Here is a 144,179-nt window from a genome sequence, read left to right as displayed (position 1 = left end):
TACAGCTTACATTTTTGTTAAGAGTGAAAATAACTCTCAACTGAACTCATTATTCTTGACAACATCTTATTTGAGGAAACATTACATCATGATTGAGCACAAAGTTTCCTCTTGCAAAGCAGTTTCAAAGCTAGAAGGAAATTACATCTTGCATTTTATATTCCCATTTCTAATCACTAATTTCTGCCATCGAGTGTGAAGGCGATGAACTGTGGAATTGAGAAATTTCATTTGCCAGGAACCTGCGCATATAAAAACCATGCAAAAAGAAATCCATTAACTTGTCCTTACAAGTAACAGAAGAGCCCTGCTTCTGTGGAGCATCGTTTGCATAGCTTCAAAGACACAAAGACAGGGTGTCTTTCCCTAGTTCACTCTCCAAGGGTGCGGTTTCTTTCTGCCTTCAGAATATGCCCCACAGGCCACACGCTCTGCAGGAAGTGACTCACACCAGACTCCCAAAGTTTGGGTTTACCAGGAGTGAATAACTATGAGTAATAAGTACATGTAGCTATTGTGTGTGTGAGTGTGTGTGTGTGCATCTGTGCACAAGAAAGAGAGAAAGAGAGAGAGAACGACTCTTGGGGCTTGAACTCAGGGCCTTGATGCTGTCCCTGAGCTTTTTTGCTCACAGCTCTACTTCTGGATTTTTGGTGGTTAATTGGAGATCAGAGTCTCACAGGATTTCCTGCTCTGTCTGACTTTGAACCTGGATCCTCAGACTTCAGCCTCCTGAGTAGCTGGGATTACAGGTATGAGCCAGGAGCGCCTGGGACAGCGCCCCCTTTAACAGTACATTTCTCGGGGGATGGGAAAACCAAAATAGAACCATGAAAATAACGCAGTTTTGCCTCTCTCACACTCTGATTCTGGACTTGATGTGGGTGCTACAGTCTTCCCGTCGCAGACAAGGATGCTTTGCTCTACTGCGAGACCTTCGGCCCTCCTATTTCACTCTGACTAAGGATCAGCAATCTGACCTTCTGCATTCATTTCTTCACTGCATGATTGGCGCTTAGCGAAAGTCAAACAACTTCCTAATTCTTGAAGTCCTCGTTGTCATTATATGTATTTGCAAATGTACTTTCGAGGTTCATTAAAAAGTAAATTGAATTCCATTTTAAAAATTACATAAACACCCCATTACCTTTACCCATATCCTCTTCAAGATTGGTACAGGCCAGATTCAGAAACTGATAACATGTCACATGCTCTTTAGGTTTATGCTTTTTCAAAAAGCCACCAGGCACTGATGGCTCACTCCTGTAGTCCTAGCTACTCAGAAGGCTGACATCTGAGGATCATGGTTTGAAGCCGGCCTGGGCAGGAAAGTCCTTGAGATTCTTACCTTCAATTAACCACCAAAAAGCTGGACGTGAAGCTGTGGCTCATGAGGTAGAGTGCTATCCTTGATCTACAGAAGGTCAAGGACAGTGCCCAGTTCCTGAGTCCACTTTTGGAAATGCAAGGCCGTCTATATGATAGAGGAGGTTGTCAGTGAATAAAGCTCTAAGGAAAATGAGTCTGAGCTATGTGGTGTGAATCTTCAGCATGATAAGATTCTAAGAAGAGATTATAAAAACGTACCTCCAAATTACACACGGAGTAAGGAAACTGGGCAACTGACACACCAGCTCCTGGCACTACTTGGGTTCCAGCCGCTGGCAGTGGTGGTGGTGTCCCAAGTGTGAGTGTCACATCAGTTGAGATGGAAGGGGAAACTTGTGCTAGGCTCAAAAGGTACGGCAGTCTCTGTACCTTGAACCGACTTTCTAGGGAAATGACATTCTGAGGACGGTACTAAATATTCGAAAGCTGTTTTATTCCAATAGAACTATGAAAATACCAGAAGGTTAATATTGAATTCAGACAAAATAAGATGCAAAAAAAAATACTACTTTTCTTTTGGGGGCTGGCCCAACTTTTCTTTCTGGGCTTGAATGCTGTCCCTGAGCTTTCGTGATCAAGGAGAGCATTCTACCACTTGAAGCACCACTCCATAACTAGTTTTGGTGGTTAATTAATTGGAAATAAGAGTCCCATGTACTTCACTGTGGCTGGCTTTGAACCATGACCTTCAAATCTCAGCCTCTTGAGTAGCTAGGATTACAGGCAAGGGCCCCCAGTGCTCAGTATGACCTTGAATACAGGAAGTCCATGGCATTTTTTGTGAGGGCTTAGTGTAAATAAGTAGGCAAGCACGACAAAAGCTGAGCACACTATTTGAACAAGCTGACATCTCGTGTCTCATTTGGCAAGTTATAGCTCTTGAGACCTCAGGACATTTAAACTTATGGCACAGGAAATGAAGGATTGTATAAAACTTTCGAGCCAATATACAAAGCTATGTAATGTTGTTATGTAAGCAACCAACTTCTACATGTCTCAGGAAGCATTGCAAATTGCAGCCATACAAAAATAGCGATGTTTTTTGTATGCTAATTAGCAGAAAGTCCACCTATGGTGTGTCAATTAGGAAAACACAATCCTAATTATAGGTAATAAAATATTATGAATACTTTATAATGTTGAATGACAATTTTGTCTGTATAAGTCTTAAGTGACTATGACAGCTCTCTGTGTGTCAGGGGACTTGTGTCTAACCCCAGCTACTTATGGCTCATGTCATGATTGCCAAGTAACAAAAAAGTTGATTTAAAGTGATTATCTGCCATATGATATTCCAGCCAGACCCCAGGGGCTTATACCTGTATGTAAGCTTAGCTACTCAGAAAGCTGGTATCTGAGGATTATAGTTTGAAGCCAGTCCAGGCGAAAATGCTGGAGATACTCTTATTTCCAATTAGCCAGCAAAAAGCCAGAAGTAGAAGTGTGGCTCAAGGGGTAGAGTGCCAGCCTTGAGCAAAACAGCCAAGTGAGAACATGAGGCCTTGGGGTCAAGCTCCAGGAGTAGTGTGTACACATACACACACACACACACACACACACACACCACACACACACACCAGAAAAAAAGTGAAATGGATCCTTCTTTGTATTTCATATTAAGAAGTCTAAAAGCAGAGAAACCTAGGTAGAATTGAGTTGACAGAAACCTGGCATCAACTTTCCATACTGTTTCTGTCTCTCCTCTCTCCTTTCTTTATTTCATCTGTCTGACTCTTTTCCTCATCTCTCTGCTTCTCTCCTCTCTCCTCTCTTCCCTCTTTCCTGTCTTTGTCTTTTACCTCTGTCTCTGTCTTTGTTTCTTTCTGTTTCTCTCTGTCCCTCTCTCTGTGTGTCTGTTGTCTCTCTCCTTGTTCAGTTTCTGCCATGTGTGAATCTTTACTCATTCCTCTTATTGTTCAAGGAAGTAATATATTTCCAGAAGATTATCTTCTGGAGGTAGACAAGAAACACCAGTATGCGCACCCCCCCCCCCAAACTAACACTGGCACACACACACATTAACAATCTCACACACACACACGACAAACACTGGTACACACACATCAACAATTACAGATACACACATAACCCTACACAAACACTGGTTCACACATGATAACAATCTCACACATACACACACATAACCCCACACAAACTAACACATACACACACATTAACAATCCCATACATACACTCAACACAATTTCCATGTTCATTCACAGTCTCACACTGACATCACCTCACACTCAACAACAGCCTCATGTACACACCATCACACCTTCTTACACACCCACACACTCCACACACGAACACTTTTTTCACAAGGACTTACTGAATCGTTACTGATGAATGAACAAAAGGAGAATTTATGGGTAATGAAAGGATAACTCCCTTGTTTATCTTGTCTTGAGTCATCAAGATTCAATCAGTGTACATGTAAAAAAGTGCAGCAAGTCTCTCTGTAAGGAAGGGTTGGGAGAGTGATGGAAGCATGACAGTGATCATCACAAATGGGCACGTTGAATTAAAACCCTCTGTACAATTACTGAAAGATAATATAAAAACATAAAACTTCACAATTTATTTTTCTACCTTAAAATTATAAATATTGAACTGAGCTGAACTTCTTTGGTCTGTTCAGCATTTTCGGGTCTCTGTGTGTACATGTATGTGTGTGTGTGTGTGTGTGTGTGTGTGTGTGTGTGTGTGTGTGCTGGTCCTGAGGCTTGAACTCAGAGACAGGTTACTGTCCCTTAGCTTTTTCTCTCAAGGCCTGTGCTCTACCGCTTGAGCTATAGCTCCAGTTCTGGCTTAGTGAGTTGGGAATAGGAGTTTCGTGGACTGCCCAGGCTGGCTTCAAACCTTCATCCTCATATCTCAGCTTCCTGAATCACCAGAATTGCAGACAATTCACGTGTCCCTGGTGTCCAGTGTGTTTGACACTCTGAAAGTTCTCAAGGAAAGAACACAGTGATTTAATGAAACTGCATTTAGTGACTTTTAAGCCTTTCCACATATGAAGTTTAGAAGGTTATATAAGATCCAATTCATCTGGACATCTGGTATCACCAGGACTTGCTTTCCAAAAGCTACTTTCGTAAATTTATTCATTTATGATGTCTCTTATTCTTGTGAGTCAATGGGATATTATTTAAATAACTATTGTTTGAGAACTTCCATTTATTTGCTTCAAGTAATAACAAATTGTACAAAACACTAAAATGATATTTAGACAAAAATACAATGTCACTATAGATTAAATACCCCTTCTCTCCTTCCCTTCTTCTCTTGCACCTTGCAATTTTTCATCTGGCTTTGCATTATACATTTCACAGCGCTCACAAACTGAAATAAAATGATGGGGAAATTTCACAATAGCCAAACCCAATTTCAAGTCTGGGAAAATCATTACTGTGCTCCAATTCCTGACAGAAGACACATTCTTTGATCAAATGTGTAATTTCCTTGATTTTTCAATACAGTGAGTCATGGGCAAAAGTCAAAGTTTGCTGTGCAAAAGCCTTAGATTTAAAAGGACTCATTTGCCACAATTAACAGCAGTTTGAGAAATGGAGAATTTTGGAAACTATCTCAGTAATATAGATTGCTAAATTTGTAAATATTTTCTTCATCTGTGCAGTAGATTATTCTATTTCAAAAATTACAACCCTAAATATTCTTCTGACAGAAATCTCATGAACATAAGATAATTGAAAATGAGCTTCGACTTACCATTTCTTTTTTGTGCTAGTATTGGAGCTTGCCCTCAGGGCACCACTTTTCACTCAAGGCTGGTGCTCTACCACTTGAACCATTCCTCTCTTTCTGGCATTTTGTTGGTTAATTGGAGGTGAGACTTTCATGGATTTCTCTGACTGGGCTGGCTTCAAACTTCTATCTTCAGATCTCAGGTAGCTAGGATTACAGGTGTGAGCGACCAGTGCTCAGTAGCTACAGATTGGCTGTATGAAACATTTCACCATAAATATTTCTCATCCTATTAATTACTTTGTCTCTCAACTGAGTATTTGCTTATTTAGTTTAGTAATTGTATAGCATCCTATTGTTATATCAGAGAGGACAGAAGATTTAATAATATCAATAATAGTTGACTATAGCATAGGAAAGAGCAAAAAAAGCATCTCAACGAGTCTAGTCATGGATGTCAAAGAAAACAGTCAGAGAACAGAAAGCCTGCATTGAGTTTACTCAGAAGAAGGGTTACGAATGGAGAAGGAGTTAATTTCTTTTTTTTTTTTAAATTCTTTGTTTTTTGTTTTTTTGTTTTTTTTGTTTTTTTTTTGGCCAGTCCTGGGCCTTGGACTCAGGGCCTGAGCACTGTCCCTGGCTTCTTCCCGCTCAAGGCTAGCATTCTGCCACTTGAGCCACAGCGCCGCTTCTGGCCGTTTTCTGTATATGTGGTGCTGGGGAATCGAACCTAGGGCCTCGTGTATCTGAGGCAGGCACTCTTGCCACTAGGCTATATCCCCAGCCCCAGAAGGAGTTAATTTCATTCCCACCATTGCTTAAATCATAAATCTGCGAAGCATTCAGCATCTTCTGGGAATTCACCCAAGTTGGAAAAAGAAAGCTGGTTCTTTGGAATTTGAAGGCATTCCTTTCCAGTATGAAATCTCTTCCAGCCTAGGGATGGAAATCAATGCTGGAAACTGAGAAGAAAAAGTTTAAGAGTAGGGAGTGAGGTGGGGGTGATTAAATATGTGATTCAACAATGTACAATAACTCATTTTCCTACCTAATTGCCATATACATACATTATGGTTAACTTGAAGGATTTAAGTAAGCATGGAAAGTGAGCCACCAGGGAATAGAGATTAAAATTAAATCATATGTTTGTATAATTATTATTTGAGTAGAAATTAAATACATCCATTAACAAACACAAATAGTTACTTTAATTAGACATCAACAAATGAGGTCCAGTAACAGAAACCAAGCTGTTTGGCCTCAAATAGATGTGTGTGTGTGTGCGTGCGTGCGTGCGTGTGTGTGTGTGTGTGTGTGTACTGCTCCTGGGGCTTGAACTCAGGGTCCAAACATTGTTCATTTTTTTGCTCAAGGCTAGCACTCTACCACTTGAGCCACAGCCGCATTTCCATCTTTTTTTTTTTTTTGGTGGTTAATTGAAAAAATCTCACAGACTTGCCTGCTTAGACTGGCTTTGAGCCACAATCCCAGATCTCAGCACCTTGAGTAGCTAGGATTATAGGCATGAGTCACTAGCTCTGGGCTGTAAAGAGATTTTTATTGTGGAAATTCATCATCACATTGATATTTTTCTGAGGACCTATGTTGTCAATCAATAAATGGAAATTTAAAACTTAAATACATTTTTTCTCATTTTTATAACTAAGTATATTAAGAACATTGCATCCCATTTTTTCTTTTTCTGCCAAAAGGTAAGCTACTTATCAGTATATCAAGTGTCTGATATTTGTGATTGAAAGTAAGAAAATTGTTAAGAAAAGTAAAGTTCATTTAACTGTTAAAATATTTATTCTTGCTGGGTTCTGGTGGCTCTCAACTGTAATCCTAGCTACTGAGGAGGCTGCGATCTAAGGATTAGAGTTTGAAGTCAGCCCAGGAAGACAAATCAGAGAGACTCTCAGCTCCAGTTAAGCACCAAAAAGTCACACATAGAGCTATGGCTCAAATGGTAGAGTGCCAGCTACCCTTGAGTGTAAAAGCTCACCAACAGTACCTAGGATGGCAGAAACTATACTAGCTAACTGCAGTTTGTATTTCTTTTTTTTTAAATTAATTAATTAATTTATTTATTGTCAAAGTGATATACAGAGTGGTTACAGTTTCACATGTCAGGCAGTGAGTACATTTCTTTCTTTTTTCTTTTGTTTTCTTTTTTTTTTTTTTTTTTTGCCAGTCCTGGGGCCTGAACTCAGGGCCTGAGCACTGTCCCTGGCTCTTGAGCCACAGCACCACTTCTGGCTTTTTCTATATATGTGGTGCTGGGGAATTGAACCCAGGGCTTCATATATGCTAGGCAAGCACTCTACCACTAAGCCACTTTCCCAGTCGTGTATATAATTTTTATATATAAATAAAATTATTTGACATTTGCTTTTGATAATCATATCCTTTGTAATACGGAGGTCAGATCTGCCAGCACCATCACTGGCTCTTGAGGGGTGTCACATTGATTCATCTCAGATTAGTTAAAGAGATCAGAAGCTGACTCCATCTTCACTAAGATCTCCCCTGCCCTATCCAGGGAAGTTCCCCTTCGCTGTGATGAGATTGTGTAAACTGCTTGACCACCTGAGTTGTGGAAGGTTCCAGGTTCAACCTGTGCCCTCCCATGAGTAGGCGAATCTGCCTGCGTCATGTGAGCCCCACCAAATCCATGCACCAAGTCTAACTAGAATGATAGGTTGGTTCAAACAGTTGCTGGGTGGCAGATTGTAACTCCACTGGCCACCTGCGTGTGACCTGGCATGCTCTGTAAGTGTTGTAAGCTCATTGGCCACCCGCGTGTGGCAGGCTTGACCATGTGGTGTTTGCCTATATAACCCATCCCCAAGCGTGGCCCCGGGCCCGCAGTTCCAGCTCCCGAGTCTGGGCTGTGATCCTGGCCAGTCAGTATACTTTTTACTTCCCCAATAAACCCATCTTTTTACGTGAGACTGTTTCTGAGCCTGCCGAGCCAGCCGGCAGTGAACGGGAATCCTGACTGAGGGCGGCGAGGATTAAGGAAAAGGAAAAATAAGGCAAGAGAAAAAAAGACAAGAGACAAAGATGGGGTACGGGAGGTCTGCAGCCTCAAGGTTGAAACTCAAGACTGCAGCCATGTTTATTCTTAACTTCCAGCTTATATGCAGTTTGAAAACCAGGAAACAGCATAGGCTTAAAATTCCAGAACACAAAAAGGCTTGGAGTTAGCAATACCCGACGATAGCTAAGACAGGATGAGGTTGGTTAACAGAAGAATGGACTCCAGAGCAATATCTGATGGTAGCTAAGACAGGATGAGGTTGGTTAACAGAAGAATGGACTCATGGCAGACATAGTAAAGCATTTCCGATTTTCCATTAAGCCATGTCCTTGCATGTCCTTGAAAACACAGCCAGAGGCCAGGAAGAATTTAGCTGCTAGCTCGGCTCCCAACATCTGAGTGGTGGACTCTTGGAGGGATGGGGGATCCCCCCACCCTCGGGACCTATTGCATTGTGGTCCCCTCCCTTGGGGGGACCCCATTACATCCTTTATGTCCAGTGATCATAATTCACAATCCTCAGAATTAGCAATCCTACCTAGTCATTATTGTTTGGGCTTGGGGGAATTACTAGGGATTTTTCAGATCATTATTGGGGAGCAGGAGAGGTGGGCTTGTAAACCATTGCATAACTTCAGCCTTCCTGGTGCCAAGGGCTCACACCTATAATCCTAGCTACTCAGGTGGCTGTGATCTGAGGATCATGACTAAAGCCATTCTGGACAGAGAGTCTGTGAGACTTATCTCTAGTTAACTACCAAACACACACAGCAACTACTGTCAGCTAAATGAACTGAATTCTGCAGAGTATCAGAGGGGAGAGCTTTGTTGTTAGAAAACAGTTGTAGTAAACAATCAGAAGCTCTTGAGGTCTTTAGGCATAAGTTGTTGTTTTTAATCAAAGCCCTCTAAAGCCCAATGCTTACAAGCTTTGGTTGTAAATACATTTAACTTCAACCCTTCAAGTGGAAAGACTTGAAAATGAGAGTCCTCATCCTCTCCAACCCCTACCCCCATGCTCTTACCATGCTCACCACCCACCTTCAGAAAGATAATTGTAAATTATACGATACTACATTAATGTTGTCTACTGTCCCAGAATATACTGTCCCAAATAAGAGTTCTTATTTTCTTTTTGTCCAGAAAGCCAATGCCAACATGGCATCATTCCTGTGCATAATGCATAATGAAAGTTGCTCTTCTGGATTGGCTTTCATTAAGTTGCAAGAAAAGTGAGAGTCTTGTTTGGTCCTTCGTGGCCTGCATTCCAGAATATATGGCAAAAAGTCTACCCTGTCATGCCACATAGATATTTTTTGACACTCATTGTGAGTTTCCGGTTTATACTGTCACTTGGAGTGAGGCTCTTAGTGGATTTTCACACTCTATGAGTTAGCCAAGGGAGTGAGAAGCCAGAGGAGCTCCCTCGGGTGGGGAGCACCCTTCCTCCAGCAGGCTGCTCTGGAAGCACGGATTTCATAGCAACACTTGCATTTCAGAGTCAGCCTCTCCACCTCAGCCCCCAGCGCAGTAAATGCTTCCCTATATGATGAAAGCAGAGCATCCTGTCCAGCTTCGCCCCAGGCTGGTGGGGAGAATCGAGTCTTTCTTGCACAAGTCACAGGGAGAGAAGGGATCAGCAGTTTTGACATCTCCTAGTAGAAACAGGAGTGCATTTAGAAGATGAAATTACTTAAGGACTTAGATCCACTCAATTCACACGTGGAAGGCACATTTCCTCTCTTTGTTGCTTTTTCTCACAGAGCTACCAAATGCTTCTGGAGACAACGATTTGATTATGCAGCTATAAAAATCTACAAAAAATGTACTGGATATTTTTAGCACTCCCAAGCCTAGAATTGTTATATCTCCAGGAATAAATGATAATGCAATAGCCGCCGATACTGTATTTCTTTTCAGAGAATTTTATAATGAAGTTAATGTGATTTGGAATTTTACACATTCTAACAGGAAGCAATTACTTTTTTTTTTAACTTGGAAAGTTCTAGTTTGGGAAGTGGTGCTATGGCTTAAGTGGTAGAGCGCTAACCTTAATCTAAAGAGCTCAGGGACAGCACCCAGGCCCAGAGTTCAAGCCCCACAACCAATAAAAGAAAAAAAAAAGAAGTTCTAGTTTATTTTTTTTCCCCTCTCTTCATTTCTTGTCAGTTGTGGGGCTTCAAATCAGAGCCTGGGTGCTTTCTCTGAGCTTTTTCACTCAAAGCTAGTGTTGTACCACTTTGAGCAACAGCTCAAAGTTTTCTGGTGGTTAATTGGAGATAAGAGTCCCACAGGCTTTACTGATTGGGCTGGCTTTGAACCTCCATCCTCAGATCTCAGCTTCCTGAGTAGCTAGGATTACAGGCATGAGCCATGGGCTCCCTGCTTAAAGTTCTAGTTTTATATGTAGAGATTTTCACTTACAAGAGAAAGAAGGAAGGCACTTTTCTCAGTGATTTAAGACGTGTTGCATACAAACTGACATGTTGAAACCAAACCCCTTAGTACAACTCCTTACAGATTTTTTAAAAAATATTTTATTGTCACTGTAAAGGTGATGTACAGAAATGTTACTGTTTCATAAGTCTGGTAATGAGAACATTTCTTTTAGGACAGTCAGCCCTTCCTTTGTTTGTTCTATCCTAGTTTTTCCCTCCCATCCCTACCTGCAAGGTGTATAGCTCACATTCAACTTAGCAGCTAGTTTCCATTTCCTGGAGTTCATTTTGGAAATGTTTTATATGATCTGAGACCCAGAGGCATTGCACCTTTGTATTCCTCCTGTGGTCTCACTATGTGTAAATGCCCACAGTCCTGTATGGTTTATCACGTCCTGGTGTCTTTGAATTCTAGCTTCCACATCTGAGAGAAAGCATGTGCCCTCTGATGCCGTGAGCTTGGCTTGCCTCACTTAACATGATTGGCTCTAGGTTCGTCCATTTCCCTGCAAATGACATCCTATTATTCTAATGGGTGGGTAAAGTCTTAAAGACATTTTTTTAATAAAAAAACAAATAGTAATATGAAGCTAGTAAAAGAAAACTATTAAAATTTGTTTTCAGTAAAATAAGAATGAAATCATGGTGACTATTGAGGAAGATGCTGATGTTGAAGACAGCATTTAGTAGAACCCAAGTTGCTTCAGTGCAGGGTGCATGGGAGGCCTGGCTTTGGGTCCGTTAGACATAAATGTTGCCAGTGGAGAGTAACCAAGGAAAGTCTGTCACTCTCAAGAATTTCCAGGAAACTATTCAAGTCCACTGTTTTTTTTGTGAATGTGACAGTCATAAATTGCTATGAAAACAAGTGCCAAAAGATGGGCACTGGTGGCTCACACCTGTAACCCCAGCCACTCAGGAGGCTGAGATCTGAGAGTCAATCAATTGTGGTTTGAAGACAGTCAGGCAGGAAAGCCCATGAGACTCATCTTCAAAAGAACCAAAAAAGGGCTGGGAATATGGCCTAGTGGCAAGAGTGCTTGCCTCATATACATGAGGCCCTGGGTTCGATTCCTCAGCACCACATATACAGAAAATGGCCAGAAGTGGCGCTGTAGCTCAAGTGGCAGAGTGCTAGCATTGAGCAAAAAGAAGCCAGGGACAATGCTCAGGCCCTGAGTTCACGGCCCAGGACTGGCCAAAAAAAAAAAAAAAAAAAAAAAAAGAACCAAAAAAGCTTAACGTGGAGCTATGACTTAAGTAGCAGAGCCCCATCCTTGAGCAAAACACCTCTGGGACAGTTCCCAGGCCCTGAGTTCAAGCTCCAAGTCCAGCACAAATAAAGAAAAGAGAAAATTATGGGACAAGAATTTCATGACCCTTTAACCTCATAATGACATGACAATATATATGCACACACACATTTATATCTGTGTGCATCTGTATGTACATATACATATTATATATGTATATATTTTGCCAGAAAAAATGTTTTTGTAAGCTAAAGAGAATATTCTTATTAAAAAATTACTATAACCTAAATCTGAAAATGCATCCCTAGTTTGTTTTTTTGTTTTGTTTTGGGGTGTGTGTGTGTGTGTGTGTGTGTTTGAACTCAGGGCCTAGGTGCTGTTACAGAGCTTTTCTGCTCTGCCAGTTAATCCTCAGTTCCACTTTTAGCTTTTTGGTGGTTAATGGAAGATCAGAGTGTCACAGACTTTCTTACCCAGGCTAGCTTTGAACCGCATTCCTCAAATCTCAGTCGCCTGAACAGCTAAGAATAGAGGTGTGAGCCACCAGTATCATCCTATGTGTTTTTTAATGAAGTAATTTATACTACCATAAAAGTCCCATTAATTTTGAATTTATATCTCTCCATTTATAACATGTTCACAAAAATTCCAAAAATGGTACACAGTTTTAGCAAAAATTGTATTGGTACTTTGAAAGTATCGATGTTGTGTGAATGAATAATCCCGATGCAGTACAAAAGCAAAATTAGACTAACCTCCCACGCGCAGAACAAGACATGCAGCAAGCAAACATGAAGGCAGAAGCACAGGAACGGTGGGAGAGAGAGTGAATTAATGTCGAAGTGATACTCACCAGACGCGACATTGAAAATGAACCATACAACATGTGGGGGGAAGGGGTCAGGAGGGAAAAACTGGGAGAAATGAGGGTGGGTGACATTGTTCAAAAAGAAACGAGCACTCGTGACCTGACTTGTATACTTGTATAGCTGTAACCCCTCTGTACATCACCTTCACTATATATATATATATATATATATATATATATATATATATATATATATAATTGAAGGTAGAAGCCCAGTAGGAAAAATGACTGAAGCTGTAGGTCTGTCCAGTGTGCAGAGAAGGAGGCGAGCAGATGCATTCAGCTCTGGACCAAGGGCCCCCCCCCTCCCGCCAGTGCTTCCCCAAAGCCTAGGCTCTGACATCACTCATGGGGGATGCCAGTGGGAAAGGAAAGCTGTGGAATGCCACTGGAGGAGGCTAGAACCAAACCACCAGCTAGTTTCCGTGGTGTCGTCTGGGTGTCTCTACTTTCCCGTGGAGGCTGGGGTCAGGGAGGCCCACGTCTCCTTTCTTGAGTCTATTCTGAGGTAGTGCTGCTTGATTTTCCTCTGGCTTGGTGGTTGCTGATATGCACCAACACTGCTGCAGGTGTCCCACGGCATTGTGTGAGTTATCTGGGGTTTTCTATTCATCAAATCATGCCATTCAAAGCTCTGATTTTCCTTCTTCCTTTCCTGTGTGAGTGTCCTTCCTCCCTCCCTCCCTCCCTCCTCCCCCGCCCGTCTCTCACATCTGGTTGCTCTGGCTGGAAGTTGCAGTACAATGCTGAACAGCAATGGGGGACAGGGGTGCCTTATGTGAAATGTGGGGTTTAAAATAAACATTGGAAGGGAGTGTTCTCGACATAAATAGAAAACAATGTCATAAATGCAAAAAGTAAAAGAATGTATCTGAAAATCACAATAAAGGAAAAGAGAATACAATTTATTAAGTGTTAAAAAGTGATTTCTTATCTACTAATCTTGGTTCTAATGTACTAGAAAGCAGAATTCAATACCAACCTCCAGCCATTGATTATTTACGATTATGTAAGGAAATGCATTAGCAAAGATATAAGTAGCCTTTAATTGCGTGTTTAATGTTCTTTCAATGCCTAAAATTAATATGGTGGGTTCATGAATGTTTAGTTTACAACTCTTTCCTTTTTTCTTTTGTTGGTTTGTTATGAGGCTTGAACTCAGGGCCTGGGTGCTGTCCCTGAGCTTTTTCACAAGGCTAGCTCTCCACCACTATGAACCACGGCTCCATTTCCATTTTTCTGGTAGTTAATTGGAGATAAGAGTCTCACAGACTTTTCCCTTTCAGCTGGCTTTGAACCCCAATCTTCAGACCTCAGACTCCTGAGTGGCTAGGATTTATTTTTAAAATTTTATTGTCAAGGTGATGTACAGAGGGGTTACAGTTACATAAGGTAGTGAGTACACTTCTTGTCATATTTGTTACACCCTCCCTCATTTTTCTTTCCCTTCCCTAGCTCAGATAAACATATACACAATATCCAGTGTACCAAAGTCATATACAGTGACCACAGGGGGTACACCATAGGAAATTCACCTAGTACATTAACCATAACGACAACAATAAAATCCTCCTGTTTCCATGTCTTAGAGTTCACTTTGCTTAGTCTCATCTTATATAATCATGTGTAAATAGCTGTTGAGCTCTTGTGATCCTGAGTGGCTAGGATTACAGACGTGAGCCACCAGCTCCACTAACTCGTTACTTTTCTATACCTCTCACCTATGTATATAGGTCACAAAAAATATGATAGAACACAGTCTATGGATTTTTGTTGTTTGAATCTGCTGGTACCGAGGTTTGAACTCACCATCTTGGGGCTGGCTCAGCTTGCTTGCTCTACTGGTGCTCTATCACTTGAGCCATTGTTATAACCTGAGAGTCAGAAAAATTCAGGGAGGCACAACTAAAGGTAGGAAGGGGTTTCATTTACAAAGGAGCTTTATTTATGACCTAAAACCCAGAACCAGAACAGCCCTCCACTTCCAAATGCTGGCCTGCGACTACCTTGTCCTGGGCTAGTTACCCAGAACCCCCTCCTGAGGGCTGTTCTCTAATGCCACCCCCTAATACCACCCCCCTGCGGTCAGTTGCGGTGACACCTGCACAATGGGTCTTCTGGCCCCGCTGGTTATCACACCGTGATTCCACTCTTCTTATTTGCTAGGAGGAAATGGAGCCTCTCAGACTTTGGTGCTTGAACCGGCTTTGATCTTTGTTCTTCCAGTTCTTGGCCTTCTGAGTGGCTATCAGCCCTTGCTAGCTGGCTGACAATGTATAATTTTAACAGTATTCAAATCAAATTTAAAAGTGAATTTATCCTTTAGTTACCCATAATTTATCTTTCAATTGTGTATAATTAAAAATACATTTATCATTTAGTTATATAGCATGTCCACAAAAACAAAACAAAACACATGAGCTTAAAAATAAAAATCTAAACTTTTTGGCAGAATAGCCCCAGGACATAGAAATCTAACGTAGTACAGTTTTTGCAGGATTTTTGTTAGAGTTTAGGCTACTAGTTGAAATTACTTACCACTTACTTTCTATTTGTTTTTGTATAGTTGTTGAAATACTTGTTATTTTTACTGAGGAACCCCATAGGGCTGAGCATTGAGCTAAAGAAGAAAAGAAATGGGAGCTAAAGGTTGTAGCCACAAAGGGATGAAACTAACATACACTTGAAAACATCAACCAACGTAACCTGCAAAGAATATGTGTTGCCATCAGAAAAAGACAGGTACTTGAATTTAACTCGTAAGATTCAACAAATCTCTTATTCATTTTCTTATTTATTTCCTCTACCAGGCATGGTGTCTCCAGCCTATAATCCCAGCCACAGAAGTGGAGAGGGAGGTAAGGAGGGCCTGGGAGTAGTGTCCTAGGCCAGCCCAGATACACAAGTTCACAAGACTCCATTGCTAATGGCTACATGTGGGCCACATCTGTCATTCCTAGGGACAAGAAAACAAAAGCTGGAGAATCACAACCCAAGTCAACCTAGGCACAAAGCAAGTCCCAACCTTGAAAATAACAAAATCCACAAGAGTTGGTTGTGTGGCTCAAGTGGTAGAGCACCTACTTAGCAGAGTTCAATCCCCAGGACCACCAGAAACATAAACAAAAGGAACTCAAAACTTGACATTTTATCACACACAAAGAAAGAAAATTCTTTGACATCTATTTTACCTGGATGTGGGGACAATTCCATGAGCAATTGCATAAAGTCTCACTTCGATGTGAGCACCTCTATGGGGGTTTTATCTGGTCCCATCCAGCTCATTACAGTCGGGAGAAAAGCAGCCATTTCATTCCCCTGCAGATGTGCTCTGCTCTGCCTTTCCCAGGGGAAGAGTCCACAGGAAAACTCTTCATTTTCCCTCTCTGAAAGGCTAGTGTTGGAAGCTCTTTTTTGTAGGCCAAGGAATTCATTCAAAATACATGCACTGTCTTTTCTCTTCCATAGCTTATTTTGTGAGATTGGACGATTTGATTGAAAATGTCCTTGTCGCTGGCTTCTGTTTCTTGTTCTCAAAACGGCTTTGAAGTGGATGAAATCTCATTACAGGCCGAGGATGGCAAGGACACCGGCGGGGGGGGGGGGGTCACTGGGGGTCTGCAGAGCCCCCCAGGGAGAGCTACAGGGTCACAGGTCAAATACTCAGATGCAGCTGAAGAGTCTCTGATGACCAGGAACACAGAGGGATTGGCAAATTACTTAGAGGAGCGCAAATCATCATTGCCGAAGCCTATTCTTAAGGCGTCAGAAAGGAGAGACAAATTAGTAAAGAAATTCATTTGTGTATGGGGGGGGGTGTCTTGGTGTGAGTGTGTGTGGTGTGTGTGTGTGTGTGTGTGTATGTGTGTGTGTGTGTGTTAGGTTTGAACTCAGGTCTGGGCACTGTCCCCAAGCTTTTTTTTAATGTTGGTTGTGGGGCTTGACTGTGGGCTTGGGCGCTGTCCCTGAGCTCATGAGCTCAAGGCCACCCCTCTACCACGGAGCCACAGTGCCACTTCCCCAAGCTTCGTTGATTAATTAGAGAGAAGAGTCTTATAAACTTTCCTACCTGGGCTGGCTTCAAACTGGAATCCTCAGGTCTCAGCTTTCTGGAAAGCTAGGATTATAGGTGTGAGCCACTGGTGCCCAGTGCAAAGTCAATAATTTTTGAACCACAAGGTGGACACAGAACTGGAAACATTAAGATAAAGGGGAAAAGGAAAGGAGAGATTTAAGATTCTCAAATCCTCATCTCTGACTTGTTATTAAAATATTCATGAGCGGTAACTATGTCCCAGGTAATAGCACAGGAGAAAAACTGAAACCAGGTAGTGCTGGACAGAGAGATTGTCATTAAAAAAAAAAAAAGAAAAGAATCTATCTATCTATCTATCTATCTATCTATCTATCTATCTATCTATCTATCACTGTGGGTACTAAGCATGAACTCAAGGCCTCCGACTTGCTAGACGAGGATTTTACCATCAAGTAGAATGATTTCCCTGGGGGCCAGTGGCTTGTCTTTGTAATCTTAGCTACTTAGGAGGCTGAGATCTGAGGATGGAGGTTCGGAAACAGCCCAGGCACACAAATATTTTATCTCCAATTAAATCAGCAGAAAGATAGAAGTGAAAGTATGGATCAATTGGTAGAGTACGAAACTTGACCAAAGAGTTAAGGGAGATTGTATGGGTCTGGGTTCAAGATCCAGTACTAGCACATGCATGTGCACACACACACACTCACACCCACAAGCACACATGTAGGATGATGTCAATGTTATAAAGATAGTGACTCAAAACAACCATTTATTATCATGATCCTTATGTATTTTTAATAAACTATGAAAGACAGATTTCTAAGAAAGCACATCTATACTATATAAATAAATTATACAAATCTTCAAATATATACAATATACACAGTACATATACTGTATACAAAAATTATATACAGGGCTGGGAAAGTGGCTTAGCGGTAGAGTGCTTGCCTAGCATACATGAAGCCTTGGATTTGATTCCTCAGTACCACAGAAAAAGAGAAAGCCAGAAGTGGTGCTGTGGCTCAAGTGGTGCTAGCCTTGAGAACAGAGAGACTCAGGGACAGTGCCCAGGCCCTGAGCTCAAGCCCCAGGACTGGCAAAAAATAAAATTATACATAAACTATATAGTGTATACTATATATTCTGTATGTATAGTGTATATGTATACTATATAATACATGCAGTATGTATATTTCATATATGTATTCTGCTTATATACTGCATACTGTAATTATATACCCCATCTATTGTGTATATATACTGTAAATAGTGCATATAGTATGTATATTACCATAGATAGTACATACTATGTAGTATATATAGTATATTGATACTGTATATATCATATAGTGTATATAGAGTATAACAATGTATACTATATATATATACAACATATAGTATAGACTTGTATTAATTCTGTGTATATCACACATAGTGTATACTGCTGGGAGCCGAGCCTGCAGCTAATCTCATTCTGACCTCTGGCTGTGTTGTTATCACAAGGATATGCTAAGTGCAAGGACATTTGTTTACTAGTAACTCTGCCCCTACCTGGAATTGCTTTAATATGTCAGCTGGAGTCCATTCCTATGTTAATCAACCGCATACTGTCTTTACTGCCATCAGATGTTGCAAACTTCAAAGCCTTTTTGTGTTTTTGAATTTTAGCAGCCCTATGCTATTCCCTGGTTCCTAAACTGCATATAAGCTAGAAGTTAAGAATAAACATGGGGCTGGGGATATGGCCTAGTGGCAAGAGAGCTTGCCTCCTATACATGAGGCCCTGGGTTCGATTCCCCAGCACCACATATACAGAAAATGGCCAGAAGTGGCGCTGTGGCTCAAGTGGCAGAGTGCTAGCCTTGAGCAAAAAGGAAGCCAGGGACAGTGCTCAGGCCCTGAGTCCAAGGCCCAGGACTGGCAAAAAAAAAAAAAAAGAAAAGAATAAACGTGGCTGCAGTCTTGAGTTTCAATCTTAAGATGCAGACCTCCCATACCCCATCTTTGTCTCTTGTCTTTTTTCTCTTGTCTTGTATTTTTCCTTTTCTTTAATCCTCGCCCCCCTCATTCAGGATTCCCTTTTCACTGCTGGCTGGCTTCGGCAGAGTGGCGCCCGAACAGGAACCTGAACACTTGGAACGAAGGCAGAGGACCCCGCTCAGGTAAGGATGTTCGATCACTTGGGAAGGAGAGCGGGAGAGAGAGATAGTCGGGAGTAAGAAATTATGGGACTAAGTAAAGACTGCATGCTATACGTGCAGGCCCCCAAAGGGATACTTCATGCCCGGGGAGTGAAAGTTGGCCTAAGTCAGTTAGAACGTTTCTTTCACTTTATTGAGGAAGCATGCCCCCAGTTCCATTAACTTAGAAACTTGGCAGAAAATTGGAAAAAAGATTCAGGAACATTATGACGCAAATGGCCCTGAGAAAACCCCAGTGGATGCTATTATTCTTTGGTATCTGGTCCGAGATTATTTAGATCCTAGACATAAATGGATTAGATCCAATCAGTCGATCAGAGAAACTGAACAGGGACCTGATGAGTGTTGCCCAGCCCCGGAGCGTATGCAGCTGCCCGGAAAGAGCTGAGAAAATTAATAAGATCTGAACCCACTGCGCTAGATATTAAGAAAGACTCAGATGGCTCAGACACTGAGAAAAAAATATACAATGAGCCTACTAAAGATAGATTGACCCATGTTGAGAGTATGTTGAAATCAGTTATAGGCCTATAGGTGCAGGCTGCTCACAGAGGGGAAGGACCTGAGGCTAGGGAGATGCTAACACCACAGAGGTAACTTCTCCTGACCAAGTGCTCTACTTCCATCCACCATGACAATGACAAATTTGAAACTCTAACCAGGGTGAATGACCATTAGCCTGGAGCTTGGATTTTCCATAAAGCCACTGGGCTAGGTCATGGGGATCAGCAATTGTGGGTGTTTGGAGTCAACTGATCTCTAGTCCAGCCCTGCTGGTCACTCATCAAGTGGGGGACAGTCTAAAATGCTTCAGGAAAGCTGCTCAAATTTGAGCCCAATCTTACATATTTGGAATATTTTGCAGGACTTACCTAACGTTTATGAGTGCTCAGGCAGATGAAGTTCTCTCTGTCTCTTTTTCTGCCTCTCTCTAAACTCTGCCTGCCTGCCTGTGACTTAGGATGGGCTGGTGCTAGCTTCCAAAGGTACCAATATTTGTTTAACATCTGCTTTGAAAGACTCAAAGAAAGGTTTTCTATTCTTGTTATTGATGTTAAGTTTGGAGACTCAGTTAAATTCTGCTTGTTTGGCTAAATCATAAGTTTTCTCTAGCATTGAGCACATGGTCGACAATAAAATTGGTTGGAGGTGGAAGCCTGCCCATCCCCCAGGTGAAGGGCATGCCAAATTCCTGGAGGCTGGGCAGGGACTTGGAGTCTCTAGCTCTCGGTAACCCTGCCCCAACTCTGAACTCTGGAACTGTGGCCTTGCAATTCAAAGGTGCCTTGCAATTCAAATGCTGGAAGGTGAAGGTGTCTTGCTGTGAGCCTTCTGTCTGTGTTCTGTTCATGTCCTGTCTCCCATCTCCTGGACCTTCTCTGGTCATAGAGTACCACTTCAGCTTCCCATGGGAGCTGAACTGGTTTCTCAAAATGTGGCTTCTCGGATAATCTGTGAAAATTTTGGTTTGCTGGAAAGGTTTTTTTGCTTACTAACTAACCACGTGGTTCTAGAATATGGGCAAAATAATATCATTTGCCACTGGAATTCCAGAAAACTTACATGGCCAATTAAAGAACAATTATAAGCCTGCCCCAAAGCTTATGCACAATTGTCTGTATGTGTATGTCTGCTGTCTATGTCTATCTGTTGGTAAAACTTAAAAAAAAAAAAAAAAAAAGAACAGGTTTTAAACCCAAACTGATTGTTTGGGTGCAAGCAAATGTGTCTAAGAAAAACTCCAAAAAAGGTTCTAATATACAGCATATGGTATAAGTACAATGATGTAAAACCACTGTGTTATTCTTTATGCCTATCTATGCTAAAGGTCAAGTGTACATCTGATCCTGACAATTCTTTGGTATAGACTAAGATTTTGCTTCTCCATTTTTTTTCTTTTTTTTTTTTTGCTGTGCTCTCATAAACTCTTTAAGATCGAGGGATCAGAGTCATTTTATACAAATGTGACTATTAACCTAAATTTTCCTGACCCAAAATTAACATTTTGCTTCATAGGATACAGGTCGACATGTGTGCTATCTGCGTGGACTGTGGCAGACCGTGATTACCCCGGTACTGCCTGCCCCAAGATTAGGGCTGGGTTCATAACAATCCTATCATAACAGTTACTCCAAGTTAAAAACATCCTTTTAAACATCCTTTTAAAGTTGTCACCCTGCTTAAATCAGTAGGGCATCAGCCTACAAAAGCCCGAGTACTCAGAGCAACCAACTAGGAAATACTGGGGGATTTCAAATGTCTTTAAACAGTCTGTGTAGAATCTTGCAGGAGGTGTGACAGCCTGTCCAGAGGACTCCCTGAGATGCTACTACAGCCTCGCCCAGATCCAACCCATCTATCCTGTCTGCCTCCACCACACATGACTAATGAAGCCTGTTGATCCAGGATGGAAGACACAGCCATTGCTAAAGCTGAGACTTTCACATTATCCTGACCCTTTGCCCTCTTGATTGTTATTTGTGTTCTCTTCCGCCTTCCAGTAAGGTTAAATGATATAATTTGATGGCACATGGATCTCATTCAGTCTGCTGTTCTCTAAGTGTTATGACAGAACTCTGACTGTTGGGGACAGCTGTGCCTTTAAGAGGCTACAGCTGGCTTTAGCCCGTCCCCTCTTCTTCTGCCTTCCACAGGAAGAGAAGCCCCCGCCTTCAGGGGTGAGCACGTGTCTGATGGCCGGGACACCAGAAACCCAATCCTTGGGGCGCTGGGCCTCCGCCCACAAAGGAAGTCCCCTGACATCACTTGAGGGACAGCTCTTGTAGCCAATCAGGGGGGCCTTCTTCTGGCCCGCCTTTGGGGTATATCTCTTGGGGCCCCTCATTTGAATAAATCAGAACGCCCATGAGGCTTCTCCAGGGACCCACGCATCCATGTCTTCCTTGGCGGGTTTGGGGCACCCTGTGACCACACGCTACCGAGGGCTACCTGTGGCCATCACTCCCACGTGAGAGTGATAAAGGACCACCCAGGAAGGGGTGGACAAGTCCCTTCCCCCAAGCGGAGGGGAAGTAGAGAGAGCCCAACATCTGACAAGTATTTGTTGGTCAATTCTCAACAAGTTGCAGGTAAAACTCTACTCCTATTGTTCTCCTGTTGCTTTAATTGGAAATAAAAGGGCTTTTATGGCTAAGACTCCTTGGATTGCAGTTTGAAGCCAGCCTGGGCAGAGAAAAATAAAAAATCCCTCTTGGTCATATTTGAGGTCCTTATTATTTTACTAGTCAGAAATTACAAATTAAAACTTCTCATTTGCATACCTTGCATGATTTTCAAAAATTTCTGGGAGATATTAATTGACTTTGCCCTTATCTTAAATTATCCACAGCTGAATTAAAACCCTTATTTGATCTATTAAAGGGGGACCCTGACCCTACATCTCCCAGACAAATGACAACTGAAGCAGCTAAATCCTTAAGTATAGTAAATTCTGCCATTTCTTCCCAACATGTAAATTATATTGATTACTCAGCCCCTTGGGAAGCATATATTTTAACTACACCTCATTTTCCAACAGCGGTCCTCTGGCAGAAGGGACCCTTTCTATGGCTTTCCTTGCCTGCTACTCCCTCAAAAGTGTTAGCTCTCTATTATGAATTGGTGGCCACCTTAGTCCATATGTGCTGTGTGGAATCTTGTAAGTATCTTGGACGAGATCCACAGGTTATTTATATCCCCTATACATTACAACAGAAAGAATGGCTTTATATTCATTGTGATTCATGGGCCATTGCTTGGGTCAATTTTATGGGCACAATTTCACATCATTATCCCTCCAACAAATTACTTCACTTTGCCCCTTCTTACACCTTTATATTTCCTCGGGTTGTATCTCTATAACCTCTTTCTATGGCTGCCTTGGTGTTTACAGACGGAATCTTGGACACTGGTCTTTCTTCAGCCCAAGAAGTTGAACTTCAAGCAGTTTTACAGGCCCTTACACTTTTACCTACTAAAGCTTTTAATTTATATTCGGATAGTCATTATGTTATTTGAGCCCTTCAGGTCATTGAAACTGTCCCTTTTCTTGGAACAGCTAATTCCACTATCCAAACTCTTTTTTGCCAGATACAACTTCTTCTTCACTCTCGCACCTGTCTGTGTTTTTTTGGATTTATATGTGCTCATACTAAGCTTCCTGGACCATTAAGTGAGGGCAGTGCTATTACAGATAAGGCTACTCAAATTTTTCTCACTCAAATTGATGTAGCAAAGCAATCACATGCTGCCCACCATCAAAACAGTCATGCCTTACATCAGCATTTTCATATCACACGTGAGGCAGCCCATCAAATTGTAAAAACTTGTCCCAACTGTACTACCTTCCTACCTGCGCCCTCCAATAGCATTAACCCTCAAGGCTTAGCGGCCAACCATGTCTGGCAAATGGATTTTACCCACATTCCCTCTTTTGGACGGCTCCGCTTTGTCCATATTACAATAGACACCTACTCTAATTTTATTATGGCTACTCCTCTTAGCGGGAAAGCTAGTAAACATGGTATCTCCCATGCCTTACGCTACTTTGCTACTATGGGACTTCCTAAACATTAAAACTGATAATGGTCCAGGATATGTTGGATGAGCTTTTCAAACTTTTTGCAAATCTTACCAAATTGTTCACTCTACAGGAATTCCCTATAGTCCTCAAGGTCAAGGAATTGTTGGATGATCCAACGGTTTGTTAAAACACCAAATTTCTAAATTAATAGGGGGGGAATTATACCCCCTCTCTCCTGTTAATATTCTTTCTCATACTTTATTCGAACTAAATTTTTTGAATTTGGACTGTAATGGCCTTTCCGAAGCACACCAGTTCTGGGAAAAGAGAGAGCAAAGAGCTATGCCCAAGTTAAGTGGAAAGATCCTTTAATAGGTGCTTGGCACAGGCCCGATCCAATACCACTTTATGTTTCACAACCTACTCCAACAGTTATATTCCAGGCTGCACTTTAATGCAATCCGTAAATCATCGAATTTGGATTCCTGATTATAGTCAAGTATATAATATATGAATGACTTCATTGCCTACTGGGTTCCCTGTACATGCTAATTCTACATCGTCTTTCATGATACCTTGTTGCATCAATTCTTCTCAAATTGTAGAATCCATGGGAGAACTGCACCCCATAAAGTGTAGACATGAACATCCTTTTATAACCAATATTTCAGGAACTAATTCTCAATTGATGGACTGGTCCGCAGCCAATCTCACCAACAAGTACAACCCAGGCCTGTGGTGGATGAATGGACACCCTCAACGCCATGTTTGGATGTTAGTGGCTGCCCTAAATAATATCTCCTGGCCCACTTCTTCTTCTTTAAAAAATATTATTATTTGTGTAACACCTCCTTATGCCATTATGTATGGACTTTTTAATATTACTATAGGAGCCATGTATTTCAATGTTACTTGTACTAACTGTTCTTTTACAAATGGCTTGTACGGTGATCTTACTGGTTCTGTAATTGTTATTAAGCAGCCTCCATTTGTCATGCTTCCTGTGAACATATCTGAAGCTTGGTATGAAGAAACAGGTATTCAAGTGTTAAAACATTTAAAAGAGCTCATGCACCCTAGACAATTTATTGGGCTACTGATAGCGGGCATTGTAGCCTTTATTTTTTTAGCTGCCTCTGCTACAGAAGCTACCGTGGCTTTAACACAAAGTGTGCAAACAGCTCACTATGTTAATCAGCTTGCTCGTAATACTACGCAAGCCCTGCACTTTCAAGGCAGGATTGATGATAAGGTAGAACAAAAATTAGAAGTATTGTATGAATCTGTGTTGTCTCTGGGAGAACAAATTTGTGCTTTACAAACTTTGCAACGGGTGTGCTGTCATGCTGGGTTTGACTTTATTTATGTGACCCTCCATAAATATAATGGGTCGAGCTATCCTTGGGAACAAGTTGTAGCACATCTTAATAGTATTTGGCACCATAATAATTTGTCCTTAGATCTATTTCAACTCCATAGGCAAATAGCTGGACTAGAGCAAGCTCTGCCTCTGGACTCAGAAATGGCAAAAACAGCAAAAGAACTGTTTGAACAACTTCAACAGTATATCCCTTCCTTGACTAATGTTAAGGGGCTGCTAATGACATTGCTCAGCCCAGGGATACTTTTGCTGATGGTTTACCTATGCCTTCCTTGCATTGTACGCATATTGCAAAACTCTTTCATGAGTTTAGCCAGTCAGCTGCATAAGGTCAAGCTCCAAGTAAATAAATTTCTCCTGAGAGGAACTGCAGCCAGAGACGGGTAAGAGGGGGTCTCAGTCTGACCGACCTATGACAGGGCCTTCAGTTTTGCTCTGAAGAAGCGCCCTATGATGGGTAAGGCAGGCTAGGCGACCCACCCAAACTAAGATAGGCGGGTTTACTTCTTTAAGCAAAGACGGGGGATATATATACAGTGTATAGTGTATAGTATATATACAGCCTATATGTGTGGTGTATTATATATATACTTTATAACAAATGCTGTATCATATATACTGTATATGTATACTGTGCATATACTGTATAAATACATTATATGGTACATACTGTAAAATATACTACACTCTATACACATATTCTATACAGTATATATGCACATAATATCTATAGTACATATGCTGAATAATATATACTCTTCATATGTATACAATATCTATAGTATATCCTGCGGTATATACATAGTGCATATACAGTACATATACTAGATACATATATATATATATGTATTTAGTCATGGAACAATGGTGTTATGCCTCATAGCAGTACCAAATCACTAGTAACAACTGGGAATATGTAATACAAGATATTATATCATTGAACTAAGTTCAGTTCAGTATAAGGACATTTCTGTTTCAGTACTGACTTGATTCTGTTTGAAAACCTTAAGCATACTAATGTAAAAATATTTTCATTTGTCATAATACTTTAGAATGTGCCATAAATATTAGGATGATATATACACATCTACTGTGCTATTGTATACTTTTTGTCTCTCAATCCTCCCCATAAGGTCCAAAGACAACTTCACACTTTTCCCTTACGTTCTTTATTCAAACATTCAGAATGTTTTCTCTGAAACTCTCCAGAAAACTTATCCTTGCATTTCATTGGCCAGAATTTTACTGCGTATCTATTCTACAGCAATCACAGGCACTAGAAATGGCAAGAGGTGCAGGATGAGCTCAATGAGGACATAAATAGGGATGCCTTTGGGGAGGTGTGACCAGATCAGTGTGGAAAAAGTCAGTGGTAGCAGAGGTGCAGTTGGAAACAAGCCTGGAAAAGTAGGCATGAGCCAGCTACCCACTAAATACCACCCTAACAAGCTTCTGTTTTAGTCCACTGCCAACTTGGAACCCTGTTATATTGTAGGCACAGGAATTGATTACATTCATATTTCTGTGAAGCACACACCATTGGAAGTATAGGTCAAAACCTAGATTCAGAGTTCCATTGTATGGTTAGTATATTCAGGGAAAAGATGAAATAAAAGATCTAGATAATGAGAACAGACAGAAAAGAAATGATGGAATACAAACTATGGCATAAAAGAACTTGAAGGATGAGGAGTAATGCAGAAATAATAAGCCCTCCTGTGGTTCTGGTTTGGTTTGATGCTGTTCATTGAGACAGGGCATATGAGAAAAGAATATTTGCAAAAGAAAGTAAATGGCTCTATTTGAGAGTTTCTTCTTTTAAAACACCACTAAGTGAAGATTGTGGTAGATGTTTGGATGCATGTGTTCAGATTTGAGAAGGATAGCTTGGCCTAGTGATGAAGATTTCAGTTGTTTTACATACTTTATGCAAAACAGAGCAATGCAGTCTTGACTTTGATCTGTTGTACATGCCCCTACTCCTGCTCTCAGAAAGCTGCTAACTCCCACCTGGAATCCTCACCACTCAGGAAGCTGAGACTTGAAGGTCAAAGTTTGAAGCCAGGCAGGCAGGAAAGTCCATGAGACTCTTATTTATCTCCAGTTAACCACCAAAAGGATTAAAGTGGAGCAGTGGCTCAAATGCTAGAGCACTAGCTCTGATGGAGAAAGCTAAAGGATGGTGCCCAGCTCCTGCATTCCAGCCACCGGGCAGGAACAAAACAGAACGAAATATGGTATGGTTATGTAGAAAAATACAGATAGAGAATACCTGACTTGGAAAAGAGAAAAATGCCATGATTACGTTGTAAAAATCTCAAAACTTTTGGTCACCTATTATAATTATTCTAAATTAGTTTATGGAATTGATGTTAGTCTAATAAAGTTAGGGCTTTTTAAGGGAAATTGTAAAAAATCTAAACTTTGGTTTTTGTTTTATTTTGCATTCAAGGCTTGGGCTGTCCTTGAGCTTTTTTGTCCAAGGCTGGTATTTCCCTACTTGAGCCACAGCTTCATTTGTGGCTTTTTGGTGGTTAGTGGGGCTCAGGGACTCATAGACTTTTCCATCTGGCTTGGCTTTGAACTGTGATCCTGAAATCTCAGCTTCCTACATAGCTAGAATTAGAGGCATGAGCTATGTTCACCTGCTTAAATTATAGGTACTTTTAAGGTTTCCTATATGTTCATTATTTTATTATGTAATTAAGATTAAGGTCTTATCTGGTGATAATGATTACTACATAAAATTATTGATGAAGCATTGGTGGTGAGCATTAAGATAATTCTATATTCATAATTTATAGGGTACTAGTGCGTTTTTTGTTTTCTGATTTTATGTTAATATTGATATACTACTATAATTACATTAATAAAATTTGGGGCTATTTCTTTAGATTGTTCAGGGTTACATAATTAGTTTAGCTCTCTACCACTCGCATATAGTAATATTTGAAAACACTATTTTACACAAAATAGCAAAAACTAATTTTTTTCTAAACAATCAGAGACTTGAATATCTTCATTCATAGAGATAATCCATCTGTAAAATTACAAGAGGGAAACATTGGACATGGATTTTAAGAGGGGTTTTCCTCATTGAGAAGATGAAGTTGTTTGCATCGATGTATGATACACTGTCAATAAAACTGTTGCTAACTATTTTACCTAACGTGGGAATGCTTAATTAGCATAGATTTATAGTACAAAAATATGTAGAGAATTTGAATAGATCAAGGGATGCTATTAGCTTCTCAATAAACTTTCATTATTCTGACTGTTACCAAATCAAACTAAATATAATGTGTTTTTGCTTATTTGATTTTTTATACTTCAAATGATTTATTTGTTTTTTTTTTAATTAATTTATTTATTTGTTGTCAAAGTGATGTACAGAGGGGTTACAGGTTTCATATGTAAGGCAGTGCATACATTTCTTATCCAACTTGTTACCTCCTCCCTCATTCTCCCCCACTTTACCCCCTTCCCACTTCCCTCCCCACTATGAGTTTTACAGCATATAGTTTTATAAGTATTGCTGTTGCATTGGTTTGTCTTTTATCCTTTGTCTCTCCATTTAAATATTCCCTTTCCCTTCCCTAGTTTGTTTTTTTGACAGTACTAGGGCTTGAACTCATGGCCCTTGCATTGTCCCTTGGCTTATTTGCTCACGACTAGCACTCAACCGTTTAATCTATTCCTTCACTTCCAAATGTTTAGTGGATCATTGAAGATAAGGCTTCCAGGGACTCCTGCCCAGGCTGGCTCCAGGCTGGCTTCACACTGTTCCTCAGATCTCAGCCTCCTGAGTAGGTAGTGTGGCAGGCCTGAGCTATAGGCACCTAGCCGAAAGATAATGTTGTAAGCAGGCCCAGTACTGATGTTTGCAGGTGTTAGCGATGCTGTCCTTCATGTCAAAGCATTCTCCGTGTTTCTCTCACTTAATATCTGTATGAACACCTCAAGTATATGATGCGTATTGTTTGAGGTTAGTTTGATAAATTCCTTCATGGCTCTTTTGACAGAATTGTGGCAAAAACAAACCAAATGTGCTTAAAGTCAGATGGTAGTTAGGGCTAAGACAGATGCTCTTGTTTCTTTTTCAAATCATTAGGTAGGAAATAATAAATCATCACTGTTACTCAGAGCACCAAAAAAAAAATCCACAGAAAGGACTCGGAATCTTTAACTGCATTTGGTTATGATGTAATATAGAATTCAGCCTTTTTTATTTCTCTTTAACAAATGCTTGTTTGTTTTGTGTGGTTCAAGTTTTCAATCTTCTATGTCTGAATGAACATAAACAAGAGTTGATCTTTGTTGAGAAAGGTTGTCTTTTAGTAATCATCTTTTTTTTTTTTTGAGAGCTAAATTTTCCCCAGCTGCATATTGCTATAAAAAGTAATTAGATTAAATAGTACTGCCCTCAATTTATGGTCACAGAGGGGGGGAAATGCATTTTAAGTAAAAGCCACAGCTTTTAAATGGAGATGGATGCTATTACAGAATGTCCCCAGTAAAAACAACCTTTCACAGGACTGCATTGGAGACATTTTATTCCTCCAGTCATTTTTACCTTGAAAGAAAAAGCAGTATCTTTGCTACAAATCTCACTGCACTGGCAAGTACAGGGGCCTTTCTTAAATGGCTTTATCTAAGGCTTGATCCAGTTCAGGCTTTTGTTTTTGTAAAGCCTTTCCTCTGGTTCTGCTCTAGCTCCTTCTGAGCCCGAAGGACTCAGGAGAGATACTCACGTGCTTCTTCCAAGCTAATGAGATATTGATTTTCAATGGATCTTGAATTTAGATAACTCCTGTTTCAAAATCTAGAGATCAGTGTTTTCATTAAATCATTCTTTATCCAACTGTGATTCTGCAAGTATTATGGCCCTTTGAGTGGGCTGCATGTGACTATTTCTTCCCTGAGATGGAAATAGAATGGAATTCAAATTAAATTATAAGAATGACAGAAATTTCTGAAAAGCTCTAACCTGGTTTTTCTGTTGTTTTTTTTTAAGTGAAATAAATGAATGTGTTTGGGAAAGTAATTGATTTTACAGTGCAAGACATTATAGATGCTCTTTTAATACTTATGTTTGAATATTTATGACATCATTTGTGGACCATACAAATTATAAATACTGGCAGAGAGAAGCCTACAAGAAGCTTGTTTGTGTGTGTGTGTGTGTGTGCATTACACAAGTATGTGTGTGCCCCTGTCTGCCTCATTACGTATCAACTGATTTTGAAGATTTCATACTGACTGGATAGCCCTCACTTCTGGCAACTTCTATAGTTCTACACAAGCACTTCTTGGAGCAGAGACAATTTTTTGGTGTGCTAACTGAAATCTCACCATAAATACGGTAATTATCCATTCCTTACAAATTTTCAAAGTACAGATATGTGCATATAAATTAACCATATCCCACAGAGAGTCCTTTATGAATACACGAAGATGTCTGTTACTCATGGACACCATCATTTTGCGGGGGAAATGACTCTGCTGACACAGGTTTTATGATATCATCCAGAATGCTTGACAAACTCTAATGGAGGTCATTATTTCTGAAACCCATAAACTCAGAATCGTTTATAGCTCTGTAAAGTCACCATTTTATATGACCAAGGAAATATTCAGAGATATTTTCTAGAGCATGTCTTCGAATTTTCCTTCATATAAATGGAATCCATTCTTTGTAAGAACAAAAAGGGACATGCAAATTAACTGGCCATTAAAGGACACTAGGAAGAAATTTTAAATCTCCTAGGTGTAGCCTTTGACTCATAGTTTATCTGAAATAATTCTATTCCAAACAAGTTATTGTCCTGAAATGGAACATCAAAATAGCATAGAGAAATTCACAAAAGAAATATTTTCACTAACTACATAGGGTGTATTTTCTTAGTATCATGGTATTGAATTTCTGAGGCCCATTTTATGAAGGACTTTTTTCATTTTAATTTTCCCATCCAAGTTCTCAAATGTTGTTTTACATTTTCCTCATCTGAGCTTGGGTTTTCTTATCACATCTTTGGCATCTGTAGTAATATGTCCTTCCTTTCTAGGAATAGTTAATTTCTAATGTATAATCGGGAGGATAGCACAGCCACTTGACATGCCTCCTGAGCATGAATTATGAAAACAGTTATAATAAAAAATTACAAATGTGGGCTTAAAAGATCATCTTTTGGCACACAATAATAGAAGAAATTAAACTTCTATGTACTAAACTAGGGTGTGTGTGTGTGGGGGGGTTCCTTTTTGTTTGTTTGGGTGATTGGTGCTGCTTGGTGGTTGTTTTCTTTTTGTCAATCCTGAGTCCTGAACTCGGAGCCTGGGGCTGTACCCAGAGCTTTTTTGCTCAAGGCTGGCGCTCCACCACTTGAGCCACAGCTCCACTCTGGCCATTGCTTTTGTTGATTGCTGGTTAACTGGAGAGAAGAGCCTCGGAGTTTTCTGCCCAGGCTGGCAGGTGGGGTGGGCTGGAGTCCTGAGATCTTCCCTCCACTCGGGAGGCCAGGATTACAGGCGTGACCTCGGGCAGGGCACCGAGGATCATGTGCCTCTTCCTCTTTCCCTTTGTCTTTCTTTCTCTCTTCCTTCTTTCAATTCTTGGCAAAACAGAAATTAATGCCATTTCCCCCCAAACTAATAGAAGTTCAACAGCAAGAAGAAGATGGAGAGGAAGGGGGTGGGGAGAGGAGGAGGAGAGAGGAGGAGGGGGAAGAGAGGGGGCAGAAAAAGGAGGAGGAAGGTGAGGGGGAGGGAGATGAGGATGGGAGGAGGAAGAGGAAGGGGGAGGGAGAAAGAGCAGGAGGAGGGGGAGGAGGAGAAGGGGGAGTAGGAAGAGGAAGAGGAGGAGGGGATGAAAAAGAGGAGGGGGAGGAGGAGGGGGAGGAGGAGGGGGAGGAGGGGATGGAGGAGGAGAGGGAGAAGGGGGAGGAGGAGAGGGAGAAGGGGGAAGAGGGGAGGAGGAGGGGGAGGAGGAAGAGGAAGATGAGGGGGAGGGGGAGGGGGAGAGGAGGAGGAGGGGGTGAGGAAGAGGAAGAAAAGGGGGAGGAGGTGGGGGTGAGGAGGAAGTGGGAGGAGGAGGGGAAGGGGGAAGAGGGGGAGGAGGAAGAGGAAGATGAGGGGGAGGAGGAAGAGGAAGATGAGGGGGAGAGGAGGAGGACGGAGAGGAGGAGGAGGGGGAGGAGGAGGGGAAGGGGGAGGAGGGGGAGGAGGAGGGGGAGAGGAGGAGGAGGGGGGGAGGAGGAGGGGGAGGAGGAGGGGGAGGAGGGAGAGGGGTTAGGGAGAATGGAGCAGGGGGATCTCCAGCTGTTGGTCAGTTCCCACACCAGAGCTGCTGGTGGCTTCTTTCAGTGCAGGCCCTGTGTTTCCAGTGGACCCCTGGCAGGGACGCGGGACGTGGGAAGCTGGGCGCGGGCGGGCGTGGTGTCGGAAAGCCCAGGGAAGAGGCCGGGAGGCCAGGCCGGGGCTCCGCGGTGGCGGCTCCGCGGGGGAGGTGGTGGAGGAAGCAGAGCGGCGGGGACGAGGCTCGGCCATCTCCACCGGGACCGGCGCGGCCGCTGGCTCGGGATGCGGGGGCCTCGGGGGCTGGAGGCCCGGCCCGGGTGGTAGAGCGCCAGGCAGTGACCCGAGCGTGTGGTTCCGAGTTCAAATCCTGGTGTCGCACCCGCCATGCCAACAGCCCGAGCGCCATGGCCTGAGGGCCCTGCCCGGCCGCTCGCGCGCGGGGTTCCCCCCACCCCCACCCCGCGGAGCCCCCGCCTTGGCGCGCCCCCCGCAGCCCGCGAGGCCGCAGGAGAACCGCGCGCGCTGGAGGCCCGGGCGGAGCGTGAGGCCCCGGCGAGGCGCCCCCCCTTCCCCCCGCGCCCTCGAGCGCACCGCGCCCGGGTCTCCCCGCGCTGGGTGGGGCACAGTCATCGCCCGCCCAGGACCAGGGCGCGCCCGCCATCCCGGCCTCTGGGAGGCCTGAGAACACGGTTCAAAGCCAGCCGGAGCCGCCTGCCTAAAATGAATCCCCAGCAAAGCCAAACATGAAGATGCGGACGGAGCGATGGAGCGCGCGGGCACCGCACCGGGCGGGGAAGCTCAGGGACGGCGTCGGGGCCCGGCCTGCGGGACGGGCACGGACATGACACACACATGTCCCATGCACGTATCACAGGTGCATTCACACCGTGCACAGCATGTAGCATATGATATATATACATATAAAGTGCATTACACACGTAGGTCACATGCACTCATCATAGGTGCATTTACACAGTATACAGCATGTAGTATATGCAATATAAAGAACATTACACATACATTATATAGTTCTCAACCCAGGGGCTGGAGCGGTCAGTCTGTCCGTCTCTACCTATCAGGAACGACAGCACACGCTTTGAACGCCAGACAACGCACTCGGTAGGCCCTCACCCCAGGCTGTGTTCAATTCCTTACAGAAGCCATCGCCCGTGTGTTGCCCCTGTCTGGTGCTGTCATGTGTTGAGGCGTTGCTGGGGGGTGGATTCTGTCATATCTTGAGGTGTGGCTGGGGGGGTAGCTCCCTTGCAGAAGGAGCCATCCGTTCTTTGTTGAGTTTGAGGTTGATTTTACAGCCCTGTGAGCATTGCTTATGTAGGCTTTTAGCTTCTGGATTAATTTTAGAAAAAAAAATCATGAAGTTCCTCCTAAGAAGTATCTCAGAATTTGGGATGCATCTCAAAAATTATATTTTAGTTTCGGGGACATTTTAATCTTTAAGAAACTACTTCATTCCAGAAAATTATCACCTAAGCGCTTAATACAACGAAATTATACTCCTCTGTTTTTCTTTTTTCCCCATGTTTTGTGTACAAAATACATGCATGCTAGATTAACTTTTACTCATAGTTGTTGGAGCAAATGAAAAACTTTTCAATTTAATTTTGTAACTGCAAAGTATTAGGATCAAGAAGTACTAATGGTTTTGCTAAAATGGTTATTCATTATATTAGCTTGCGGATCTTGCCTTTTCATAGGTATACGCTCAAATCATCTTCAAACACTAGTTTTATTATTTCTTATACACCTTTCACATGTCTGTGTGTGCACGCACATGCCAGTCCGAGGGCTTGAAGTCGGGGCCTGAATGCCATTCACTTTTTTTACTCTACCACTTGAGCCACAACTCCACTCCTGGCTTTTGTTTTTGGTGGTTAGCCATAGTTCCAGGCTTTTATTATTCTCATTGTTCTCTATAGCTTTGAGTACTATCTGTACATTCAGGTAGTATTTTAAAATTTAGTGATCTTGTGAGTATCTTTGTTGTCTCCTAAATTAACTGGAGTAAATCCAAACTTGCTCAATTAAGAATAACATCTGCTGCAACTGAAAGGAAAGTTTTATCAGCAAAAGGAAATGCTGTTCTATTGCCAATATAATTAGTAGTGAGGACTTTAAAGTAAAATGTAGAAACTGAAACTGATCCATAGAAGGTGTCTGAGCATGAATATTATTCTGGTAGATTGTCTGATGTGGAAACTTTTTATATACACGTGACAATTCATTTTGTTAGCATCAAACATTATTGATTTCTACTTTCTAGTTCTTTTCAGAAATCTTCTAGGTGTGTTATGCCAAGTCGTGAAATGACCACCAAGAAGGCCACCGAGACTCAGACGTTTCGAAGTGCAAAAGCAAGGCTTTATTCAGGCGAGCTGCAACTCCGGCCTCGTCCTACCCACCGACACAGCAGAGGTTAGGAGGAAGCCCCGAGCTGCGATTGCACAGGGCTTATAAAGGCAAAAACAAAGTTACAGCAATCAGGTGTTCAAGCAAGCAAGATTAGGACACGGGTACAAATCTGGTTGGCTCAGGGCTTGAGGCATTCTAGGGGTGGTTAGAGTTAAGCATTCCCAGGCGGTTAGAGTTCTTGACCGGATGGTCCCTAATAAGCTTGTCCTGGGTTTGCTCACAGTTTAAACAGACAACAAAATGGGGGCTGCCTGAAAATGGGGTTTACTTTAACTCTTCATTCCCCCCTTCAGGTGTAGATGCTGTGTGAAATGTAGTCTCTTTTGCTTAATGAAGATTGGGAGTTATTTTTTTTCTTCTCTGAGAATGTGTTGTTTATGATCATAAAAGGATTTTGTAAAGTTTAAATCAGCATTGTGAATGTATGCTCCAATATCAACCCCATTGACTCAGAGATCTACTCATATCTTCTTCCTTTAAAATAAGATATTAGCGGCTAGGCACCAGTGGCTCACACCTATAATTGTAGCTACTCAAGAGGCTAAAATCTGTAGACCATGTTTGGAAGCCAGGCTGGGCAGGAAAGTCCATGAGACTCTTATCTCCAGTTAGCCACCAAGCTATGACTTGAGTGGGAGAATGCTAATCTTGAGCAAAAAATGCTAAGGGACAGTGCCCAGGCCCTGAGTTTAAGTTCTAGGACCAGCATACACACAAATAAAATGCAATAAAATAAAATTATATTCGAAGCTTGTTAGTAGTAAAATTATATATCTTTATTGCATTAAAAAAGGAAATTAGGCCAAGGACAGGGAAACAACATAGAAAAATGTACTTTCTAAAATTGGAGTTTAGCTTGAAATTTAAAATTGGATTTTAAGTGTGATTTTAAAACTTGACAGTGAGAGTAAACAAACAACTTACATTGCTACTTTAGAAGAAAAAAATATAATTATTCCCTCTGGGAAAGAGAAAAATTCTCCTTGCAGAAATTCTACATAATGTTCCATGTGATAGGGAGATTTATACAGAGAGAATATAATAAAGTTGTCAATGATATTCTTGATTCTTAGCTTAGTTCTTAAGCTCACACTTACCAAACACTCACATGCTTAGCATTGTATAACATGTCCTTCATAGAAACAATTAGATTCCCATGTTTTTATAGACAGACAGACAGATAGATAGGCCAGTCTCTGGTGACTCATTCCTATTATCTTAGCTACTCAGGAGGCTGAGATCTGAGGATCAGGATTTGAAGCCAACCCAGGCAGGAAAAGCCCGTGAGATTCTCATGTCCAATTAAATAACAAAAAGTCAAAAGTGGAGTTGTGGCTCAAATAGTAGAGCACCATCCTTGAGTGAAAAAGCTGAGTTTAACATCCTAAATTCAAGCCCCAGTACAGATGTGTGTGCAGATGTGTGTGTGTGTGTGTGTGTGTGTGCATACATACACACATCACTTTTGAGAAAACTCTTCACATGCTCAACAAGTATAGAGATCCGAACTCTCAAATTATTCAGTTTTACCCACACTGCACACAGCAGGTCTTGATGCTTTGCTGCTTACATGGCAAAAGCTGCCGTGCGTTGTAAGGATCATTACTGTGCATTTTACCCCTGCTCTGTCAAAACTACCTCATATATCAGGCTCTTTATCTAGCATACGATAATCCTTGATTTGTTTTTCCCCAGCACAGCCCAACTTCTTATAAAGACAGACCACCTTCTAGCCAGTCCCACAGTTAGGATTTATTGCTTGTTGCTTGTGTGTGTGCACATGTGCTCATGCACAGTGGTACTGGAGCTGGAACTCACTACCTGGACACTGTTCCTTAGCATTTTTTCTCAAGGCCAGTGCTCTACTGCTTGAGCCACAGCGCCACATCTGGCTTTTGGGTGGTTAACTGGAGATAAGAAGAGTCTCAAACTTTCCTGTCCCGACTGACCTCAAACCTTGTTCCTCAGGTCTCAGCCTCGTCGGTAGCTAGGATTACAGGCGTGAACTACCACACTGCTTCACCCTCAGTTCTTACTCTGTACAATATCCAACTTTTAACTCACTGAACATCACAGAAATAAACAGAAAACTACAAAATCTAGAACACGATATTGTTAAGCATGGGGCAAACAATCATATACAACTCAACCACCCCTCCTTTTAATAAAGTCCTGTGTTGCTTTTGCTTTTTTATTTAAACCAAATCCTTTGCATGTTGCTTTGTGTAACCATTTGCAAATGGTTTGTTCTGTTTTCTCCTTTCTCATTCTGCACAGAGTTGGGCCGTGGAAACAGTCACGTTCCGAACCAGGTGCAGTGGGCTCGAATCCCAGCTACTGGGAAGGCAGAGAGTTCAAGGAGCTGGGATTAGAGGACAGTGTAGGCAAAACTCTAGCCAAGACTCCAAACAACCTGTTGATGGTGTTTCACTCTTGTCCGCGTTAAGCCAGAGACATTAGACTGTTGTACCTGATAGCCCTGGGGAAGATGTGCACGAAAAGTAACTGAAGGTCATGGTAGAATTGATTGGCAGTGAGCCTGCCTCGCAAGCTTGGGGACCCTGCACCGAAAAGGGGAATCATTTCTCCAGGACTATCTCATTGTCATACCAATTAACCGCGCTTCAGAGGAAAGTAGTATCCTCTGAGATAGTGGAGCTTCTAAAGGCCTTCATAGCACCTTCTGTGAGCCATCCCCACTTACAGAGGGCTCCGGGATTTAAGATAATGAAGTTTGAAAGTGATAAAGCTGGAATTCAACTCAATTGTTCCTGTCTTTGGCAGGTTTTGAGTTCTCCAGGTTACTTATTGCAGAAAACAAGCAGCATTATTTAGCTATCTGGTTAACGCATTATTTAGCTATCTGGTTAACAAGGCATGACAAAAAAAAAAAAAAAGACAGGGTCTTTTAAATGTAGAAGATAAAGAAAATAATACTACTGAGAACCGAAATGTCGGATTTGCAAACTGGGTACTCTTTGTAAAATTGTACTTTAAGTAAGAAATGGTTTGAATTCAAGTTTACTCTTCTTGATGTGTTTCTAGAGTCTTCATAACCAACCATTCAATAAGAATTTACATTAAGCATCATATAGATTATTTTTTAAAATGAATAATACAGATATGAAGTTTTTAACATATATAGTAAAATTAAATACTATTTTTAGTTTTGCATTAAAAAACCAGCCTACAGAGGATGTAGCCTATTTGTATATGATTAAAAAAAATATAAAGCCAGGCACTGGTAGCTCACACCTGTAATCCTAGCTACTCATGAGGCTGAGATCTGAGGGTCACATTTCAAAGCCAGCCCTCGTAGGAAAGTATATGACACTCTTATCTCTAATTAACCACCAAAATCCAGAAGTGGAGCTTTGGGTCAGGTGGTAGAGTGCCAGCCTTGAACAAAAAAGCTTAGGGACAGTGCCCAGGCTCAGAATTCAAGCCCCAAGACTGGCATGAAAGGAACGGGGAGAGAGAGAGAGAGAGAGAGAGAGAGAGAGAGAGGAAGAAGGAGGAGGAGGAGGAAGAAGAAGAAGAGGAGGAGGAGGAGGAGAAGGAGGAAGAGGAGGAGGAGGGTGGGAAGGAAGGAAGGAAGGAAGGAAGGGAAGAGAAACAAAGAACTATAATCTTAAACCCACACATAACATTTTTAAACTTGGAGCTTAATAAAATCAGCAAAGGTCTGTCTAGGACCATAAGCATTATAAAATATTGACTGAATATTTTCTAAGATGTTGAAAGTATTCAGTGGCTTGCATAGTAATCTTATCTCTATCACAACAATCTAATATAAAACATGGGGTATCGCTTATGTTTAATAAGCTTTTCTAACCAGAGAAAAATAGGAGGTGTGTGTTCTCTGTGCACTTGGGCACTTTACTTCCAGCCAGACATCATCCTCTTTCCTTTTTTTGGACTCAGCACTGTCCCTGGCTTCTTTTTGCTCAAGGCTAGCACTCTATCTCTTGAGCCACAGCGCCACTTCTGGTGCTGGGGAATTGAACCCAGGGCTTCAAGTATACAAGGCAAGCACTCTTGCCACTAGGCCATATTCCCAGAGCCCATTCTCTTTCTTTTTATTTTATTTATTTACTTATTTTCGGGTGCCAGTCCTACGGCTTGAACTCAGGACCTGGGCATGGTGTTTGAGCTCTTAAATTCAAAACTAGTGCTCTACCACTAGAGCCACAGCTCTACTTCTGGCTTTTTGCTGGCTAATTGGAGATAAAAATCTCATAGCCTGCCTTTGAACTGCAATCTTCAGATCTCAGTCTCCTGAGTAGCTAGCATTGCAGGCATGAGCCACCAGCGTGCCTGGTGGCTTTTAAATATTCCCAAATTGTAATTAGACAATCTCCACCTGAATTCCACTGTTATTCCAATAGAAAATGGTGTGAAACTTTCCCAGGTATTATCTACATGTCTTAGAAGCTGGCAAGTGAGTTCACTTTGTGCCTCTGGGTGGGCATGATGGGGGGAGCTGAAGAAGGGTACCCCAGCATGATATTTTCAATGGACGTATTAACAGTCCAGTCTCCCACAACAACAGCACTGTCAGAGAACCCAGGCTGGGTTTCCTATGGTGCATTTTCCCTCCAGCGAGCCTGCAGCCCTGGCCTCTGCTTGGTTCTTTCTCTTGAGATTCAACAGGATGAAGAAAGAAGCCATAGAAAACACTTTAGAAAGCTGGGAAGGTTACATTTAATGCAGTTAAGTAGCTAAAAATAAACTTCTCTAAAGCCTGACCCAACTCACCAACTATCTGAGGTCGAGTGGAGAGCTAAAGGCCTTCCTTGTGTTATCGCCTGTGGAATGCGGCCCAGAGCACCCCAAGGACTCCCTTCTTTCATGGCATTCGAGGCTCCGAGTTCCAGCTATTGTTTCAGATTATCACCAGCAGTCCAGCTGAGTCCACCAGAGACACAGCGATGCTTTGTGTCCCAGAAAAAGGAAGGGAAGTCCTGTTGAAATACTGACGGCCATTCAAACACAAAATAGATTTCAAGAAAGGCTTTTGACAAATAATGCATATAACCTTAACAACTACGTGTGTGTGAAGATATTCTTATACTTTTGTCCATATTCTTAGGAATTGAATCAGAAAGGGTCCAGTTCCCCATCAAATTCATTCACTCAAGTATTTTCTGAGTATCTACACTGCATATAAGTGTTAATTGTGGGAGATGATGAAAAGTAATGACTTGTAAAATCTGGTCTATTATAAAGTTCACATTCTTAGGCAGAAGAGAGAGGCAGACATAAAGAAGATAAATAACATATCTGAAATAGACTGCATACTTAAAAATAGAATAGACAGCCAGGTGGGGTGGCTCACACTTGTAATCCTAGCTACTCAGGAGACAGATCTGAGAATGAAGGTTTGAAACTAGCAGGGAAGGAAAGTCCGTGAAACACTCACCTCCAATAAACCAACAAAAAGTCAGAACCAAATGTATGACTCAAGTGGTAGAGTACTACACCCAAGCAAGAAAAGCTCAGGGACAGAGCCCAGTCCCTGAGATCACCCCTAGCATTGGTTCCAAAACAAAAAAAGAAAGACCGACAGGAGGGAGGGAAGGAGGAAGGGAGGGAGGGAAGGAAGGAAAGAAGGAGAGAGAGAGAGAAAAGAAAGAAAGAGAGAGAAAGAAAGAAAGAAAGAAAGAAAGAAAGAAAGAAAGAAAGAAAGAAAGAAAGAAAAGAAAGAACTAGGAAAAGAAATGAGAAAATGTATATTGAGGAACGACGGGTAATCTTAGGGCTTTTTTTCTTTCTTTGCCAGTCTGGGCCTTGGACTCAGGGCCTGAGCACTGTCCCTGGCTTCTTTTTGCTCAAGGCTAGCACTCTGCCACTCTGCCACTTCTGGTCATTTTCTATATATGTGGTGCTGGGGAATTGAACCCAGGGCTTCATGCATATGAGGAAAACACTCTTGCCACTAGGCCATATTCCCAGCCTGAGGAATGGGTATTTTTAAAGTAGTTCCAATAATGACATTTAATTGGGCAGACAGAATTGGGCACATGTTGGATATAGGAAAGAGACATTCTATGTATTAAACAGAGCAAACCACAGGGGAAAAAAACAACAACAGTATTTGCAGAATCAGTGTTGCTATTTTAGACAATAAGACTTTTTTATGCTGGTCCTGGGGCTTGAATTCAAGGCATGGCTCAGGGCCAGGGCGCTGTCCCTGAGCTTTTTTGCTCAAGGCAAATGCTCTACCACTGAGCCACAGTGTCACTTGTAGCCTTTTCAAAGTTAGTTGGCCCTGTGTTCATAAACTGCTTTGTTGAATGGCAATTCCTTTGTATACCTACTTAAAGATTTTTAAAAAAACAATTTTTTTTTATGTCTCACAAACTTCCTGCCTGAGCTGGCTTTGAACCATAATCCTCAGAGCTCAGCCTCCTAGGTAGCTAGGATTACAGGTGTGAGCTACCAGTGCCCAGCTTTGCCTGAGTCTTAATAGAACAGATTTGATTGCTATTCTGAGAATTGACAAAAGTGAATAGAAAGGTAAAATGACTTTAGCCGTGGAAACAAGCTTTCATGAAGGTGGGACCTTTGCGAATGGCAGCTCACATTCCTGACACAGGTTCTAGGCTATGCTCAAGATCGGATTAAGACTAATGGGGTCCAGATGTTCTTGGTCCTTCATAATTCATGTCCATTATTTCTTCCTAAGTATTGACTCCACTGATTTAATCCCCAACACCAGGCAGAGGTGACTCACATTGTGATAAAGCAACCCCTTAACACAAAGAACATCAAATCAATATGATTAACACTACTGTGCATCACCTCTAGTAATTCTAGTGTAACATTCACATACATTGTGAGGTGTTAACACTTGCTGGGCAATGGTGGCTCACGTCTGGAATCCTAGCTACTCAGGAGGCTGAGATTTGGGGATTGCAGTTTGAAGCCAGCCCAGGCAGGAAAGTCCAAGACTTTAATTTCCAGTTAACCATCAATAAACCAGAAGTAGAACTGTGGCTCAAGCAGTAGAGCACTAGCCTTAAGCAAGAAAGCTCAGGGACAGTGTCTAGGCCCTGAGTTCAACCCCCAGGACCATTGCAAAGAAAAGAAAAAGACAAGAAAAGAAAACGACACCCCACATATTTAAGGAAACTATAAGGACAAGTACGAAAGCCATTTTCTCTGTCTATCAAGTGACATTAAATTATTGTCATTCCCTGCAATTTATAGGCAATTCACTGGCTAGTTTTCATTGTTTACAAGAATTTATATTATTAGTTTTTCATTGTCTACAAAAATTTATATTGTTTTCTTCCAAAATAGAAAGTGTGACTATCTGAGTTAGTGTGCAAATGTTAAAAATGCGGAAACCACTTGCATATATATCAGCCTGCACGTAGAGAAACCACTAGAGCGATGAACAGCTCAGGAACAGGAAGACTACAAGAAGTCAAAGAGACAATAGCTAGAGACGCATGGCTCACTTGACCGCCAGCCCTGCAAATTTCACATTGTATGACTGAGAGCATTGTTGAAGAAAAGCAGTAAAATCATCTGAAGTGTGTGTGTGTGTGTGTGTGTGTGTGTGTGTGTGTGTCACACCAGGAGTGAGGTTTGAAATCATGTTCTGGGTGTTGTCTTTTATCTTTCTTACTCAAGGCTGGCATTCTACTACTTGAACCACATCTCCACGGCTGGCTTTTTACTGGTTAAGTACAGATAGGAACATATGCAATTTGTATACCAGGGCTGGCTTTGAACCCGCCATCCTCAGATCTCAGCCTTCTAAGTATAGGATCGTAGATGTGGCCCACCAGCCCTCAGTTAAACAAACTTGAATTTGAAGGACACTTTAAATATCTGTGTAATCTTTCCAAATAATTACCTCAACTGAAGCAATTAATAATTTAAATAACTTGTCCAAGGCCATAAAATTAATGAATAAAAGCCTGCACACGCATGTGTGTGCACGCACGCTCACACACACACACACACACACACACACACACACGTCTGGCCTAGAACTCAGACTCCTGATTAGTAACCACTGCTCTTGCTGAGTAACAACTCTACTTTTGGGAGAAAGACTTCAATCCAGACCATATACTTCAACATCTGGCCATCTAACTTGTAAAACAATGGTGTTTTATGGTCTGAAAAGCCTTCAAATACCATTTACCCAAAGGTGTCCTAAACAACGACCTTTAAAAAAAAAGAACCTCAAAATATTTTTCCAGTTCCCACATGACCACAATTGGGACTCTTGGACGCTGGTGATTGTGGAAATCTATAAAGCAAATGAATCCAAGGCCTCCTTGTAATTATTCCAAGGTTCATAATTTGGAAACTACTGATTTTTAGTCCAATCCTCTCATTTTACACAGAGGACTGCAAAACCAAGGGAGATTAAGTGAATCACCCCAGGCCATAAAGCACGTTGTTAAAAGACCAAGAAGGTTGCTGCTCCACAGGGCCTTCCCTGCTCTCTCGTTTAAGAACAATTTCTGTTCTGTTTCCCTGTTGATATACTGTGGTTGTCATCATCATGAGATTTCCACTCTATTTCGAGTGTTCTGTCGACTTGGTAACCCTTTTTTCCACACAGCCTCAAGTTCATGCCAGAGGCATCCAAAGACACCTCTGTTCGTGGCTACCGACTGACTGAGTGCCAAGAGACTCTGCTTGGATTTGTAAAGAGCAAGTCATTCTTCTAGACAAAGACAGCTACCTCACATCACTAGGAAAAATAAATTCCAGGTGAGTATCTTTGTCATCATTTAAATGATTACTCCTCTGACTATTTCAATGAACTTCATTCTTTCCTTTGCATATCGGAGGAAATCTTCTCAGGAGAAGGGGGTGTTCCTTTCTGGAAAAAAAAACCTGAACACTACAGTGAAATAAACTGAACATATAAGTCACAGACTATCTGCTAGTCTCTGTGGTTTGTTTTTTCTCTGAGCCTACATCTAAAATAACTATGTCCCCTAATAACTGTTTGCCTCAGTGCATCTTGGGAGGAATTAAGCCAGTGAGAGGTTGAATCTCTTCAGCCTGGGGAACAGTCCTGTGGAGCTGGAACCACGGCTGGGTGCGAGGAGGCGGAGGGGAAGCGCTAACTCTGGGTAGAAGCTAAGGAAGAATGCCAGAGGCCATATGGTCAGGGTCCCATCACTACAATACCTGTGTGATCAGCACGACACATGGGCCTCTAATTCTGCTCCAACTGTGTCTCCCAAAGTAAAGTTTACTATAAATAAATAAAGACTCAAAACAGTTGTACTAGCTATTCTAATTTCTCATGGCTCCCATTGTAAAGAAGACTTCTGAGACTAAAAAATCACGGGGATTGCTACAAGTTGCTGGCAAGTCAAATGGTTAGAAAGGAAGGCATGCAGGATCCAATCAGGCAGGTGAGAGATGCAAGTAGGGGAAGGGCAAGGGGCCCACCAAACCGACAGACACCTACATTAATCTGTGGCCTGGTGCTGGTAGCTCACGCCTGGAATCCTGGGTATTGAGGAAGCTGAGCAGAGTTTGAAGACAGCCTTGGTGTCTTAAGTAAAGTCTTGAGCAAAAAAAAAAAACCCAAAGCCAAGTGAGAAGATGAGTTCAAGCCCCAGCACTGGCACAAAAAAACAAAAGTTAACACGAAGGGGACAGAGTAAGAATGACGGACTGGGTGACAAAGATCAAAACTGCATTATACTCATCCATTGACATGGCCTACTAGAACACCTTGGCGGACGTTAATAAAACCTTAAGCTAGACCCCAGGGCCCACAGCTGAAGTCCTGACTTCTCAGGAGGCTGAGCTGGTTTGCTGCATGTGCGTGCTGTCCTCACCCGTGGCTGGTCCTGTGGGAACGCTAACTGGAATGGCGGTGCCCTTAGGAGGAAGCGAACCTCAGCAGCCAGTGCACAAGGCCAGGTTGACTCTGCTGACCCAGGAAGAAGGAGCCCCACGCTGGAGTGCCAGTGTTTTGGGAAGTGTGGACACACACACAGAACTGGCCCAACGTGGAAAGTTACAGGAAAAGGAATTGTGGTGGAGACTCACAATCCTGCAACTTCCAGATGAGGGTGAATCTGTGACTAAGCTACACTTGCCTGTGGCTACAGTCACCCAAATACCAGCAGGTCTAGTGAAGCAGCTAAAGAATAGATGAAGACACTGGTTGGTTGGTCAATTGATTGATTGATTAATTGATACTAGAATTAACCCACAGCCTGAAGATTGCTAAGCGTGACATGAGTTCAGCCATTTGTCCTGTACCCCCAGCCCTTCTGCTTCTATTTTGTCTCTGGCTAACTTTGCCAGGACAAGTCTCAAGCCCAAGAACCTCTTATCTCCACCTCCAGAGTACAGGTGTGGGCCATCAAGAACAGAAGTGCATGCACGTGTGTGTGTGTGTGTGTGTGTGTGTGTGTGTGTGTATTGCTGGTCCTGAGGCTTGAACCCAGGACCTGGTAGTTATCCCTGAGTTTTTGTGCTCAGGGATTGTGGTCTCTCACTTGAACCACAGCTCCATTTCTAGCTTTGGGGTGGTTAACTGGAGAAAAGAGACTCATAGACTTTCCTGGCCTGGCTAGCTCCAACCTGTAATCCTCAAATATCAGCCTCCTAAGTGGCTAGGATCACAGGCATGAGCCCCGGGCACCAGGAAAGAACAGAAATTTTAATGATATTTACCCAGTGACATTCATTATTTGTATATAATGTCTCAAATGTACACTAAATGTCAACTTTACCATATTTCCTAATTGACAGCTAGTAATGCTAGAAATGGTTGGTCAGAAGTCGAGAAGAAAAAAGATTTTTAAGTTATAATGAGTCATAACTCAATGAGTCATAATAATCATAACTACAATTATTATATAATACTATTCTAAGTTTTAGTTTAGAAGTTATTTGCAATGGGCAAAGCATCTAAAGGTTGCATGGCTGGCTACTATTTAGAAGCACATTGTTTCTATAAGAGAGTCAGATTCGGACTTGCCCTCTTCACTCTGTCCTGCTTCTTTCTGGAGAGACCCCGCATCTTCCCTAAGAAGCTTGGGCTGACCTATTCTTAATGGAGGCCACAGAAGGTTCAAACATCCCTGACCCCCAACTGGCAGCGCACTGATTTGATCATGGGTAGACTCTCCATTGGCTGAGCCGGGACTTTGTGAAGGGCTGTTTGCTTTCGCATGCACATAATGCACTGTACAGCACATTGACCTAAGAATTCCTCGGTGACTGTGAAGCCAGGTCACAAAGCCTTCTTACAACCCCACAAAAAGTCAGAGCAATTTGTCGGGGAGGGCAGTGCCTTTAAGAGGGGATGGCCCAGTTAACCAGTTTCCCCCCTCCTTCCGGCTTCAACCGGAAGAGAAGCCCCTGCCACTGGGGGCAGCACATGTTGCCACCATGGCTGCCAGAGACCCCAGAGGCCCAGTCCTTGGGGGGCTGTGGTCCCCGCCCATAGAGGAAGTTCCGTGACATCACCGTGATGGACAGTCCATTAGCCAATCATTAATACCCAGTTAGCCCCTCTCCTTTGCGCGCCTCTGCTGGTATAACTGTTAGCCCCTCCCTTATTAAACCAGAACGCCCCTGAGGCTTCACTGGGACCCCACACGCCTGTGTCTTCCTTGGGATGGGAAGGGGGCAGGACGTCCTGCGACTGCATGCTACCGAGGCTGCCTGTGGCCTCTGCTCCCGCAGTTAATCCCTACTGGCCAGGGGGATGCGTTGAGAGCGGCAGAGGACCACACATGGAAGAGGCAGAGAAGCCCAAGACCCCCACGTGGATGGGAGGTAGAGCGAAGCCCAGCAGCAATTAGGGATTATTTAAATCCGATATAATTTCTGTTTTTCCTGAGGTTTAGAATTTTTAACTTAGATTTATTAGCAATCTTTCTACATAAGGACAAAGTAGAGAAGAAGTAACCCTCAAGCAATTTTTCTAGATAACATTTATTATCTTTTCTGTGTCAATATTGGCGTTTGAACTCAAGGTCTGTGCTCTTGCTTAGTATTTTTGCTCAAGGCTAGTGCTCTACCACTTGATCCATATTTCTACTTCTAGCTTTTTGCTAGGTGATTAGAGATAAAGAGTCTCCAGAACTTTTCTGTCTGGGCTGGCTTTGAATATCAATCCTTACATCTGTTTTTGAGAAGCTAGCAGGCATAAACCATTAGTTCCTGGCTATTGACACTTCAAAAATCACAACGTACAGATAGCAAATAATGGTAAAATGTAAATGAAAACCTACTACTTGCCATATTCTACTACAATGCTTTCCTATGTTCCTTTCAAACATGCATAAACCAGCATAATTTTATGTGTTCTTTAAAAAAATAAATAATCACGTGTGGCTTGTCACTTAATCTTGGACAGTCATTCACATGACATATTGTTAGGAAAATGGAGAAGAATGGAAAAGGAATAGGTTGGACTCCATAGTCAACAGGCAAGGACTGTTTATTGAGAAAAGGCAAGGGGCACAGACCTTGCAGCTGGATTGGAGGTTGTGTCAGGAGGTGAATTTGGGACCAGGCTTATGGGGGGTCTGAGCCAGGAGGCGGAGGTTAATGAAGGAGCCACTAGGTCTAGAAAGTTGGGGCTTTTCCATTTTGCCCACAAAGGATTGTTTACAGCTGAGCCTAGGTGAATCGCTCTGGCTGCACATCAAAGCAGGTTCGAATATGGAGGTTTAGTCTGGTATCTGTATGGGCCTGAGGCAATAGGGTAGGGGTCCTAACACATATAAAGTTACAAGTTCAGAATACCCTGAGTAGATAGATTACCATTTACATACATAGACACCTTGTTCATGTCATGTAAAGCTCCCTCCCCTTCATATATCGCAGTTTTAGATCTGGATTCATACTTAATATGTTGCTTCATATTGTCAAAATTTGGGTGTTGGTTAGTCTAATCAAATGTTCCAGATGTTTGTAGATTATATCCTCTTTCTTTTTTCATGCTCCATAAAATTCAAATATCCCCAAGATTACAGAGAATAGCTCTTCTACTTTGGTCTATTACAGCAGTGAACGTTCTCTCCGAATTACACACCCAGTTCCCTGTCCTCCTCCTAGCTCATAGAAGTTAATAAAAATTAAATGAACCCAAGCTTTCTAGATTCACTACCCTATCATCATCAAAGCATGTTTCCAAACTTCATACCTCCTGGTATTCCATTTTATTTAACCACATTCTCCCCTTGGCTCTATAAATAGTCTGTTGGCAAAGATCAATACAGGAAGTCAATGCAATTTAAAAGAAATGTGTAGCTTTCTAATTTTGGTAATTGTATCCCAAGCCTGTCTTTGATACTTGGCAAAACGGTTAGCTGGCATTTTCATATTGAAGTGAGAAAGACTGGCTGTAATTCTCCTCCTTTGTAATTCTGTGCTTTCAATCCATTCACCTTCTCAGGAAGAAAAAAAATGCCTTCCAATTAAAATTCAGTGTGCTTCATCACTACACTTCAAGGCAACAGGCAATATTTCAGAGTAGGCCACGCCTAATGTGATGTTTGCTCACCTTCCCTGCAGGACTAGAAAGGCAGCAAGACTACTCATTATTTCCCTGACTAGTCTGATTTTCTGAACCCATAGTGTATAGCTCTCATTTTTCATAAGATAACCTCACCTAACAGATGCTTTAAAAATGAAGCTCATTTGACATCAAACTCAGAATTCCTCCCCCCCCCTTTTTATTTGGTCTGCTTCTTCCTAATAAAGAAATGAAGTGTGGGTTCTTTTTAAAGGCAAGTCCTAAAATTATATTGTTTTTCAGCTGAATAGAATACTGTAGTGAAGCTAGACTAATTGTTTCTTGCCCTCTGGTCAACACAGTTTTTAGATTTAGTGACCCATGGAAGCTAAACAAATTGCCCAAGTTCTTATAAAAAGTCATATGTACATCAATTCTTTCTTATTTTTACTCCCTGTAGCTTTTACTGCTAAGGTTAAGAGAAAAAATATTCTATGCATATACCTGTTAGGAAACCATATTAAAAAGGCTTGAACATCTTTAAGAGATTTAAATTCATTAAAAACTGAAGCTTTCAGCTACTGCTCATGAGCAAGAATTTCTAATGCAAATGTGAAGAAGGAAGAAGCAAACCCCGGATCTTCTGGTAGTACAACAAAGAAGACAGAGAAAAGAATAAGAAATAGTGGGGCAAAAAGCAATAGAGAATTAGAGGCAAGTAACTGTAATGGCGTCCGAGGTGGGGGATCCTCCATCCCTCCAAGAGTCCACCCCTCAAAGACAGTCTCAAGTAAAAAGATGGATTTATTGGGGAAGTTCCGGATGGACAGGTCCCAGGTTTCAGAAAAACATATAACACAGAACAGGACAGTGGCACAGAGACTTACTTACTTCCCCAGGATTTCCAAGTACCAACAAAACAATTCAGCTCCAATGGAGAGCTGAATTGGGATGTCATGGGGACGATAGACACAAGACTCAAAACATGGGGCATGGCGTCATGGCGCCTGAGCTCGCCTGCCCCTAAATAGGGTCAGGTCAGGGGGCAGAGTCCCAGTACCCTATAGGCATGTGCCTGCCCCTGTCTCTTGGGGTTCAGGAACTCCCATTACCTGGGGTTGGGCTTCCCTTCCTGTAGGAATCCAGGCACACCCATCAAGAATTGGTGTGCAGATTCAGGGGGCATGGGGCACTTTTGTTTACAAGGAGAGGGAATCTTCCTGCACCTCTGTGCAGGTAGGCGGGGGAGACAGTGGAGATGGAGTCAGCTTCTGCCCTCTTTCCCTGGCCAGATCTGACGTCCATATTACAGTAATAATTACAGCCTAAACTATCAAGATGGAGAACCATATGACTTCAAAACCATTGCTTGAAACCTTTGTTTTTCCAAATGTAAGACACTGTAAGAAATGGAAATCCAGCATTTGACTCACGAGTTTTCACCCAATTTAAATAATACTTTTGATTCTGGGAAATACATGTGAAAATCATCAGTAGTTCCTTTGGTGAGTGTTGTGGTTTGAACTTGAAATTCCTCCAAGAGGGTGATGTGTTGAACTCTTGGTCTCAGGTGGGGGTACCCTGTTGGGGTGAGAAGGTCATAGGGTGCGTGCCTTTGAGGGTTATTCCTTCTTTTTCTGTTTTTGGCCCAGCTGAGTGGGGCAGCCTCAACTTCCGCAGGCTCCCAACCAGTGCTTTGTGGCATCTGAGAACCATAGTCTTATAGAGAAAGATGTGAACCAGGGATCCTCAAGCCCTTGCTGATTAATATCCTACTGCCTCTGTGTGAAGGGGTGTGTGTAGGGGGGCACGTATGTGTGCGTGCACGCGCCCACACCTGCATGCATGTAAGGGGTGAAGATTTAGCATTTCTTTTAAAAACACATAATGCACTTTGTTTCTGTGATGAATAATTCATCAATCACTTGGCTGGGTATATATGTATATTTAATGTGAAAGGTCATCCTTTCTTTTGAGAAGTCTTTTCCCTAAAGAATTTCGAGTCAATTCAAAGAAATCTCACCAAACACCATTTCCCTTTGATGTGACAACACACACTTTAAATCATGACTACAGCTTTAGGTTCTTTGAATTAACCTTACGACAAGATAATGTGACTTAAATTTATTTGTTGGTTATCTAAATTTCACAATCTAGTTGTTTATTACAGAAATTGAAATCCTTACTTTAAGGGAAATGTTATCGTGACAGATAAAGCAAGAGTACAATAAGACATACAATATTTTTTTATTTAGTGCCAGTACTGGGCCTTGAACTGGAGATGTTATTCTCTTGGTTAGCTTTTCCACTCAAAGCTGGTACTTTACCACTTGAGCCACACCTCCACTTCTGGAATTTTGGTGGTTCGTTGAAGATAAGAGTCTCACAGACTTTTCTACCAGGGCTGGCTTTGAACTGGGATCTGAGGTCTTTAAGATCTCAGCTTCCTGAGTAGCTGGGATTACTAGTGATATGAGCCACCAATGCCTGGGCAGAACTTCATTTTTGTATTATACCTGCGATACTGTAACCCAGTAACATCCAGGCATCTGAAGGTGAATGAACAGTAGTGGAACTGAAGTGTGCAGAATTTGGTATTCGTGCCAGCCATGCTGACGGAGCTTCGGAACGACAACCTGAGCCACTTGCTCATGTTGGCTGTTGTTGATAGCTCTGACAGGGAAAATCCACCTGGAATACTTTTGTTTTTCTGTATTGAATTATTTTTCCTTATTGGATCAAACAGATATGTGCTAAGAGCAATTCAGAAGGAAATGTTGCAGTAATACAGCAGGTGCATCTGTAAACATCAAACCTGGCAAAGGGGATTGATAACAAGAATCCATCGCTTATTCACGATCAGTACCTGCACCCATCAGGGTGGCCCAGCCCCTGCCCGGGACCCCTGGCACTGGGGCCTGTTCTGCGGCGAGGGGCCGTGTTGTACAGCAATGCTTCCCTCTCAGTTGTAAATGTATAATGTGTGAGAGTTGTCACAAAATACTATTCTGCACCACTCCAAATTAAACAACTGAAGGCCTTTCAAATCCATAGTAGTAAATGAATGTTTGTGCAAATATTGTAGTTTTGCGTTGTACCATTACAGACCAAGTTAGCAGACTGACAGTGTATGAAATTAAAAGTTTGAGCTCCAGGATTCACGATACCCAAAGCCACTGTTGGGGGGCCTCTCAGTTACATCAGCCAATAAGTCATTATTTTTGTTTAAAAGGGAAAAACAAAAGTCCTGTATTCTCTGGGAGTATTCCTTTTTATTTTGTATTCTCAGTACTTACTTTAATGGCTACAAGCAATTTTAGTTATTGGTATTGAAACCACTTATTCTACGTTTGTTTTGTGTTTTTTCCCCCTAGTCCTGGGGCTTGGGACCCAGGACCTGAGAACTGTACCTGGCTTCTTTTTGCTCAAGGCTAGCACTCAACCACTTGAACCACAGTGCCATTTCTGGCTTTTTCTATGTATGTGGTACTGAGTAATCAAACCCAGGGCTTCATGTATACAAGATGAGCACGTTACCACTAGGCCATATTCCTAGCCCTGAAGCCACTTATTCTAAAGTTAGGATCTTATGAAAAGTTACCATTGCTTCTAATGTTGAATGAGAAAGGAAAAAAAATGAGAAAATGTGAGTGCTGAAAGATCAGGATAAGTGAAATCATTATTATAAATGTCACCAGAGAAAAGAAAAATAGTTATTTTTAAGGTCAAATAATGAAGCCTATTTTTCCTCCATTACCATAATTATTTCTTTTTTGTCTTTTTTTTTCAAATTTTAATTATCAAACTGATGTACAGAGAGGTTACAGTTTCATACGTTAGGCATTGGATACATTTCTTGTACTGTTTGTTACCTTGTCCCTCACAACCCCCTCCCTCCTCCCCTTTTCCCTCCCCCCCCCCCCAGGTGTTCAGTTCACTTACACCAAACAGTTTTGCAAGTATTGCTTTTGTAGTTGTTTGTCTTTTTTTACCCCGTGTCTCTCAAATTTGGTATTCCCTTTCAATTTCCTGCATCCAATACCAGTATACACGGTTTCCAATATACTCAGATAAGATTACAGAGATAGTGTAGGTACAACCACAGGAAGGTAATACAAGAACATCATCAATAATAGAAGCTACATATACACATGGGACGTTGAAAGTAGTTACAACTGTGATATAACAATTGTTTCCATAACATGGAGTTCATTTCACTTAGCATCATCTTATGTGTTTCTAAGGGTATAGCTATTGGGCCTTGTGATGCTCTGCTATGACTTGCCTAAACCTGTACTAATTATTCCCAATAAGGGAGACCATAGAGTCCTACCATAATTATTTCTAATGAATGGTAGAAGATGTTTGTTCTAGTACTAGGGGTTGTTTAGTACTAGAGATCAACTGAGTCAACTAAGGAAACAACTATGTCTTAATAGCGAACTTGGGAGGCTAATAAAGAAAATACCTTTTTATCCAGCCACTACAGAAAAAATACTTTACTTTTGTGATAGACCTTAGGTTTGAACTCAGGGCCTGGATGCTATCTCTGAGCCTTTTAACTAAAGTCTAGCACCATAAACTTGGACCACATCTCCACTTCCAGCTTTTTGTTGGTTAATTGGAGATAAGAGTCTCACAGGCTTTCCTGCCCAGCCTGGCTTCAAACTGTGATCTTCAGATCTCAGCCTCCTGAGGAGCTGAAATTACAGGCGTGAGCCATTCGTGCCAGTTAAGCAAGAATCCTTGTACTCTGAGGACTCTACCTTGGTAGCAACACACATTTCTCACCTCCTAAGTCTCTGAGCACCAGAGTCTGGCATACACCTTCTCCATCTTCTTGGAGCACGCAGCGCTAGGGGCATTGATCAGGGGAAATGTGACATCACGTGAGTCCCCATCCACTCTGCCCACCCCAAGCCCCATGCTTTGAACAGAGCAGGCTTAGAGTAAATTTTTGCATAAGTCCAATTTAATAAGACAACACCACTGGGATTGCCTTCAAACAAATAAATACTCATACAAGAATGTTAATGTCAGGTCATTCTTTTTGCTTTTGGATTTGTTTTTAATCTCACATACTTGTGCAGGTTGTTGATGTAACAAACGCTGCACGCACGACAAAGAGTCATCTAATGGCAGAGAAATGCAGAAAAAGGAAAAGAAAAGAAGAAAAGAAGTGGTGTTGTGGCTCGGGTGGTAGATCTCTAGCCTTGAGCTGAAGAGCTCAGGGACAGCGCCCAGGCCCAGAGTTCAAGCCCCACAAACCAACAAAAAATAAAAAAATAAAAAAATAAAAAGTAAAGAAGAAATGAACAGGACTGGGTAAAATGCCCCACACATCGATAGCTCAAACTTTCATAGGCTAACATACATTTGTTGAAATGTAATCGTTATTTATCCTGATGGATGAATGGTATTCGTTTCATATTCTTCCCCTTATCTACTCAACTGTTTAATTTTTTTAACTCGGAGCCTGGGCACTGTTCCTGGGCTTTCCTTTCTTTCTTCCTTTCTTTTTTGTTTTTTGGGGGTTTGTTTTTTTACTCAAAGCTGATGTTCTACCACTTGGGCCACACTTTGACTTTCAGCTATTTTGGTAGTTGATTGGAGATAAGAGATCGTATAGACTTTTATGCCCTGGCTGGCTTTGAACCATGGTCTTCAGATCTCAGCCTCCTGAGAAGCTAGGATTACAGATCTTAGTCACTGGCACCTGGCTTGTTTTAGATAATTTTTTTTTAAAGCACCTCTGAAGCAAGTTATAGCAGTTTATTTCATCAGTCACAGAAATTTGTTCAACATCTGCTTGGGAATTTTTTGTGTAAACAGAATTAAATTTCAAATCAACTATGCATGCTATTGGCAGAGATTTCCTTGGGAATTTTATCTGGCAGGCAGTAAATAATCACTTTTTATAAAAGAAGTATTGGGGATAAATAAATGTACTAGGTACACTTGTGGACAAAAAAAACTGAGCAGGAAATTTCTGAAACAATTTAAAATCTTTATTTCTTTAGCAATCAGGCATTTGTTGGGTATTGTTCTGTGAATAGAGCTTTACTTAGTATTATGAGAAAATGAAAAATAGAAGATACAATTTTAATTCTTAAAGAGACTGTCATAAAGCATGAATGAGTGAAGTTCTAGAACCATGAGGACATAATAGCATAATGCATTGAAAAAGTGGGGGTGTGCTCAGGTGATCCCACTGCATGGAGATTCTGGGTCCAATATAAGGAGAATGGTCATTCCTGGCATTTTAGTACTTAACGCATTTAGAGTATTGCAGAGAAGTTGTTTGTTCTCTAAGCAAGGGTGGCATACACAAAGATTCTGAGAACATGCAAGCAATCCATACAAGTGGAATCTTTCCAAACAATTCCTGTCTTGTCGGACACTGGTAGCTTACACTTGTGATCCTTACTACTCATGAGGCCGATATCTGAGGATCCCAGTTCAAAGCCAGCCCTGAGCAGGAAAGTGCGGGCCAGAGACCAGAGGGCTGGAGGGAACTTTTTCTTTCTTTCTTTTTTTTTTTTTTTTTTTTTGCTTTTCTTTTTCTGTTAGTCATGGGGCTTGAACTCAGGGCCTGGGCACTATGCCTGAGCTCTTTTACTTAAGGCTAATGCTTTACCATTTTGAGGCACAACTCCAGTAAGGAGCCATTTCTGATCTACATAAGGACATTGGCTCTGCCCACCACCAGACCCAACCAGCCCCCTACAGGTGATCGTGACCCTTTCTATGAGAAGAGCACCTCTCTGGCCTGATTGTTTTCTGTGATTCTCTCTCTCTCTCTCTCTCTCTCTCTCTCTCTCTCTCTCTCTCTCTCTCTCTCTGGCACACGGATTTGAAATCAGGGCCTCATACTTGCTAGATAGGCCCTTAACCACTTGAGTCACACCTCCATCCTTTTTTGCTTTAGATTTTTAAAAAATAGAATCTAGGATTTTCCCCACAACCAACTGCAGAACTGGACACTCCTACCTCTGCCTCCTGAGTGGCTGAGATTACAGATGTGTGCCACTCACCTGGCATGCTGGTGGAAAGCAGCCTTACCAAGCTCTAAAGTCCAGCCAGAAACCCAACCCTCTTGATTGGTGTCTATCTCTAGGGTATCTGGAATGACAGGAGTTAGTCACTGTGCCCGGCCCCGACCCCACCTCACAAAAAGATCCACCACCTCAGCACTGGAGAGCAAGCTTCCACCACGTGTTTGGGGATAGTTCAGAGCAGCACCCTGGAATAAAGCTTGGCTAGTTTATTTCTCTCAGTTTGAGGGTACAGTGGTAGCAATACTACCCACTAAAAATAAATAAATATGCTGGGTGCCAGTGGCTCAAGCCTATAATTCTAACTACTCAGGAGGATGAGATCTGAGGATCATGGTTCAAAGCCAACCCAGGCAGGAAAGGCCCTGAGACTCTTATCTCCAACTAACTACCAGAAAACCAGAAGTAGCACACTGTTTACAGTGGTAGAACACTAGCCTTGAGCAAGAAAGCTCACAGACAGCACCCAGACCCTGAGTTTAAGCCCCATGACTGACAAAAAATAAATAAAAGATACTAAGAAAAAACAACAACACAGAATTGATTTACCATTGAGAATTCACCTTTTGCCAGTTCTGACCAGCAGTTTCTGGGAGGCTGAGTGAAGAATATCCCCAGGCAGCATTACAATATAGCCTTTTTTTTTTTTTTAACACCAAATGGTAAAGAGTGGGTTAGTGGACAGGTAAGGTTAAACCAAAAATGTGTCCTCACAACCTCCACTTTTATAAGATTGGCCAGGGGCTATCTTAAGGGAATTATGAGAAAATAAACAAAAGGGCATATTCCAAGAAGCAGATAACATGCAGTCAGGAAGTCCTAGGGCAAGCAGTTTTGGTAACACATGGAAGATGCAGGAATACTGAAATAGGTACACACAGGGCCTACTCTGGGCTTCAGACTGGATTGCTGCAGAACGCACACACAACCAGGAGTTTCCACTGGCGCCGTTCAAACACCAACCTGCAGCAAGTCACCGTGTCCAAAGCATGCTTTTCTCCTCCTTAGAGACATACATGACACTGTTTCTGATCGTTTTCTCCATCCTAGATCATACCATGTCTAGTGCAGAACTTAACTCCACCATCTAATGTTTTTGTCTTATTCTTTATCTCTTCCCTGTCTATGGCTACTCCCTCCTATATATAAATTCTCTTCATTTTCTCCTAAATGCAAGGAAGAAAGAAAATCTTCCTGGGCCCTTTTCTCCTCTTTTGGTTGGCTGAAACACCCTTCTATGTCTCCTTAAAGGGAACTCTGTATCTCCACTAACTTGTCAGATAATCATGAACTAACTGTCACACCTTTGCAAGGAAACCACTCTTTCTCAGGTCATCCATACTTCCTCATTGCGAAATGTCACGAGAGGGTCTGTTCACAATGTGGCTTGCTTCCCTACTGGCCACTGCTTTGTTTCTTGCATTTATTTGTTTTATTTATTATTTAAAAAATGTTGTCCCATAAATCAGATACAAATCCAGTCATGAGAAAACAAGAGAGGCCACATTTTGAAAGGTCCAATTTGGAGTCTTTATGAAAAGGCTGGCAACTGCATGGTAGACTTCTGTCTCAATGACCAGCAAATGTACTTCACACTGTTCGAAAACTGATCCATGAAGGCCAGAGAGGAAAGAAAGAACAAAAATCACATCAACAAACCAATTTTCCCCAGTGGGTGAGGTGGTAGTGACTGGAGGACCAGGAGACAGGACACGTGGCCCAACGGTGCCTGAGCCGTCCAGGCCTACACAGTGAAGGGCCAGGAGGCAGGGTCACAGGAAACTCCAGTCCAGGCCCTGGACTGACAGGTTTACTAATCTATCATCCAAGTCCCCGCCTCCACCTCCAGGGATTTGGGCAAGCCCATCACCTGGGAGGTGGGGCTTCACCTTCCCCAACCATGAAGATGCCAGACCCCACCAGACCCCACCATCCACCATCTGGTCAAGATGGCTCTTGCCAGACGCGAGCTCCCCACTTTACTCTCAGCTTTCTAAACGGCACTGATGGCTGTAACTGATCATAAGTATCACAGTATTTCCCATGGGCCCTTTGTTTTTCTTCCTTTCCTTCATTTTCTTTTGTTCTCTCTTCTCTGTCAATCTCACTTTTATTTCTGTTTCTATCTCCCTCTCCTCTCCTCCCTCTTCCTCTTTCTTTGATGTTTCTCTCTCTCTCTCTCTCTCCTCTCCCTATCTCTTCTTCCCATCTCTTGTCTCCTCCCCCTTCTCTTCCTGCTCCCTCCCCCTCCTTCCTGTCCCCTCTGTTTCCTCCAGGTGACTCTCCAAACTTCTGACATTTTCTGGACATGATAGTCCACAAGAATTGTTCTCAAGGTCACGGCTTTCTCATTACTATTCTATACAGAGACAATTTATCCACTCTCCTCCCCAGCACCGTCCATAATCCAGCTGTGCACCCTGCTGCAGGCCTCCCCCCTTCCCCTCCTCTGACACCGGCTTCTGTGGCTCCCCATCTCCAACCATCTCCTGCCATCTCCACCCATCTCCTCCTCACCCCATTTTCCCACATCCAAACCATGAGCCTCCTCTACTTCCAACCAGGAACAAGGCCCCGAGGGAGATGGCTCTGAAAAGTGACAATGTTCCGTATGAGTAGGATTCATAAAACATGGAACTGGAAAGATAAAGACGTGAAAACCATCGCTCCCCAGAGTAACTGAAACACAAATCAGATCCTGATGGACAATATTGTGTTTCTCTCCACGTGCACCTGGTAGGACTGAGGGAGATGGTGTTGTACCTGGTTGCTTAGCTCCCTATCAGTTAATTGTTCCTAAGCAAGAGAAGCTGAGGCCGCAGGAGTAGGAGTGGAACTTTCCCCAGGGAAGAGCAGCCTCTCAGCCTGCCCATTGCACACATTTGGGCCCCATTTTCAGAATACTGAACATCAACCTTAGTCTGGGGCTCGGATGCCAGAGCTGAGTTCTCTCTACAGGTTGTTTTCTTTTTCTCCAAGGATCACAGACCTAAACCTTTGTTGTCGTCATCATCATCGTTCAGGTCAATTGTCATTTCACTTACTCAGTGACCCCAAAGTAGTACCTCAGAGCTAAGTCTATTTCTGACATCTCAGCTAGCAAGTTTGACATCACTTTGGTTATCTGGTTGCACCAAGAAGCTGTGTCCCATACCGTATTCCCCCCCCCACACCTTGTTATTTATAGAACATGCATAGTGTTTTAGAATACAACGATTCTCAAGAATGCATTACTGTGCACATAACAAGTATGACTTTTAAAACTTAATGAGAATTAATTATGGACTATCTTGTACTTTTTTTATGAAGCATGTGATGAATTCTGTGCCAGGAAGTTTGGGTTTTGTTGTTTTTTTCTAATTTGATGCCAAAACTTGTTTCCTCAAAATGAAGTTCTTTCAAACAAGGTCATGTCTGTATTTCTTATTACTTTCCAATCATAATGTCTGAACAGACAACTGCTTCTTAATTGTATGAATTATATGGTGTGAATCTGGTAAATCTCATTCTTTCACGTTCAAAGATAAGGTAGAAGAACGGATCTTAACCAAGCATGCAGATGTGAATGCAGTTTCAGCAGAATTCCAAATCAAAGCAGTTTCACTCAGGGGACTTGAACTCTCACTTGGCTTTTTTGCTCAAGGATAGTGCTCCCCCATTTGAGTCACATCTTTACATCTGGTTTTAGGTTGGTTAATTGGCCATAAAATTCTCCACCCTTAAGATGGCTTCAAATTATGATCATCAGATCTCAGCTATCAGATTAGCTAGAATTATAGCCAATGAGCCCAAAGAGCCTGGCTCATTTTTTTAATGACAGACATGGAAGTTAACCACAAGAGGCTAGAACTGATGCATGAATATACATTTTTATGGAAATAAAATCAGTCTTCAGTTTATCAAAAGTGTCAAGCTACAGATGTTGTTGCTAATTCTTGTTTGTTGAGAAAAACCTTCCCTATAATTCCTTGTGAGAGTTGATATACACCTTTCTTCTCATGTGGCGGTTTAATCTGGTGTGTAACTTGTATCCATCCAGGTGTGCTGGCCAGTGTCAGAGCTTGTTTCGTAAATTATAATAAATTATAATCAGTGGATTATAAAATGTAGATTATCTGCTAGCCTCAATGGCTTATGCCTGTACTCGTACCTAACTTCTTGGGAGCGTGGCATCTCTTGATCAGGCTTTAAAGCCAGCCCAGCAGGAACCATGAGACCCTTATCTTCAATTAGCCACCCAAAACCCAGAAGTGGAACTGGGACTCAAGTGGTATAGTGCTAGCATTGAGCAAAAATGCACAGGGGGAGAGGAAAGATGGCGCCGATAGAATAGGGAGGCACCCCGACTCGCTCCAACGGCATAGTGAGCTGGGAACTCCAACACCCAACACCCCATCAAGAACCCAGCAAAACCAGCAGCCAGAAGCAGTGGAGAAACACAGGAAAACAAAAAGGAGCAAAAAAGAAGAACCGAAAACCTACACGGAGCCGGAGATTCACCGGGACACCCTCCCCCCACCAGCCCACCCTGGACCAAACAGGGTCAGGCTGGGAAAGGGGAACCCGGCGATCGGCAGACAGGCTGCCAGGAGCGCAGAATTCATATAGCGGGAGACCCCACGGACACAAGGCAGGGTGCGGACCAAGACACACACCGGCAGCAATGAGAAGTCCGGGTCCACACCGGGTACGGACAAGGGAACCCAGCACGGCAGAAATCGGGAACCAGGGAAGCCACCACGACACTTAGCCAACCCCTGGAGGGCCAACGGCTGCGCGGGACACACACACAAAGCAGCAAAAGTGAGTGCCCTCCCTCCCCCTCCCCCACCCCTGAGGGAACAAAGAACCCCCAAATCAGGCGGGAAGCTCCCATCAGGCGCGGGGAAGTCAGTTTAGCAGGGGAAGGGCTCAGCAGCACCAACACCCCACAGGTTCCTGAACTGGCAGAACCGGCCCCGCCCCCTTCCCAACAGGGGCCGGGAGACAGCTGGTTGTGCAAACCCTACCTGAGGCGCCTGGACCTCGCAGACTCTTAAAACTAAAACCACAGGCGCTGGTGGGCAATACCAGCCCAGCAGGGTCAACTGAGCCTGATCACATCCCCAACTCACAGCAGAGGTGAGGTCTGAAGGTGCCAAGCCACACCCGGACAGTCGATCCTACTGGACCCCACTCATACCGCCCCCCCCCAACGGACTCGTGGGAGGGCGCAAGCACAACCCAACAACCCAGGACCTGCTCTGGGAGGCATATCCCGCCGAAGTGCCTGTTGCAGTGGACGCACAGCGCACAGGAGGGCGGAGCCCCTGGCGACAGCGCCCGCTCTGGTAGGCGTACCCTGCACTGGTGGGCGGGGCCACAGCGGCAGCACCTGCTGCCGTAGACACATCTACACAGGAGGGAGGGAGGAGCTACAAACCAAACCTGTGAAGCCATCCAGATCTCCAGATGCGCAAATCACAAAGAAACATAACTCAGTTCATCAAAGGGCAAGCCAACTCGCCAGCTCCAAAAAGCAGCACGACTGAAGAGGAGATGGAGACTGAAAAAGCAAATGAGGCCATGTTAACAGGAATGATCGAAAGCGTCAGAAATGAAATCAGAAAACAATTCCAGGAATTTAGAGCGGAAATCTGGAAGGACACCCAGGAAGCCAAGAAAGAAATGGAAGCAAAACTGGATACAATGCAAGCCTGCTTTAAAGAAATGGAAGCAAAAATGGATACAATGCAAGCTGCCTTTAAAGAAAATCTCCACATCCTGAGAATTGAAATGCATGAAAAAATAGATTTAAAATACAACTCTTTAAAGGAAGAAATCTCCACGATCAGAGCTGATATGACAACCATAAATAGCTCTCTGACATCCATAAACTCCGCAATTGAAACCATAACACAAAGAGTAGACCATATAGAATCCAGAATCTCTCGCCTGGACGATGAAGCAGCTGACAACAACCAGAAAATGACCACACTCCAAGAAAAGGTGAAGCTTCAGGGAAGACTAATCCAGGAACTAATGGACAAAGACAAGAGATATAATCTGCACATAATCGGAATAGAAGGAGCCGAATACCAGAGCAGAGGGCTTAATCATGTTCTCAATAAAGTTATTGCAGAAAACTTCCCCAATCTCACAGGGGACCCCATCCAGGTAACCGAAGCCTATAGGACACCTGGCAGGCCAGACCCCAGGAAAGCCACCCCAAGGCACATAATATTCAAGACTACAGACCTCAAGATTAAAGAGCAAATTCTGAATTCAGCCAAAGCGATGAAGGAAACTTTTTTCAATGGGAAGAGGATTCTAATAACATCCGACTTATCCACACAAACTTACCAAGCTCGAAGTGAGTGGAAGAACACCATCCAAGTACTCCAGAATAACAATTTACAACCTCGGATCAAATATCCAGCGAAATTGGAGTTCACATTCGAGGGGAGAACCAGATCTTTCCACACCAAAGAGGAGCTAAAGGAGTATGTGAATAAAAAACCAGCCCTACAGCGAATATTAAGAGGGGAACCCCAGCCAACAGAGATCGTAAAAGACACACAGACAGAATCAGAAAGAAACTTCAATAGCCAAAGTCCAGCAGAAATACAAGCTCACTAAAGACAAGAAAAAAAAAAAGAAGAAAAAACAGCCCACCAAGAAAATGGAAGGAGAAAAAACACCCTTATCCTTGATCTCTTTAAATATAAATGGTTTAAACTCCCTGATAAAGAGGAGCAGACTGGCAGAATGGATTCGCAAACAAAAAGTTGACATCTGCTGTCTACAAGAGACCCACCTTACAGCAAGGGACAAAAACAGGCTTCGAGTGAAAGGATGGAGCAAGATCTACCAAGCAAACGCACCTACCAAAACGGCAGGTGTAGCCATTCTGATCTCAGACAAGCTGGACTTCTCTTTAAAGTCCACTCAAAAAGACAAAGAAGGACACTACATATTAATACAAGGAAAAATCCAGAATCAAGAAATCACGGTGATAAATGTATACTCACCAAACAAAAGAGGCCCGACATATGTCAAGCAAATTCTCAAAGAATTACAGAGCAAGATAGACGCAAACACAGTCATAGTGGGTGACTTTAATACTCCCCTCTCTCCAAGAGACAGATCCAACACCCAGAAGATTAGTAAGGGAGCTGAGGACCTAAATAACACCATTTCCCAAATGGATCTAACAGACCTATATAGAACCTTCCACCCTACAGAGACCCAATACACCTTCTTTTCAGCAGCCCATGGATCATATTCCAAAATAGACCACGTCATAGCCCACACAAAGAACCTCAGCAAATACAAAAGTATTGACGTCATCCCATGTATTATATCTGATCACAGTGGATTAAAGGTAACCCTCAACAACAAAGGATACCACAGAGCCTATACACACTCTTGGAGGCTAAACCCCACGCTGCTATCCAACACTTGGGCCATAGATCAAATTAAAGATGAAATCAACGAATTCATAAGCCACAATGACAAAGAAAACACATCACAAAGAAACCTATGGGACACAGCTAAGGCAGTGCTGAGGGGCAAGATCATTGCACTCAGCACCCACATTAAAAGAATGGAAGCAGAGCAGGTGAATACCCTCACGATGAAACTAAAACAACTGGAGAAACAAGAAATGACAGAATCTAAAACGACTAGGAGGGGAGAGATCACAAAGATTAAAGAAGAGATAAATCTGATTGAAAATAGAAAGACCATTCAACAAATAAATAAGACTAAAAGCTGGTTCTTTGAGAAAATAAACAAAATTGACAGACCCCTTGCAAGACTTACAAAAAAAAGAAGAGAAGAGACTCATATTCGTAAAATCAGGGACTCCACAGGAAAAATTACAACAAGTACACACGATATTCAAACAATCATAAGGAGCTATTTCCAAAACCTCTACTCAGCAAAAAACAATAATTTTACAGAAATGGATCAATTCTTAGAGAAGTACAAACTGCCCAAACTGAACCAAGAAGAAATAAATCAACTAAATAAACCAATAACTTACGGTGAGATACAGGAGGTAATCAAGAACCTCCCTACTAAGAAAAGCCCAGGCCCAGATGGATTCACCAATGAATTCTACAAAACCTTTAGTGAGGAGCTAATTCCAATACTCCTCAAACTCTTCCGCGAAATAGAAACGGAGGGAGAAATCCCAAACTCATTCTACGAAGCTAATATCATACTCATTCCCAAACCAGGCAAAGATCCAACAAAAAAAGAGAACTACAGACCAATATCACTAATGAACACAGATGCAAAGCTCCTCAATAAAATATTAGCTAATAGGATCCAGAAACTGATCAAGAATATCATACATCATGACCAAGTAGGCTTCATCCCTCAGTCACAAGGATGGTTCAACATCCGTAAATCAATCAACGTAATTCACCACATAAACAGAACTAAAATCAAGAATCACATTGTTATCTCAGTCGATGCCCAAAAAGCCTTTGACAAAATACAACATCCATACCTATTAAAAGCTCTGGAGAGAACAGGAATAGTTGGAACATTCCTCAAAACAATAAAAGCCATATACAACAGACCAACTGCTAATATCATATTAAATGGAGAGAAACTTAAATCATTCCCTCTAAACTCAGGAACAAGACAAGGATGCCCACTCTCCCCACTTCTGTTCAACATAGTGCTGGAATCCCTAGCCATAGCAATAAGGCAAGAGGAGGACATCAAAGGGATCCACATCGGCAAGGAAGAAATCAAGTTATCCCTATTCGCAGACGACATGATCTTATATCTGATGGACCCAAAAAACTCAGTACCCAAACTCCTACACCTAATAAACCAATTTGGCAAAGTAGCAGGATACAAAATCAACCCACAAAAGTCAGCAGCTTTTCTGTACACCAGCAATAGACAAACAGAAAAGGAAATTATGGAAATAATTCCATTTACAGTAGCCAAAAAAAGAATAAAGTACCTAGGGATCAACTTAACCAAGGACGTGACGGAACTATTCAATGAAAACTACAAAAATTTAATAAGGGAAATCAAAGAAGACACAAGGAGATGGAAAGACCTCCCATGCTCATGGGTAGGCAGAATCAATATAGTGAAAATGACCATATTGCCCAAATTGTTATACAAATTCAATGCAATGCCTATCAAAATCCCAGTCACATTCTTCACTGAAATAGAGAAACCAATCCATAAATTCATATGGAACAGCAAAAAACCTAGAATAGCCAAAGCAATTCTAGGCAAAAAAAGCAGTGCAGGAGGTATCACAATACCTGACTTCAAGCTCTACTACAAGGCCATCATAACAAAAACAGCATGGTATTGGTATAAAAACAGATCGGAAGACCAATGGATTAGAACTGAAGACCCAGAAATAAAACCGCACTCTTACAGCCAACTGATATTCAACAAAGGAGCTAAAGACATACAATGGAATAAACATAGCCTCTTCAACTACTGGTGCTGGGAGAACTGGGCAGCCATATGCAGAAAACTCAAAGTAGACCCAAGCCTATCACCATGCACCAAGATCAACTCAAAATGGATCAAGGACCTCAACATCAGACCTGAATCCTTGAAACTACTGAAGGACAGAGTAGGAAAGACACTAGAACTTATAGGCACAGGAAGGAACTTCCTGAATAGAGTCCCAGGGGCACAACAAATAGGAGAAAGACTCGACAAATGGGACTACTACAAATTAAAAAGTTTCTGCACAGCTAAGGACATAGCCACCAAAATAGAAAGACAGCCAACGATATGGGAAAGGATATTTACCAGCACAGCAACAGACAAAGGCCTGATATCGGTCATCTACAGAGAACTCAAAAAACTAAGCCCCTCCAAGCCCAATAAACCTATTAGGAAATGGGCAAAAGAGCTAAACAGAGACTTCACAAGAGAAGATATAAAAATGGCAAAGAAACATATGAGGAAATGCTCAACATCCCTGCTAGTAAAGGAAATACAAATAAAAACAACCCTGAGATACCACCTCACCCCAGTTAGAATGGCCTATACTCTGAACTCAGGAAACAACAAATGCTGGAGGGGCTGTGGGGAAAGAGGAACCCTTCTCCATTGTTGGTGGGAGTGCAAATTAGTACAACCACTTTGGAGAACAGTATGGAGGTTTCTCAAAAAGCTCAATATAGACCTACCCTATGACCCAGCCATACCACTCCTAGGCATCTATCCTAAACAGCAAAATCCAAGATATCAAAAAGGCATTTGTACTTCCATGTTTATCGCGGCACAATTCACAATAGCTAAAATATGGAAACAACCCAGATGCCCCTCCACAGACGAATGGATCCAAAAAATATGGTATTTATACACAATGGAATACTACATAGCGATTAGGAATGGTGAAATACTGTTATTCGCAGGGAAATGGACAGAACTCGAACAAATAATGTTGAGTGAGACAAGCCTAGAACACAGAAAACAAAGGGGCATGATCTCCCTGATATATGACTGTTAAGAAAGGGAGACGGAGAGACAGTAGAGACCAAGTCTGTGAACACTGTATATGTTCTTGATACATTGTATATTGCATATATGTCAACCTGACCTAGACAAGGGATAGAAAAACAGGTCGTAAGATATCATAAGAAATGTACACACTGCCCTACTATGTAACTGCACCCTCTTTGAAAAACACCTTGTAAAAAAATTTATGTCCAATTAATAAAAAAAAAAGAGAGAAAAAAATGCACAGGGACAGTGCTTTATTACCCACACCAAGGTCATTCTAAGAGAGAAGAAATCTACTCATTCGGAGACTATTTCTCAATTTCTCTTTCCACCCCACCCCCAGAAACTCATGCTTCTGAGATTCATAGTTCCTCCTCATTCCTCCTTTTATTTTTAATCACATCTCCCTGATTTAATTATAATTCCTGAAAGGGAAAATGTAAATGGGATTTTAAAAATGAGTGCTAAAAATTATGTAAAGACATTAATAACATTGTGATAAAGATTCCATCATTTCCTGTATGAAAAGAAATAATTGTGTAAGATAAACCTTAGGAGGAATTTAAGCAGAGTTGATGTAACTGCTCAGAAAAAAGGAACCAAAATAGCTCAATTCATGTGGCCGTGGACTTAAATGAGTTGGTGAAGATCAAACAAGTCAAACATTTGGAGCTTGCAGTGAGATAAGGTTTGCTTCAGAATTCCACATGCCCTTCCTCTGTGAGTGTTTGTTGTTGTTCTTGTTTTTGTGCCAGTCTTGGGGCCTGAACTCAGGACCTGGGTGATGTCCCTGAGTTTTTTGTTTCTGTTTGTTTGTCAAGGCTAGCGCTCTACCACTTGGGGCCCCGGTGCTGATTGGAGGGGAGCCCCCTCGACTTCCCCATCCATGCTGCTTTGACCAGGTTTCTTTTGTTGCCTGTTGCACCACCTTTCCCTACCATTTCTACTCAGTGAGCTTCTCCAGGCTTTTGTGGCTTTGGGGTACCGCTGTGTAGAGCTTCCTGCAAAACGTCAAAGCAGGCCCTATGATCTGGAGAGCAGCTCACCAAAATTCAACAATCCATAATAAAATCATAAACCCACAGAGCTACATAACCAAATGATATCTTTCTCAAAGAAAAACACTTGCAATTTGCAGACATAGATGCGAGAGCCGGTAATTCTTTTGATGATACTTCAGTCTCTTCATGTATGAAGTGCAGATCAAGAATAACCTCCAGGACTTAATTCATACAGGTCTGTGAAAAGCAAAAGGAAGTAGCAAGTGGAAAGTACTCAGCACATGGCGTGGCACTCCTGGGTACTTCTGGCTGTGATGGAGCAGATGATGATTTAGGAAGGGAAGGCCGATAAGACGCGGCTGCTGGCCAAGGACATGGGCTGAGCCATAAGTCATGCTCACTCCCTTCATTTCTGAAGTTGTGGGCCCTTTCCATGTCTCACTGCTGATCCCCCCAGGAGAAGGCAGGAAATGAAGTTAGGGACCATTTGACAAAATAAACCCACATTCTCTCAAGAGAAGGCCAGAGCAGAGGCTTTTGCAGGATGAGTTTAAAATCTGACAAGTATAGCTCTGTGTGTGTGTGTGTGTGTGTGTGTGTGTGTGTGTGTGTGTGTACGCGTGCTTGCGCGTGCCTCTGTGCGTGCCAGTACTAAAGGGGCTTGAACTCAAGGCCTCCATTCTCACTTGGTTTTTCTGCTCACAATGGGCACCCTACTTCCTGGTTTTTTCTTGTTAATTGGAGACAAGTCATAGATTTTCCTTGCCAGGCTGGTTTTGAACTGTGGTCTACAGATCTCAGCCTCCTGAATAGTTAGGTTTATAGGTATGATCCACTGGCTCCAGGCAAGTTTGGTTATTTATTATATATTATTTTATAGGTAACAAAGCAGGAGAGGAACTGATGGAGGACTACTAGCAACAGACAAGGCAACTTCCAGACAAGAAAGCAAGAACAATATTAACAAACTATGAGCCAAAAGACAGCAAGGTAAAAACAATTCCACCTTGGAGGTACCTGGTAAAGGGAAAGTGTGTGCACTTAACCTCCAGAGGTCTTCCCAGTCTGCACTCCATTCTCAGCTTCATGGAACGCAGACTTCTGAAACTCAATGACAGTAACTCAGAGTGTTTAGGGAAGAGAGGAAGTGTGCTCAGTATACACTATGCAAGAGGAAAAGTAAGTTCTGTTTTTCAAGTGTTCCTATTTTTTGTATTATCAGCCAAAAATATCCAGGGAGGTTTTTGAGCTTATGCCCTCATCCCTCCCTCCCTCTCTCTTTGTGTGTGTGTGTGTCTCTCTCTGGCAATACTGAGGTTTGAACCCGAGGACTGATTCACAATCTTGTTTGGCTTTTTGCTCTGTGCTGGATCTCAAGTGTGGCTTAGGCCACACATCTACTGCTGGCTTCTTGCTGGGTAATTGGAGATAAGAGTCTCATGGACTTTCCTGCCCTGGCTGGCTTTGAGCCACAATCCTCAGCTCTCAGTTTTTTGAGCAGTTAGGATGATCAAGAGTGAGCGGCGTGCGCTCAGCCTTTGTTCTATTGTTTACTCTATCTCTGATGGGCTCCAGGTCTGTATAATTGGACCCACAGATGGTCCCTCTCAGAGAGGCTAGGTAGGACTTGCCTCAACTCCAAATTCGATTCTGACTCAATATTTATCCATATAGAGTGACAAGATCAATTATGCAGATTCTCTCCTTACCATCGATCCCAGGGCTTAACCCTCCTTTCCTTCCGAAAGTCAGTAAATTTTATTGTTTCAATCTAGTCACTGTGTAATCCAACGCTCAGCAAAACTGGCACCATACCTTGCAGCATTCATTCTCTCAAGGGACAAAAATACTCCCTTAGGTGACATAATGTCATCGCCAGTAGCCACAGTTGAAATACCACTGGTCTGCCAGTGAGATCCAATTTTTAATTACACCTTGCTTGAATTAATTGATTTTAATTAATCACAACTAATTAATTAAAATGTTAATTAACGGTGTAATTATTAACTGTGATTACATGATATGGTTATCGATGGTAATTAATCATAATGTAATTGATTGATCATAATTAAACACAATTAGTTACAATTGGTATTAATTATATTTGATAGTAATTACAATCACTGACTATATCATATAATTATAACTATGTGATTAATTTATTACAATGAATTAATTTTAATTAATTTGAACAGTCATATATATTTAACAGGTGCCATATTGGACAGTACAACACTAGATACTCTGAATCCCAGGTGATATTTCACAGATGACTGTGTCTGCTGATTAATTACAGGCCCTCCACATAAACCATCTGTAGTGGTGTCACCTAGCCATTTAGGAACCGCTGAGACAATTATCTTTAAGTTATAACAAATACAGCCAGACCTTTAATAATATATTAGATGAACACTTGAACCACATGTACACAAAAGCTTACCAGACTAGAAAATGAACTGTGTCTTTCAGTCCATTTTGGAACAAAAGATGAAAGAAAGAAAAGAAAGGGGGGAGGAAGGGAGGGAGGAAGGAAGGAAAGAAGGGAGGGAGGGAGGGAGGGAGGGAGGGAGAAGGAGGGAAAGAAATTTCTTGATGCTAGAGGAAGGAACTGAAAGTCTGATATGGGAAAGGGTTACTGAGCCTGGCTCACTGAGAGTCAAATAAAAGCTGGGAAGGAGTTTTAAAGCTGAAACTGAGAAGAAGCAGCCAGCAAGTCCTCACAAGGCCTTTGGAGGGGAGGCTGCGTGGTCAGCTTGGCTGTCCTGACAAACCACCACCAACTAGGTGGCTTGAACAACAGAAATGTTTTCTCTCCCAGTCGTGGAAGCTCAACTCCATGCCAGGCTGCTGGCATGGCTGACTTCCGTGAGGGCCTTTTGCTTAGGTTGTTGCCATCACCATGCATTTCTCTGTGCACTCCTGTGACAAGTGCTCTGATGTGTTTGTTTAGTGAGGATACAAATCCCACCGTGGAAGTCCATGGCCCCATGAATCTAAACCTCATTAGCTTGCAGAAGCCCCATCTTCAAATCCTATCACATGGGGTGGCTGTTGGGGTGGGGGTGGGGTAGAATTTCAACCAATGAATTGGGATGTGTGGCCCAATTCAATCTCAAGGAGACTTTAGTTACTACTAGACATGGAGAACAAACTATGAGCCTGAAGCAGGAAGAGGGAACACACCGGCCTTCAAACAATCACAGGGCTTTCAAGCAATCCCAAGGGCACCTTTGCTCCTCTGAGCTTGCTTCCATCCACACAGCCTTAGCACAAGGCCAAAAGGCTACAATAGAGGCGGAGTCTATCTCTACAGACACTTAACCTCCACCCCATGGGAAGTGAAGAGAGGTTTTCAGAGAGGGATAATCATGATAAAATTTGGCCATCTGAGAACTTTTCTAAGTGAAGAAGCAATTGAGTAAAAATGGAACCCAAGTCCTAAGTGAGTTGGAACATGAACAGACCACCAAGAATCAAGAGCAAAATTGTGAAAACTATAATTCAAAAACCACCAGAGAGAAAAATAAGCATTCTCTTTCAAACATGACAGTTAAAATAGGAGCAGACTTGTCATTGACAGTAATAATTGCACACAAATTAGAATTCTAAACCAAGCTCTACTTCCAGACAAGAAGCAAAAAGAAACAAGAATATTTGAAATCCATGCTGAGAAAATTTACTATTCTTAACTCTTAGAGAAAGGGCATCTATCTTTGCATGAGGCACCAATGGCTCATGCCTGTAATTTTAGTTACTCAGGATGCTGAAATCTAAAGATTACAGTGTGATTACAGTTTGAAGCCAGACCAGGCAGGAAAATCCATGAGAGTCTTATCTTCAATTAACTACCAAAAAGCCAGAAATGGAGGTGTGCCTCAAATTCAAGTGTTAGTATTGGCACACACACACACACACAAACACACACAAACACACACACACACAAATAAATAAATAAATAAATAAATAAATAAATAAATAAATATCATAGGCATTCAAATTCTTTAAGAAAACAACTAAACTCAGAACAAAGGAATGGCAGGCAAGACATGCATCAAGCCAAGAATGTTACAGTATGTTGATGAAAATAGACCCATCTTGAGGTTAATATCCAATGATTAGGGAAACTGAAACAAAGCAGAGCTAAATTATACTCTCTTGGTCTCTCTCTGTCTTTGTTTCTCTCTCTTTCTCTCTCTCTCTCTCATGCACACGCGCACACACACACACACACACACACACACACACACACACAAAGAATGACTGCAGATTTTCTTGTTATGTTCTTAACGTTAGTGCCAGTATTTTAGAATATGTTTGCTATAGTAAGAACATAGAAAATACACATTTAATGAATGAAAACAAATTGTGAAGAAAGTAATGGGACACTTCATACCTGAAAAATTATGAACTTTTGTATAATAGTTCAAAGAAAATAGAAGTACTGAAATCCCTTACAGTATATCTAATATTCCAAAATAATTAAAAGCCAACTACCAAAAACATAAAAGTTCAGCATCAGCAAAGACCCCACAGAAAGGTACCATGGTATCATTTTTTGCATGTGTGTCCATTATAATGCAATTAAAGCTCGGCAATAGTGGCTCATGCTTGTGAATCCTAGCTACTCCAGAGGCTGAGATGTGTGAATCACAGTTTGAAGCCAGTCCAAGCAGGATAGTCTGTGAGACTCTTATCTCTACTAAAACTGCCAAAAAAAAAAAAATGCTGCAAGTGGAGCTGTGTCTCAACTGGTAGAGTGCTAACCTTGAGTGAAAGAAGCTCTGAAACAGTTACTAGGCCCTGAGTTCAAACCCTAGGTCCAGTATCAAAAAACAGTTGATAGATGATGATGATGATGATAGATAGATAGATAGATAGATAGATAGATAGCAGTTAAATTAAAAGTAAGTCAAATGGCTCATGCCTAACATCCTAGCTACTTAGGAGGCTAAGATCAGAAGACTGCAGTTCGAAGCCAGCCCAAGCAGGAAAGTCAAGGAGACTCCACCAAAAAGAAAAGCCAGAAGAAGAGGAACAACTCAAGTTGTAGAGTTCTAGCCTTGAGTTAAAAAAAAAACAACACCAAAAACGAAGGTCCAGTGCTCAGGCCCTGTGTTCAAGCTTCAGTGTTGGCACAAAACCAAATGACCATCCAGTCATTACCCGAGGCAGACACGTTCCAGAGAAGCACCTGCCCTTCTTCTAGCTGCTGGCTTAGATAGCCATGCCAGGCCCACTGGCTTGGAGCAGGCTTTTCTGTGACCATCTTCCCACTGCCTCCTGATAGGAGCTGGGAAACCAGGACTCACCTCCATGCTGCCTTTACTTAGTCCCAGCCTGGCCTTTCTGCCAAAGGGGGGTGTGCTAACAGCAGGAAGTGTTCCATGGGTGTAATTCCATCAGAAGGGGGCCTGTGCTCATCCCTTGCTGGCAAGCCATCCTTTAGACCCTGCCTGCCTCCTCCACTGCTTCCCAGCTCAGCCGACATATTTATAGTCTCTCTTGAGATGCATTTGGCAGCTGCGGAATCCAGCACCAAGCTGTGAACGCGCCCTGCCAGCAGCAACTGTGCTTTCCTGGCTCTGAGCACAGAGAGCTCCCCTCGAGCTTCCCCTCACTCCACCAACGCTCCCGTCGGAGTCTGTGTATTCAAAAGGAGGTGGCTGCAGAAGGGAGAAGTGTGGAAGTCCATCCACCTGCTGCACGGACTCCAGCTCGGTTCCGGCACGGTGTGAAAATGTCTTCCCCTCTCTGTTAACTACGCTGGGTGAGGAGGTGGGGAGAAAATCATTGCAGGACTGTTCATTCATGCTCGACTGCCCTCTCCTCTTTCCCTGTGTTTCTGCATTGTAGAGGTTGTTGTCTAATTTTCATCAGTGTGTGCGTGTGCGTGTGTGTGCCATGTGCTGGTAGATATAAATCCACAAGGAAAACAGCCCTGTTGATCTTTTTAAATTATTAATTTATTTACTGTCAAGGTGATGTACAGAGGGGTTACAGATTCATACATAAGGCAGTGAGTACATTTCTTATCCAACTGTTACCTCCTCCTTCACTTTTCTCCCTCCTTCCCTGCTACCCATTCCTCCATGAGTTGTACCGTTGCTTTACAGCAAATAGTTTTGTAAGTATTGCTGTTGCATTGGTTCACCTCTTTTCCTTCGTATCTCAATTTTGATGTTTCCCTTCCCTTCCCTAGTTCCAAAAATATATATACAATACCGAGGGTACCGAAATCAGTAATAGTGACATCAGGGGTAAAACCCTGGGGGAGAAAGACAAAAGAAAATGGCATAATTTCACATGGTATGTTGAAAATAACAACGGCAATGATAAACCACTTATTTCCATAACTTGGAATTCATTTCACTTAGCATATCTTATGTGTTCAGATGTACATAACTATTGAGCTGTTGTGATCATCTGCTATCCAAGACTATCCTAGACATGTACTACTTATTACCAATGAGGGAAACCATAGCGTCCATGTATCTCTGGGTCTGACTCACTTTACTTAGTATGATTTTTTTCCCAAGCCCTTCCGTTTCCTTACAATTGGGGCAATGTCATTCTTTCGGATAGAAGCATAGAATTCAATCATGTACATGTACCACATTTTCTTGATCCATTTATCTAGTGACGGACATCTGGGTTGGTTTTTATAAAGGCCCAGAAACACAACAAATCAAAGAAAGGTTGGACAAATGGGATTGCATCAAACTGCAGAGTTTATGCATGGCAAAGGACATAGGTTGCAAGATAAATAGAAAGCCCACAGATTAGGAGAAGATCTTCACTGGCCATATAACAGACAAGGGCATCATAAATATATGGAACTCAAAAAACTAAGTTCCCCCAAAACAAATCCTCAAAGAAACAACTTCTCCCTTAAAAAGTGGGCTATAGACCTAAAAAAAGAGACTTCTCTGAAAAGGAAATGAGAATGAACAAGAGCCACATGAAGAAGTGCTCAGCATCACCGGCCATAAAAGAAATGAAAATCAAAACAACATTGAGATTCCACCTCACCCCAGTAAGAATGGCTATTTCCAGGAAAACTAATAACAACAGATACCAGAGGGGATGTGGCCAAAGGGAACCCTACTACACTGTTGATGGGAGTGTAAACTTGTTCAGCCACTTTGGAAAGCAGTATGGAGATTCCTCAAAAGGCTAAACATAGAGCTCCCCTATGACCCAGCAACCCAGCTTTTGGGCATTTACCCAAAAGATGACAAGCAAGTCCACACTAAAGCCACCAGCACAACTATGTTCATCGCAGCTCAATTTACCATCACTAAAGTATGGAGCCCTGTTGATCTTTAGAAATATATCTACCAACTGGGCCCCTGGGGGCCCATGCTTATAATTCCAGTTACTCAGGAGGCTGAGATCAGAGGACCAAGGTTCAAAATCAGCCTGGGCAGCAAAGTCCATGAGACTCTTACCGTCATTTAATACTAGAAAGCCAGAAGGAAAAGTGTGGTTTAGGTGGTAAGGTAACAGTATTGAGCAAAAAACAACAACAACAAAAAAACCAAAGGACAGTACCTAGGCCCTGAGTTTAAGCTCCAGTACCTATACATATGCACACATGCACATTCTACCAAATCCTATGCCACATTTACTACTAACACGCTGATTTTATTGTCTTAGTCTCTGGTATGTGTGGATTTTGCAGGGCTACCCAATCAGGAACTGTATGAGCAGACTCTTTTATTGAGCTGGTACTGAGGCTTGAACTCAGGGCCTCACATTTTACTGAGCATTTTTATGCAAGATTGGTGCTCTGCCACTTGAGCCATACCTCCTAGACTCTCTTGAACTTGCACATGTGACTGCACATCTGTTTCCACTATTGTAGTAATATTCATATCAGTGGCAATATCCAATCTTACCTTTTAGTGTTTATTTCACTAAGAATGTGTCCTACTTAGAGAAGAGATGCTAAAGGAAGCTGTTGATGGAGCCTCAGGGGGCATCGTGCTATGTAAGCATAAATTAGGACCTTTGAAAACATACATGACCACTATGATAATACACTTCTTGGGGATCAATCTTCCCTGAAGACAATTGGGCTTGCAGGGGAAAGTAGACTTGATTAAAATAGCCCAATGCCCAAATCAAGTTAGACAGGGCTTTAGCCCCTGGCCTTTTCAGAGAATATGCATGTTGTATGAGGAGACATTTTGTTTTTTTTTTGTTTTGTTTTGTTTTTTTTAAGTTACAGAAACAAACTTTATTCACCTTATTGTTCTTTATTGACTGATTTTATCCAATGACTTTATATTTATTTTAGTTTGAAATGCCTCCTTCCAAGATATGGTCAATATTTAGTTCCTAGGGGCAATTGGTTAAATAGCAATGGCCTTTGTCTTCTAGCCTGTTAAGCTTAGCTAATAAATTCAATACTCATTAAACTACAAAACATATGGAAAGGTGAAGCCAACGTAATGGATATTACTAAATAATTTCCAGTATATGTCAAAGCTTAGATCAACCTTACAATGGCAGACTGTAATGTGTATAAGGCTCTTCTGAGGATAACTAGACAGATTTTCACTGTGTTATTCCAGCCAACTTAACCATCTGCAAACCTGGAAGTGACCCCCTTCAAACCCTCTAATTCCTACACAGGGGTGCTCTTGTGTTGTTGTTGTTTTGCATTTCCTGGAGTTCATTTTGATATTATTTTATATGATCAGAGGCACATAGGCATTGAACCTTTGTGTTCCTCTCCTAAGAATGTCCTCCTTTGGTCTCACTGTGTGTGAATGCCATATAGGACTGCAGTGTAGAATGGTGGGATTGAAAATGTTTCCAACACATTTCTTTTTTAACTGTGTTCATTTGTGCTTGTGGCTTTCCGGGCCCAGTGGCTTTTTTCTTTCCCTCCAAACATTTATTTATTGTATATAGAAAATTCTATAGATAAAGTTGACCTGGAATCCATTCACTTCTTGCCCACCCAATCAAACTAGATCACTTGCTATTACATAAATACCCATTTTGATTTGTTCTGTCATAGCCATTTCCTCCTGCTGAAAACCCCTATTCCTCACTGCATCCATATTATCTTTGGACACAAAGAAACATGCTTCAAAATGTGATCCTTTCTTAGCTCAGTACTAGTGGCTCATGCTTGTACTTACTCCTAGCTACTCAGGAGGCCAAGATCTGAGGATTGTAGTCTGAAGCCAGCCTGAGCAGGAAAGTCCACAAGATTCTTATTTTCTTTCTTTTTTTTTTTTTTCTCAAATTTTTATTATCAAACTGACGTACAGAGAGGTTACAGTATCATACGTTGGGCATTGGATACATTTCTTGTACTGTTTGTTGCCTTGTCCCTCATGCCCCCCTCCCTCCCCCCCATTCCCTCCCCCCCCCCAGGTGTTCAGTTCACTTACACCAAACAGTTTTGCAAGTATTGCTTTTGTAGTTATTTCTCTTTTTTTACCCTGTGTCTCTCGAATTTGGTATTCCCTTTGAATTTCCTACTTCCAATACCAGTAAACACGGTTTCCAATATACTCAGATAAGATTACAGAGATAGTGTAGGTACAAACATCTGAAGGTGATACAAAACATTATCAATAATAGAAACTACACAAAAAAAAAAGGCATACTATCCCCCCCTCCCTTTTTTTTTTTTTTTTTTTTTTGTTAGTTGTGGGGTTTGAACTCAGGGCCTGGGCACTGTCCCTGAGCCTCTTTGCACTCAAGGCTAGTGTTCTACCACTTGAACAACAGTGCCACTTCTGGGTTTTGAGTGGTTAATTGGAGGCTTAACAGGGCCTTTTCTGCCCCTGCTGGCTTTGAACTGTGATCCTCAGATCTCAGCCTCCTGAATAAATAGGATTACAGGCATGAGCCACCAACGTCCAGCTATGATTCCCCCTTTTTACAACATAAAAATGTAAGGTAGATGTGGTGTCTAGAATATAATAACGTCATTGTAATTTTGTTTTTGCTAGTACTGGGACTCGAACTCAGAGCCTGGGTACTGTCCTTAGCTTTTCATTCGAGGCTAGTGCGTGAGTCTTGCTCTACTTGAGCCACCAGCTCCCCTTCTGGCTCTTTGCTGATTAATTTGAGATAAGACTCTTAGGGATTTTGCTACCTGGGCTGACTTCACACCATGATCCTCAGGTCTCAGCCTCCTGAGTTGCTAGGATGACAGGTGTGAGCCACCGGCACCCAGCTAATAAAGTCATTCTTGAAAATATATTTCAAACATAAAAATGTGAATAATTGTGTCAATACCTATAATTGATACACTGGCAGGTTAAATAAATAATAAATTTTGGAAAACATTTTAGCACTGTAATTACTCCTTAGTCATCATTTCTTACTTATTTAGCTTTAAGTCCTGAGCACGTGTTAAGTAATGATTATTCACACTCGAAGTTGCTAGGATAAAGAAGTATATATGATTTGTCTAATATGACACAATTAATAAACAAAAGACCTCAAAGAACAAGATTCTTTACATTTGCATTGTTTTAAAATTGCGTCCTGACACAGAAATGGAGGGACAAAGGGTGAACCAATGCAGCAGTGGTACTCACTAGATACTATGAGGAAAATGAACTCTACAACGGGATGGGAGGGAAAAACTGCGAGAGAGCAAGGAGAAGGGGTGATCATGTTAAAAAAGAAATGTACTCCTTACTTGACTTGTGTAACTCTAGCCTTCCTGTACATCACCTTTATAAAAACAAAAACTTTAAAAATTGTATCTCAATAAAGTCTATCATGTGATATTTTGATAGACTTGTATTTAATCCAGCATTCAGCCTTCACTGGACTATATCTTTGTGAAATTGTGAGTGCCACACCAAAGTCCTTGTTCTGCAATTACAAATCGTATTTTCTTTAACCAACTGCTTAACAATTCTATGTGTATTCGGTTGCTTCAACTTTGATGGCAGTAAGAAGCCTGTCTCCAGACATTGCTTTAGTAATTAAACAGGAAAATGTATGAACCCCTCTCGACCCTGTATTCCTCTCAGATGACCCCAAAACATTATGTACTTTGTCAGCTCTTATATCACCAAGTCCTCTGGGACAGAGGAGATAAACTGAAAGGAAGCAGAACCGAGTCCTTAATTTACTCCTCCCAAAACTTTCTTTGGTTCCAAGAACTGGATAAGAAACGTACTCCAAGGCCAACCATAAATACAGTGTCCACCAGGGAATGTTGCTGGTCCAGGATTCTCAGAACACAGTCTGCAGCAGGTCCCAAGGTCATTGGGTGGCCCGGCTCTATGCTCTGGGTCTGCCTGAATGAAAACTCAAGATGGTAACACGAGGTGGCCTTGAGTCCTTATTCACTGTACTTAAGATAGGAGAGAGAGAACCACAATGACGAGAAAAGGGGTGACACTGATCAAGATGCACTGTACGCACGAACTGAAACAGTGAGACTCTTTGCACAACGACTTAAAGAGCGTGGCTCATGCCTGAAATCCCAGCTTCTCAGGAGGCTGAAATCTGAGGATCAAGGTCAAAGACAACCAGGCAGGAAAGTCTGTGAGACTTTCATCCAATTAACCACCAAAAAGCTGGAAGTAGAGGTGTGGCTCAAGTCCTAGAGAGCTATCCTTGAGCAGAACAGCAAAGGGACAGCTCTGAGTTCAAACCCTAGTACTAACAAATACAAAGAAAAAAAAGAGAGAGATAGAGAGAGAGAGAGAAGGAGGGAGGGAGGGAAGGAGGGAGGGAAAGAAGGAAGGAAGGGAGGGAGGGAGGGAGGGAGGGAGGGAGGGAGGAAGGAAGGAAGGAAGGAAGGAAGGAAGGAAGGAAGGAAGGAAGGAAGGAAGGAAGGAAAGAAGGAAGGAAGGAAGGAAGGGAAGGGAGGAAGGAAGGAAGAAAGGAGAGAGGGAAGGAAGGAGGAGGAGGGGAGGAAAAGGGGAGGGAGGAAAGAAGGAGGAAGGCAGGAAAGATAGAAGGGAGGGAGGGAGGGAAGGTATGAGGGAAAGACAAAAGGAAAAAAAATTAAAATAAGAAAAACCATATTGATTAAGGAGAAGTGAAATAATTTAAAAGTTCTTGAATAGTTTGACAATAACCTATTGGCCAGAAGGTTTTTCACTTTTTTAAAAAGGAAAATAACTTTTGATAGTGACTGCAACTGGAGGTAATGATAATGTCACTGACTTAGGCCTTGTGACAGGTCTAATCTGCTCTTTATTGAGTTAAGCAACTTTTATCATCAAAAACAAGCTAAAAGGGCCTATCTGCTTTCTAGACACTATTCCATTGTATGTCATCAACTTCAAATGCTTTCCTCAAAGAAAGATGCCGTCATTCTTGCCACTTCCCACCACTTTGCAATACGAGTATTTGATCAGAACTCATACTCTTAGCAAGATATCACACTGTACTATAACACACCAAAAGTAGACATATTTGAACAGGCCTCTTAGAAATGGAATGTTTAATAGGAAATGAACAAATTGAATTTTTCAAAAATGTTCAAGTATAAATAAAATATGAATGGTGGTGCAAACAGCCAATCAGTGATCCTGTTGTATGAAAATGGTGTATTATGGCAATTATGAAAATTAAATAGGAAATGGGGTTTTAATACTAATGGGAGTAACTGGTTCTTTCAGGAGGCTGTGGACCAGAAAGTTGAAACAAGGGAAGCCAAAGGCCAATGAGCTGACGAGGGAGAGAATGATGCTTGAAATATTAACATCATCAATAAAAAGTAAAATCAGGAAGCAGAGGTATGAGCCTCAAGTAGAAAAGCCAACAGAGAATGAGGGGCCTTGAATTCAAGGCTCAGTAACAGCACAGTAAAAAATAAATAAAATGAAATTAAAGAGGACTGATTTTCTAAGGTGTTTAAAAAAAAAATGGAGATTGTCTCGCCAACATCTCCCCCACAAAGGTGAGTGTTTCTTGAGAAGCCTGAAGTTCCCAGTGTTCCGAGGTGGTTTGTTCACAGCCCAGAGCCATCGCTCACTGGGAACATGGTGGAATATCCGCCACTTCCGGAGGCACGCTCCCAGAGTCACTGTCAGCTTCTGCAAAGCACTGCTTTTCATTTGAAAAGTCAAAAGAGTCTTTTCCTGCTGGGCATGGTAGCATACATCTGTAATCCCAGCACTCAGGAGGTGGAAGTAGGAGGATCTTGAGATCAAGACAGCTTTGTCTAAATTTAACAGTCTCCAAAAAGGTAAAAGAGAAAAAGGAAGAGAGCAGAGTCTCTTCCCCAAAAGTGTACCAGTCAGTTTTCTTTCTGTTGTCCTTGATAACAAAAAGCCCATGTAGGACAGGTAGTGCATGCCTGTCGTCCTAGCTACTCAAGAGGTTGAGAACTAGTGATCAAAGTTCAAAGCCAGCCCAGCAAAGTCTGTGAGATTCTTAGCTTCACTTAAACACCAAAAAGCTGGAGGTGGAGCTGTGGCTCAAGTGGTACAGCACTAGCACAAAAGCTAAAAGACATTGCTCAGACCCTGAGTTCAAGCCCCAGAACCAGCACTACTTAAAAAAAAAAAAAGCCCATTAACACGTTAGGAAGGCCTGGGCTACTTGTGCAGAGCACTTCCTGACTGTGATATTGACTTCTACTCACTCACAAAGTACTCTCAAGTCCTAAAAGAAAATTTAACGGGAACCAACCATGCCTGATCCATCTACACACCGGTATACCACCTACGTAGATAGCATTATATGAACATACAGGCCTAATCTTTAAGCTGTTAACTGACATAGTCTATTTTTATTGTAAAAACTCTGTAAACATTGTTATACATTATCGAAGTAGCCAATAGAAAGAGGTTTGCATGTTTGCATATCTAAACAAACCAACAGAAAGATGCCATCCTTGAAAGTCACCTCTAAATGTTATTTATTTACTTGTTCCTTTATTTGGTTACTTGCTGATTTAGTTGCTATTTACATATTCATATGTTTGTCACAGCACTGGGATTTGAACTCTGGTCCTTGGGCATACTTGGCTGACACTCTGTCCTCTGAGCCAGGCCTCCAAACCTGCTACTTACTGGTTAATTAGAGATGGACTTAGTAAAATTTTCTGCCTGGACTAGCCTGGATCCTTGATCTTCCAGCTCTCAGCCTCCTGAGTGGTTAGGATTACAGTTATAAGCCACAGAGCTGGATAGATGATATTTTTATAATACCTCTTACAAATCTTGGGGTACTCAATGCTGATATACACCAGTTAATTCCTCCTACTTTATGAGAACTGCAATGGAGAAGAAAGCACCCCACCCCCAGCCCCGTGAGGGGGACCTGCATGCCTCCCACAAGCACTTTTTATTTTAGAGGAACTTTCCACAGCTACAGAAAGTTCCCATTTGCTAGTCTTAGGTTATTCTTGGTGTTTTAAAAATCATGTTAATAAAATAGCTATTTATAATAATTAGCTCCACTTCACAGAAACTGTCTCTAATTTCAAAATGTACACAAAATGTATGGCTTGTCTTCGTTAACGTGATTATTGAATGACAGAAAGGATACTTTAAAATATCTACATGGGGCGTTTTAAATGACTAATTAAGAGGTGTCATTTTACTCTGCAGTAAAAGTCATGAATTTTTATGCGCAGCATTATATTTATGAGGATCCAAGGAAGACCAGCCTTTTCATTCGTTAGGCACTACCTAGGATTAGCTATGGCTTTCCAGATGAAATCCAAACCCTTCAGAAAACATTCTTGGGTTCAGATATTGCCCCAAACCACCACGCTGTAAGAGGGGTCACTCAGAGGTTTCCTGGGGTTCCTAGACCTTTAAGCAAACTCAAGAAGATTTTTTTTTCCTCTTCTTCTTTATCGTCAAGGTGAATTTTTTCCAAGGACAAATGCCAAGTCTTTAGCTGGCCCTCATTACATTCATGCCTACTTGACTGGTACAACAGACATAGACCAGTTAGTAACTCTGAGGACATTCTGTGTGAAGCTTTCTAGATTCAACTTAGGTTCTGGTGTTCCTCGTACCTCAAACTGCGAGTGTCCTACAGAAGGTGTAACATGGACCGAAGTCAAAGAAGATGCAAAGCAAAGCTTGTGGGATTTTTGTTTTTGTTTTTGTTTTTGTTTATTGTTGGTGGTGGAAAGGGGACTTGAACTCAGGGCCTGGGCTCTGTCACGGAGCAATTTTGCCCAAGGCTAGTGCTCTACCACTAGAGCCACAACTCCACGTCCGGTTTTCTGGTAGTTAATTGGAAATAACTGTCTCATGGACTTTCCTGCCTGAGCTGGCTTCAAACTGCGAACCTCAGATCTCAGCCTCCTGAGTAGTTAGATTATCAGTGTGAGCCACCCATACCCAGCCACATTTCTTTCTTTACATTATTCATGTCATTGGCAATATCATGCTCAACACTTTCAGGAAACCACTGGAAAGTGAAGGGTTTATTGGAGATGGATTGAAATATTTTCTTTCCAAAACAAAAAAATGTACTGACATATAAACCAGTTAATTATGCTTGAGATAGTCTTAGGAAGCATCTCTCTCCCTGCCCAATATTCACAATGCCTGGGAGAGAAGAGGACTGCTAGATTCCAGACTCAACAAAGCTCCACAAAGCCCAGTTCACAGGCAGCAGGTGTGCGGCGCTGACTCCATCCCTCCTCCTTCCAAATGCTTGCTCAGGCAGGGCACACGACTGGCCACTGCCTGTCACATGTCCACTGAAGTCCTGAAGGACAAGTGCGCAGACTCGTCTCTCTACATGAAAAGATACAGCAAGGTTTCGGAATGGACCCCAAAGTCTCACAATTGCTAGCTTGCTTGCTCAGCTGGCCCTCCATCAGCTGACTATACCTCCACCTTGGCTTTTCACTGGTTATTTTGGAGACTGAGTCCTGCGAACTTTTCTGCCTTGTCTGGCTTCAGTGGTCCTTTGGATTTCAGCTTCCTGAGTGACTTGGATTACAGGCATGACCCCCTGGTGGCCTAGCTTATACTTATATATACTGGTATATAATTATACATATATTATATGTTGTATTATATATAATTACATATATATTTTATATGAAATTATAGCATATAATAGATGGCATATAACATACATATGATAAATTTTATTGTATATAATTATATATAAAGAATTTTTAATTGAATGGTTTTAAAGATGCTATTTGGTGACCAATCCACTTCACAAATATTTTCAAGTGAAATGTAGTGTTTATCAATACCAAACACTCTTATCCTTCATACTTTAAAAAATATTTTGCCTTTTTTCCTTTGTGCCTTTATTTAGAATAAAAATAGACATTGTATGAGAAGCAGAATATGATGATGAAAACTTTTCAGAGCTCAAAATGCAACCACTTGTTTGGTTATTATCTAGTTTCTTTTTTCTTTAAACTTGTATATATTTATACAGTTTTGTGAGCATACTCATACAATGCTTATTTTGTATAGAAGTGCACTATATTTTCAGAAGATATATGTTTCCATTTAAATTTTAGTTTTCTGGGGCCAGGTGCTGGTAGCTCACCCCTGTAATCCTAGCTACTCAGGAGGCTGAGATCTGAGGATCACAATGTAGGCAGGAAAGTCTGTGAGACTCCAATTAATCACAGAAAAAGCCAGAAGTGCTGCTGTGGCTCAAATGGTAGAGCGCTATTCTTGAGCAACAGAAGCTCAGGGACAGCGCCTAGGCCCAGAGTTCAAGCCCAAAGACTGGCAAAAAAAATAAATAAAAATAATTTTCTGGACTAGGTATGATTGCAAAATCAATAGAAACATGCTTTACATTCACAGCAAGTGTGATGATCATTTGATACTATTCAGATGGCATGCACTTTGCTTTACACAGAAAGCCACTTAGATTCCAGATTACCTGAAGTACTGGGGCATCTAGAGACTTCTGAGGTCCTTCTGTCCGAACCACTTTTACAGAAGACAACCCAGCAGACAGCCTGTGCCTTTGGGGAATTCCGCCTCCTGACTCCCTGTGTAATGTTTCTGCCACATTGTGCTGATTTATTCCTGATCAATAGCAAATGGCAAAGGGCAGAAATCCCATTATCCATGTGGCTGAGTAATTACATTTTAATGTGAATGTCTTACATGGTTTGTGTAGGTGTAATATGCATATGTTACTTATATTCCTGTTTACATATAATGTGTACTTACATTATATATCACATAAATACATACTACATATTTTATATATTTATAATACATATGAAATTTGACATGCAATGTATAGCTGGGTCTCTGTGGCTCATACCTCTAATCCTCACTAATCAGAGGCTGAGATCTGAGAATCGAGGTTCAAAGCCAGTCCAGGATGGAAAATCCAGAAGACTCTTATCTCCAATTAACCAGCAAAAAGCCAGATGTGGAGATGTGGCTCAAATGGTAGAGCACCAGCATTGAGTGTAAAGGATAAGGGACAGCCCATAGGCTTTCAGTGCAAACCCTACTGTGGGTACAGGTAATAATAGTGTCTTATGTATTTGTATAGATTATTTGCATATGCATTTGAGTATTTCTCCTACTCATATTTCTATGAGAGCAAAACAAAAGTGATGATAAAATAAGTTAACGTTTAGCTTGTGTAAGCTTGTAACACACAATGCTATAGTTTATTTTAGGTGCCAATTTTCTGCAAGTGGGACACTCAGTGGAGACCAAATCACTATTCTGTCTTCATCTGTGTTCTGTCCTGAGATAACACACAATGATATTTATCACATTTGACCAAGTACCTTCTAGATTCAGTGTTTTGTTAGTATGTTCTGTGCAAATGAATTATGAAGTTGGTATTGTTTACTGACTGGTCAGCTTTGTTCTAAAGCAGTGATATCAATTGCCTGCTCAAGTTAAAGTTCCAACTGAAGCAGGTTATCAGCCAGGAACTGTCTGAAGCAAGACAGAAATACACCATCTGTCATACATGTGCCCCAGTAAGCTCATCAAAGGTCTTCACCAAACCAATTGTTTTATGGATGTGTTAGTTGCTTTTTGCCTAATTACCCTTAATTCATTTGCTTATTATTGCAAGGACTAAAAGAGATTGTTTTGTACTGCTGAGCACGATGCCTTTGCCTACTTCTCCTTATCAAGACAAATAAATAATTGGCTAAGACAAATAATTTTCTCACCCAGGCACCCCTGGCTCATACCTGTAATCCTAGCTACTCCAGAGGCTGAGATCTGAAGATCCATGGCTGAAAACAACCACGTGCAGAAAATTTTATAACACTATTCTACCTCATTAAGCAGCAAAATGCTGAAAGTGAAGGCTTGGCTAAAGTGATAAAGTGCCAGCCCTAAGTGGAAAAGCTAATCTAGACCACAAGAGGCCCTGTGTTCAAGCTCCTGTAGTGCACAAAAAAAGAGAGGAGGAGATATCTTGTTTTTTGTTCATTATGGGTCTATCCAAATTAATCTATTAGAGATTATTAACAAGCAGATCAACTCTTTCATAAGGTATTTCTTTGGCATGATTTTTATGTTCCTTAAAGGTAATATGAGTATAGGGTGAGGCTGGGACTGATAGGTCATGACAGAAAACTGCATCGAAATCCCTGCTGTTTCCCCAATCTGAGACAAAGGCCAGTGCAAGAAGCCTCAGCATAATAACATCTACTTCTTTGTGTGCCCCAGAGAAGCACACAAGTTCCCATGGACCAGTTTGAAACCCGTACTAGGCCTCCTGCTTGCCTATAAAATCTAGCCTCCTGTTCAGAGCTCTGCATGAAGGCCTCACTTTATAGACTGGTTCTTCCATCATTGGCCTAATCCTTTATTAAGTACTGAAGTGAAAATTTCCTTGGAAGGGGAAAAGAAAACACTATATTAGTAGTCATGGCCCTGATAAGCTCATCCTTGAAAGCCAGATAAAAGGCTTGTTTTCAGCATGTTGATCATATGATTCCTGCACACTTTCCTGGGTTGAGAGCATAAAAACCCAGTAAGTAAACGTGACCAAACCTAGGATTTAGATTAGTAATCAGGAGACTAATAATAGCCACCTACCTTTAGGTGCATCCCCAGGAAAACACTGGCTACTGTAATCCTGCAACTGGAACTCTACAACAACCTTGAAAGATAAATATATTTGAGCACATGTCACACTATAACTAAATAAGATCAACAGATAAATATAAACATATTGTAATAATGTGAAAGGTTTCTGAGTATTCTTCCAATGTTCTTCAAATATTCAACTTTTGAATAATATCTCTTCTATAAGGATTTTGAAATTATATGCTAGAAAAGATGAACTACAAATATTTTGAGGGAAATGTAACATTATTTTCCCAGTGTCTTAGAAGTTAGAAGGCAGTCTTTAAATGGTGCTAAGAAAACTGGATGTCCACATGCAAAAGTCTGAAACTGGATTCTAATTTCTTACCTCATACTAAGAACAACTCAGTATGGATCGTGGTTCTTAATATAAAGCCTGACACTCTGAAACGAATACAAGAAAGAATAGGGGAACACACTAGAACATACCGGCATTGGCAGCAACTTTCAGGATAAATGAGCAAGATGGACAAATGGGGTTGCATCAAACTAAAAAGCTTCTTCACAGCAAAGGGCAGACTGAAAAGACAATCAACAGAATGGGAGAAAACCTTTGCCAGCTACACATCTGACAAGGAAGACACAGAAGGCTCCATAACTGGACTCCAAGAGAATCATCAGCTCAGTTAGTAAACTGAACAGACAATCTGGAAAGAAGTACAAATGGTCAATAAAGACATGAAGAAATGCTGAAATTTTCTGGCCATAAAGAGAATGCATATCCAAACAACATTGAGATCCATCTCAATCCAGTCAAAATGGCCATCATCAAGAACACAAACAACAAATGCGGGTGAGAAAGAAGGGATCCCAATGCACTGTCCATGGGTATGTGAACTAGGGCCACCACCGTGGAAATCAGCATGGAGGCTTCTCAAAACCTAGAGATAAAACCACTGCATATCCAGTGATACCCCTCTTAGGCTTGTATCTGAAGGATTAAAAGTCTGAGCAATAGAGGCATTTGCACAGCTGCATTCACTGTAGCACAACTCAAAATAGCAAAGCCTTGGAAATGGCCTAGATGGCCTACAACTGGTAGTACATATTCACAATGGAGCATTATTCACTCATAAAGAATAATAAAATTGTGATGCTTGGAAGTGAATGGCTGAATCTGGAGATCATCATGTTAATTAAAGGAATTCAGATAAAGAACAAAGGGTTCATATTTTATATGTGCACGCTATACCTAAAAGATCAACATATCAACATACACACACACACACACACACACACACACACACACACACACACACCACACACGGGATCATATCTATCATCTATCTAACATCAGTCATATATTTGCAATTGTGATACTTTACAGGCATTCATTGTGGGGAGAAAAAGAATGCTGGAGGGTGAAGAGTACTGAAATTCACTGCATTTGTGAGTCATGATAGCCAAATAAAACCCACCAAAAGCTGTGGAATGCTACCAAGTACTGGGCAGATAGGAAGTGAGAGCTCAGTCTGATTAAATTCCTGCACTTGCTTGTGTAAAATACTGGTGAATCCCTTATTTGAAAGAGAAAGAAACAAAATGGATTCCATCAGAGGAGGGGATCTGCAAGCTGGGGTCCCCTAGATCTCTCCCAGGCCACTCTACATAGGGTCTCCTATCTCCCCATTTGGGGACACTTTTGATCTGATTGGTCAAGGGATGGTCATGTGCTGCAGAGACAATCATGACTGGCTCCCTCATGCTCTTGCTGGGTCATCACCCCTCCACCATGGTGGAGGTGGTACTGCCTGCCATCTTTTACCTAACTTCCTCTCAATGCCTCTTGAAGGTTAAGGGGCTTTGCTTACAGCTACATGCCAGCCGAGTGAGGAACGTGGCTATGGTTTGTTTCACCTCTTTCGGGGTAATTCTGAAGTGTTTGACATTAAAGACAAAGAAATCAAGTCCAAATAGCAAGTCCAAGTGCTGGGAAAAGCTTTCCTGGCTGAGGTTCATTTTTAGTCCTCATTTGCTTGACCCATGTCCTAATAATCACTGGATTTCAGAGCTGAAAATAGCCATTGAGCAGAGAGCTGACACTAACTCCCAAATGGAACATTCTAGCTTAACTGGCCTGGATGTCTGCCAATGAAGAGTCAAGTGTATTGTGATCAGTCAGTCATATAAAAGAAAGGACCACTTTTTAAATAGTTTTACAAACCCAGGTATAAGCCATGAAAGCTGGCCTTGTACACCATAATATCATGTAAAGGAGAATAGAAAATAATATATTTCCTTCACAAATTCAGCATCACCACCCTGCTTGTCCTACGCCATTTGTCAGTGCAGTAGTAAACTGTTTCAAATCCTAGCCCCTTAGTGAGGAATCTATTATATAGAAAAACTGATGCTAGCACAATACTCATTTGTGATCTAATCATTTGAGCTTAGAAAGCTGAGACAATGGAAAAGTGATAAAGCAGCTCTCTCTTAGGAAAACATAGGATTCTGTCTTATTGATGTCCACATAACAACTGTGTGCTTGAAGAATGTTTTTTAAATCACATAGCAAAGAAAAGAAGTACACAGAAGCTGGAAAATTTTTATCCTCTGAAATATGAAACACACAATCAAATCTATCACAACCACACAATTCTTCAGGAAAAAAACCTCAAGCTGCAAACAGAAGTATTGCCTGGTTAATAGAGCCAGTAAGTGTGTCTAAAAATGACATAAAATCCCCCTTACATCATTAGGTATGCCCGGACTGGCATATATAAGACAATAATCTAAGTAGCTCCTGCGAGGAGGCAGAAAGAAGTTTGAATGAATTGCAGAAATAATCACAGAAACTTCCTGTTGATGGGGAGATGACATTGGGAGTTCAAGCTCTGGCAAGGAAAAGAGTGGAAGATGAAGCAAGGTTTCCATTTATACCTGAGAGCAGCTTTACACAGAAGACTTCCATTGTAGCATGCACTGAAACGGTTGCACGTTAACACAGCTTGGACTCCAGCTCCAATGTGCCACAGTGGCCAATACAATCTAAGCCACTGAAAACAAACAGGACCACCACATCAGAGCTGTAAGAAGGGTTAGTGGTGTTAGTGGTGTGGCTTTTAGCCATGATCAATACCAGAAATGCCAGCAGATTTTTCTGTATTATTTGCAGAATTTCTAAATATACACTTTGCTGAGCTTTCCTGTACTTCTCTATAAATAGAAACATATTAAAAAGTTTAATTTTAAGATATAAAATACTTCTATTTTCACCAAACAACCTGAAATCTGTTTCCTCCTCCTCCTCCTCCTCTTCCTCCTCCTCTTCCTCCTCCTCCTCCTCCTTTTCTTCTTCTTGCCTCTTGCTTCTTTTTGAACTCAGCTGTCTTAGGACAGGTAATAAAATGCAATCTATATGGTTTATGAGCTTGTGGTTGGCAGAGAAGGGTACATGTACTTCTGATAATCATGTTATTGTGTGATTAATGAGGAAAGAACACCAGTAAGTTCTCAAAATCAGAGAACGTGAAATACAGCATTGCTAGCAATAACTAAAAGCAATTGCAGAGTAATAAGCAATAGATAAGCTACATGAAAACAGCCTAGAAAGCACATATTTTTTACTTTGCTAAGTCTGGGAATTCCACTTACAGAACTTCCTGCTCCAGTTTTTTTTTCATATGAAAGACAAACTGATATCTGTTAAAAGTCTCTCTAGTGAACTCAGAGCTGAGATTCCAATTCTTAGAAAATTCATGATGACTTCTACTGATTAAGTGATTTGAGTCATTTCCTGGTATCTCATCTTTTTCCACGATCGTGTTCAAAAGCATTTCCCATATGTTGAGTTCATTTACAGGTGTAACAAGCAAACAAGGAAAGATTGCTCGTCTAATAATTTGAGTTCTTACTTGAAAAATGTGTCTTGGTCCACATCATAAAACGAAAGTGTGAACTTGAGGGCCTCAAGCAAGCTGGGAGTCATGGAGCACAAACAACTGAGGGAGAGACCAAGGAGCTAGCACATGCCTGCACCTAAGGCCTCCGAGGGGGAAAGTATCAGAACAGTGAACAGAATATAGTTACAGTGTGTCTCAGGAGACTGGGGACCTACAAGAAGAAACGAGTGGGGGGGGGGAGGGGGCTAGCCCAGCCCCATGCTGGCAGTCCATGAGACTCTCACCTCCAATGAAGCCCCAGAAAAGCTGGAAATGGAGCTGCTGGCTCAAGTGGTCCAGGGCTATTTTTTAGGAAACAGCCCAGTGCTCAGTGCCCAGTGCCCAGTGCCCAGTTCAGGCCCAGGATTGGCACAGGAAAAAAAACCACACCAAAAAGTATTTAAGGAAAGATGGCGCCGATAGAATAGAGAGGCACCCCGACTCGCTCCAACGGCATAGTAAGCTGGGAACCCCAACACCCAACACCACATCAAGAACCCAGCAAAACCAGCAGCCAGAAGCAGTGGAGAAACGCAGGAAAACAAAAAGGAGCAAAAAAGAAGAACCGAAAACCTACACGGAGCCGGAGATTCACCGGGGCAACCTCCCCCCCACCAGCCGACCCTGGCCCAAACAGGGTCAGGCTGGGAAAGGGGAACCCGGCGATCGGCAGACAGGCTGCCAGGAGCGCAGAATTCATATAGGGGGAGACCCCACGGACACAAGGCAGGGTGCGGACCAAGACACACCGGCAGCGACGAGAAGTTCGGGTCCACACCGGGTTTGGACAAGGGAACCCAGCGCGGCAGAAATCGGGAACCAGGGAAGCCACCACGACACTTAGCCAACCCCTGGAGGGCCAACGGCTGCGAGGGACACACACACAAAGCAGCAAAAGTGAGTGCCTTCCCCCCCTCCCCCACCCCTGAGGGAACAAAGAACCCCCAAATCAGGCGGGAAGCTCCCATCAGGTGCTGGGAAGTCAGTTTAGCAGGGGAAGGGCTCAGCAGCACCAACACCCCACAGGTTCCTGAACTGGCAGAACCGGCCCCGCCCCCTTCCCAACAGGGGCCGGGAGACAGCTGGTTGTGCAAACCCTACCTGAGGCGCCTGGACCTCGCAGACTCTTACAACTAAAACCACAGGCGCTGGTGGGCAATACCAGCCCAGCAGGGTCACTTGAGCCTGATCACGTCCCCCCTCCTCGCAGCGGAGGTGAGGTCTGAAGGTGCCAAGCCACACCGGACAGTCGATCCCACTGGGCCACACACGTACCCCCCCCCCAACGGACTCGTGGGAGGGCGCAAGCACAACCCAACAACCCAGGACTTGCTCTGGGAGGCATATCCCGCCGAAGTGCCTGTTGCACTGGACGCACAGCGCACAGGAGGGCGGGGCCCCCGGCGACAGCGCCCGCTCTGGTAGGCGTACCCTGCACTGGTGGGCGGGGACACAGCGACAGCACCTGCTGTCGTAGACACGTCTACACAGGAGGGAGGGAGGAGCTACAAACCAAACCTGAGAAGCCATCCAGATCTCCAGATGCGCAAATCACAAAGAAACATAACTCAGTTCATCAAAGGGCAAGCCAACTCGCCAGCTCCAAAAAGCAGCACGACTGAAGAGGAGATGGAGACTAAAAAAGCAAATGAGGCCATGTTAACAGGAATGATCGAAAGCGTCAGAAATGAAATCAGAAAACAATTCCAGGAATTTAGAGCGGAAATCTGGAAGGACACCCAGGAAGCCAAGAAAGAAATGGAAGCAAAACTGGATACAATGCAAACCTGCTTTAAAGAAATGGAAGCAAAAATGGATACAATGCAAGCTGCCTTTAAAGAAAATCTCCACATCCTAAGAATTGAAATGCATGAAAAAATAGATTTAAAATACAACTCTTTAAAGGAAGAAATCTCCACGATCAGAGCTGATATGACAACCATAAATAGCTCTCTGACATCCATAAACTCCGCAATTGAAACCATGACACAAAGAGTAGACCATATAGAATCCAGAATCTCTCGCCTGGACGATGAAGCAGCTGACAACAACCAGAAAATGACCACACTCCAAGAAAAGGTGAAGCTTCAGGGAAGACTAATCCAGGAACTAATGGACAAAGAAAAGAGATATAATCTGCGCATAATTGGAATAGAAGAAGGAGCCGAATACCAGAGCAGAGGGCTTAATCATGTTCTCAATAAAGTTATTGCAGAAAACTTCCCCAATCTCACAGGGGACCCCATCCAGGTAACCGAAGCCTATAGGACACCTGGCAGGCCAGACCCCAGGAAAGCCACCCCAAGGCACATAATATTCAAGACTACAGACCTCAAGATTAAAGAGCAAATTCTGAATTCAGCCAAAGCGAAGAAGGAAACTTTTTTCAATGGGAAGAGGATTCGAATAACATCCGACTTATCCACACAAACTTACCAAGCTCGAAGCGAGTGGAAGAACACCATCCAAGTACTCCAGAATAACAATTTACAACCTCGGATCAAATATCCAGCGAAATTGGAGTTCACATTCGAAGGGAGAACCAGATCTTTCCACACCAAAGAGGAGCTAAAGGAGTATGTGAATAAAAAACCAGCCCTACAGCGAATATTAAGAGGGGAACCCCAGCCAACAGAGATCGTAAAAGACACACAGACAGAACCAGAAAGAAACTTCAATAACCAAAGTCCAGCAGAAACACAAGCTCACTAAAGACAAGAAGAAAAAAAAAAAAAAAAAAAAAGAAGAAAAAACAGCCCACCAAGAAAATGGAAGGAGAAAAAACACCCTTATCCTTGATCTCTTTAAATATAAATGGTTTAAACTCCCCAATAAAGAGGAGCAGACTGGCAGAATGGATTCGCAAACAAAAAGTTGACATCTGCTCTCTACAAGAGACCCACCTTACAGCAAGGGACAAAAACAGGCTTCGAGTGAAAGGATGGAGCAAGATCTACCAAGCAAATGCATCCACCAAAACGGCAGGTGTAGCCATCCTGATCTCAGACAAGCTTGACTTCTCTTTAAAGTCCACTCAAAAAGACAAAGAAGGACACTACATATTAATACAAGGAAAAATACAGAATCAAGAAATCACGGTGATAAATGTATACTCACCAAACAAAAGAGGCCCGACATATGTCAAGCAAATTCTCAAAGAATTACAGAGCAAGATAGACGCAAACACAATCATAGTGGGTGACTTTAATACTCCTCTCTCTCCAAGAGACAGATCCAACACCCAGAGGATTAGTAAGGGAGCTGAGGACCTAAATAACACCATTTCCCAAATGGATCTAACAGACCTATATAGAACCTTTCACCCCACAGAGACCCAATACACCTTCTTTTCAGCAGCCCATGGATCATATTCCAAAATAGACCACGTCATAGCCCACACAAAGAACCTCAGCAAATACAAAAGTATTGACGTCATCCCATGTATTATATCTGATCACAGTGGATTAAAGGTAACCCTCAACAACAAAGGATACCACAGAGCCTATACACACTCTTGGAGGCTAAACCCCACGCTGCTATCCAACACTTGGGCCACAGATCAAATTAAAGATGAAATCAATGAATTCATAAGCCACAATGACAAAGAAAACACATCACAAAGAAACCTATGGGACACAGCTAAGGCAGTACTGAGGGGCAAGATCATTGCACTCAGCACCCACATTAAAAGAATGGAAGCAGAGCAGGTGAATACCCTCACGATGAAACTAAAACAACTGGAGAAACAAGAAATGACAGAATCTAAAACGACTGGGAGGGGAGAGATCACAAAGATTAAAGAAGAGATAAATCTGATTGAAAATAGAAAGACCGTTCAACAAATAAATAAGACTAAAAGCTGGTTCTTTGAGAAAATAAACAAAATTGACAGACCCCTTGCAAGACTTACAAAAAAAAGAAGAGAAGAGACTCATATTCGTAAAATCAGGGACTCCACAGGAAAAATTACAAGTACACACGATATTCAAACAATCATAAGGAGCTATTTCCAAAACCTCTACTCAGCAAAAAACAATAATTCTACAGAAATGGATCAATTCTTAGAGAAGTACAAACTGCCCAAACTGAACCAAGAAGAAATAAATCAGCTAAACAAACCAATAACTTACGGTGAGATACAGGAGGTAATCAAGAACCTCCCTACTAAGAAAAGCCCAGGCCCAGATGGATTCACCAACGAATTCTACAAAACCTTTAGTGAGGAGCTAACTCCAATACTCCTCAAACTTTTCCGCGAAATAGAAATGGAGGGAGAAATCCCAAACTCATTTTATGAAGCTAATATCATACTAATTCCCAAACCAGGCAAAGACCCAACAAAAAAAGAGAACTACAGACCAATATCACTAATGAACACAGATGCAAAGCTCCTCAATAAAATATTAGCTAATAGGATCCAGAAAGTGATCAAGAATATCATACATCATGACCAAGTAGGCTTCATCCCTCAGTCACAAGGATGGTTCAACATCCGTAAATCAATCAACGTAATTCACCACATAAACAGAACTAAAATCAAGAATCACATTGTTATCTCAGTCGATGCCCAAAAAGCCTTTGACAAAATACAACATCCATACCTATTAAAAGCTTTGGAGAGAACAGGAATAGATGGAACATTCCTCAAAACAATAAAAGCCATATACAACAGACCAACTGCTAATATCATATTAAATGGAGAGAAACTTAAGTCATTCCCCCTAAAATCAGGAACAAGACAAGGATGCCCACTCTCCCCACTTCTGTTCAACATAGTGCTGGAATCCCTAGCCATAGCAATAAGGCAAGAGGAGGACATCAAAGGGATCCACATCGGCAAGGAAGAAATCAAGTTATCCCTATTCGCAGACGACATGATCCTGTATCTGAAGGACCCAAAAACCTCAGTACCCAAACTCCTACACCTAATAAACCAATTTGGCAAAGTAGCAGGATACAAAATCAACCCACAAAAGTCAGCAGCTTTTCTGTACACCAGCAATAGACAAACAGAAAAGGAAATTATGGAAACAATTCCATTTACAGTAGCCAAAAAAAGAATAAAGTACCTAGGGATCAACTTAACCAAGGACGTGACGGACCTATTCAATGAAAACTACAAAAATCTAATAAGGGAAATCAAAGAAGACACAAGGAGATGGAAAGACCTCCCATGCTCATGGGTAGGCAGAATCAATATAGTGAAAATGGCCATATTGCCCAAATTGTTATACAAATTCAATGCAATACCTATCAAAATCCCAGTCACATTCTTCACTGAAATAGAGAAACCAATCCATAAATTCATATGGAACAGCAAAAAACCTAGAATAGCCAAAGCAATTCTAGGCAAAAAAAGCAATGCAGGAGGTATCACAATACCTGACTTCAAGATCTACTACAAGGCCATCATAACAAAAACAGCATGGTATTGGTATAAAAACAGATCGGAAGACCAATGGATTAGAACTGAAGACCCAGAAATAAAACCGCACTCTTACAGCCAACTGATATTCGACAAAGGAGCTAAAGATATACAATGGAATAAACATAGCCTCTTCAACTACTGGTGCTGGGAGAACTGGGCAGCCATATGCAGAAAACTCAAAGTAGACCCAAGCCTATCACCATGCACCAAGATCAACTCAAAATGGATCAAGGACCTCAACATCAGACCTGAATCCTTGAAACTACTGAAGGACAGAGTAGGAAAGACACTAGAACTTATAGGCACAGGAAGGAACTTCCTGAATAGAGTCCCAGGGGCACAACAAATAGGAGAAAGACTCGACAAATGGGACTACTACAAATTAAAAAGTTTCTGCACAGCTAAGGACATAGCCACCAAAATAGAAAGACAGCCAACGATATGGGAAAGGATATTTACCAGCACAGCAACAGACAAAGGCCTGATATCGGTCATCTACAGAGAACTCAAAAAACTAAGCCCCTCCAAGCCCAATAAACCTATTAGGAAATGGGCAAAAGAGCTAAAGAGAGACTTCACAAGAGAAGATATAAAAATGGCAAAGAAACATATGAGGAAATGCTCAACATCCCTGCTAGTAAAGGAAATGCAAATAAAAACAACCCTGAGATACCACCTCACCCCAGTTAGAATGGCCTATACTCTGAACTCAGGAAACAACAAATGCTGGAGGGGCTGTGGGGAAAGAGGAACCCTTCTCCATTGTTGGTGGGAGTGCAAATTAGTACAACCACTTTGGAGAACAGTATGGAGGTTTCTCAAAAAGCTCAATATAGACCTACCCTATGACCCAGCCATACCACTCCTAGGCATCTATCCTAAACAGCAAAATCCAAGATATCAAAAAGGCATTTGTACTACCATGTTTATCGCGGCACAATTCACAATAGCTAAAATATGGAAACAACCCAGATGCCCCTCCACAGACGAATGGATCCAAAAAATATGGTATCTATACACAATGGAATACTACATAGCGATTAGGAATGGTGAAATATTGTTATTTGCAGGGAAATGGTCGGAACTCGAACAAATAATGTTGAGTGAGACAAGCCTAGAACACAGAAAACAAAGGGGCATGATCTCCCTGATATATGACTGTTAACAAAGGGAGACGGAGAGACAGTAGAGACCAAGTCTGTGAATACTGAATATGTTCTTGATACATTGTATATTGCATATATGTCAACCTGACCTAGACAAGGGATAGAAAAACAGGTTGTAAGATATCATAAGAAATGTACACACTGCCCTACTATGTAACTGCACCCTCACCCTCTTTGCACATCACCTTGTAAAAAAATTTATGTCCAATTAATAAAAAAAAAAAAAGAAAAAAAAAACATTCAACAAAAATATCAGAATGAAAAAAAAAAAGTATTTAAATATCATAAATACAATGCAGGGAATGGTTATTAAAACCAGTTAGCGTGCAAGCGGCAAGAGGGCAGCACAGGGGACCCCTCTGTGTGGCCCACGGGGGGCTCCCAGCAGACTCCATCTGAAGCCTTGCTTTCCCGGGGAGGGGGGCGCGGACCCAGGCAAAACCGAGTCCCTGCTCCAGGTGGCTCTGGCCTCCCCTGGGCTGGTGGGACAGGCGGGTGGGAAGCAGGGGTGTCTGTCTCCCCACGGCTTGGGTGTCGGGCCTGGAAAAGGTGTCCCTGGCTGTGGGTCCCCGGTGCTGGGCTGGGGCCCGGGGGGGGGGGGGGGGGAGGGCGGCGGGGGGCGGGAGCGGGGGGGGGGGGGAGCCCCAGGGCCTGGCCTGAGTCTGGTCCCCGGGTACAGTCCTTGTCCTGGAAGCAGCAGGAAAATGGGGAGAGTTATTGGCGCCTTCAACTACATGGAAGACCAATTCAAAGGAAAAACAAATGAATAATCAGGAAAAAATGACACAGCAAAGACGATCACAGGGAAGATTGATAAATGCTATGACGTGATGCCAGGGACTACAGAGAGACCTCGAAAGAACTCGGGGAAATGATTCAGGGACAACAGGAAAGAATAGATGCCATTCAAGAAAAAAAAAAAGTGTCAGTGGCTCACACCTGTGATCCTAGTTACTCAGAAGGCTGAGATCGGAGGATCACAACTTGAAGCCAGACCAGGCAGGAACGTCTGTGAGACTCTTATCTCCAATTATCCACAAAAAAAAAAAAAAAAGAAGAAGAAGAAAAGAAGTAGAGCTGTGCTTCACATGGGCGAGCACTAGCATTGAGCACCAAAGCTCAGGGACCATGTCTGGGTGCTGAGTTCAAGCCCCAGGAATGGCACAAAAAAACAAACAAATAAAAACAACCAGATCCTCACACCTTAAATCTGGAGACTTCAATTACAGACCTTTAAAACACAATTTAAAGCCTCAAAGTTGATTATGTAAATGAAACAGACAGCAAATTCAAATAGAGTCCTTTTGAAATTAGCCACTTAAAGGAGTAAAAAGAATTTTTTTAAATGGGCGGGGGGAGGGAAGCAGATAAGACCAGTGAGAACCATAATGAAAGTGGATACATGAATTATGGGTGTCCCCGGAGGAGGAAAGGAGAGCTGGAGAAGATAGGGAGGAAGGATGAAAGGAGGTAGAAAATGGAGAATGTGTGTGTGTGTGTGTGTGTGTGTGTGAGAGAGAGAGAGAGAGAGAGAGAGAGAGAGAGAGAGAGAGAGAGAACACAAGGGAAGAGAAATAGGTCATTTAAAGAAAGAATTGGCAAAAGTTTCACCAAACTTGAGAGGTCCGGGGATAATTTGCTCAAGAAACTCTAAGAACACCAAGCAAGATCAGCTCATCATAATACAATTATGAGGCAGGTCATAATAACATCAAAGGCCTAGGTTGAAAAGTGAATATTAAAGGCAACCAGAAGAGACTTGCCATAACCAAGGGCATCCCAAGCAAACAACGACCAGACATGGTGTTCTTAGAGTCACTTCAGACAGAGAAGTCCGTCAGCCAAAATCAAGAGGAAATAAGAGGAAAAGAAAGATTGTATGGTTGTGTAGTGTTAGACCAACCCAACAGGTGCATATAACAATTACAGATGTATATGCAGCCAAAATGGTGACATCCAAATACAATAAGCAAATGTTAAGAAATCTGAAGAGATCAATATACTATATTACAATTAAGGTAACATACTATAATACCTTGCTCCCACAAACAGACTCTGGGCACTGGTGGCTCACACTTGTAATCCTAGAGATTCTGGAGTCTGAGATCTGAGGATCTCAGTTCAAAGCCAGCCAGGGAAGGACAGTCTATAAAACACTTATCTCCAGTTAGCCACCAAAAAACTGGAAGTGGAGTAGTGGCTCAAGTCAACAACTTCAATAAATTCAAATTACACTCCATGTATTTTCCAACCATAGAAAGTATAATTGTAGGAACAAATATCAGGAATTTTTAAAAATTCACAAATGTGTCAAAATGAAAGAATTCACTCTTTAGCAACTAATAACTCAAAGAAGAAACCAAAAGAGCATTTCATAAAGACCTCAGGCAAACACGAATAGAACCTAACAAAATTTGTGACACTCAGAAAAGGCACTTTACCATTTATTTCCCCTAAGAGGGCAGTTTATAATTATAAATGCCTACATTAAGCACACAAAGATACCAAATGAACAACTTAAGTTTTCACTTCTAGGACCTCAAAAAGAACAAATTAAGATCAAGTGTAGAAGAAGTAAAGAAATACTGAAGTTCAAGAGAGAAACAAAATAGAGACTAGGTAAACAGCAAAAAGGTTAACACAACTAAGAACTGATGTTTTGAAATCATTAGTAAACTCTTAACTATCCCAACCAAGACACAAGAGGACCAAAGCAAATAAAACCATATAAAGCAACTAAAATCAGCTGAGAGCACAGAAGTGCCAGGACCATAAGATAGTGCCTAGGAACATTTATACATAACCAATTGTATAACCTAAAATAAATGGGTCTAGATATATGCTGCATCTAAGACTGAATCATGGAGAAATGAAACATCTGGACAAATGCTGAGGAGGCAGTATCAGTAATCAAAAACATTAGACAAAAAGCTCAGGGCCAAGCGTTTAAAGAATGAATATCAATACTTTAGGAATTCTTCCAAGGAATTTAAAAGGATAATTGTCCAGCTAACATCAAGGAAAAGTCGTGTTTTCCGTGGCAATAGCTGAGTGTCTCCATACATCAAAGACTTGGGAAGTGGATAATTCTATGGAAATTCCAAACCAGTGGAAGTGGAGCTGTGGCTAAATGGTAGAGCACCAGACTTGAGTAAAAAAAGCCAGTGAGAGTATGACACCAAGTGCAAGCCCTTGATCTGGCCCTAATGATAAATGGAAAGGTAGATAGGTAGGTAGATAGATAATAGAGAGACAAACAGGTAGATAGAATCTAAAACTAAAAACAAAAATCACATGCCAAACCAGTGTCCTGTGTGACTGAAAGTTTCTGAGGCTCCCTAAAGGCCTTTTATAAAGATCTGGTGCCTTCCAATGCAGCAGCCATGGGTGACGCGTGTGTGTGGAGCCCAGCGCTGCAGCTAACACTGCGCTGCAGAGGAAGGGAATCGTGAGCCAGCAGACGCCTCGGGCCAGGGGCCCTGCTCTGCGGGGCCAGTGATTCTCCCGCACTGCCTCATGAACTGCACCTTCACCACCTTCACCAGGCTGGGAAATATTCCCCTGGGGCTCTCTAGGGCCTCCAGGACCCAAATGTGTGATGGCTTTTGAGATGTGTGTGTTTTGGTGCAGCTTGCACCGACACACGAGAGCCGCCATTTGCTTGCACACACAGAAGTTTGTGGGAAGCTGGGCAGCTGCACAGGGAAAGATTTTCTGGGTTCCTGGGGGGCCACCAAGCCAAGAGAAACTTGACACCCCATAAAAGGTACGTTAGGTGGCTGAGCTGCTACACCAGTGGCCAGAGAGATCTCCTGAGTGAGGCTGCTAAGAATGAAGCCCAAGGCGTCTCCCAGGGGAACGTCCCACGTCAGGGACAGGTCCCCCCTCAGAGGCGCTGAGCACGGGGCGAGGAGACGCAGGCCCTCGAGCTCACCTCACCCAGCAGCTGCTGGCCCACTTCACCAAAACCCACGTGCAGCATGGACTGATTATGAGTGTGAGGAAAGACACCAGAGAACTAAGCATTTTGATCAGATACCGGCAAAGCAGCGCGGCAACACATTCTGAAGTGCACAATCTCTCAAGACCAGCTCAGAATACAGGCTGACATGTGGCTCATGCATGCCACCCCAGCGAATCACTCGGGAGGCTGAGATCTGAGGGTCATGCCTGTCACCCCAACTACTCGGGAGGCTGAGATCTGAGAATCACAGTTCAAAGCCAGGCCTGGCAGGAAAGTCTTATGAAACTCTTATGTCCAGTTAGCCACCACAAAAACAGCAGTGGAACTGTGGCTCAAAGTAGTACAGATCTGGACTTGAGCAGAAAATCTCAGGGACCGTGCCCTGGCCCTGAGTTCAAGGCCCAAGACCAACAACAACAAATACAGGCATGGCTACCCAGTCTGTAAAGTGTGTGTGCCAGGAGCCTGTACAGAGAACCACGCGCTGTGCTCCCCATCACCTGGGGACGAGGACTGAGGACCTGCCATAGCTTTGCCTTCTTTCCGTTGCATTGTAAACCTTTTCATTCCCTTGACATACAGAATCACAATGAATGCAGGGGGAAATCCTTTTCCAGCACCAGAGCTTGATCTCTGGGCTTTGCTCAGCGTTTTCACTCATAACTGGCACTCTACCACCTTAATCACAGTTCCACTTCTGGCTTTGTGCTGGCCAATTGGAGACAAGGGTTTTGCAGATTTACCTCTTGGTTGGATTCAAATTGCACTTTTCTCTCATCTCAGCCTCCTCCGTAGCTAGGATTACAGGCATGAGCCACCAGCACCAACCTTTATATCTTAGTCTTCACTCAGCTCTGCTATGATATCCTTCATGTCCAGTTGTATTTCAGATCTAGCTTCCACACCGGAGAGAAAACAGGCACCCTTTGTCTCCCCGAGGTTGGCTTTTCTCATTTAGCATGATTTGTTCTAGGTCTATCCATTTCTATGATACCATTCAATGTACTCAGGAAGCTGAGATCGGAGGATTGTGGTTCAAAGCCAGCTCAGGCAGCAAAGTCCACGAGACTCCTATCTCCAATAAACTAGTCAGAAAAAGGCCAGAAGTGGTGCTGTGGCTCGAGTGGTAGAGTGATAGCCTTGAGCACAAAAAGACTCAGGCACGGTGTCCAGACCTTGAGTTCAAGCCCCAGAAGGGGAGCAGGGGGAAGGCTGAGATTGTAGGATCACAGTTGGAAGCAAGGAAAGTCTGTAAGACTTGTAACTCCAATGAAACACCAAAAAGCCAAAAGTAGAAGTGTTGTTTAAATGGTAGAGATCTAGCCTTGAGTAAAAGAACTAAGGGAGAGTGTAGGCCTCAGGACTGGTACCAAAAAAAGCCACCTCTTTTGTCTCCTGAATGTTGGAAAACTAATATACTAGTATCCACAGGAAAAGCATCCCAAACCTCTAAGTTCCAGCCTTTTATCTTACAGCTGAGTAAGTCAATTCAACCTAGCAATAATTGACCAAGTGTTTGAGTGTTGCACAATATTAGCTTTGGGAGATTACAGGAGTTGTTGTCACAGTTTTGTGTGCAGTATCTGTTCCCACGGAAGAGCCAGGATAAATCCATCAAATTCCCTTTCAACAGTAAACACCAAATGCTTCTTCCCAATCAAAGGTCTTTATTAGTGCGGGTGCTGCTGAGTTTGTCTTTCTCTACCTGAGATATTACTGGCTTTCAATGTTTAGTCTGAATTATTCTCTCTCTATATATATACACCTGTCTCTCCCTCATTTTTCTTCCTTCTTCTTCCCTCCCTTCCCTCCCTTCCTCCCTCCTTCCTTTCTTCCCTCTCTCCCTCCCTCGTCTGTGTGTGTGTATGTTTGTGTGTGTGTGTGTGTGTGTGTTTGCCTGTCTCTCTGGAGAACCAACAGAAAGTTCACAGAGTGGCTGGTTCTTCCAGGGTGATTACGGTCTTAGCCAGACCAGGCGCTACCACCGAGCTGAGGCTCCTGTCCGTACTCTGTAGGCAGCTCTAGGCAGCAGAGGCAGAATGTATTGGGAGCTCCTTCCTTCATCTTCCTTCATCCTTCCTTTATCTTGGAAGGAAGGAGCTTCGCCTGCCTTGCAAAAGGGCCATGTTGTATTCCTTTAAATGTGGAGGCACGGATGGAAAGGTCAGTATCTGCCATAGATGCACCATCTTCAGACACAAGTTGCTGCTAGCCTTTCCCCCTGGGCTCAGCTCCTCGCAGAGCCTCTGGGCCAGGCTGCATGCATTTCCCATACCATCTCTGGGAAACTTGTGCCCTGTTGAAAACATGTGTTCAAGATGAGCACACAGAACCTGCCATCCACTGAGAAGTTGTAAATAACGCACCATGAATACCCTGACGTCTGCTTGGTAAGGAGAGCACTCTTCACTGTCCACCCTAGAATGTGGCACTGAAGAGGGGAGCCCGCGTGTGTTTACAGACGGGGAGAGGTGGGCAACTCCTGTGGTTCTGCGACTGAGGCCGGTATGGGGATTTGATCTTGGCCTTGGGGACGTCTTAGCCCAGGATGTTTGGAGACAGGTGCTGCATTATCGAAGCTGCCTTCCGTCACCGTGTGCACTCCTGAGAAACAGAAACAACGTTAGAGAGGATGAGAAGAGGGGTTGCCTGGACACCAGGGAAACGCCCCAGCTCGACGGAAGACAAGGCTGCCTCTGCACACCGTGGCCGAGGGGCCAGGTGACCTGTACTCCCCCGGCCCTTACCCACAGTCTACGCAAGTAACCCGTCCCACTCCATGATTCCTCCCCAACTGACTTCACATCATTATGTAAGAAAACCCTGAATAGCCTGCTTATAAGCTAATTTGGCACTTTGGTATCCAGTCATAAATTGCTAGACATGTACACGGGGAAATAAGGAGGAAAACACTGTTTCGGGATAATTCTGAACAGATTTCCAAACGTTAAACATCACCCTTTCCAGGTGAGCCTCTCTTTTCTTTAGTGTGTTACTTCAGAATAGACCATCCTGAGCAATGCCATTTATGGTTTCGGTTTCTTTTCTTCAACCATTACAGAACCAGAGGGCAGGAAAATATTAAAGCAAACACAATAGATAGTTTTGTTTGAAAGCAATGGAAATAAACTTGTACAAGGAAGGGTACAGAATCCAGTCTCAGTCTCCCTCTAGGGCCTGCATATATAGGGCCCCTTGGCCCCGCCCCCCCTTAGCATGTTCTTCTGGTCTGATTGGTCCAAGGGTGGTGATATGCTTCCAGAAGTCTTCTTGAAGTCATTTTCCCATCATGTTGGAGCCTGTCCTGCCCACCATCATTTTTTGGCCAGGGAGACCTAACATTCTTTCAATTGGTAGAGTAGTAAATGGTTCTGGAGTACATATATCCTAGTCAGAAGATACTTTTTACTCTAAACTAGACCTAATTAATTTTAACTCTAAGCTAGATCAATGGTAAACCATTCGCCTAGTATGCAAGAGGCTCAAGGTTCCATCCTTATTACTAGAGAAATAAATAAAACACAACAAAACAAATCTGGAAAGTTTAGATCTGGAACCTTGCATAAGCAAATGATTTGCTTTCCCTGTGCAAGACTTGGCTTCTTCAGGTAATGAGATTGCTTCTGGCATCATAGCTGTAAAAATTAGTTAGATTTTGTAACTGTGAAGCTCAACGCCATTATCAACACCATGAGCTGACACTCGTCTGTCAGCTGCATGATGATCTGCTCTCACTTGAAATGTCTTGAAATTAACAATGTCATTCTAGCCTTTTTAAATTTGTAGCAGTGTAAATTTGCCATTCCAAAGCAATGTTTGGAAAAACAGTGCCCAATTTCTTGCATTTACACAGACAAGAAAGGATGGACTTAATTTTTTCAACTATTATTTCTTTCTAGTTGACATTCCTAAAGGAAACACCTCAAGATATTTATGCTCATCAACCTTGATTAAGCCAAGTAGGTAAATTGTGTTTTCGCTATCAGATGATTTACCAAAACTGATCTGAGGTGATTCTTGGGTTTAGAACATTTCCCAAACTTATCTAAGATGAGGCAGAACTGAAAAACTGAAGAAAGTGATGTCTGTGTTTGTTCATTGTTGGTGGTGGTCATGGGGCTTGAACTCTGGGCCTGGGCACTGTTCCGAGCTCTTCAGCTCAAGGCTAGCACTCCACCACTTGAGCCACAGCAACAATTCTGCTTTTCGGGGGTTAACTGGAGATAAGAGTCTCACAGACTTTCCTGCCTGGGCTGGCTTTGAACCACAAATGCCAGATCTCAGCCTCCTTCCTGAGTAGCTAGGATTACAGGCATGACACACTGGGGCCTGGCTTGTGTTTGATTTTTTAAATACTGATATATAAATTAATATAACCTTTAGTACTCTGTTTTCCTTCCCACTCAGTCAAAAATAGCTATTTAATGATGAATGATGAGTTCTTTCTCTCCTGTTTTTTTCTGCATGAATGAATATTGGTAAAATCTGAAGTGTTTTTCAAATTAATTCTGCATCATAGCACACCGAATGAGAACATATACCACTGAAAACAGAAAAGCACCAGTTAATAATATAAATTCAAGCCAGGTGCTCATGGTTCACATCTGTAATCCTAGCTACTCAGGAGGCTGAGATCTGAGGACACAGTTCAAAGTCAGCCTAGGTAGGAAAGTCTGAGACTCTCTCTTATCTCCAATGAACCACGAGGAAACTGGAAGTGAAGCTGTGGCTCAAAGAGGTAAAGTGCTAGCCTTGATCCAAAGAGTTCAAGGACAGCACTCAGGCCCTCAGTACAAAGCCCATGTCTCATCAAAAAAAAAAAAAAAAAAGTGAATTCAAACCTAAGGGAGGAAAAAGAAAAAAAGTCACTACATCCTCTTGATCACATAGTTCTTTCCTGGAGTCAGATTAAATAGCATTTCAAAGGTAAAAGTGGCAGTTGGTACTAATGGTCCACACCTGTAAGCCTTACTACTCAGGAGGATGAGGGTGGGAATTCACAGCCAACCCTGTAACACAAACCTGAGACTCGCATTTCCAGGATATCTGTACAAAGCCAGACGCGGTGTGAGGCTCAAGGAACAGAACACAGCCTTGAGGAGAAAAGCCAAATGAGAGCACAAGGCCCTGAGTTCAAGCCCCCATCATGACACGAAAAGAAGAAAGAGAGGAGAGCAAGAGAGAAGGAAAAGCAAGTTCGAGAGAAGAGGGTAGAGGAAGTGGGAGGAAGGGACGAGACGAGGGAAGAAGGAGAGGAGGGGACAGGAGGGGAAAGAAGAAAAGGAGAAAAGAAAAAGATCTGTTTCTTTAGGCTTACACTCACACATATACACACACTAGTAGAAACGCACGCTGGGATAGTTCCAGGGGCTGCCAGTGACACACAGCAGAGCTGAGCACCAGTGTGTCAGTAGATCATGCTGGAGGACAACAGAGGCTTGACTTGAGTTCTTGAGCACCCCTCCCCTCCCTCTTCCCCTCCCCCTCTCCTTCCTTCTCCCCTTCTCCTCCTGATCTCCCTCCCCTCCCTCTCCCCATTCTCACCCCCCACCCCTCTGCCCTTCTCTTCCTCCTTGCACTTGGCCAGGGACTCTGGTGCTATTGGCTCTGGGGCATCAGGACCACCCGCTGCGCAGTACAGGAGGGCCAGGCCTCTGGAGGCCACGATGGGAGGCCATGTACCATGGCTGAGTGTTGCGTGGGAATCGCCTACATCGACTAGGCTCTGGAGCGCTGTGTGTCACACCAAGGTGCCACCAGCAGGAAGTGGTGCTGGGCACTATGTGGGTAGTGAAGCAACCAGGTTCTTGGATTCAAATATCAATATTCAGATGATCAGTATCACTCATCAATAAAAGGAGAGCATGCCAGGTACCAGCGGCTCATCTCTCTAAGCCTAACTACTCTGGAAACTGAGACATGAGGATTTGGGTTCAAAGCCAGCCTGGGCATGAATGTCAGTGAGACTCTTATCACCCACTCTACCACAAAGCCAGAAGTGGAGCAGTTATGGTGCAAGTGGTAGAGTTCTAGCCAAAACAAAACAAAACAAAAAACCCCTGGACAAGGGGCTGGGGATATAGCCTAGTGGCAAGAGTACTTGCCTCTCATACATGAAGCTCTGGGTTTGATTCCCCAGCACCACATATATAGAAAATGGCCAGAAGTGGCGCTATGGCTCAAGTGGCAGAGTGCTAGCCATGAGCAAAAAGAAGCCAGGGACAGTGCTCAGGCCCTGAGTCCAAGGCCCAGGACTGGCAAACAAACAAAAAAAACCCAAAACAAACAAACAAACAAAAAAAACCCTGGACAAGTGCTCAGGCTCTGAGTTTAAGCCTCAGGGTGGGCAGAAAAGAGAGGAGAGGGGGAAGAAGATGAAATCACCATAGAAATAGAACTGAGTCATTCCTCAAAATAAACTGTCACTTTCAAGAAAGTGAGATAGTATTACAATGAAACACATCATTTATTTAACTATATTTCAGTTGAGACCTAAATAAGACCCTTGAGAATAATGTGGGTAGTTCTCAAAATACAAATCACTGTCTTACTATCAGTGTTTGTCATTCATTAAAGCACTTGTGTTTTGAGGGGAAAAAAGAAAATGCTCTTGGGCTGATTCTGAGGATCACCTCTCAATACCGTACATGGAAACAGCACGATGGGGGAAGAGGAGGAAGAACTGTGTGAAAAACTTCCACTCGCCAAATGTAAACCAACCTGAACTTTCTGAGAAGAAATAAAAAGCAAGTATATATGTAAGGAGGAAACACCTCACTGGGTGCCGGTGGCTCACACCTGTAACTCAAGCTACTCAAGAGGCTGAGATCTGAAGATCAGGTTCGAAGCTAGCCCAGAGAGGAAAATCAATCAGACTCTTACCTTTAATTAACCAACAAAAAGATGGAAGTGGAGCTGTGGCTCATGGAGCAAAACAGCTTAGGGAATCCAGCCAGGTCCTAAGTTCAAGCCCCAGGACTGGAGAAACATCTACCACTAGAACACAATGATATAGTTGGACATCAGCCAAATGCTTTAAGGACTGACTCGCCCCTTCCTCTGGGTAGAAGAACGTTTCCTCATTTGTTGATGTTATGATCACTTACGGATACATTGATGAGGAGGAAAGGTCATTAGAGCTTTGCCACACGATCTCGTGGGAGTTACATCTTTGAGGCGTGTGGACTCGAAATGGTTGGAATTATGGCATCATCTGCGGGACAGTGATGTCACAGTGGCTTGGTGATGAGGATGGCCCAGTGAATCAGAAGCTGCTTGCCAGGGATCGTGGCTCCTGCCTGTGATCCCGGCTAGAGCTTTGAGGACTGAGCGATTAGAGGCTGAGATTTGAGGATTGGGATTTGAAGCCAACCAGACAGAAAAGTCTGTGAGCTTCTACTTCCAATTAACCAGCAAAATCCAAGACTCTGGAGGCGTGGCTCAAGAGGTAATGCACCATCCATGAACAAGAAAGTTGAGAGCATGACACCCAGAGTTCAGACGCTGGCACTGGCGCACACACACACACACACACACACACACACACACACACACACACACACACACACCCAATCATTAGAAATGACTTCCTAACACACAAAACATAACTGGGATCTCTCTCCTCACTACCAATGGCAGTGGTAAACAGCTACTCCCAACGAGTCAGCTCCAAGCTGAAGCAGAGCCCCAGAAGGTTTAACTGGCCCAGCTTACTTTGGGGCTGGTACTACTAATGGGAGGTCTGCCAGGTGCTGGTGACTCTCACCTGTAATCCTAGATACTCAGGAGACACAGAACTGAGGATCACAGTTCAAAGCCAGCCCGGGCAGGAAAGCCCGTGAGACTCTTACCTCCAATTAACCACCAGAAAAACAAGAGTGTGGGCACCATGGCTCAAATGGTAGGGCATTAGCAAAAGAAGCTCAGGGACAGCGTCTAGGCCAAGTTCAAGCCAGCGGGGAACAGCAAAAAATAAAGAGATCCAATTGTTAACTTAATTGCCTCCTTTATTTTTCTCTCCCTCTGCTTTTCTGAGTTGTCCCTTGCCCTCCACCACTTTATCCCAGGTATAGTAAACATCAGGAGGACCAGTGGGGACAGTGAAAGCTCACACAGGACACGTGAGCAGCTGCAACCTCCTAAGCACCAAAAACAATTCACATGGACGCAATGGAGAATCGCCTTCCCCTCCCCTCCATGACACCTATGAGAGACCACGCTGCGCAGACCCCTCAAGCCCTGACCCCAGGCTGCTGGCAACACTCGCAAGGCAGCCAGCTCCGTCTTCCTGGGCAGCCATGCTGAAATGGAAGCTCTTCTTCCTGTCTCACCGATATTCCTGCTTCCCTTTCTGAATGCTTGACCCTCGGTTCCCTGGGGACCTCCAGCGTCCACAGTGGGTGCCGGCCTCTGATAACACCGCTGGACCAGAGCCAGAAACTGAGTAGAGAATTTCCTGGAAGCAATGTTATTTATTCTTTTAAAACTCGGTCAGAGCATAATGGTTCATACCTACAATCCCAGCACTTGGGGAGGATGGAAGGAAGCAAATTTGAGGCCAGCTTTTTAAGCTACATAGTGAGTTCAAGTCCAGCCTGAGCCACATAAAGGAGAAAGAGAAGAGGAAGGAAAGTATGAGGAAAAGGAGGAGGAAAGGGATGGAGAAGGAGGAAAAGGGGGCAGGGAAGAGGAGGAGAAAGAAGAGGCAAAAGAAGGAAAAAGGAGATGAAGGAGAAGAGAAGATGATAAAAAAAAAGCAGAAGAGGAGGAAAGAAGATAAAGAAAAAGAGGAAGAAGGGGAAGAAGAAAAAGAAAGACAATAAAGAAAGAAGGATGAAGAAGAGAAAGAAGAAAATGAAGAAAAACGGGCAGAAGAAAAGAGGATAGGAGGAGGAAGATGAAAAGAGAAGGAAGAGGAGGAGAAGGAGGAAATCTGAACTGGAATACAGAGCCTCTGCAAGGAAAAAAAATTAAAAGACCTCACCCTCAAGAAATGACAAATGAATTAAATGTAATAAATGATTGTAACATCCCAAGAGTATTAAAATCACACACCCACACTGACTTCTCATTTTCTGCCCCAAGGAACAGAATCCTTTGCACACAGAATTTAAGGTTTGAGGTGCAGTCTCCTCAAAAAACAAGAGACAACCACTCCAATGACCCAGAGAATGCTATGGAAAACCATTCCTTCAATCAGGAAAATGAAAAGCAAATAGATGTTTAGAGCCCGTGACAAGAGCCTGTGAAATGGATGCCAAGCCCAAAACTAGAAGCAGCTTTTTCTTTTCTCCTTATTCCCAGTTGGTTTCCTCTTTCTTACACCAGGAAAGCAAATCACTAGCAAGAACAGGAAGAATTGCCATGCATTTGTAAAACAGAAGGACGCCACTGTGTTCACAGATGAGCTGACAGCCAACTTCAAATCCCAACAGAGAAGAGAGCCTCCCAGCAACCCTCCAGCCCACATTCTGGAACCTACCTTTCCATTCTCATCCTCCTGGGGACTCTCTTGCTGAGGATGTTCTTATCTCAAGCGGGAAATGAGGTGTATCTGCAGACATCTCACAGGAGGGGGTAGATTGTGTTAACATCTAAGGCATCACTTTGATGAGGATGATGTCATTATCCATTTGGATAATAGCATTTAAGACGGGACACTTCCTAACTTTGGCTCCAATGAATTCCTTAGTCTCTCCAAACCAACAGTGCTCTCCAGACATACACTCTCTGAGTTCTCTCTCTCTCACCCTCTCTCTCTCCCCCCTCCCTCTCCCCTATCTATCTATCTATCTATCTATCTATCTATCTATCTATCTATCTATATATCTATTTATCTATCTATCTATCTCACTCTAATTTTCTGAACTTCAAAAGGCTATACAAAGCACCAGGAGATGGTGACTCACACTTGTAATCCTAAACCACTCAGGAGGCTGAAATCTGAGGATCATGGTTCAAAGCCAGCCCAGTTAGGAAAGTCTGTGAGACACTTATCTCCAATTAAATACCAAAATGTGGGAAGTGAAGCTGTGGCTTAAGTGACTAAACACTAATCTTGAGTAAAATTAAAAGCTCAGAGACAGCACCTGGCCCCCGAGTTCAAGCCCTGGGACAGGCACAAAACTAAAAGGCTGTGCAAGGTGGGTTACAATTTCGAGTAGCCAGCCGTTGTCCAGTGCTGCCTGGACAGAAGCTCTTTGTGGCCACATGGAGTTCAAGCCCGCACTGCTGGTGCCTTCCCGTAGACTCTTGTTCAGGATGGGCAGTTAGCAGTGTCACCACCGATGACTACAGAATCTGCTACCGAATTTGCTAGGTCCATAAACAAGGAATGACCCTGACATACATTTTTTTCTACTGTTATGATGTCCATATAATTTTTCATAATTTTCTTAAAGGATGAATATTTAGATATGAATTGTTCACTGCAATATTTGTGAGTAGGTGCCACAAGTGAGGCTTGAATTCAGAGCCTTGAGCTCTAGCTTGGCTGCTCAAGACCGGTGCTCTACTGCGTGTGCAATAGCTCCATCTTTTCATTGATGGATTGGAAATAATCTCATGGACTTTCCTGCCTGAGCTGGCTTTGAACCTTGAACCCCCAGATCTCAGCCTCCTGAGTAACTGGGATTGCAGGCTTGAGCTACGGACTTTTTGGATCCCCTCATCTAAGCCAAATGGTGGTCCTGGGCGAGAGCTCATCTGAACTGCCTCAGTGTCACTTAGTCCCATTTCCAAAGGCCTTGACTCCAAATAGTGTTCTGAGTATTTTAACAAATGTAGGCACATGGCAGGAGGTGTAGCTGAGAGCAGAGTGCGCACTGGGTGGCGGATTCCCCCCCACTCCTGCATCTGCTCTTGGTCCCTGTCGCTGGTGGCCTCTCCCGTGCCCCCCCCCTCTGGGTGGGCTTCCAGCCTGGCTACTCTCTTGGCAGGTTCTGGTAAGAGCTGCCATTTGCAGCTGGTGTGGGCACTAGGGTGCTTGACCACACACAACTGGCCTTCTCTAGCCTTGATCACATGTTATAAATAATCTGTTCATAAAAAGCGGTCTCCCATGGTCACGTCAGTGGTGCCCTCTGCGTGTGACAGGACCCGAGCACTCCCTGGAGAGGATTCCACGCCACACCATGTGCAGCCGCCTGTGTGCGCTGCTCAGCCACTCAGGTCACGCGCACTCCGTAGCACACACCAGTTGCATGTGTGGGATTCCGAGTCCTGCTTTTCTCCTAAATTGAAATGATATGTCTCAAATGAACTAATGGAAGCATAGTACTCAAACACCAATACTTCAGAAAGACGAAGTCAAAGCCCAACAGAGTAAGTACCAGGACGCAGTGCCAGGGCGATGGGCGGGAGAAGGAAGGGAAGACAGACAAGAATTCAATGCGAAACATACAAGTGAGAAGGACGAGGAAGGATGGATGGAAGCGGGGTGAAGACGGGGGAGGACACAGACCAAGATGCATTGCTCACCGAGATGCTTGGTTAAATGGCAAACAGAGAAACCAACATGTATCCTAAACTTAAGGAAAGTGGGGGAAAGGGGCGGGAGGGATGGGTGAGGGCTACAATGATCAAGACACACTATTCATCAACAGCTTTGTTATTGGCAATTCTTTGTACTACTTCAAGATAATAAAAATATTCAAAAAGGAAATTAAATCTCTTTGTCTCATCTCTTTCTCTGTGTGTCTCAATCTCAGTCTCTGCTTCTCTCTCTGTCTCTCAGAGTCTGTCTGTCTGTCTGCTTGTCTCTGTGCTCTGTCTCTCTCTTACACATACACACAGGCACTAGGCCTCCAATTCTGTCGTCTTTTCTTTAGTCTTCCCTTCTTCTCTCTTGCACATACTCACTGGACCTCAACTCTCCATCACTCTTCTGTCTGTCTGTCTATCTCTCTCTTCTCTCTAGTTCTCTTCCACACACACAGACATACACACGCATACTCCTCAGTTGACATTCTCCAACTCTCCATCAGTCTTCTCCCTCTCTCTCTCTCTCTCTCTCTCTCTCTCTCACACACACACACACACACACACACACACATTTTGATGTTGCTAGATGAAGAACCTTTAGGCTAAATTCTCCTATTTTTCTGGATGTGTGTATTAATAACAGATTTTTATTAGTGCTATTCATAAGGGTGAGTGGGTGGCTTCTAATTATTCTGCAAAATGCCTGTCAAAATATTTCTAAGCACAGACAGCACTATTCTCTTTCTGTCTGTGTGGTCTTGAGTTGAACCATCTTTCTCTAATTTTCGGTGGCTAGTTTATCCCACAAGTTCTCTGTGTTTTTCCCTACATGCAGTGGTGAGAATTTTCGCATGAGAAAAGCATTGAAACTGGGAGACAGCACAGTTTTCTTCCCTGCAGCTCACACGCTGGGTCCCTCCCCAGGAGGCCCTCCCCACCCACTTCCAGGGGGGAACTGATGGAGCACATCCATTTTTGTGTGTGTGTGTGTGTGTGTGTGTGTGTGTGTGTGTGTGTGTGTACCTGGGGTGAGAACTTGGGGCCTGGGCACTGTCTGTGCTTTTGTGCTCAAGGCTGGCACTCTACCACTTGAGCCACAGCTCTACTTTTAACTTTTTGGTAGTTAATTAGAGATAAGACTCTCACAGACTTTCCTGACCTGGCTGGCTTTGAACCATGGTCCTCAGAGCTCAGTCTCCTGAGTAGCTGGGATTACAGGTGTGAGTTACCAATGCCCAGCTATGGCTTATTTTTAATATTTTGAAATAAGTGTATCCCATCTCCTAGGATACAAATTTCAGAAGTTGGTACCTATCTGTCATATCCTTTCAGACCGCAGGGCAACAAAAAGGGTTTCTTCTGGCACAAATTATACTTTAGAGATGTTCCACTGAGTGACAGAAAACAGAGTCTTACTAGTTTTAAAACCATGATGAACCTTCTAGAACATTGTCCAGGTACTCCTCACCTTCTGATAGATTTCTGATGGGAGGAGCTATAGCATTTAACATACCTTTGCTAGTAAACCCTGCAGCTTTGCCCAGAGTATGTTAAACATGTAGGCAAAATCCTCAGTACCACAATTTTGTAATATACTGTTGAGCGTGTATTGAACATGAAATTTACAGAATACTGTGTTGACTTCACATTGTTGTGAAGTCTGAAAATGATGTCAGACCATTGCAAGTCGGGACCATCTTCATATACATCAACATCTCTGAATTCCTACAAAACTACCTGGGTGCTAATCATCTGATGTATCAGGAAATTACTACACAATCCCTGGTTCTCTTCAATTGTCTGAATCATTGCTCATTCCAGATGGTTGAAAGAGTGTGGCCTATTGCTTCCTATATAACATGAATGCAGACACCATGGAAGAGCCCAGAATGATGGAAAGCTTTTAGTTTTCTGGTTAAGAAACAAAGAGATTTAGATTATAATCAGAGATTTAGATTATAACCTAAAGACATAATATAATGCAGTCATGTTACAAATTTCCCCACAAACGTTAGACTATTGAATTTTGCAAGCTATAAAGTGATTTTACACTAATTTGTGTAACTGTATATGACATATGTGTAGTAACCTATCCATTTTTCATGAATCTTTCCACTTGGGCCATAAACAGCTGTGCATAAGTACAAATTTGTGAAGGATAGCAACAATATGTAATAATTTTAATGTATTTGATTATTCTTAGATGATTTGAAGATTGAATGCCAACAGTAAGCAACTGTAGTCCTACATGCTCAGGAATCTGAAATCTATGGATTGTAATTTGAAGCTAGCCTGCAAGTCCATAAGCCTTTTTTTTTTTTTTTTTTTTTGCCAGTCCTGGGGCTTGAACTCAAGGCCTGGGCCCTGTCCCTGAGCTGCTTTTGCTCAAGGCTAGCACTCTACCACTTGAGCCACAGTGCCACTTCCGGCTTTTTCTATGTATGTGGTGCTGTGGAATTGAACCCAGGGCTTCATGCATGCTAGGCAAGCACTCTACCACAAGCCATATTCCCAGTGCCATAAGAATTTTACCTCCAATTAATTACCAAAAAGCTGGAAGTGCTGCTGGGGTTCAATGGTAAGCCCCATTGGTAGAGTTCTACACTAAAGCTAAGGAAAGCCAGGTGCTGGTGGCTCACTCCTATAATCCTAGCTACTCAGGAGGCTGAGATCTGAGGATCAGGGTTCAAATCCAGCTGGAGTAGGATTGTCGGTGAGACTCTTATCTCCAATAAACTACTAAGAAGAGGCAGAAAGTGGTGCTGTGGCTCAAGTGCTAAAGTGCTAGCCTTGAGAAAAGGAATTACAACACCCAACCCCTGTGTTAAAGCCTGAGACCTACCACCAAAAAAATAAAAATAAAAAGCTAAGGAATATGATATATGTGTGTGTATGTGTGCAGATATCCCCGAATTGCAAATTTTCAGAATATTATACCATATAAATTCAATTATTCTTATCATCCAATGAAACTGACTATGGCATTCTCATTTTAAAACTTATCAAAGGTTCAAAAAAAAAAAAGAAAAAAAAGCTAGTGCCAGTAGCTCATACCTCTAATCTAAGCTACTTAGAAGGCTGAGGTTCTGTTTGAAGGTATCACGGGCAGGGAAATTGATTAGACTCCTATTTCCAATTAGCCACCAAAAAGCCCGAAGTGGGTTCCTCCAGTGGTAGAGCAGCAGCCCATAAGCAGAAAAGGAGTGAGAGCTGAAATCCTGACCTCAAGCCTCAGTACCAGCAAAAAAAAAATCATTTTTTTCCTTCTGACGAGGATTCTACATGTAAGTTAAAAGTGCAAAACAGAGCCTGATGCTGGTGGCTCACGGCTTAATCCTAGCTACTAAGGAGGCTGAGACCTGAGGACCATGGTTCAAAGCCAGACCAGGCAGGAAAGTCTAGGAGACTCTTATCTCCAATTAACCAGCAAAAAAAGCCCAAAATGGAGCCGTGACTCAAACTGGTAGAGCACTAGCCTTGAGCAATATAAAGCTCAAGGACAGTCCCCAGCACCTGGACCAAAAGAAAAAAGTAGTGCAGAACTGGTCTGGGAGCTGGTAGCTCATGTCTGTAATCCCAGCTACACAGGCTGAGATCTGAAGATCAAGTTACAAAGAGGCTGTTATCTCCAACTAACCACTAAGAAGCTAAAAGTGGAGGTATGGTTCAAGTGGCAGAGCACTAGCCTTGAGGGACAAAGCCTATGAAAGCTCAAAGTCCTGAGTTCAAGCCCCAGTACCAGTGCACACACACATGTACACACACACACACACACACACACACACAAAATGAAGGTTGACCAATGGCAAGCGTGGATGGCCCCCACCTGACTCCACTTGGCTTATAATGTTTTGGTTTTGCTTTGGCTGAAAACCAATCTGCATTCAGCAGAATCTGTGCTTGGGCTTGAAGTTTGATGTTTGGCCAGTTCAAAGCCAGGCTGTCCAGTGGTTTTCACTCCCACGAGCACAGCTCCTTGCGGGCCATGCCACAAGGGCGAGCAAGCTAACAGCGCAGGCAGCCGAGCAGGGTCTGTGCAGGCACGGTCCCACAGGGCAGGAGCAGCTGCCTCTTCTGTCCAGCTGTCTGTTCTGGTTTGAATGTTTGTTTGGTGCTGGTACTGGCTTGAACTCAGGCACAGTCCCTTCGCTTTTTCACTCAAATCTGGTGCTCTACCACTTGAGATTCTACTTCTGGCTTTTTTGTTGGTGGTGGTAATTGGTAGCAAGAGTCCCTTGGATTTGTTTTCAATCTGACTTGCAATCTTGATCCTCAGATCTCAGTCTTCTGAGTAGCATGCACTATGGGCATGAATTATCACCACCCAGTACTTTCCCAGTTCTACTCTGTGTGTGTGTGTGTGTGTGTGTGTGTGTGTGTGTGTGTGTGTGTGTGTCCCCACACTGGGACTTGAACTCTGGGCCTGAGCATTGTCCCTTAGCTTTGTGCTCTACCAATTGAGCCACAGCTCTACATCTAGATTTGGAGTGGATAATTAGAGATGAGAGACTCATGGACTTTCCGGCTTCAGACTCTGATCTCCACCTTCTGAGTGTCTAGGATTGCAGGTGTGAACCATCAGTGACCTGCATTTTGCCCAATTCTTTTTTTCTTCTGTGAGTATATGCCTTTACTGAGGCTCGAACTCAGGGCCTGAGCGCTGTCCCTGAGATTTACTGAGGCTCAAACTCAGGGCCTGAGCACTGACTGTCCTGAGATTTTTTTGCTCAAAGTGAACACTCTACCACATAAACCACAGCTCCACCTCTGACTTTTTGGTGATTAATAAGGAATAGTCTCATAGACTTTTCTGCCCAAGCTGATTTTGAAGCTCGATCTTCAGATCTCAGCCTTCTGATTAAATAAGATTACAGGACTGAGCCCAGACTGACTTCTAACCTTGATCTTCAGATCTCAGCCTCCCCAGCAGCTAAAGATTACAGAGGCAAGCCATGGGTCGCTGACACTTGCCCCCTTCTCAATAGTATGAGTTTAACAAGTTATTGTTCTGTGGATCAACCTCCCTCTCTCTAAACTGGGCACAAGAAAAAGACCTGTTCATTTCATGACTATCCTCATAACTTTAGCACGTTGAAATATTTATGAGTGCTCTATTAGTTATATAGAACCGGTACATTCTGATTTGGAAATGGTAGTGTCTCTCTCATTTATAAGACGAGTCCTGAGCTGTGGTCTGGTCGCCATGGCAACTGACCATAACCAAGTCTGTCTCTGGCCTCCTGCTCAGCAACAGAACAGAGTATTTCTGCCATATATAACAAACTGCTATTTTGCAGTCTGAAGTCCAAGATGGAGACCAATCAGGGGAGAAGTCTGTCAAATGCTGGCCTTCCACAGCAATCACCACAGCACAAGATTCTCTCGTGTTGCTATGTAGGCCACAGAGAATGCTACGCCCTGAGTTCTACCTGAAATAGATCATTAATCATGCACTTTCCACAGCTTAAGTGTAAAAGCTTATTAGCTCTTATAGCCATGATTCTAAGAAGATCCACATAGCTTCTTGTCACTGGTTGGTAAGAAAAAACATTATTTGAAAAAAAAAAAAAAAAGGAAACTGTTTCCTTTGCCCCACAAGTGTAGTGAAACAAATTCCACACTGTTCAGGGCTTCCCTGAGGAAACAGGTGTTCTAAGCATTTCAGCCATGGCTGGGCTCATCCAGTCAGCTTCTCGCCCCACCCCGGACAAAGCCTCCTCCCTCCCAAGATGAGGAATTGCCCATCAGCGCTGGGAGCATCTGTTCTCACACACGGCTTAAACGTTCGTTTCTTAATAATTCAGAAGTCCCCAGACACATTTCCAGATTGTCAAAACCAGAAAGTTCTTTCAGGATTATGGAAATGCAGAGGATAGTCTAGCTGAGTCTGGCAGAATCACAACTGTTTGGATGGCTCATTACAAGTGTGTTTCAGAGACAGATGCCAATGGCTCATGCCTGTAATCCTAACTACTCAGGAGGCTGAGACACAACGACCGTAGTTCAAAGCCAGCCTGAGCAGGAAAATTTGGGAGACTATCTCCAAATAAACACTGAAAAGCTGGAAGTGAAGCTGTGGCTGAAGTGGTAAAGCACCAGCCTTAAACCAAAAAAGTCAAGTGTGAATGCAAGGTCCTAAGTTCAAGTCTCAGTACCAGTACATACACAAAAAAGAAAGGAAGGAAGGAAAGAGAAGAGGGAAGGAAAGAAGGAAGGAAGGAAAGAGACAAAAAGAGAGGAAAGAAAGAAAAACAACTATATTTCCAAACCCTAAATTGATATAGATTTTATTCTGAGCACATGACTGATCTTCAGATAGCTTAAGTGCTCATCAGTCATGTCATTTTTCCCTTTAGGTAAGAACAAAGCATTTGTCAATATTTCTGAAATCTTACTATAAAAATACTTTGTGTTTGGATCCAACAAAAATATTGTGAAAATCATTTTTCTATGTCTATCCTCATGTTGCCTACACAATGCAATCTACTTATAGTGGATATAAGGATCTATGTAGGAATTAGTTTTCTACTTCTTAATCCCATATTCTTGAGTACTCTCAGCACTGTGATATTTTATATTAAGTACATTACATAAAGTTAATGCTGTTTTTCTAAGCTTCTAACCATAGCAACAAAGATAATAAAATGTCATGCCCGGAAAAGAAAACATTCATCTTTTAAACTCTTCTCTCTGAACTCAAATATAAATTCTCTTAGCACAATCTATTTCTAGCTATTCATAATCATAAAGAATGTATTCTTGAATTAAAAGTTTTCAAAAACAGCAACTACAATCACAGGATTCTAATGAACACATACATTCTAAAACTTTGAAAGAAGCTCATAAAGAAAGATTATCTTCCCGATTAAGCTGTTATTTGGTCTTCAGACCAGCCTAAAGCCAATTCTGTAGCTGAAACGTAAGCTTCTTACAGTTTACATAAAGGCATAAGTCTGAAGCATAAACTCCAAATTTTCAAGCATTTTGGCAATCTCTTCTTGGAGCTTTCATGACAGCCATGTCTTGTTAATATTGAAGAAATATGGTGACTGAAGCTAGTGACTCACACCTGTAACCCTAGCTCAAAAAAAAGTGAGATTTGAGAATGGTACTTCTTATTTTGGCTGATGAGATAAATCTGGGAGGTTCTTACCTCTAAAAACCCAGCAAAATGCCAGCAGTCAAGGTGAGGCTCAGTGATGGTATGCCAGCCTTGAATAAAGAAACAAAGACAAAAAGAGCACAAGACTCTGAGTTCAATTCCTATTATGGGCATGGGAAAAAAACACAACATACTACCAAAAAGCCCTCTAAATCCTGTCAGTGGTAAAATTAAGTACACAGTTACACGTTAACATTCCTCTTCTCTTTGTTGGTTACCATGTTGGAGGGACTCAATGAAGTTTCTTCTTGCCATTCAGTGAATAGGAATAAGCCAACAGGATAAATGGAATGATGAGAAAAGAAATCTGTATCTTCCATCTTCTTTAAGTTTATTTTGTATTATATGTAAGTGATTGTACAGAAGAGTCTCCATTCAACATGCCAACTTATGACTATAATACAGTACAATCAGAACCACTCCTTCCATCATTCTCCTGCCCGACCTTTCCCAGCCCCACCCAATTTCTCCAGTCTTAACCAGCCATAGACAACTGTGTGGCAACCCATGCTGATAAAGAAATGACAATTGCATCAGTGGTGTCATCCAAAGTAAGAGGGGAACTGCTTCTGGGGACTTCTAATCATGCATTGTGATGAATAGACTCCTTGTTAAGGAGAAAGCTTTCTATTGTAGGAATGCAGATTTAGGTTTTACATATACCTGGCATCATTGTGTGTGTGTGTGTGTGTGTGTGTGTGTGTGTGTGTGTGTATGGTGAACACTGGGGCTTGAACATAGGTCCTGGGTACTGTCCCTGAGCTGCTTCACTCAAGGCTGGCGCTCTATCACTTGAAACAGACCTCCACGTCCAGCTCTTTGCTAGTTAGAGTCTCATAGATTTTTCTGCCTGGATTGACTTCAAACCATGGATCATCAGATTTCAGCCTCCTAACTAGCTAGGATGGAGTATAAGCCACCAGTGCCTGACAAATTTTTAACAAAAATAAAAGGTTTTATTTCCATTTTATCCCATATTTTAAATAAAAATAATCAGACCAGGGAATGTGGCTTAGCAGTAGAGTGCTCGCCTCGTATACATGAAGCCCTGGGTTCAATTCCTCAGCACTACATAAACAGAAAAGGCCAGAAGTGGTGCTGTGGCTCAAGTGGTAGAGTGCTAGCCTTGAGCAAAAAGAAAGCCAGGGACAGTGCTCAGGCCCTGAGTCCAAGCCCTAGGACTAGCAAAGAAAATAAATTAATTAATTAAAATAAAATAAATAGCAATAATCATTGGCAATTTAAGATATTATGTGTTACTTGCTATATATGTACGAAAGAGCATATCCATGGCACACAAATGGCAGTTGGTGTCTTTCTGTTCTTTATTCCTGTGGACAGTTTATTTAAGTTTGCCCGGAACTGGCCTAGTTTCAGCTCTCCTGACCCTAACCTTCACACCAAGATAAGAAATCTTCCTTCCTTTCTTCTTCCTTCCTCCCTTCCTTCCTTCCTTCCTTCCTTCCTTCCTTCCTTCCTTCCTTCCTTCCTCCTTTGCTCCGTCCCTTCCTCCCTACCTCCCTCCCTTCCTTCCTTTTTCTTCCTTCCAAAAAATTATGAAGTAACATAAGAAAAGACAGTAATTAACAATAGAAAAATTTTGGAGACATGGTTCAAGTGGTAGAGCACCAGCCATGAGCAAGAAGGCCAACTGTTCTGGCAATCACCCAGTCAACAGCAATGCTATGTTAGACTTCTTTTTTTTCCCTCTGTTGAAAAGCAGGTCATTTTCTAGAAGAAACATATGATAAGATTTAGAGAAAACTTTATATTGAATTTGATCTTAAGGTTTTGAGAGCAGTAAGTATTTCTTGACATCTTAGATTCTTCCCTTGTCATGTTGGAGCTCATATGGGAACAATTCAGAAAATAAAGCCATTTTTTTCTTTCTATAGATTCTCAGGTACAATGTGAAAATGTTATTTGCAGTCAGTTGAATCATCAATGAGCAAGAGTATTGTCTCTCTGTTTTTAGAGCTTGCCAGTATTAAAGTAAGAGTGATTATTTCTAAAATTATACTGTATATGTATATGTATGTGTATATATATAGTATATATAATAATATATGCTGCTGGGTGCCAGTGGCTTGTGCCTATAATCCTAGCTACTCAGGAGGCTGAGATCTGAGGATCACAGTTCAAAGCGAGCCCACAAAAGAAACTTCATTAGACTCTTATCGCCCATTAACCACTAGAAAAACAGAAGTGGAGCTATGGCTCATGTGGCAGAGCGCTAGCCTTGAGCTGAAGAGCTCAGGGACAGTGTCCAGGCCCAGAATTCAAGCCTCACAGTCAAAAAAAGAAAAAAATATGCTGTATGTATACATAGTATACATATACATATATTACATATTCATACATATAAGAATTTATGATTATATTTACTTTCCTGTTTTTTTTCTTTTCTCTGTTCCTCATACATTTACATGAATAATTTTGAGCTAGATCTTCAGAAATATCACATGCATTTGTCACTGAATATACGAGAATTTTCCTTCTACATGAACCTTTTTTTCTTACAATGAGACAAAGTTAGAGTTAAACTACACCACTGCATAATGTATTCGCAAGGTAGCAAGTTGCTGGGGCCTGTATGAATGTTGCCTACCTCTTAAAGAAGAACTCATAAATTTACAATCAGGCAAAGTTTCACTGAGAATGAGAACCTTGCCCTAATATCACTGAACTAACATATAAGTTACCATACTGTCCCATATTGGGTTAAACCTTGAAAAAAGTATATAATCAGCAATTAACTCTAATGGGCAAAAGACAGAATAAAAATGTTTCCATTACATCACTAATTTAATCACCATACATTTGGAATGTATGCAAGCTAAAAGAAAAATCTTGACCAACATGCCTCAGTATGCAAGGCTATATTACCTGAGTGACATGATCATTCTACCCCATTTTTTATGCTTTGTGGTGTAGGTATAATTAACTTCTGAACAGAGCAACAATAATTTCCTTGCACGTTACCAGGTTTCTTTCCTAGCCCAGTTTATGATCTGGCTAAACTCAATCACCCTCTGAGATGGCACAGATCTATTTAATTCGATGTGTGTGTGTGTGTGTGTGTGTGTGTGTGTGTGTGTGTGTGTGTGTGTGTGCTCTCACATGCTGGTCCTAGGGCTTGAACTCAGAGCCTGGGTGCTTTCCCTTAGCTTTTTTACTCAACATCCTATCAACTGAACCACAGTTCTACTCTAGCTTTTTGCCAGTTAATTAGAGATAAGAGTCTTCATAGACTTTTCTGCCTAGACTGGCTTCATACCATATCAGAAGTCAGCCTCCCAAATAGCTAGGATTATAGTAGGCATGAGCTACCAGAGCAGCCAAATTTGTTATTTTTGAAGGGTTGGTTCTTGAGAGACAAAATTCTCATCCTGATAAAAGCTCCTCACTGGCAGGACAGGAATCAAGTGGGCTAAACTCATTTTCTCATTATCTCCTTCAGTTTGTTATATGGGAATTCAGTAGCAAGAAACAGAGAAGCCGCATCTTGAGAGGTCACGAGAAATAGTTAAGCAGGGCTTCCCTGGAACTTGTTAAGAATAAATACTGCAAGAGTTATTTTTCCCTCTGTAGGTCTGACTAAATACTGCAGCAGATAAACTCTGTAATGACAAAACTCAGTGGACATGCTGAGAGTTTTATAACACTATAATTAATTAAAGGAGGGGATCCAGTGACTCCTGACTCTGTTGCCTCCCGAGATTGGGCACCAGATGTAAGGTACAGCAAAAGGAGGCTACCACATGGTACAGGCAGAAAAGAGTTTATTGGGGGGAGCAAACTGCTGGCCTGAGGAGACAGAGGTGTGCAGAGAGAGAAAAGAAGAACGAGGGAGGAGACTGGGGGTGAAAGGGATTGCGTAGGGAAAGGCAAGAAGTGATCTCGGAGCCTGGGGAACCTCTGTCTGCAGAAGCCTTGACCTGGGCTCTTCAGGAAGTGACCTCAGTGATGAGGAAGTGACCTCAGCGATGAGGAAGTGAGCTCAGAGTCTGGGGTCCTTTGCTCACTCACAGTCAGGTGAGTGGCAGTGAGGTGATTACTGGTCAGGGCAAATGATTTCCAGTAAGGTTATGTGCTGTCTTTCAGGAAGAGGAAGGGAAAGGGCTGTTCCCCCAGGCAGACCTAACGCAACACCAGCAGGGCCAGAAGCGAGCTATGAAAGTCTATCCAGAAAGATGTCCATGCGAGACAGAATTATGAAAGCTTGTTATTTTCCAAGCTCAAGGTTAGTTCAGTCAGTTAGATGCCTTTCCAGACAATCAGACTGGAACAAAATATAATTGTTTTTCCTATATTTGTTCACCCCTTCCATATCAGCCCCCAACCAAGAAAGCAAAACAGGGTTAAAACTGAGTGGAAATATCAATCTACCTCACATTTAGCTTTATAAAACAAGTGAGTTTGGCCATTAGTAGCTAATTTACTCAGTGTCATGAAATCACCCTGCCCCTTACTAGTAAGATGAACAAAACTAATTTTAAACCAAGAAAGACAGAAAGCAAAACATTCCTCTAGAAGCAGAACCCAAATAAGGAAATGAGAACAAAATGAAGTTATAACTTGGAAATACAAAGCTAAGGAAAGAACAGAGTTTGAGGAGGAGGACTTGGGGGAGGGGGACTCTGAGCCTGCCCTTGTTCCCAGAATCAACCCTGAAAAAGGAAATAACTGCAAAATCAACCAATATCTCACTAAAATCTTTTATATAAAATATATAAAGCCAGCCACCTGTAATCCTACCTAATCAGGAGGCTCACGGCTGAAGACTGAGGTTTAAAGACAGCCAAAGCAGAAAAGTCAATGAGATCCTTTCTTCCAATTAACCATCAAGGGGCTGGGAATATGGCTTAGTGGCAAGAGTGCTTGCCTCGTATACATGAGGCCCTGGGTTCGATTCCTCAGCACCACATATACAGAAAATGGCCAGAAGTGGCGCTGTGGCTCAAGTGGCAGAGTGCTAGCCTTGAGCAAAAAAGAAGCCAGGACAGTGCTCAGGCCCTGAGTTCACGGCCCAGGACTGGCCAAAAAAAAAAAATCCAATTAACCACCAAAAAGCCAGAAATGCAATTATGGCTGAAGTGAAAAAGCTCGAAGTGAAAAAGCAAAGGGACAGCACCCAGGCCCTGAGTTCAAGTCCCAGTACCAGCACAAAAAGAAAGAAAGAGAAACAAAGAAAGAAAGAAAGAAAGAAAGAAAGAAAGAAAGAAAGAAAGAAAGAAAGAAAGAAAGAAGGAAAGAAAGAAAGAGAAAGAAAGAAAGAAAAGGGAGGGAGGGAGGGAAAGAAAAGAAACCTTTCTAAAAAGAGGGGGAAAAAAAAGAGTTGGGGAAACAAGTAACCCCTTTGATGATTTTGCTTTCTCTACTATCTGTACGGTTAGCATTTTATATTGAATTATCATGTACTTTTTAATTTATTTAATGTTTACATAGGGAAATCCAAACCATACTAGAAGTAATGTACTCCATGTGTCCCATGAATAGCATTCTGTTAAAATTGTCAGCAATGATGTTTGAAAATCTGAAAACTAATCTTAGTCCATGTGTTTTCTGATCATCCACAAAAGAACCCTTCTATTTTCAACATGAAATAGAAAGTATACTCTCATCAGTCCTTTACATGAGTTCACTGCAAAAAGGAATGAGACTATCTTTTATGTATCACATTATTTGTCTTATTTATCTCTACGCATGTTACAATAATATTGTTTTCCCCCTTCAATACATACGTTGTATCTTTTTTATACCATATTATAGTCTAGGCAGTACTAGTGACAAAAATACCCACTGGCTTCGGACACCTTCATCCTTTCTTGTCAGTGTTTGCTCCACGTTGCCCATGACACTGGGGATGCCCCAGAACCCGTATTGCCAGGACCCTGCTCCCGGCCAGCTCCAGGCAGCTTCCAGCCCAGAGCTCCAGAGGCTGCTGCATCTTTGATCACAGGTGTTCCACAGGGAACTGGGACTGCCACAATCGCCCCCTCCCCTCGCCCTGTGGGCATGCTCTGTGGATCTACCATGTGCAGGGGAAGACCAGCCTTCTCAGATCAACATGTTGATGCTCAAGGCTGTGTTCACATGCAAGGGATGAGAGAGTTCTGAGTCTTTGCATGGGTTCTCCTCCATCTACTCTCCTTCAAATGGGCGTCTTAGTGGCTGAATTGAAAGGGAGGGGAGGGAGGGAAGGAAGGAGGGAGAAAGGGAGGAAGCAAGGAAGAGAGGGAGGGAGGGAGGGAAGGAGGGAGGGAGGGAGGGAGGGAATGAAGGAAGGAATGAAGGAAAGAAGGAAGGAAGGAGGGAGAGAGGGAGGGAGGGAGGGAGGGAGGATTTTTTATCTTGGTGTGGATTTGAGCTAACTACCTGCTTTTAAGAGGGAAGTAGTAGTGAAAGGCTGTAGTGAAAACACATTGATGAATGCCCTCTTTCTGTTGGGAAAGCATACAAGACCCTAGTGCACATGTACAGGTAACTTTGCCCCTCCTGAGAGGCTCCTAGATGATCTTCACAGTGTCCTCCTGACACGCAAAGTGTGCACAGTAATAAAGTTGACAATCTGGAAAGTCCTTGGCATAAGGAAGGCTATACTGGGTGTTCCAGTTTCCTTGTTGCATTATTCTGGTCTAAGCCAAGTTCAGACTCATTCCTTTGGTTCGTCCCCACAAGTCCTGCCTCCCATGAACACCTGCTCAGAAACCTGAAGTGCCATTTTCATGTACAGTCCTAAGACTTTAGGTAAGCAAACAGCAAAATTATTCAACAATGTAGTGAACCTAACCTTTTTCCCACAGATGTACAAATGAGCCTTTGACCTCCTATAAAAGAACTTTTCTCTACCATCAATTTGATTATTACCCTCAAAATTGTGAGAGAAATAAGACAAGTTGAGAAAGACAAATAGCACATATTTTCACTTAAATGCAAACTGTACACTAAAATAATGATAGTGCTATTACATTATTGTAATATATATAGGCTATTCACTGTACTCTATATATTATAGTCTAGTGTATACTACATTCTATGCAGTATATATGATATGTACATACTATATAGTTTATATAGTATAATATATACTACATGCACTATATGACATATTACCTCATATATGAATAATTAATATTTAAATAAATATATGATATATGAACATTATATATTACATGTAATAACACAGAATATATACTGTAGAAGATATTATATAATATAGTACATATTATATAGTGTACATACAGTATATGCTACATATAGGATAGAGTATATACTATATATTGTGTATATACTATATATTGTATATATACTACATACATTATAGTATATATTATATAAATATATGTGTATATGTTTTAATCTTATACATTTAATATATTTATGTTATACATATAAATAGCACAATGGAAGCCATTAAAAAGTGGAGAATAACGGGCTGGGAATATGGCCTAGTGGCAAGAGGGCTTGCCTCATATGCATGAAGCCCTGGGTTCGATTCCTCAGCACCACATATATAGAAAACGGCCAGAAATGGTGCTGTGGCTCAAATGGCAGAGTGCTAGCCTTGAGCAAAAAGAAGCCAGGGACAGTGCTCAGGCCCTGAGTCCAAGGCCCAGGACTGGCAAAAAAAAAAAAAAAAAAAAAAGTGGAGAATAAGGACAGACTTATGATAAAGCAATTCAAGAAGGTAAATTTGAGTAAAGCACATTCTAGTATATATGGAACTACCACAATGAAACCCCTCTCTACAGTTACTTTATGCTAATTATGAAAAATAATACTGTAAGAAAAGCAGGAAATCACTTGGCTTCACTAAGTTTTCAGTCTGATGAAGAAAAGTTAAAGAGAGAGAGAGAATTCTATTACAACATGATGTGGTATGTATTACAAAACAGGTACAAAAAATAATATTATGAAACCACAAGGGAAAAAATAACAAGGTCTGTTTTGGAGAAGTTGTCACCTGCCAGAAGAATTTTCCAGATGAGAAAGAAAGAGTTAGAGAAGGCCAGGAGAAGGCCGGGGGGGGGGGGGGGGGGGCGGGGGCGGAGGGTGGACTGGGGGGTAGGGGGTGGAGAGATGTTTTCAGTGGGACCCAAAGGAGCAGCACAGATTGTGACGTTAGCCCACAGATCATCTCCACTTGACACTTATCAGGAAGCCCACTTGAAAGGATTTTATTTTTAATCAGATAAATTAACTAAAAGTCTCATTTCTCATTGTGCATGTTGTCATATTTTTAGATGAATCCCCTCTTCTCCAGCAACTACTACAGCACACCGGATTGTCCCACTGCGTTTTTCAGGGGTAAGCTTTTTGGCATTTTGCCGCTTTTGACCAGCAAAAAAGTAATTATACACATGATATTAGAAATTTGACATTGCCAAGTTTTCTGGCTGTATTTAAGAGTAATGGCTCAAGTCAAGTCAGGTTTGAACATGCTTTTATGAAATGAGCCTTCAACCATTTACTCTTTCACTCATCATCATAATTATAATTCTACGTGTTTTTGAAGGCTTTATAGTTCAACCCCTCACATTTTGCTCAGGGCTGACTTTCCAGTCAAACCCTCCTTAAAAATCAAGCTAAACCAGTTGAGCAGGGTTCCTAGAGGGTTCCAGGCTCCCCTCTTCACCGCCCTGCCCTCCCGCGGCACCCCAAATGCCAAAACACTCACCCCAAATGGAAGTCTCAGCTGACAGTCAAATGTTCTCAGCAGAGCAGGTCGGCCTCAGGAGGCTGCAGACCAGTAACTCAATACATAGCAGTCTGAAGCACGATTTTCTCAGAGCCAATTGTGGAATGATTGACCACATAAAATTTGGCTCATCTGGCTTCTCTTCAGGAGAAAACCCTCTCTAAGAGTATGTGCAGTGACAATGTATTTTTTTTTAATAATAGGTTATGAGCCAGACACCAGTGGCTCAGGCCTGTCATCTCAGCTACTCAGGAGGCTGGGATCGATGGATCTCAGTTCAAAGCTAGCCCAGGCAGGCAAGAAGGTCTGTGAGTCATCTCCAACTAACCACTAGAAAACCAGAAGTGGAGCTGTGACTCAAAATGGTAGAGTGCTAGCCTTGAGCAAAATAGTCCAGGGACAGCACCTAGGCCCTGAGTTCAAGCCTCACAACTGACAAAAAAAGAAACAAAAAAAAAGCTAGAACTAGAGCTTTAGTACCAGCCTTGAGCACAAAAGCTCAGGAACAGCACATATACCCTGCGTTCCAACCCCAGTACTAGCAAATAATAATTAATAATAATAATAATAGTCTTGAAAAACATCCATGGGCAAAGGGGTGGCCTGGGAAGTCCAACACAGGTGGAATCACTTGTAACTTCAACAAAGAAAACAAACATTGGTAAATCCCACAAGCAATCATGAAACTTAACTCTGGACACCCATTATGTCATTTCTGTTTATTCCAAGTACCTGCAAGAAATGACCTCAGAGGAGTGCAATGTTTAGTCCAAAAGGAAGACAAGCTAACAGGTAAAAGCTTGAGCCTCTTAGGGGGCACAGGAATGAAGGAGGAAAGGCAGGAAAAAGTAGTTATTATATTTTATGTATATTATGTAAAAAATGAATTACATAACTTGATGCTCGGGAGAGAAGGGGAATAATATTGACCCCGGAGCATTGTGCTCATGACTTGACTTAGGAAGTTATAACCCCTTTTTACAAGTACTTAATAATAACAGTATAAATAAGTAAATAAATAGCCAGGTGCTGGTGGCTCACACCTATTCTAGCAACTCAGGAGGCCAAGATCTGAGGATTCAGGTTCAAAGACAGCCTGGGCGGGAATGTCTGTGAGAGAGAGTCTTATCTCCAGTTAATCACCAAAGAGCCAGAAGTGGAGCTGTGACTCAAGTGGTAGAATACCAGCTTTACGCATAAAGAGCTGAGGGACAAACAGCACCCAGGCCCTGAGTTCAAGCTCCAGGATAGGAATGACTAAGAACAGCTGAGAGTTTTGGAATGAAGCCTTCCTCTCCGAATGAACTCAGGACACACTGAAGACTAATAGTACACACTGAAAATCTAGCAAGGGTAAAACTGAGGGCAATGAAAGGAGTGGAGGCAAAAGTCTATAAGCTACTCAAATAACATGGTAGAGAAGCCAAAGAAATCAAACTCGAAACTGTTCCCTCGGATCATAAAATGCAATTGAAGGATTTATAACAAAGCAGATTCCATCAAAACTCTGTGTTAGGAACCAGGCACTCACACCTGTAAACCACTCAGGTGGCTGAGATCTGAGGATTGTGGCTCGAAGTCAGCCAGGGGAAAGAAAATCTGAGACGCCTATCTCCACTGAGCTACCAATAAAGCCAGAAGTAGAGCTGAGGTAGAACACTAGACTTGAGGGAAAAAAAGGTCAGAGCCCTAAGTTCAAGTCCCAGTCCCAGGACTGGCACAGACACACACACACACATACACACACAATCTATCGTAGGATAGCAAAGAATCCATTTTCCATTTTTTCCCTTATTATACGAATAAAAATTGACTGACAATGATGAGATCATATGGATTTGTATCTCATACTTGCTGATTCAAATATTTATCACTCTGGGAATCTGCTACAAAACCAAACAAAATAAACAAAGCATCCATTCCGTATTGTCCCAACATGCTAGGGAACGCACCGTATAATACTGTGCTATTAAAAAGCGATTTGAAGTCATTCCAATATTTTCCTCTATGTGTGTGCTTTTAAAAAAAAAAAAAGAAGACATATCTAAAGACATTACTAGATGCTAAATATAATGAATTTTCCAATGTCATTGTAAGTAAAATTATTCTAGCACTCATTCAGGGACATATCAACAATGTGAGATCTAGAAAATGCTAGCAGTTATCAATGTGTTTGCTACAATTCTCCTAAATGTCCTAATGTTAATATTAGATTGTTTTTGGAGTCCAATGAAATAAACGGTGAAACAGTAATATGGAAAACTTAAGTGTGCTTCAAAAAAATTACTTGTTTCATATAAAAGAAGAGTCATTTACAATTGAGCGATTTTGTTGCAAATATAAGACTAAGAATTTTAAAGGAAAATGTTCCTTGTTCAAAATGTATCACAAAAATATATCTTATTAAAGTGTGGAATGAAGGAAAAATGGTAAGGTAGTTTGATGTGATTTACTTCCATATATAATAATCTAAGGAAAAATATACTATTTGATTTGTATTTCCTCTACCATATTAGATTTTATCAGAATATATAATAACAACATTTAGTATGAGAAAATTTGTGCCAATATGTGCCAAACATATCTATATATTCATTTATATTTGTAGTCTTCCAAGACATCACTGTTGTACATACAATGTGTAGCTGAATTTTATTATTTTACCAGTCCTGGTAATATCTGTTTTTACTACCATGTTTAGGAGATTGATTGTAAATGTTGCTTGCATTTCTTCTGTTATTTTTTATTTTTGCCTTAGTCCAGATGATTTCTATGTCTTTTGAGATTCCATTGCTTCTCCAATAATTGGTTGCCTTCAGGTGTGCAGCGTTACATGCTTGATAGGAATATATATTCTCATGTTGTCCGCTCTGTCTGTGGTGAAAGCTTCTACAGGAATGTAGTGCTAATCCCCTGTTCTCTGTGCACTTGCTGCCATGGGGTAGGAACTCAAAATAGCTTCTAGACTAGGTTAGCTTTAGTCAGTTTTTCTTTACAGCAATTCAAAAGCAAAAGCAAGCTGCCTGCAAGCGGCTCACACCTGTAATCCTAGCTCCTCAGGAGGCTGAGACCTGGGGGGTAAAGTCTGTGAGACTATCTCCAATTAGCCAGCAAAAAGCCAGGCTGGGCGCGTGGTTCATGTGGTAGAATGCTACCAGAGCAAGTGTGAGGCCTTGAGTTCAAACCCCAGTATCAGCAAAACAACAAAAGCAACAGCAGTACCAACAAAAAAAAACACACACACACAACAAAAGCAACAGGAACCTTTTCATTAGTCATTTCTTTCTTTTTCCACAGCCTTCATTGTTTGAGTAAACACATTTCTTTATGAACTAAATTACTTTGGAGCCCTTCCTGTGTCTTTATTTCAAGTACTAGGCTCTTCCAGTGATACTTTCACCAAGTTAAACAGTGTTTTTTCTTTTTTCATTTTGAGATGTTTCATTTTTGTATAGAATTTCTTTTCCTATCAGTATTATATAATCCTACATTGGTATAAAATTCACTCTAAAGTACTTGTTAAACTGAGCATGACTAATTTTAATATTCTAGTTTAATTTTCATTTGATGAAGATATTTTATTATTTACATTTCTGCTTTAATGATGAGCTGTATTTTCTCCAAATCAAAGCAGAGATCCAGGCACTGGTGGTTTGTGCTTGTCATCCTAGCTACTCAACGGGCCGCAATCTAAGGACTGCAGTTCAAAGCCATCCTGAGTAGGAAAGTTCATGAGATCCTTATCTCCAGTTAACCACCCCAAAGCCAGAAGTGGAGGTATGGTTCAAGTGGTAGAGCTCTAGCCTTGAGTGAAAACCATAAGGTCAGTGCCTAGGCCCTACATTTAAGCCCCACGACAGCACCACACACATTTAAGCCTCATGACAGCACTACACACATGCAAGCACACACACACAAACACACACACTGCTCTAAAACACTGCTTTAACTGAAAATGACTAATTTTAATATTCTGGCTTAATTTTCATTCAATTAAAATATTTTATCATATACTTATGAGTAATGCTATAAAAAATGAGTTGTATCTTCTCCAAATCAAAAGCAAAGAGAGCCAGTTGCTGGTGGATCATACCTGTAATCCTAGCTGCTCAGAAGGCTGAGATCTGAAGATCACAGCTTATTGCCAAACTGGGCAAGAAAATCCATAAAACCCTTATCTTCCATCAACCACTGCATAGTCAGAGGTGGAGATGTGGTTCAAATAGTATAGCACCAGCCTTGAGTGAAAAAATCAAGGAGAGATGCCTGGTCCTGAGTTCAAGCCTAGTAACAGCACACAAAAAGAGGAAGGAGGAGGAGAAAGAAGGAAAAAGAGTAAATGAGAAAATTTTACTTTAATCATGGCAAGGATGGATAAACAACAAATGTGGAATCTTAGGTGAAGGCAGAACCCAGCCAACAATCTGAATGTTGTATTCTTCTGCTGTATTTAAGGACATAAAATGTTGTGCCAAGTCGCGAAACCACCACCAAGAAGACCACCGAGACTCAGACATTCCGAAATGCAAAAGCAAGGCAAGGCTTTATTTAAGCGAGCTGCAACTCTGGCCTTGTCCTACCCACCGACACAGCGGAGGTTAGGAGGGAGCCCCGAGCTGTGATTACACAGGGCTTATAAAGGCAAAGAACAAAGTTACAATAATCAGGTGTTCAAGCAAGCAAGATTAGGATACAGGTACAAATCTGATTGGCTCAGGGTTCGATTCTAGGGATGGTCAGAGTTAAGCATTCTCAGTGGTTAGAGTTCTAGACCGACTGGGCCCTAATGGGCTTGTCCTGGGTCTGCTCACAGGGCCTGCTTATCTCAGGTTCGTGTGGCAAAGTGGGGTTCGCGTGGTAAAATGGGGCTGACTTCAAAGTCTGGCACTTCAAAAACACGTAACTAAACAAATGAAGACTTGAGGCAATAACATTGAAGTAAAAGACCTTACCCGGGCTGGGGATATAGCCTAGTGGCAAGAGTGCCTGCCTCGGATACACGAGGCCCTAGGTTCGATTCCCCAGCACCACATATACAGAAAACGGCCAGAACCGGCGCTGTGGCTCAAGTGGCAGAGTGCTAGCCTTGAGCGGGAAGAAGCCAGGGACAGTGCTCAGGCCCTGAGTCCAAGGCCCAGGACTGGCCAAAAACAAACAAACAAACAAGACCTTACCCAACCGAAAACAAAGTCAGCAAAGTCAAAATACAGCTAAAACAAAATAATCAGAGAGAAAAGTCACAACAGTTACTAAGCAGTAAAGCTGACTGGGCAGGAAGGTTTATGCCAGTAATGACATCACAATTAGGCAAAAGATGTGTTGAGCTCAAGTGTGTGCCACACCCAATTAAGCTGTTAACAGAGCCCATCATTTGTTAAGATGGCTAAAGAGCGTAAAGAGAGAGCATTAGTGGTTCAATCAGATAATTCCTTGAACTTCAGACTACTCAGTAGAAAATGTAAATTTTTTTAGAATAGGAACTGTTGTCTCATTTCACACCTGTAATCCTAGCTACCAACAAAAGGCTGAGAGGAGGATCATCCTTTGTAGGCAGCCTAGGCGGACAAACAAGAGGCTTATCTCCAAGTAACCAGCAAGAAAGCCAGAAGCGGAGCTCAAGGAGTGGTGCCAGGCTTGAGTGAAAGTTAAGCACACAGCTCTAAGTTCAAGCTCTAGTACTGGCACACACACACACACACACACACACACACACACACACACACAATCTTAAATTGTGCCTCTTGACAGCTAAGTGATTTTACTTCTAAATGCAATCCTATTTATATTCCATTGGCTCAAATTTCCTTCTTAAGTGTTGAAACAAAGCTTCAGTTGGGAATTTTTTCTCAGCAGCAGGAAAGAATTCACAGCTATTCCTCAAGTCTTGTGACATCAAGGGGCTATAAGTATGATTTTGCTGACTTCAAAGGATTTATTTGTGAAAGTGTCTCTGTTGAAATGGTATAGCCTGCCAGTCATGGTAAACAGCAATATCTGATTCCAGTGTTTATGAAGCAGTGCTGCTGAGCGCCCCACAGTCTTGGGACAGTGCATTGAAGTTGAATGGCCCATGGACAGAAACTCAGTCGAAGGTCAGCTATCATTTGTGGAACCATGGCAAACGTGAAGATCTGCTATGTCAGATTTTCCTGGAGAAAAATTGTTAATTATTTTCTTCATTACAATTTAACATTAAGTCTTGCAGGACCATAAAGAAGGGATGGCAAAGAGTCAAACCAGAGGCAATCAGATTAGGTGAAAATACTCCTGCCTTGTTCAGTAAGTGAATAGCTTTTTGGTCTCTAGTGTGATTAACATTTTTTGTCATGACATCATCTCTTAGGAAGAATGAAAACCATCCACGATAATTAACAGGAGGATATTTGGTTCTCTGAAGGCAAGTGCCTTGGCAGGATTCTATTCCTGTTGCTTTTTTCCATAAATGTGAAAGAAACATGCAGCAATTGAAAACACAAGCAATCTTCAGTTCCTGCAAAAGGCGGAGCATTGAAGAAGTAATGTTCAGTTGGAAAACATGACACACCAGCAAAAAGTTAGACGCTATTACTGAGTGGACAGCCCAATGTCCCTGTTTCTCCTCATGGGTAAGCAGATTTCTGGATGTAGTAGGAACTATGGTTGTCCATTTGTCCCAGTAGATTGGATGTGTGAAATTTAGAAACTATATGTCAGGAATGAGTCTGAAATTGCCACATTAAAATGACTGTAAAGCAATTGAAAGCAGGGTACAGGTGACTCACTCCTGTAATCCTAGCTGCTCAGGGGGCTGAGATCTGATGAGTGTCATACAAAGCCAGTCTAGGCAGGAAATTCATGAGGCCCTTATTGCCAATTAACCAGAAAAAAACAAAACCAAACAAACGAACAAAAAAAAAAAACAACAGAAGTGGAGCTGGGCTCAGGTGGTAGAGTGTTAGCCTTGAGCAAAAAATGAATAAATCGGAGACAGCACCCACACCAGTAAAGCACAAAATAGATATAAATAAATAAATACCTGTATATTAAGCATGCCACAGTAAAGTTAGGAAATTATTTACAAATGTGACTTATTAGTAAACATTATAAAACAATGTAAGTATAATTACTGTTTGTCTTACTGAGATTCTGATCTGTCTAGGTTGTTTCCATTTATTTTAAAACATAGTAAAATCTTCCTTTGGGGCTGGGAATGTGGCTTGGCGGTAGAGTGCTTGCCTAGCATGCATGAAGCCCTGGGTTCAATTCCCGTACCACATACACAGAAAAAGCTGGAAGTAGCACTGTGGCTCAAGTGGAAGAGTGCTAGCCTTGAACACAAAGAAGCCAGGGACAGTGCTCAGGCCGAGTCCAAAAGCCAGGACTGGCAAAAAATTTCAGTTAAAAAAATCCTCCTTTTGTAACTAACATCCATGCCATCCATGCTTGTGGCACTTATGAAAGCACTTGACACAATTCCCATTGGTTTGTCTAACACCAAATTGAATAAGCCTTGGACCTCAACCAGAACCCAGTAGCTCTTGCCCCTAGTCCTAGCTAAGGAGGCTGAGATCTGAGGACAGTGGTTTGAAGCCAGCCCATGCAGGAAAGTTCATGAGACTCTGATCTCCAATTAACCACAGAAAAAGCCACAAGTAGAGTTGCGACTCAAGTGGTAAACTGCTATCCTTGAGCAAAAGTAACTCACCGCATTCAGACCAAGTTCAAGCCTCCAGACTGGCAGAAAATAATAAAAGCCTTGAAACTCATAGTTCTTGGTTAGAGAGTATATACTCACACATAAAAAATTAAATATATATTATATACCTATGTGTGTGTATATATATTATACACATATGTTTGTGTGTATAAAATTAAATTCTGCATACAGTGATGAATATCCCAACATGGGCAACAAAATTTAAAATAATTTTAGGTTCTCTTTTAAAATTAGATCACAACAATTAGTTGGTTCATAAAATTATCTTCTCTATATTCTTAACTCCCTCAGTGTTCAACATTACTTAAAAAGTAAAAACAATTACTTAAAATGAACATATATAAAGCTAAGAGGCAGTAGCTCACACCCATAATCCCTGCTACTGAGAAGGCTGAGATCTGAGCATTGTGGTTTGAAGACAGCCCAGTCAGGAAAGCCCACGAAACTCTTACCTCCAATTAATTATCAAGAAAACTGGGAGTGGAGCTGTGGCTCATGTGGCACAAATGCTCAGGGACAGTGCCCAGATCCTGAAATCAATCCCCAGGGCTGGCGTACACACACACACACACACACACACACACACACACACACACACACACAAGCCCTTACCCTGGCCTGGCTTCCAGTGGGGAGCCTCAGATCTCAGCCTCTTGAGTAAGAGGAGGATTGTAGGTGTGAGCCATCTGAGCACCTCATCTACAAGTTATCCGTAGTCAGTGTTCCTCCCTCTGAAGGAAATGGTGCTGATTAAAGATGGTAAAGGCAAAGCCTGCCATCCTACCAGTCAACAAGTCACAGACTGTTTTACCTAAATGCAAAACTTCCTCTGTTGTTGCAAAAACAGCAGGGGAGTTCTCAGAGGTAGTTTCCTTTGTTGAAACTGCTATGGGATTCAAGGGAGGGGATTCCCAGTCCCTCCAAGAGTCTACCACTCAGAGACAGTCTCAAGCAAAAAGATGGGTTTATTGGGGAAGCAAAAAGCGAACTGACTGGCCAAGGGACTCAGCCCAGGCTCGGGAGCTGAAACTACCACTGTGCCCCCGAGCAGTCCTCAAATTGGGTTTTCTAGAGGTAAAAGTGTGGCACAGATATAGGGGGCTGACATAGGGGTAGAGCAAGCAAGAAACAAGTTAAGCCATTTACAGAAGCAGAATTTGGGGGTCAAGTTGACCTAATCTCCCCCCAACATTTTCTACCACGTTTCCCTAGTCAGGATGGAGTCAGCTGTACTCCCTACAACAGAAATTTCACAAAATTAATTTTCCTTCCTTGAATATTTCCATGTTAAACTTTTGTTTTCCCTTTTGAATAAATTGCATGCTAGGAATCACCCTTTTTCTTTGATCTCAGCCTAATTATCTTATTTAGAGGTATGTTTATCATGACTACTTAAAAAAAAAGATGTTTTAAATGCAGACTATTTTCACTCTCAGCCTGCTGCCTGTGAAGTCAATGCACTTCTTTAGGCCCTAGCAAAGACTGTTTCACTAATGTGCTGGTGACAGCTTTTTGCTAGTTCAAATTTAAATTCTCTTTGCCTGGGCTATTTAAATTATAATTGACAGTGACCTGCTGTGGTCACACAGAGACCAGAGTAACAGAAGGAGTATTCTTAGCAACAGAACAATAATGGAAGAAATCACAAGAGCAGAAACGCCAGGGGACAAACGATACAGTCTGGTTAACATCTAGAATAGAAATTTTACGTGACAAAAATCATATCTTGTCTCTTTAGGAAAATTCATCAATCTTGTTACCCCTACTGGGAGTTAAAATTTGCAATAATGGGAAGCTAAAAACTGCAATAATAGCTGGGTGCAGGTGGCTCATGCCTGTAATCCTAGGTACTCAGCAAGCTTGGATATGAAGCTCTGGGTTCAAAGCCAGCCTAGCAAAAATGAGACTCTTAGCTCCAATTAAACAGAAAACAGCTGGAAAAGTTTCTGCGGCACAAGTGGCAGAGCAACAGCCTTGAGCAAATTGTGCTAAGGGACAGTGCCTAGGCTTTCAGTTCAAGCTCCAGTACCAGCAGGAAAGAGAGAAGACGGGGGAGGGGAATGCAGAAGTAGGAAGGAAGGGAGGAAAGACAAAAGAAAGGATGAAAGAAAGAAAATCATGCGGACATTATTTTGAGATAATCTAGTGAAAATTGGGATCAACCTTTGAAACGAGTGATTTATTCAGTAACTCTCAGGGCTGGAATACAACTTCTCATTGCATGTTGGCATAGTATTAGACGTAGACTAGGGTGCTGTCTGCCACAGACACCCGGCCAGCAGGGGGTGGGTCTCTTACCTGTGGGGCAAGGCCCACTTTCCACCAGTAACCTAGGCCACAGCTGAGTCAAAAAGAAGTCAGTATCTCATGAAGTCCACAGCCCTGGAGAATCCAGTCACTTCCTAGCCTGGAGGAATATTCCAGGCCTTGCCAGAGGAAATAGCATAGAGGTCTTAAAGACGAACAAGGCAGGCAATTTTTCTGTTTTTAGAAAGATAACATGTTGATAGCTGGGAATGTGGCTTAGTGGTAGAGTGCTTGCCTAGCATGCATGACTCCCTGGGTTTGATTCCTCGTTACCATATAAATAAAACTTTTTTTTTTTTTAAGGGCTGGGATGTAGCTCAGTGGCAAAGCACTTGCCTAGCAAGTGCAATGTCCTGGGTTCGATCCCCAGTACCAAAATAGAAAGATAAAACATTGAAAAGCACTGTAACATGTTCTTTTCCCCAGAATGCTTCCACGTTCTAGCTAGAACAGACTTCAAAGACTTAAAATATTAGTTAACAGAGAAATCACACTTCTGTACTTAATACAATTCTTTCTCCCCCTCTCTCTCACCCCTCTGTGTGTGTGTGTGTGTGTGTGTGTGTGTGTGTGTGTGTGTGTGTGATGGTCCTGACTTAAACTCTGGGCTTTATGCTCTTGCTTGACTGTTACACAGGAAGCTGGTTGGTGCTCTACCATTTGAGCCATACCTCTATTCCCGGCATTTTGCTGGTTAATCAAAGATCAAGAGCAAAGGTCCAAGCCAGCCCTGGCAGATAAATCCAATTAGTCATTGAAGCCTAGAAATGGAGGTATGGCTCAAGTGGTAGAGTTCCGGCCTTGAACAAAAAAGCCAAGTGAAACTCCGAGTTCATGCTCAATATCAACAAATAAATAAATCCATACATACATATATACATGCACATCTGCATATATAAATTTATAATCTTATGACACATATGAGCATATGAGCATGTACATCTATGTTTATGTACATCTATGTTTATATACATCTGTGCATATGTGTGTATATATATGTGTGGATGTATGTATATACATACATTATTTATGAAACAATAAGACCATAGTCTAAAATTGAGAGTAAATACTATATGATGACTGCTGAAGATAGTTATACTTTATGAAAAAAATATATTTTATTGCTCATTGGAGATTAAAATTATTAATATTAGTGAAAACTATGGAACATAATATATTGGTCCGAAAAAGCAGTAGACCAGTCATATCTTTTAGAGCTCACGTTCATGAGTATCATTTAGTTTACCTTTGCATTGTAATATAGAAGTACAGGATGATTTATGTATCTTTAGATATAAGAGGAATTTGGAAAGTGTCAACGAGGTGGTATTCTGGTTCTCAGAAGACTACTGAAAGTTTGAAGAAACAGGAGTTCTAAGCAACCAAAATTCATAAACAGTATAGTTTATTGTGACACATTTGTTATTCTAATCTTGAAAATAATTTCTGTCATGTAAATTTCTTAAGAATTATGCTCCTCTTGTACTTGACTGCACTCAGGAAAAACACACTGGCTTGAATAAATTTTGCATCTAAGGCTCAAATGATAATAATTAAGCTAAGCTCTTCTGCATTATCCACCATTGTGCCCCAAAGGTAAAGCTCATTCCAGTTGGCACTCAGTAAAAAACAGGCAGAAAATTGAGGCAATTATTAAAAATTACTGGGTTTTGAGCCCAGTGTCCTCAACTCTCGCCTCCTCTCCTGTACCCTCACATGCTAATCTTTATTAGGAAAATAATAAATCATTCTGCTTCAGCACCGAGGAAGCTGGATGTGGGAAGAGAATGCCTTATAGGTTCTTTTCATTTCTATTTTATCCAAAAATATATATCTTCATTTGTCTTCCCTCAATTAAAATCATAGTTCCACTCCTGTGCTTGATGGATTTCACATTTGGGGTTCCACTAAAAGTATGTACTACATCCTTCAAGAAATCTTCCCTAATTTGCCCAGAAAAGCTTGACATTTTTCTCTCCCACTTTCCCACCATGTCTCTTGTGGCCTGATGATATGGCTTCATAGTAAGTAGGCCCAGTCCAGCTGGAACAAGCAGCTGAGATGTCTTTATCCTGGTTCAACACCTACCCCTATAATCTGTACAACATGAAATTCAAATGGCAGGTAACAATGCCTTCAGCTTGATGACTCTTCAAAAAAATCTTTGTGTGTGTGCATGCATTGGGTATGCCAGTATAAATTCTAGGTATTAATCCTTGAATGGATTACAAGTTGGCAAAAATTCCCTTCCATTCCATGGGCTGTCTCTTCATTTAGGTAACTGCTTCCTTTGTGGTAGAGAAGCATTTTAACTTGTTGCAATCTAAGGTGTCTATTCTTGCTCTTCCCTTGGGAACTATTGGAGAGTTCTGTTTAGAAAGTTATGGAATATGGATGACCAGATCTTCGGTGTTTTGCCTATGTTTCTTCTGGTAGTTTCAAAGTCTTTGATCTACTTTGAATTGATTTTGTACAGGGTAAGAGAAAGAGATTCTAGCTTTAAACTTGTACATGGGGATATCCAGTTTTCCCAACATCAGTTATTAAAGGGGCTATAAGTCAAGGCATCCTTTGAAATGACCTGGCGTTTGGAATAATGATTCAGTGTAAACTTGTGTCTACTGATGTGGCTCATCATAATCTAAATGAAATATGACCCAATCTACTTACAACCACAGAAAAAAACTAGACTTGTGAAAGTGTTGTCTAAATCAGAAATAGAAAACTAACCTTGTATGTACCAGAGTCAAATCAGAGTCTTAGCAATTCCATGTGTTTACGATAAAAATGACGAATCCAAGACCATGGATCTTGTCATTTATGTCATCATGAGAAACAGATCAGCATGCTTATTCAGGTCAATAATAATTCTCTGAATCTGTACACTGATTTGCCAAGCCTCAAGTTTTGGAGAATTGCTCTGATGTCATCTCAAAGTGATCCTTGGAAATTCAGGAGCATAAGAAACAAAAAACACCCAGATCTTACTTGAGAAACTGAAGACGTTAAAGTGACGGCTAAAAGGACTTCTTTCTAAATGAATTACAATGACTACATAATGAGACACCATGTTAGTCAAACAATCACCACTTTGCTCTGGAGTCTATGTGAGTTCATAAATATTTTGAAGGTGGCAAGGCATGTGTGAATCTAGCATTCTGAATATTCCAATTAATCTCCTCCCTGTGGGAGGCCTGGGGCTTGGCACTGAGGGCATCGCAAAAATAAGAAAATTGTTATAGGGTAGAACATAGAGTTAGCTAATAGCATATATTAATTTTTATAACTGAAATGTCTGCTACATTACTCAGCTTCAATCTGGATATTCTGAGAACCACACTGAGTTGTTATAACGTCATAACTTGAAGGGAGCTTCTCTAAGCAGTAACAATGAGCAACAGTGAGAAGAAAAAAGATGGTAAACATCTTTCTCTTATTTCCAGATACAATAGAGAAATAAGCAGTAGGATTCCATCAGCTTAATGGAAGTTGAAATTAGAACTTTAGATAAACTTATGATTTATAACACACATCACATACTGAAATTGTTCCAGAAGATTAGCTTTCCTAATTAGATTTAGTATCTTCTGAATTATATTGTTTTCACATGCAAAGAACATGTCAAGTTTTTTTAAAAATACAGTATTTTAAAAACAGACATATTTCTAGCTCAATGTAAAATATTTCTAATGCTACTTAGGTTGTATGCTATCATAAACAATCACGTAGGTTGTATCCTATCATAAACAATCATGGGTCCTAACGGCAATTAGTTTAATTCTTATTCAGTTGAAGTTATTTGCTAGATAATACCAATAGTCATTTGATGGCATTTTTAAGACTAAATTGACTTCAATGTATATCTGAAAAATGTATCAATCCCAAAGTCAAAATGAATATTTGGAAGCAGAAAAATTTAAAAACATATGACAAGTATATATGACATTGTTAAAGGTTGCAAGTTCACTGGTTAGAGAGAAATAAACCTCACTTTTTTGTGTCCAACTAGACCATAACAAACCAACACTGAAAAGCATAAAGCAATCTGTAACAGACTTTAATAAAAGGCAGAATGAAAATAAAATCTTAGTCAAAAGGTAGAACTCTTAAGTAAATTGTATTTTCTAAAATCTGAAAAAAACCTCAGCTGGAGGCGGGTATGTATGTACAAGTAACATGACCTTCTCTGTAATTTATTAGCATAATCTGAATAAAAGCTTTATAATATTATGAATACTCCCTGATTATACAGAATTTCATACATAATGGCTGTTCCACAACAAATAGTCTTTAAACACACAGGCAGAATTCCTGGTGAACATTTACCACAGAATGAGCAGTCTTTATTTGCATATCCCTTCAGCTTTAACAAGCCAATTTACATAATGTTCCAACGCCATCCTTTCTCTGGAAGAAAGAAGGAAATTTCAATATGGAAACAAAGGCGCTAGGATGGGAAGCCAGCAGAATCGATTTCAGTGCCCCTGCTTTGGAGCTTTGAGGACTGGATTGTTTTCCAGACTTGTCTTGTGAGCTAAACTCAGGCCTCATCCTGACTTTGACCTCCCCGCTGGGTAAGTGGAGCTGTAAGTTAGTAGTACAGTGAGGAAGGCCCTCAGATCCAGCCTGCCAGGGACCAGCCCAGCCATGGGTTGTGCTCAAGGCCAGCCTCTACCACTCTGAGCCACAGCTCCACTTCCAGTTTTCTAGTGGTTAATTGGAGATAAGTGTCTCATGGACTTTCCTGCCCAGGCTGGCTACGAACCGCAATCCTCAGATCTGTCTTCTGAGTAGCTAGGATTACAGGTATGAGCCAGCAGCACACAGTTCTCATTTATTTTTAATATGCTCATGCCAAAGAGTACATTTGAGAAACAGACAGACAGAAACAGACAAACAGAAAGAAAGACAGGAACAAAGAGACACAGACAGAAACAGTAAGACACACAGAGACAGCAAGTCAGAGACATAGAGAGAAAGAGAGCCAGAGAGCCAGACATGGAGAGAAGGCAGGATTCCTGCTTAGTCTCTGGTGATCCCAGATCCTGCCCCTGATATCCTGAGCTTCTCTGTGTGCGTTAAGCATTGAGATACAGCCCTGTGTAGCAGGTGTCAATTATTCATGTAAGTGCTATAAAGCCCAGCACCATGCTACAGTGTCTCTCCACTGTGCGCCCTTGCTGAAGCCTCCCTCTTCCCCTGGGCCACCACCGTGCTCACAATGATCCACAGAAGCCCCTGGGGAGTTCACAGGACCCCACAAGCAGCACAGCTCCCCACGGTCCTGTGGCTGGGAGCTGGCTTTCTGGTTTGTACGTATGGCTTACTGCACTTGGCACCTGCAAATAGCCAGGTGTCGGTGGTGTCACCTGCTCTCCGGGTGGCAGCTGGCGGCAGTGCTTGACCTGTGTCTGAATCTGTGATCTGCACAGGAGAGAGTGCGGCTCAACAAACACGTCCAAATGCAGCCGGGTGTGCTACTTCAACTGTAAACAACAACCACGTGCCGTGGCTCACACCTGTACCCTGAGCTACTCAGGAGGCTGAGATCCACAGGCTGGGATTCAAAACCAGCTCGGCAGCAAAGTCTACAGGACTACATCTCTTAAAATAACCAGCGTGAAGTAGGACTGGAGACACGGTTCAAGTGGTAGGGTGCCAGTCAAGCAAACATGAAGGCGCCAAGTTCAAATCTCAATACTGCCAAAAAATGTAATAGGTGAGTTAAGCAATATAAAAGGATTTTTTTTTTCTAGTGAGATTTTTATGGGGTTCTTTTTCTCTTCTTGATGCTAGGGAAGCTAGGATAGTAACAATCACTTTCTAGCCTATTTCCTATAAACTACAATTGAGAGCACCTCAATAATCTAGAAGGGAAGAATGGGAATGCTGGAAATAAGTCAGAAAGCTATTTAATATCCATTACCAGGGCAGGTGTTTTCACACTCGGCATGCATTGCAGTAGCCTGGCTCGTGTGATTTATTTTTTAAGTAGAAGTGAAGCAGTTCACACTGATATTTTGTTGCTTTAAAACTATAACTTCCTGGTCCTGGACGAGAATCTGATGTACATGAGATAAATCATGTTGTAGAAGGCCCTATGTTGGTAAGCAAAGTTGAGGATTCATATCTATTCTTAGCCACTGAAGCAGGAAAGAAGAAAACCCCAGATCTTATGGCTGGGCTATCAGATGTTGATAAATGTCATGGGCACTCTAAAACATCTTTGATTAAAAAAATGCTATTTATTTAAAAAGATTTATTAACCTATCTTGCAGGTTAAAATACTCAATATTTCAGAAGATTAAGATCTTCCTTTTTTAGTTCTTCAAATATTAGAAAGATAATGTGCAGGAAAAAGATTTTTTTTGTAAAAGATTATTTTGGATTTAACATTCCTTTTCCTAATCTGACTGATTTGCAAAACTATTGAAAAAAAACACTTATAGAAAGTAGTTGATTTCTGCACAAACTATAGCAGTTGTTATTTTTCTATGTTTTTATGGAAAGTATGTTATTTTCTCTTTAATATAATAGTCCATTAATTTTTATCCACTTGAAAAAATAACCATGCTAGTTTATTTTAACATTATTGCAACATATATCATTGATATATTATCATCAAACTCATTTACTCAAATACTCTAAGTTCAACATGACTAGTAGGTTCTTAACAATGTTTGTACAGTAATTCTAGGGTCATCCAAAAAGTTGTTTCAAGTTTGATTCTGTAGCTAGATCTTATTGAAAAGTTGAGATGCTTAGGTTTCTTATGTCCACCTTCCCTA

The sequence above is a fragment of the Perognathus longimembris genome, chromosome 24, assembly GCF_023159225.1.
Source record: "Perognathus longimembris pacificus isolate PPM17 chromosome 24, ASM2315922v1, whole genome shotgun sequence".
Classification (NCBI taxonomy): Eukaryota; Metazoa; Chordata; class Mammalia; order Rodentia; family Heteromyidae; genus Perognathus; species Perognathus longimembris.
This window is presented reverse-complemented; position numbering follows the sequence as displayed.